The 144,179-nt window shown below is 42.5% G+C and overlaps 3 protein-coding genes across 8 annotated transcripts; 1 reads left to right on the forward strand and 2 right to left on the reverse strand.

The window, feature by feature from the left end:
* Window positions 1-19,849: 19,849 nt before the first annotated feature.
* On the reverse strand, window positions 19,850-48,468 carry C14H8orf89 (chromosome 14 C8orf89 homolog). Of its 3 annotated transcripts, none has more exons than XM_055546266.1 (7): window positions 48,226-48,468; window positions 36,063-36,229; window positions 33,440-33,530; window positions 31,168-31,263; window positions 28,842-28,897; window positions 22,151-22,189; window positions 19,850-20,148 (listed from the first exon to the last, which is right to left on the reverse strand). In XM_055546266.1, the coding sequence occupies exons 2-7, from the start codon at window positions 36,187-36,189 to the stop codon at window positions 20,000-20,002; spliced, it is 558 nt and encodes a 185-aa protein (XP_055402241.1). In that variant the 5' UTR covers window positions 36,190-36,229; window positions 48,226-48,468; the 3' UTR covers window positions 19,850-19,999. The 3 variants fall into 3 exon arrangements, with proteins under 3 accessions (XP_055402241.1, XP_055402240.1, XP_055402242.1); XM_055546265.1 differs by having other exon boundaries at window positions 33,440-33,593; window positions 48,226-48,464; XM_055546267.1 differs by lacking the exon at window positions 31,168-31,263 and having other exon boundaries at window positions 33,440-33,593; window positions 48,226-48,466.
* A 4,995-nt stretch (window positions 48,469-53,463) lies between these two features.
* RPL7 (ribosomal protein L7) lies at window positions 53,464-118,567 on the reverse strand. 4 transcript variants are annotated; one of them, XM_055546270.1, is made up of 8 exons: window positions 118,563-118,567; window positions 56,681-56,713; window positions 55,903-56,011; window positions 55,467-55,633; window positions 54,859-54,996; window positions 54,649-54,758; window positions 54,108-54,317; window positions 53,464-53,524 (listed from the first exon to the last, which is right to left on the reverse strand). In XM_055546270.1, the coding sequence occupies exons 2-7, from the start codon at window positions 56,692-56,694 to the stop codon at window positions 54,109-54,111; spliced, it is 747 nt and encodes a 248-aa protein (XP_055402245.1). In that variant the 5' UTR covers window positions 56,695-56,713; window positions 118,563-118,567; the 3' UTR covers window positions 53,464-53,524; window position 54,108. The 4 variants fall into 4 exon arrangements, with proteins under 4 accessions (XP_055402245.1, XP_055402244.1, XP_055402248.1 ...); XM_055546269.1 differs by lacking the exon at window positions 118,563-118,567 and adding an exon at window positions 103,835-103,840; XM_055546273.1 differs by lacking the exons at window positions 56,681-56,713; window positions 118,563-118,567 and adding an exon at window positions 56,480-56,617.
* RDH10 (retinol dehydrogenase 10) lies at window positions 58,257-87,142 on the forward strand. The gene is made up of 6 exons (XM_055546268.1): window positions 58,257-58,665; window positions 60,295-60,530; window positions 82,241-82,339; window positions 83,527-83,672; window positions 85,514-85,645; window positions 85,753-87,142. The coding sequence occupies exons 1-6, from the start codon at window positions 58,377-58,379 to the stop codon at window positions 85,874-85,876; spliced, it is 1,026 nt and encodes a 341-aa protein (XP_055402243.1). The 5' UTR covers window positions 58,257-58,376; the 3' UTR covers window positions 85,877-87,142.
* Window positions 118,568-144,179: the final 25,612 nt, after the last annotated feature.

Here is a 144,179-nt window from a genome sequence, read left to right on the forward strand (position 1 = left end):
GTTGGAGACAACACTGTTGGTGAGAATGTAAATTGGCGTAGCCATGGTGGAGAACAGTGTGGAGGTGCCTCAAAAAACTAAAAATAGAGTTGCCATACAATCCAGCTATCCCACTTCTGGGCGTATATGTATCTAGACAAAACTAATTCAAAAAGATACATGCACTTCAATGTTCAGAGCAGCATTATTCACGACAGATAATGGAAGTAACCTAAATGCCCATTGACAGATGAATGGATAAAGAGGATGTGGTGTATATGTATATATAAATCAGTTCACTTCAGTTCAGTTCAGTTGCTCAGTCATGTCTGACTCTTTGCGACCCTATGGACTGTAGCACACTAGGCCTCCCTGTCCATCGCCAACTCCCAGAGTTTACTCAAACTCATGTCCACTGAGTTGGTGATGCCATCCAACCATCTCATCCTCTGCCATCCCCTTTTCCCCCAGCCTTCAATCTTTCCCAGCATCAGTCTTTCCCAATGAGTCAGTTCTTCGCATCAGGTGGCCAAAGTATTGGAGTTTCAGCTTCAACATCAGTCCTTCCAATGAATCTTCAGGACTGATTTCCTTTAGGATGGACTGGTTGGATCTCCTTGCTGTTCAAGGGACTCTCAAAAGTCTTCTCCAACACCACAGTTCAAAAGCATCAATTCTTCGGCACTCAGCTTTCTTTATGGTCCAGCTCTCACATCCATACGTGACTACTGGAAAAACCGTAGCTTTAACAGATGGACCTTTGTTGGCAAAGTAATGTCTCTGCTTTGTAATATGCTGTCTAGGTTGGTCATAACTTTTCTTCTGAGGAGTAAGTGTCGTTTAATTTCACAGCTGCAGTCACCATCTGCAGTGATTTTGGAACCCAAAAAAATAGTCAGCCACTGTTTCCACTGTTTCCCCATTTATTTGCCATGAAGTGATGGGACTGGATGCCATGATCTTCGTTTTCTGAATGTTGAGCTTTAAGCCAACTTTTTCACTCTCCTCTTTCACTTTCATCAAGAGATTCTTTAGTTCTTCACTTTCTGCCATAAGGGTGGTGTCAGCTGCATATCTGAGGTTATTGATATTTCTCCCGGCAATCTTGATTCCAGCTGTGCTTCTTCCAGCCCAGCATTTCTCATAATGTACTCTACATATAAGTTAAATAAGCAGGGTGACAATATACAGCCTTGACGTACTCCTTTTCCTATTTGGAACCAGTCTGTTGTTCCATGTCCAGTTCTAACTGTTGCTTCCTGACCTGCATACAGATTTCTCAGGAGTCAGGTCAGGTGGTCTGGTATTCCCATCTCTTTCAGAATTTTCCAGAGTTTGTTGTGGTCCACACAATCAAAGGCTTTGGCATATAAAGCAGAAATAAATGTTTTTCTGGAACTCTCTTGCTTTTTCAATGATCCAGCAAATGTTGGCAATTTGATCTCTGGTTCCTCTGCCTTTTCTAAAACCAGCTTGAACATCTGGAATTTCACGGTTCACGTACTATTGAAACCTGGCTTGGAATTTTAAGCATTAATTTACTAGCGTGTGAGATGAGTGCAATTGTGCAGTAGTTTGAGCATTCTTTGGCATTGCCTTTCTTTATATATGCACACACACGTACATATATGCAATGGAATACCGGTCATACAAAAAAAGGAAATAATGTCATTTACAGCAACATGGATGGACCTAGAGATTGTCTTACTAACTGAAGTGAGTCAGATAAAGACAAATATTACATATCACTTATATGTAGAATCTAAAACCTGACACAAATGAACTTATGTATGAAAGAGAAACAGATTCACAGGCATAGAGAACAGACCTGTGGTTGTCAAAGGGAAGGGAAGTATTGGGAGATTGGGATTAGTAGATGCAAACCATTATATACAGAATGGATTAAAAAAAAGGTTTACTGTTTAGCACAGGGAACTATATTCAATATCCTATAAGAAACCATGATAGAAAATAATATGAAAAAGAATCTATATATGTATATATGCATGGGGCTTCCCTGGTGGCTTAGCTGGTAAAGTATCTACCTGCAGAACAGGAGACCCAGGTTCAATCCCTGGGTCGGGAAGATCCCATGGAAAAGGGAATGACTACCCACTTCAGTATTCTTGCCTGGAGAATCCCATGGACAGAGGAGCCTGGCAGGCTACAGTCCATGTGGTCACATAGAGTTCGACATGACTGAGCAACTAACATATATATGTATAACTGAGTCACTTTGCTGAAAAATAGAAATTAGCACAACACTGTAAGTCAACCATACTTTAATAAAATGTATTTTTTTGAAAAGAGTGACTTGTAAATATCGAGTGAGATAAAGCATATACTGTACTTAATGCAGGGCCCTGGCCCAGAGCAGGTGCTCAAAAGTGTTGGCTGTTATCATATTTATATATATATATATATATATATATATATATACACACACACATATACATATATATGTGAGTAATAATGAAAAACGCAAAATCATAGGAAAAAAAATCTTTGCCTCTAAGTAGTTAACATCCCCAGCCATTCTAGGGTTGGCCAGGAGTGAGGTATTTTTAGCTGTAGCATGAGGCAGAGCTGACCCAGTGCAGAAGCAAAGCACACGAGGGAACTTGAGCTTTCAGGCTGCACACCTTGAACTCTTGCTTGATAAAAGGCAAACTTTAGTTGTCAGTGTTTTTAAATTATCAGTGTGTTCTGAGAGATTGCAGGGGAACCAAACTGTATACACTATTATGTTTTAAATGCACAAGGGAATTCTCCTTTTAATAGACTCCTTACAAATTATTGCAGTTTTATTAAATGCAAATGACTGTTCAGTTTCTTTAAAAGAGGACATCCTGAAAGGTTTTTAAATGGCCATTACATGGACTGCAATTTTATACATGTAACTGAGTGGGGAAAATGGTCATCTTGCCATCTGACCCCAGTAAGCTAAGGGAGGAAACAATTTTTGTTCAAGGAAATACATGGATAAGCCTTTTGGGCATGGAAGATGAGACCCTGAAGATTCAAGTAAGCAAGAGAGGTGGCCAGACTTCAGAGGGTTAAAAAGCAGGCATTTGGGGTGGGAGATGAGCAAAGACTGGGATATTAACCAACTCAGTGCAGTAGGAAAAGACTTGAAAACTGGGGTGGCTGTTAATTTTATGTCAATTTGTCTGGGCCATGAGGTTCCCAGATATGTGGTTAAACATTGTTCTGTGATGTTCCTGTGATGGTGTTTTGGATAGACTAACATTTAAATTGGTGGACTTTAAGGAAAGCAGATTGCCCACCATAGTGTGGGTGGGCCTCATTCAATCAGTTGAAGATCTGACTAGAAGAAAAAACTGACATACACACACCTTCACACACACCCCAACAAGAGGAAATTCTGCCAGTGGGTGGCCTTTGCAGTTGAACTGCCACACGAGATCTTTCTTCCATTTCATTCTGTTGGCCTTCAGACTTAAATTGCAGACTTAGGACTTGTCAACCTGCAGCCAACCTGGTCAACATGAGCCAATTCCTTAAAATCAATCTCTAGATAGGTAGATTAAGATATAGATGTAGATTATAGATATAGATCAATCTCTCTCTTCCTCTATCTACACATACACACACACACACACACACACACACACACATCCTATTGGTTCTGTTTCTTAGGAGAATCCTGACTAATACAACCAGGATGTTTAATATTAAATGTGAAGTTGTACTGCCTTGAAGTCTATCTCCACTCCAATCAAACATGTTCAGTCTGCAACTCACCCACCTGTCTTGTTCAAGAGGTTGTGTGTGTGTGTGTGTACGTGCTCATATGTGTGAACACAAGAAAGGGGCAAAGTTCCAAGTCTGTACTGTCACAACACAAAACAAAAATAACACCCGCAGATGGCAAGAAGACCTTCAACTTGAACCGGTTCGGAAGCAAGAATGGGGAGCCAGAAGACCCCCTTTCTTCTGTCTCCCTGGGAATTTGCACACTGTTGGAGAGAGCAACAGAGTTCCATAACATTCAAGCCAAACTCAAGGAGCTTTTAAGAGATGGGACAGGAAATTGCTCTTCCCACCTTTCCCCACCCCCACCAAGCTGGACATCTGAGTTCCATAAAATCTGAAATGCTTTTTCTTTCAAATTCCAACTTCAGCCAAGAAGTTGAAAAAGAACTTTTCTTGGCTCCTAGAAAAAGAGCCAAGTGATAAAACTTTTGCTAGTGATTACAGTTTGCTTTTAATTATTCATATTTTTCTCAGAGATTAAGAAAAAAGCCAAATAAACCAAAACAAAACACCAAGAGAGGCAATACACAAAACAATGAGTGAAGCATCTTGATTCTGTAGAAGAGAAAAATGCCCCTCATTGTGGTCCTACTGTCTATGTTACAGTCCCACCGGGCACATCACTGGCTCACTCTCCTGGGCAGAAATGGAGAGACAGAGTGGGTGAAGAAGAGTATCTTGGGAAATTAATTGCTGGATGCCACCTGTAACCAGCCTGGTATGGTGGTCCATTCACTGGAGTTAGCAGAGAGAACCAAGCTCCTTATGATGGCACAAGATGACAGAGATACTCAAACTAACCAAAAATAATGTCTGAAAATAAATGACTTTCTAGGTGCCGAGGGACGGGATGAAGATCAAATTGAGTTTCAAATGCCTATCTTCAGGGAGGAGAAACTGATAACTCAATTTGGACTGTAGAGCAGTCCCTGGTAGTCCAAACAGAATTAATTTCTAATGTGTTTATTGACAGGTGCTTGGAGTAGACTGTTGTATACTAGGTGTGTGTTGAAACGGTGGCCTTTTATAGTCGTTGGGAAACAGAAGCAGAATCATGGTGTTTAGTGCTCGCCTACCAATGCAGGAGACACAGAAGACATGGGTTTGATCCCTGGGTTGGGAAGATCACCTGAAGAAAGAAATGGCAACCCACTCCAGTATTCTCGCCCAGAGAATCCCATGGACAGAGGAGCCTGGAGGGCTACAGTCCATAGGGTTGCAAAAGAGCTGGACACGACTGAGCGCACCTGGATCCTACTAGTGTTCTCAGACAAAAACCCCACCCTGCTCCGTCCAGTCTGTCTCATTGTCTCAATCAGAAAGTTTGAGAGAGGCATAATATTGTTCTCAACTGCCTGGAAAAAAATAATCCAGATTCATACCAGTCATTTTTTTCTCTCTAACCTGTGTTACATAGTGCAAGTCTGCATGTGATTCAGAGGTCAAAGGAAAGAAATGTGAGAGTTATGATTTATTTTTAAAACTCAAAACAACACATTCTCAGGGTTAAGTAGAAAGGTCACCATCAACAAAAACATCTAACCAGCCTCATTATTATGTTCCTTTAGCCACATTTCTCTTACTTAATAGAGCATGTCTCCTCTGAAGAAGCATTAGATTTCACAATAACACATGCAAAGACCAAGGAAGGAATCTGTGATGCAGCCAGGGAGCATCTGCCTCAGAGGGAGAGACTAAAGTTTAAAGAGGAGGATCAAGCCTCTGACATGTGCAGCTTACCTGCAAAGTTTAATAGAGTTTCGGTCAGATACCCCAGCATGCAGCTGTGTGCTCAGTAGCTCAGTCGTGTCCAACTCTCTGCAACCCGCCATGGACTATAGCCCACCAGGCTCCTCTGTCTGTAGCATTCTCCAGGCAAGAATACTGGAGTGGGTTGCCATTTCCTTCTCCAGGGGATCTTCCCAACCCAGGGATCAAACTCGCATCTCCTGTGTCTCCTGCTTTGGCAGGCGGGTTTTTAACCACTGGACCACCTGGGACACATGGAACTATAAGAAACCCTATTATTGAGCACCCCCTGTGCCTCCTAGCTGTGGCAGACTCCTGCCTGGGATCACTGGAAGAGCCTGGGCCCAAGATTCCGAAAACAATCGGCAGTCTTATTTACCTAACAAGCAAATGAATGAATGACTTCAGTGTCTCAAGTCTCTCTTGAATGAAAAAATGTTTTTGTGACTTATGGATTCCTACCAAGTCTAGATTAAAATCTTCCTTCCAGGGGTTGTATTAAAATTTTCCCTCTGTGCCCTTGGCCACTGTTTCTCTGTCTCCTTTATGCTCCCTCCTCCATCCTATGCCAAATGGGCTACATCTTCTGTCATCTCTTTTCCCTGAGCAACCTCAGCCAGTCGTCAGGACTTTATAAATATCATTTCTACACTGTTAACTCTTACAGGAACATGGTCAACCTAGAACTCTCCTCTGAACTCTGAACTTGAGTATCCAGCTTCTGACTTGACCCCTCTCCTTAACTGAGGGCTTCACATCTCCAACATAGAATTTGACTTGCCACCCCAAGATCTGTTTTCCTATTAATAAATGGCCCCAACATTTACTCCTTTGGTCAAACAAAGCCTAGGAGCCATCCTTGAGTTTTGCCCTTCACCCATCATCAAATCCTCTCAGCTTACTTCTAAACTATGTTTCAAATCCCTCTTTCTCCTCTGGCACCACCCTTGTGCAGGCCACCACTCTCATGACTAAACAGCTTTGCTTGCTTCCTCAATGGTTTCCCCACTTCCACTCATACCTGCCCTCAGTGGGTTCTGCACAAAGCAGCCAGAGAGAGCTTTTTAAAATGTAAATCAGATAGCAGCACTTTGCTGCTTAAAACTCTCCAGGAAGATTCGGCTTGCACTTAGGATGCAAGAGAACATAGCTTCCCCAACAATGAGAAAATGGCAGATAATCTATACAATCGTAACTTTTCTTGAACACATCAAGGAAGTGAGGTCACGAGGCACAGTAGAGACACAAATATTGTTCCAAGTAAGGAAGGAAGAGGCGGCTGCCATTCAAGTGGGTAGAAAGACTTTATTTAACAGTTTGACATATTCTTAAAAGCCAGTGTGGGCTAGCTGATCAGTTTGGAGTAGGTAGGACCACAAGACACAGGAGAATTCTGCACTTGCAAGCTCTTTACCACTGACCTGTAGCTGGTGCTGGTGAGAAAGATTGAGGAAAAAGCAAGAGACCAGAGAGAGGCCCTCTTAGTGATACAGGTGTAGCACTAAAGCCAAAGTAAAAGGCTACGATTGTCAGATTGGATAAAAAGCAAGACCCAACTATATATTAATACTTTCCATCAGAACTCATTTTTTGGTATTTTTTTAGAGCTTTCTTTTTTAATGTGGGCCATTTTTTTAAGTCTTTATTGAATTTGTTACAGTATTGCTCCTGTTTTGTGTGTGTGTGTGTGTGTGTGTGTGTGTGTGTGTGTTTGGCCAAAAGGCATGTGGGATTTCAGCTTCCCCAACCAGGGATCAAACCTGCACCCCTACATTGGAAGGCAAAGTCTTAACCAATGGACCACCAGGCAAGTCCCAGAAACCCACTTGAAAAATAGGAAAACACAAACTAGTTCAAAGTGAAAGAGTGGAAAAAAAGATATGCCATGAAATTGCTACTCAAAATGAAGCAGAAGTGGGTGCATTAATATCAGATGATGTGGATTTCAGACAAAAAAAAAAAGGAATATTGCCAACGTTAAAGGGAGACCTTGTGTCATGACAACATGGTCAATTCATCAAAAAGACATTATGATCCCCCATGTGCAAGCACCTAACAGAGCTTCAAAATACCTGAAGCATAAACTGCACAAAAAAGAAAAAAATATATATATATATACACACAATTATAATTGAAAAATTTGAAACTCCTCTCTAAATAATTGATAGACAATAGACAGGAAATCAATAAGACTGTATTAGCCAACACTATTAAGCAAGTTGATCTAACTGACATTTAGAGAACATGCTAAACAACAGCATCTGAGTGAATACATGGTCACCTGTCATGCTTATGAAACATATGCCAAGATAGACCATATTCTGAGTCATAGAAAAGTCTCCATGATTTTCATTTTATTATTGGAGTATAATTCCTTTACAGTGCTGTGTTAGGTTCTGCTGTACAGCAACATGAATCAGTTATATGTACACATGTATCCCCTCCCTCTTGAGCCTTCCTCCCACTCCCTCATTCCACTCCTCTAGGTCATCACAGAGCACTGAGTTGAGCATCCTGTGCTGTCCGACAGCTTCCTGCTAGCTATCTACTTCACACACGACAGTGTATGCATGTCAGTCCTACTCTCTCAATTCGTCCTAACTTCCTCGTCCCCCCCATGTCTACACGTCTGTCTCTATGGCTGCTTCTCCATTCCTGCCCTGCAAATAGGTTCATCTGTACCATTTTTCTAGATTCTGTATATATGTATTCATGTACGATATTTGTTTTTCCCTTTCTGACTTACTTCTCTCTATAGGACAGAATCTAGGTCCATCCACCTCACTACAGATGACCCAACTTCGCTCCTTTTTATGGCTGAGTAATATTCCATTGTATATATTACCATATCTTCTTTATCCATTCATCTGTTGATAGACATGTAGGTTGCTTCCATAACCTGAAAAGAGCTCCCATGATTTTTTAAAAATTAAAATTATTCAAAAATTCTGTTCTCTGACCACAATAGTTTAAAACTAGAAATCAACAGAATCACATCCAGAAACATCAATAAATACTTCTTAAACAACCTCTCTGTAAATAATCCTTGGTTAAAAAAGGAATTAGTAAGACATATCAGAAAATATTTTTATTAAGATGAAAAAGAAACTGTAACATCCCCAAACTAGAGGGACATAGTTAAAGCGGTTGTTAGAGGGAAACTGATAGCACAAAATGCTTATATGAGAAAATTAAAAATGGGAAAAAAACCATGATTTCAAATCAATAAGGTAACTTTCAACTACATAACAAACTAAAGAAAGAAGAATAAATCAAACTCAAGCAAGCAGAAGGAAGGAAAGTATTTCATGTTTTTATTATTATTCTCTCATTGTTGGTGCCAAATATTGGCATGATGGTGCTCAAGTCAACATTTTTATATGACTCATAATGTTCATAACCATCCTTTAAAAAATTCCATTCCAGACTCATTGCATATACCTGATTTGCTACCTATGATTCCCTAAAGAAAGACATCTCCAGCATCCATCTCACGAAATGGTATGGGTAGACTATCAAGAAATATGTGAAGAATTGAATTTCCCACATCTTCATATATGAAATGTATCTAAACAGCCCACCAGGCTCCCCTGTCCATGGAGATTCTCCTGGAAAAAATACTGGAGTGGGTTGCCATGCCCTCCTTCAGGGGATCTTCCCAACACAGGGTTCCCGCATTGTAGGTGTATTCCTTACCATCTGAGCCACCAGGGAAGTCCAAAGAACAGATTCAGATCAATTAAAATGAATTTATTAGGATCTATAATTTGAACCTTTTAAGGAAAGGTTTAGGTTCTTTCACTTTGACTAAAGTGTGAACTAAAGTGTGCATTCAAAAAAATGAATAAGGGATTTGCCTGGCCATCTAGTGGTTGGGACTCTGAGCTTCCACTGCAGAGGGTGTGGGTTCCAACCCTGGTCAGGGAATGAAGATCCAACATGTCCTGAGCCATGGCCAAAATAAAAAAAAAAATGTAATGGAAAAATGAACAAATAAGATCTTTGCACATTCACCATAATTATCACTTTAATGAAAGTCTTCTGCCTTCTACAAAAGTATGAACAACAACTGCTAATGAGAGTGAAAGAGGAGAGTGAAAAAGTTGGCTTAAAGCTCAACATTCAGAAAACGAAGATCATGGCATCCGGTCCCATCACTTCGTGGGAAATGGGGAAACAGAGGAAACAGTGGCAGACTTTATTTTTTGGGGCTCCAAAATCACTGCAGACGGTGATTGCAGCCATGAAATTAAAAGACGCTTACTCCTTGGAAGAAAAGTTATGACCAACCTAGACAGCATATTAAAAAGCAGAGACATTACTTTGCCAACAAAGATGCGTCTAGTCAAGGCTATGGTTTTTCCTGTGGTCATGTATGGATGTGAGAGTTGGACTGTGAAGAAAGCTGAGCACCGAAGAATTGATGTTTTTGAACTGTGGTGTTGGAGAAGACTCTTGAGAGTCCCTTGGACTGCAAGGAGATCCAACCAGTCCATCCTAAAGGAGCTAGATCCTGGGTGTTCATTGGAAGGACTGATGCTAAAGCTGAAACTCCAATACTTTAGCCACCTCATGTGAAGAGTTGACTCATTGGAAAAGACCCTGATTCTGGGAAGGATTGGGGGCAGGAGGAGAAGGGGACGATACAGGATGAGATGGCTGGATGGCATCACTGACTCGAAGGACATGAGTTTGGGTAAACTCTGGGAGTTGGTGATGGACAGGGAGGCCTGGCGTGCTGCGATTCATGGGGTCACAAAGAGTTGGACATGACTGAGCGACTGAACTGAACTGAAGTCTTTTAGTCAGTACTTTCACATTCCAACAAAAGCAAGCAGGATCTGGGGGTTTGTTGTATACTTGACTATCAAAATCTGATTCATAAACTTGCTAGCAAGTCTTTCCTAAGGTTCAGTTCAGTTCAGTCGCTCCGTCGTGTCCGACTCTTTGCGACCCCAGGAACCGCAGCACGCCAGGCCTCCCTGTCCATCATCAACTCCCGGAGTTTACCAAACCCATGTCCATTGAGTCAGTGATGCCATCCAACCATCTCATCCTCTGTCAAGTATGGATTTTCATCTTCAACATCAGTCCTTCCAATGAACACCCAGGACTGAGCTCCTTTAGGATGGACTGGTTGTTGGCAAAGTAATGTCTCTGCTTTTGAATATGCTATCTAGGTTGGTCATAACTTTCCTTCCAAGGAGTAAGCGTCTTTTAATTTCATGGCTGCAGTCACGATCTGCAGTGATTTTCGAGCCCAAAAAAATAAAGTCTGCCACTGTTTCCTCTGTTTCCCCATCTATTTCCCATGAAGTGATGGGACTGGATGCCATGATCTTCGTTTTCTGAATGTTGAGCTTTAAGCCAACTTTTTCACTTTTCTCTTTCACTTTCATCAAGAGATTCTTTAGTTCTTCGCTTTCTGCCATAAGGGTGGTGTCATCTGTGTATCTGAGGTTATTGATATTTCTCTCTGCAATCTTGATTCCAGCTTGTGTTTCTTCCAGCCCAGCGTTTCTCATGATGTACTCCGCATAGAAGTTAAATAAGCAGGGTGACAATATACAGCCTTGATGTACTCCTTTTCCTATTGGGAACCAGTCTGTTGTTCCATGTCCAGTTCTAATTGTTGCTTCCTGACCTGCATACAGATTTCTCAAGAGGCAGGTCAGGTGGTCTGGTATTCCCATGTCCTTCAGAATTTTCCACAGTTTATTGTGGTACACACAGTCAAAGACTTTGGCATAGTCAATAAAGCAGAAGTAGATGTTTTTTCTGGAACTCTCTTGCTTTTTCCATGATCCAGCGGATGTTGGCAATTTGATCTCTGGTTCCTCTGCCTTTTCTAAAACAGCTTGAACATCAGGAAGTTCACGGTTCACATATTGCTGAAGCCTGGCTTGGAGAATTTTGACATTATTTTACTAGCGTGTGAGATGAGTGCAATTGTGTGGTAGTTTGAGCATTCTTTGGCATTGCTTTTCTTTGGGATTGGAATGAAAACTGACCTTTTCCAGTCCTGTGGCCACTGCTGAGTTTTCCCAATTTGCTGGCATATTGAGTGCAGGACTTTCACAGCATCATCTTTCAGGATTTGAAATAGCTCAACTGGAATTCCATCACCTCCACTAGCTTTGTTCATAATGATGCTTCCTAAGGCCCACTTGGCTTCACATTCCAGGATGTCTGGCTCTAGGTCAGTGATCACACCATCGTGATTTTCTGAGTCGTGAAGCTCTTTTTTGTACAGTTCTTCTGTGTATTCTTGCCACGTCTTCTTAATATCTTCTGCTTCTGTTAGGTCCATACCATTTCTGTCCTTTATTGAGCCCATCTTTGCATGAAATGTTCCCTTGGTATCTCTAATTTTCTTGAAGAGATCTCTAGTCTTCCATTCTACTCTTTTCCTCTGTTTCTTTGCATTGATCGTTGAGGAAGGCTGTCTTATCTCTTCTTGCTATTGTTTGGAACTCTGCATTCAAATGGGTATATCTTTCCTTTTCTCCTTTGCTTTTCGCTTCCTTTCTTTTCACAGCTATATTACCTTTTGTTTTGACTTTAACCTTGGTTCTCCTTTCATTGTAACATGTCCATGGGGGCAGGGTTAGTATTTGCTGAAGGACTGAATGGAGACCAGACCTTGGAGGGCATAGATATGGTCAGTAAAAATTCTACCCATTCAGACACGAGTTTAACCATGTCATGAATGTGGTACATCACAGTGGTTAAAAGTCCTGGCTTTGGGATCAGGAGGACTTGTGTTTGAATCTCACCTCTGCCACTTACTTGCTGAGTGAGCTGAGGCAAGTTACTTAACTTCTCTGAATCCCTTCTGCAATATCATATTTATACTGACATCACAGGGCTGGTGAAAAAATTTTTTAAATGATGGATATAAAGCATTTAGCATCCTAATAAAATATGGGCTTAATAAATGGTAGCAATTATTAAATACTTAATGAAGGGGAAAGTTTGAATTATGGAATTTTTATTATAGAATTATTACTCTAATATACAGGTAATAACTAAACTACACATGTTGACTATCATAATGTTTGACAAAATTATCAACAGACATTTCTGAAAAACTATTTAATTTCGGGCAATCAACGCCATAGGCTAAAAAGAAAAGAAGGTGTGAATAACTATTTAGTTGAAGAAAGAGAACTTAGTACAACCTAGTAAATGTCTTGAAAGGTTCTCCGTAAATGACTATGTAAAAATCACTTGAATTAGCATTTCAGTTGTTTGTCTGCTAGAGCTCATAAGTATTTGGAAAAAAATTTCCTGAGTATTTTACTTATAATCTGTGATATACTACTAAAGGCCTATGAAAACTCATTTTTGAAATTTATTTTAAAAAACTTTTATCGGAGTATAATTGCTTTACACTTTCTGCTGTACAACAAAGTTAATCAGCTGTATGTATACATATGTCCCCTTCTTCTTGAACCTCCCTCCCATTTCCCCCGCCCCTCCCAAAAAAACTCATTTTTTTGCTTCCCTGGTGGTTCAGATGGTAAAGAATCTGTCTGCAATGCAGGAGACCTGGGTTCAATCCCTGGGTTGGGAAGATCCCCTGAAGAAGGAAATGGCAACCCTGTCCAGTACTCTTGCATCGAGAAATCCCATGGACAGAGGAGCCTGGCAGGCTACAGTCCATGGGGTCACAAAGAGTTGGACACGACTAAAGTGACTTAGCACGCATGCAGGCGCTGAGTTTGTCAATTCCCTGGCATTATTTTATCCCTTCCTTCAGATGGAGCCAGTAATTAGAAATCTAAGTCAGTTCTGAATTAGGTATTCATGATAACTGAAGAAGGCAGCAGCTCAGAGAACATTCCAACAGAGCCCCATGACTTAGACACTGGGAGCGAGCCTGGTTGACTCACAGAGAACAGCCTTGACCTTTCAACCTTGCAAATTCAAATGCAGTTTGTCATCCAATGTCAAATGAATTTGGCCGTGTGTAGGGCTGCAGGATGGAGAGATGTTGGCCTGGAAAAACTCGAGAGAACGTGAAAGAGGGGCATTGAAAACCAAAATCCACAAAATGGTTGAGAACGCACATCATTATGTGCTTAACAAATTCCTTTTTCAAGATAATGGCCAGCCCTGTGATTCCTCAGGCAGTTCAGACTTGTAAACAGAAGGAGTCTAAGTGGGAAATCAATGCTAATTTTTTTCTCTCCTTGGCATTGGAATTATGGTTTTGTATTTCTGCTTCATCATCTCCTCTTGTCCCTTAAATGAAATCGTTCTGTTAGGAGTATTGTGGACTGAATTTCCTAGGTGGCGCTGGTGGTGGTAAAGAACGCACTGCCAATGCAGGAGATGGACGGGGCACAGGTTCGATCCCTGGTCTGGAAGATCCCCTGAAGAAGGGCATGGCAACCCACTCCAGTATTCTTGCCTGGAGAATCCCACGGACAGAGGAGCCTGGTGGGCTACGGTCCATGGGGTCGCAAAGAGCTGGACACGACTGAAGCAACTTAGCACACATGCATTGTGGTCTACCTCTCATGCTGATCACCAAAGAAGAAAGGTTGAATTGCAACTGTCTTTCATTCCAAAAAATTATTCTTTCTCTGAGAACCTTTCTGAGTGGGTCAGGAGCCAAGACTGGACAGAACTCATCCTTTGGGAGAGGCTCAGAGAACCAAACATAAAATTAAAGCACCAAATTGCTCAAATTTTGTGAGGAGATGTCCTGGGGGTTTCAGAACCTCCACTATTTTTTCCATCCAGGGAATTTTCAGCAGACCTAGCATTATCCCAAAGAGCATCCTCAAAGTAAGTTTCTTTTTTTTTTTTTTTTTTGGCTGTAGTTTCTAACTTGCTTAATGGCATCATTAATTGAGTAGTGGATGTAAAGACTGGAATGCACTGGAAGCCCTATGAGTTATGACATGCAGTAAGTTTTTTATTTGGCATCTGGAGTACATTATTAACATCCATTTGAAAGCTTACAATTATGAAATAGAATGACCTTGTAAATAGCCACAAATAGTTTTCCAGTGAATTCTTTGCATGGCACACACTAACTCATGGAAGTTATTTGAATGATAAAAAGTAAAGAAAAAAAAAACCTCGATGAATTTACTCTTTCTCTTATCTATTTTATCTTGAAGTGTTTTTAAAATTTCTTTCCTCCCAAGATAAAGGAAATATTCATAAGTCCCACCTCCACTTGCCAGAGACACTTCTTATAAGGGTTGCCTCTATAATTACAAAGAGGATTCCTCTCCTTCATTAGTGGGGAACTCAATGGCCAGAAATTCGCCATGACTCAGAGTAATTATGCTCTTGAATATTTGGAGAGATAAACTTTTTTCTAAAAAGAGTGATCATGAAAATCATACTTCTTGCTTTCTTCCCCACTTTTATTGATATGAAGCTGGGTTTAAACCATAACAGGAAAAGAGACTTCTCTGGTGGTCCAGTGGTTAAGACTCTGCGCTGCGAATGCAGGGGGCAGAAGTTCAATCCCTGGTTGGAGAAGTAAGATCCCACATATCGAGTTGTTGTTGTTTAGTCACTAAATTGTGTCTGACACTTTGTGACCCCATGAACTGCAGCATGCCAGGCTTCCCTGTCCTTCGCTATTTCCCTAAAATGTATCTTTTAGGATTTTAAATAGCTCAGCTGGAATTCCATCACCTCCATTAACTTTGTTTGCAATAATGCTTCCTAAGGCAACTTGACTTCACACTCTAGGATGTCTGATTTAGATGTCGTGGTTAACCAGCTCATTAAATGAGAATAATAATGATAACAATCATACCTGGCTCACTAGGCTGCTATGAGGAATAAATGAAACAATGTTGGTTAAATGTTTAGTATCTGACATCAAAAGGGCAGACAACAATGGTAATTACTAATCTGTGCATCCTGTAAATGTCACCTGCTTTGTATCCATCCTCAGTTCACAGGTCTCCATGGAGATGTCATACTCCCTCTTAGCAGGTAACAACTTTTACAGTTTACTGTTCTCAGACTTCTAGTAATATTAATACTTCCTTGGCAACTAAGGGAGTGGGGGTGGGGAGCAGAGACAACTGTTTTAAAGACAGAAACAGAATACTATAGTTAAGTCACTCATGACAGACAATTTCAAGTGCATTGTTCATATGTGTCTTTCTTGCATTCATGTTAAACACTGGGCAACAGAGCTGTGAATAAAGAAAAAAGAAAAACACTGAAAGGAAGAGACAGCCTGGCAGGAGTGTGTGTAAAGGAATCAGATTCTCTGCTGTTTTCTTTCTTTTTTTTCTTTTTTTGATGTGGACCGTATTTATAGTCTTTATTGAATTTGTTTACAATATTGCCTCTGTTTTGTATTTTGGTTTTTTTTGGCCTCAATGCACGTGGGATCTTAGATCTCCAATCAGGAATAGAACCCGAACCCCCAGCATTGGAAGGTGAGGTCTTAACCACTAGGACCATCAGGGAAGTCCCTCTGCTGTTTTCTTGAACCAAAATAACATGAGTTGGATATTGCTGTTCTTTACCTGGAAAGTGAAGGGGAAAGAAAACGTCCAATGTAAAAGTTCACTGAAGAGAATATGTATCAACATTTGAACTCTGATATGAGTATTTACTTATCTTTCCAAAACGGAGTAGGGACATACTCACTTTTCCCTAAGTTCACTATTGTGAACAGGTCATACTCTTGCCTGGAAAATCCCATGGATGGAGGAGCCTGGTGGGCTGCAGTCCATGGGGTCTCTAAGAGTCGGACACGACTAAAAGACTTCACTTTCACTTTCATTTAAGACATCAGAGCCTCCAGCCTGGCAGGAGAGCTCAGGAATGCTGGAAAAAGTCTTAACGCACTTGCACCACCATCCCCATCTTAACCTCAGCAGTTATTAAAAGAGGACTCCAGTTGGGTTCCTCTCTGCTCCCTGTACCCCAGAGGGCAAACCGTGTCTCAGTGGGGAGCACCGGGGTCTCCCTTCACTCCAGATTCCTTAATCGGGTTCCTCAAGACTATTTGGAGAAGGGGGGGGAGCCTGCAAGCCCCCTTTCATCTTATTAAAATTATACCCTTTCTGCCAAGATTGAAAAGAAAATCAGGAATTTGTAACTGTATCTCACTCAACCCCTTCCAAATTGGGGAGAGTGTTTGATCAGCCCTTCTCGGCTTACAGAACTATTCTGTAGGGCGTCTGTTTCCCACACCTGCCCTCCCCACACGCCAAGATGGGAACCATCCCCAAGGATTAAAATAACGATTAAACTCCAAGTGGCAGACATGGGGTTCAGAGCTTTATACACATTATTTCCTTAACATTCCCAACACCCCCTGAGAAGGAGGTGTTAGTATTATTCTGTGTGTGTGTGTGTGTGTTTTAACATCTCAATTTTCCAGATGACACTTGGGGAAGCAAAAAAACCTGACCACAGTTAAACAGCTACCAAGTTTCAGGGTGGAGATTTGACCCCAGGCAGCCTCATATCAGGGCTTCCGGGAGATGTGAATTCAGTTCCTGGGTCAGGAGTATCCCTTGGAGGAGGGCATGCAACCCACTCCAGTATTCGCTTGGAGAATCCCACAGATAGAGGAGCCTGGCAGGCTACAGTCAATAGGGTTGCAAAGAGTCAGACACAACTTAAGCAACTTGGTACGCATGCAGCCTGACATCAGACCCCAAGTGTTAGCCTGTATTCTAACCTGACTCTCAGAACTCCATCTGGCTGGGCAAAGACACTCGCTATGTGACTGGAAGATCTAAGCTCCAGGATATACTCCACAACCCCAACTACTCTGATAGCAACACACATGACAGCCAGCAACCAACTGGCCATGTGGGGCCTCAGTCTGGCCCCCAAGGCCACCTCCCTGACCCTGGGCTGGATCTCAGGAGGGATAGTCCAAACAGGATTGGTAGTTGGGGGGTGGATAGTTATCTGAAATTGTTTCAAGTTTATGTGCCAAATCTTCTAAAATGTAAATCAATTTTTGAATGCACTTAATCTTCTAAAATACATTTGTATTAAATTACATTGACTTGTCATGGGTCAGAATGCCCTTTCTTTTCATCCATCTTTTTATTGTTGCCAAAACAATGCTCTATAAGCATAGACTTCAAGTCTGTCACAGCCTCCAGAGTTATCAACTTTAGGATGAGCTCCTTGATGGCATTGTTTCACCAGGTCATTTTTGGGAGATAGGTTTTTGGTCTCTCTTCATGTGCATGTTATGTTGGATTATTCTTTTTTGTGGAGTTGTAGAAAAATTACAGGCTGATATCTCTTTAGTATGAGATTAACAAATGACCCAAGAAAAACACTCCATGCATCAAAAGCATTCTTCCCCTCATCTGTCCATTTTATATAGGTGTCCACTTATATTCCGAGGAAAGTAAGTTGTGTCCGTAAATGTGAACTCACACATTTCCAGTGTTTAGCTCAACAGTTTGGTGGAATCATCAGGTTCTGGTGGCAATTTCTATACTTCTTTAAACACAGGCATCAATCAGGATACAGACCATAAGCATTCTGAAAAAGCCGTACATTAAGAGGTAAAAACTGCTTGAGGAATCATAAATATTTATTCTAAAGCAGACCTTAGTTCAGTTAGGGCTATTTGCTGACAGTGGTCATCTATTCAACACCCCAAACCTATCCCAATAGGAGCTAGTTCATAATTCCAATGGGCAGTCCATGCTTATTTTCAAAGGAGAAAAATCTGGATAGAAAAAACAAATACATGTTAAGCACTTGGAATTATATGACTGATTATGTGGGTCTACAATGGACCTAAAGGAGCTTTATAAAGTATTCCTGATGACCAGGTGTTGTGGAGCTGCTTGTCAGCAGCCATGTGGCACGATGGGAACCCCCTACTATCATCATCAATGAAACTGTCCATACATAACAGCCCCATGTAACCTCATCTTTCAAGGTGCTAATGAGATCATGTGACTGTAAGTGCTTTGTAAACCACAAATTACTACAAAGATGCCAGAGATTATTTAAATTTTAAACTATACCTTAGGGTTTATAATATTTCTCCTGATTTCCTGAGGTGGGAAAGTTAAACTATCTCTCCCCTGATGCTTCACATCCTAAATGGAGTGAAGAAGGAGGAATTAGGGACAGTTGACTTTGTTCACACAGCTCTCATCAAGTGCCCAACACAAATGGCCCATCAGTTAAATGCTGTTGATGGCTGAGTCTGAGTAGGGCAGGTATAGACCTGCCCATGAGCATTTTTTGAGCTGGAAGGACATTCAAGATGACATTTTCAAAGAAGCTGTACTGTGATGGAGAAAGCAGGGACATGGGAATCAGGAAAGCGCAGGTTCAAATACTGGCTGTGGAACCTCAGAGCTCTGGGAACTTGGGTAAGTTATTAAATCACAATTTCTCTGTCTGTGAAAGGGAAAATAATACCCTCATCTTGCCGGACACAGTGGAGAATTCTTGACCTGAAAGAAACGCTAAAATCATCAATGGCCAGCACAGCTGGGTGAGAAAAAAAGTCCCACAGATTAATCGGAAAATAAAGAGAAAAATATTGACAAATCTTAAGTTTCTAGTACTCCAGATATTTAAAACAGATAAAGATGATCTCAAGCATATTTGGTGTTCCTGAAGTAGAGAATTCAAAAATATGGGACAGAAAGAGTGAATACTCAAAGATGCAATGAAATAAAAAATTTCCAGGGGACTGAACCAGCACCCCTGCATTGAAAAGTCAAGTCTTAACCACTGGACTGCCAGGCAAGTCCTTCCTCAGGCTATCTTGAGGAAGGTTTTCTCCTCTCGACCTAGACCTTCCTCCTCCCCACAGAGGTACAGCGGGTCTCTCTTCCATCCCCTTTCCCTTCAGGGATGCCTTGTGTATGCAGGAGAGATGCCTTGTTCTGCCTGGCAGTAAAGGCCTGACTGAGCAGGTGAGCCTGAGGTTGTCACACATTAGCACATGCAAATGATGTGCTCAATTCTCATGTTCAGTGTTAGGAAATCCACTGCCGCCATATATCTCAGGCAGCATTTCCTTTCCAAGTTTTATCAGCAAACAAAGCGAATATTCTCATTTTCATCTGCTTGAATACTTATCTCAAAACTGCTTCCAAACTCAAGCAGGGACAAGTTGAGGCTCTCATTGGGTGCTTTCTAACCCCCAAAACAAAGACTCACTCTTGAATCTGTTGCAGCTTCTAGCAAAGCTCATCATACAGACAGACACTCAAAAAGCATTTATCAAATAGAATCCAAAGGTGTAACTGATGTGCATAAAATTAACAGACTAAAATTTTTCTTATGCTTATGTGTATCAACTATAAAAATAATTATCTTAGTGCCTCTGTGAGACTAACAAAATACAATATTTTTCGTATACAACAGAAAACATTTATTTCCTATTTACATTTCCATTTTTATGTAAATCATTGCACATCATATCACATATCAAAAAAGAAAAGAAAGGAAAAATATAAACTTTAAAAGTCAGTGAAGAAAGCATCACAGTGTATGATAATCAGCAGTCTCGAAGCTCTCGTTTCTTGCTCTTTTTAGATTTTTTGCTTGTTTCTTGACGAATGGTGTCATACTCCAAAATGGCCATGTTGGAAAGTCTCTGTAAGTACTGAGATGGTGCTCCAGCGAGAGGATCGCTGAAGCCAGAACCTGTAAACAAACAACAAACAAAAAACACTTATTACAATTGAATTAAGCACACATGAACGATACTCTCTTTAGGGTACAAATGAAATATCTTTTCCTCAAATGACCATTAAACACCGCTAGGCTGCCGTCTATGGGGTTGCACAGAGTCGGACACAACTGAAGCGACTTAGCAGCAGCAACAGCAGTTCTTCATATAACACATTCTTTGAAGTAGATATGAAAGCCACTTAAGTTTCTAAGTGAGTGGAATGGCAAAGTGAAAGCATTCAGTCGTTCAGTCCTGTCCAGCTCTTTGTGACCCCATGGACTGTAGCCCGCCAGGATCTTCTGTCCATGAGGATTCTCCAGGCAAGAACACTGGAGTGGGTTGCCATTCCCTTCTCCACAGGATCTTCCTGACCCAGGAATCGAACCTGGGTCTCCTGCATTGCAGGCTGATTCTTCACCGTCTGAGCCACAGGGATGACAAGTCATCCAAAAAATATTGAACTCAAAAATGCTCAATGCCGGTATTTAATGATATAAAACTAAATCAGAGTTTGTTATCGTCTCCAAATAAAACCATTTCTCATAAATGTTAAGTGAAGTAAAACAGTAAAGTTATAAAATAAGTCACTCACTAACTGAAACAGCAATAATGAAGTTTCTATTATAGAAGGAGAATAATAACAATAATAATAGATAACATTAATTGAATGATCTCTTGTATGTCAAGTATTTTTTATCTATATCATCTACACATCAATACTATGAAGTCAGTAACTAGTACTATCTTGGATTACAGATTTAAAAAAGAGTTTAGAAATTGTTAGAGGCAGGATTTAAATCAAGATCCATCAATTCAAAGTTCCTATGTAATATGTATAAATTCTTCTATTTAGAAACATACAAGGCTTTAATAGTAATAGACTGATCCATATTTCTTTAAAATACTATTATTTAACTGCAGTTTCAAGTGCCAAAAATAAAAACTGTCTTCAGTTCTCCAATGTAGTTGGTATTTTTGTTTGTTTTATTTCAGTGTGTAATTAGAGTGGGAATTTCAGAGAAAGAGTAGAGGGGAAGAGCTGAGCAGGATTCCAGTTCTTAGCAGTACAATGAACTGGACACTTAAGAGTCTCTGGCTGCAAAAAGTAGATTCTAAGAATTATTGGAGAAGGAAATGACAATCCACTGCAGTATTCTTTCCTGGAAAATCCCATGGACAGAGGAGAAAACAGGGCTACAGTCCATGGGGTCAAAAACAGCCGGACACAACTGAGAGACTGAGCACTGAGCAAGCATTAAGCAAACCTCAAAACAATTCAAAGAACTGGTATCATATAGACCAATGCAATTAAATTGGAAACTAACAATAAATTCTAAGATTCTCAAATATTTAGAAACATATACACATTCTAAATTATTCATTCATCAAAAATAAACTGTAATAAACATTAAAAATACTTATAACTGATAAAGAAAAATTACAAAACTCGTATGATGTAGCAAAAGTTGTACATAGAAAGGTTTATACCTTAAGATTCCTGTTTTAGAAAAGAAGATTGAAAATTAATAAGCTCAATATAAGACATACATTAGGAAAAGAACAACCCAAAGAATACGGATGTGCTTAGTCGCTCGGTTGCAGGTGACTCTTTTCGAGCCTATGGATTGTAGCCCACCAGGCTCTTCTGGCCATGAAGTTTTCCAGGCAAGAATACTGGAGTGGGTTGCCATTTCCTTCTCCAAAAGAATATGGAAGAAGGATGTAATACAGGAAAGAAAATTCAATGAAGTAGAAAACAAACTTACAAAAAGAAAAATTTTTTTAAAGATAAAAATTCTTCCTTGAAAAAACTAATAAAAAAGGGAAATTCTCTGATTCAATTAATTAAGAAAAAAAACAGAAGACCTAAATAACTAATATTAGGAGAAGTACAGATGGAACAAAAACTAAACTTCATGCCAATAAATTTGAAAATGTAGACAAAAATGCAAAATTCTAGAAAATATAACTTACCAAAATTGATGGAAGGAGAATTACAATGCCTTAAGAGTCCTAAAATTAAAATGATTGAATTAATATTAAAAAATTCCTCCAAAGAAAACAAGTGATCCAAATAATTTTACAAATGAACTCTATCAGACTTTCAAGGTAGAAATCATTCCAGTTTTAGGTCATATCCTTCAGAGAAAAGAAAAAGCAGAATACTCCCCAGTTTATTTCATGAAGGCATTATAATCTTGATACTGAATTCAGGCAAAGAGAAAATTAGCAGTAGTCTCACTCATTAAGATACATTTTAGAAACCTAGCAAAATATTAAATACGGTAGTACACAAAATGATAATGAATTATGCCTTAAATGTGGGTATCCCAGGGATGTAAAACTGGCTGAACATTAAAAAAAAAAATCTACAAACGTCATTTTTCACATTAGAAAATTAAACAGAAAATCACAAGATCATTTCAATCAATTCAGAAGAAAATGTTTGATAAAATTAAACTTTCATTTGTTTTTAAAATAAAAAACTCTGAGCAAATTAAAGAGAATTTCTTTATCTTGATAAAGGATATCTACACCAAACATACACTACACATCATTCTTTATGAGAAAACATTAAGGGAGTTTCCTTTAAAATCAGAAACAAGTCAAAGATGCCTATTTTTCATTTCTATCCACCACTGTATTGGTGGTTCTAGTCAGCTTAGTAAAATTAGAGAAATGAAAGCTTGGGTGGGGGGTAGGAAAAACCTTTGGAAAGAAAGAATAAAACTGACATCATTCACATATGGCAATCTACATAAAAAACTAAAAAAATTATATATATTTCATATAATATATTAATATATATACACAATATACAACATAAATCAAGAAATAACAAGAGACTTTATCAAGGTGGATGACTGGAAGATTAAATTGTAAAAATTAACTACATTTCCAAATATCTGCAAGAGAAAGCTATAAATTTTAATCGTAAAAGAATTATGGCAGACTACTAATGATCTTTTCAAAACTTCTTACTCTTTCCAAAACAGAATTTTAGCTGAGGACAAGGTCAGCTAAAAGGGAGAGATTACCTTTCTCAGCTTGCTTTAGAGCTAAGTATAGCTTTGTTAGTGCGTGTGAACCAATAAGATATGAGCAAATGTGCAAATTTTAAAATTATAGTCCTCTTATCCTAGACTTCTGGACTTAATGTTTTTGTGGGATGTATTTGATAACTGCTTCAATCTCCTCAATAATTCTACTCTAGCTCTGCACAGCTTGTCTCTTGTTCATGATTCAGTCTTGGTAGGTTGTATGTTTCTATGAACTTAGCCATTTTTTTCTAGGTTCCCCAATTTGTTGACATAATTGTTCATAGTAGCTTCTTATAATCCTTTTTATTTCTGTAATCAGTTATGATGTCTCCTCTTTCATTACTAATTTTAACTATTTGTGTCTTCTCTGTTTTTTTCTAGTGTAACCAAGGATTTGTCAACTTTATCTTTTCTAAAAATTTAGTCTTGGTCCTGTTGATTTGTTTTCTGTTCTGTTTCATTTTGTTGTTGTTGCTGTTTAGTCACTAAGTCATGTCCCACTCTGTTGCAACCCCATGGACTGTAGCCCACCAGGCTCCTCTGTTCATGGGATTTCCCAGGCAAGAATACCGGAATAAGTTGCCACTTCTTCTCCAGGGGATCTTCCCAACCCAGGGATCGATCCTGCATCTCCTGCAATGCAGGCAGATTCTTGTCACTGAGTCACCAAGGAAGCTCATTTGTCTTTTCTCTAATGTTTATTATTTCTTCCTTCTGCTAAGTTTGGGCTTAGTTTATTCTTCTTTTTCTAATTCCTTGAGGTGTAAGTTTATGTGGTTCACTCAAGATCCTTTTCTTTTTTTTTTAATGTGTTTGCCACTATAAATTTCACTCAGCACATTGCTTTTGCTGCAATCTATAGGTATGTTGCATTTTTAAATTTTTATTTGTTCCCAGATATTTCAAAATTCCCTTGTGATTTCTTCTTTGACCCATTAGTTGTTTGAGTGTTTTTACTGTAGGTTTTTTAAAGACCATCTTTATCAAATTAAGAAAGTTCTCTTCTACTCATAGTTTGCTAAAAATATTTTTAATCATGAATATTGAATCCTATTAAAATATCTTTTACAATTATTAAAGAGAACATATGTAGTTTCTCCTTTATTCTATTAACAAGATGATAGACATCAATTGCTTTTCTAATGTTAAATCAATCTCACATTTCTTAGATAAATCTGACATGGTATGTTGCATTATCCTTCTTATAATCACTGAATTTGAATTGATAAGTCTTGTTTAGAATTTTTATTTCTATTTTCTTAAGAAAAATTGGTCTATAATTTTAAGTTTCTTATAAGGTCAAAGCTAGGTTTTAGAATCAAGGTTAGTGACCTGATAAAATGGGTCTTCAAGTGTTCCTTCTTTTCCTATTTTCTGGAATTATTTATATCACACAGCTTTTTAAAATTGAATGTTGGATAAAGAAGTTGTGGTACATATATACAATGGAATATTTCTCAGCCATAAGAAGGAATGAATGTGAGTCAGCTGAACTGAGGTGGATGAACCTAGAGCCTGTTAATACAGAGTGAAGTAAGTCAGAAAGAGAAAAATGAATATCGGATATTAACACATAATATATGTGGAATCTAGAAGAATGGTACTGATGAACCTATTTGCAGGCAGGAATAGAGATGCAGGTGCAGGGGAAGGACTAGAGGACACAGGGGGGAAAGGAGAGGGTGGGATAGACAGAAAGCAGCATCAACATACATGCATTACCTTGTGTAAAGCGGGTGACTAGTGGGAAGCTGCGATATAGCACAGGGAGCTCAACCCAGAAGGGTGGGATGAGGGGTGGGTGGGAGAGAGGCTCCAGAGGGAGGGGATATGCGCAGACTTATGACTGATTCGTGTTGCTGTATGGCAGAAATCAACACAACAGTTGTAAAGCAATTATCCTCCAATTAAAAATAAATATATAAATGCTGGAAGAATTTACCAGTGCCAATTCTGCTAGGTTGTGGTTTCTTTTTTTTTAATATGATACTGATAATCTCTCTCTCTCCTGTCAGTCTTGCTAGACATTTATCAATTTTATTCACGTTTTTAAAAAACTAACGTTTGGCTCTTGTTGATTTTTCCTGATTGAATATTTGTTTTCTACTTTGTTGATTTTTGCTCTTGATTACTTTTTCATTTTCATAGCATTTAATATGCTGTTCTTTTGTTAAATTCTTGAGATTAATGTTAAAATCATTGCTTATTAAGCCTTTCATCTTTTCTAATACAGGTACTTCATGCTTTAAGTTTCCCTAAAAGCTATGTTTTTACTATACCCAAGGAGTTTTGACGTATCATATTTTCATCATCCTTCAGTTCAAACTAATATGTAAATTCCACTGTATTTCTCCTTTGACTCACAAGTTACTTAAAAGTACATTTCTTAATACCCGAACCTCTGTGGGATTTTATAATTATTTTTAATTACTGATTTCTAGTTTAATTCCACTGCAGTCTTATTTGATATTTGTTTAAAAATCTCCTATAATGTCTACTTTCCTTTTCATTATATTCCTTTGATCTTTGTGTATTTTATGTTAATAGAGCATACAAATTTAGGATGGTTAAATCTTTCTGTTGTATTAATCCTTCTGTTACTATGAAATATCACTCTATTGTGCATAATACTTCCTGCTTTGAAGTTTGTTTGATGTTAGTGTAGCTATAACAAGCTTTCTTTTAATTACCATTTACATGGTTTATATTTTTCTATCCTTTTATTTTCGATCTTTCCTGCCCTTATTTTTAAGGTGTGCTTCTTATAACCTGGGTTGAGAAAATCCCCTGGAGAAAAAGGAAAGGCTACCCACTCCAGTATTCTGGCCTGGAGAATTCTATGGACTCTATACTCCATGGGATCACAAAGAGTCAGACATGACTGAGCGACTTTCACTTCACTTCTTATAACCAGCATATAATTATTTTTATTAGTCTGATGGGTTTTGTTTTTAGCTGAAATATTTAGTCCACTTATATCCAATGTATTTATTGTATGTTTAATTTTAATATTACTAATTAATATTGTTTTCTATTTGTCCTATTTCATATTTCTTTTTTTCCTCTTTTCTTGATTTGAGATGATTATTTTTTACTTTTCTATTTCCCTATAATCTTGTTACTTGTATACTTTTCTTTTAGTGGTTATCATACAGATTTTATCATACCTCTTTGATATATTACAATTGACTTTTTAAAAGAAATTTTATTTTTTGGCTGTGCTATGTGGTGTGTGGGATCTTAACTCCCCCCAATCAGGAAGCATAGAGTCTTAACCACTGGACCACCAAGGGGAAGTCCCTACAATCTACTTTAACTTAATTACTATATTTCAAATAATGCAAGGATCTTACATTTTAACTCCATGTATGCCCCATCCCACTTCTGTGGTATTATTGTATTTCATTTCTACATATATTTTAAACTTCATAAGATAATACTACTGCTACTGCTTCTCTTTCCTTTACAAGTTGTCATGCTTTCATCTTTTATCATTATTTCTTTAATATTTCTTTTAGTGTAGCTCTGCTGACAATTAAATCTTTCAACTTCCATTTGAATAATAATGTATTTTGTTTTTACTTTTAAGGATATTCATTGTGTATTCAAATCGAGTTTGGCAGTTACTGTCATTCAGCACTTGAAAATACCACTGCTTTGTCTTCTTGCTTCTGTTGTCTCCATTGGAAAGTCAGTTGTATGTCTTATCATTGCTCTCCAGAACAGAACTTATCTTTTTTCTTTTTTCTTTTTTTTAATATTTAGCCTTTTTACTATGATGTGACTAACTATGATTTTCTTTGTTGCTATTCTGCTGGAGGTTCATAGAATTTTTGTATCCATTGTTTGGTATTTTTCAGTCAATTTGGGAAATTCTCAGCCAGTAAGTAAATACTGCTTGTCTCACTTTCTCTTGCTCCTTTTAATCTGGAATTAGAATTATACATGTGTAAAGTAGTTTTATCTTATCACATATTGTCTTTGCATATTCTGTTCTATATTATCTTTCTCTCTTCACTTTAACTGGGTACTTTCATAATGCTCTCCATCTTTCATTTTAATAATCCTATAATATATTGTTTTCCATCTTTTACCAATTTTATTGAGGCATATATGATACAAATTGTGTATGTTTAAAATATACCACTGATGACTTGCTTCCCTGGTAAGACAGTAAAGAAACTGCCTACAATGCAGGAGACCTGGGTTCGATCCCTGGGTTAGGAAGATCCCCTGAAGAAGGAAATGGCAACCCACTCTAGCATTCTTGCCTGGAGAATTCCAGGAACAGAGGAGCCTGGCAGACTATGGTCCATAGGGTTGCAATGAGTCAAACATTGAGCAACTCTCACTCACTCACTCACTCACTGATGACTTGATATACATATACATTGTAAAATAATTATCATAATTAAGTTAATTAACATATCAATCATCTTACTTATTTACCTTTTTGAGGGGCAGAGGAGATGAGAACACTTAAAATTCTACTTGCTCAGCAAACTTCAATACACCATATAGTATTACTAACTTCAGTCACCATGCTGTACATTATATCTCCAAAACAGCTCCCCATTTTCTCCAGTCCCCACTCACTGATAACCACTATTCTACCCTGTCTCTGTTTGACATTTTAAAAAATTCTACATATAAGTGATACCATGCAGTATTTGTCTTTCTCTATCTGACTTATTTCACTTGTATAAAGTGTTCTGGGTTCATCCACATTGTTACAAAGGTAGGATTTCCTTATTTTTTATGTCAAAGTAATATTCCATTGGGTATATATATACACACTGCATCTTCTTTATCCATTTATCTGTCAATGGACACCTAGGTTGTTTCCATATCCTGGCTGTTGTGAATAATGCTGCAGTGAATATGTGAGTTCAGATCTCTTTGAGATATGGATTTCATTTCTTTTGGAAATATATCCAGTACTGAGATTGATGGATTACATGGTAGCTTTATTTTTAATTTTTTTGAGGAACCTCCATACTGTTTTCCATACTGCCTGGCGGGGTACAGTCCATGGGGCTGCAAGAATCAGACACAACTTAGTGACTAAATAACAACAAATCATAAGGACCAGGTGGTCTCCAAACAATGATGAAGACCTTCCCTGACATATTCCTGACACCCATGAGAATAGTTACCCATTCATAAATCTTGACTTAGGAATGTTCTTCCTGTTTCTAAGCATATACCCCCATACGCTAGGTTAACTATAAATTTGTCCAACGGCCACTCGGTAATGCAGAGTGCAGCTACAGATGTTTCCAAGTCGTCGTTCGCCCTGGAACTCCCATCCTGTGAATAAGTCACCATATAATAAGCTGATCCATTGATTCAATGGCACTATCTGCCTTGGTTTTCGGTCTCAAGGTGCTTTCTCATTTTGAGAGGTACTGTTTATTCGCTCCATCTTCCAACATGACACGATAAAGGCATGTATATATTGAACACAACATGCACTTAAGTTTATAAAATAAGCACAGCTTAAAAGAAAAATTAACAAAACAAAGACAATTAAGTCAGTGGAAAGAAAGGAAGTTTTAAAAAAGATAAGTATTTTCACACCCTTCATAAGACAAGTCGTAGGAGAAAAAGATGATCCAGCTTACCTTTTGATTTCTCCTGAAGTGGTGTCACAGTACATGTGGGCTTAGTCTTCTTTAATCTAAAATTATATATTATCATAAATTCACTTTATATAAATCCAGGGTACATTAATTTTTTTAAATACATTGAGACAAGAAGCTTGCTTTCAGTGAAATTCACTTGTTGAAGGACATCATATAAAAATTAAACAAACATTAAAGGAAGGAAACTAAAAAATAAATAAATAAATAAAGGAAGGAAACTCCTCCCATCACAAATAACTGCATCAGAAGCAGATATGAACCAACTCAGTATCTCGGTTTTTGCTAATAAATTTTACCAATGGGTGAGTGCTATGTCATCCTTTTCCCACCTTTGTCTGAACTTATCACCAATCATGATTCAGGGAATGCTAGAGGAAGGGACTTAAGATTAATTAGCATAATATTTAGATATGCCAGATACCAGTTCAGTTCAGTTCAGTCGCTCAGTCAACTTTTTGCGACCCCATGGACTGCAGCATGTCAGGCTTCCCTGTCCATCACCAACTCCTGGAGCTTGCTCAAACTCATGTCCATCGAGTGGTGACGCCATCCAACCATCTCATCCTCTGTCATTCCCTCCTCCTCCTGCCTTCAATCTTTCCCAGCATCAGGGTCTTTTCCCATGAGTCAGTTGGTCAAAGGATTGGAGCTTCAGCTTCAGCATCAGTTTTTCCAGTGAATATTCAGGACTGATTTCCTTTAGGATGGACTGGTTGGATCTCCTTGCAGTCCAAGGGACTCTCAAGAGTCTTCTCCATCACCACAGTTCAAAAGCATCAATCCTTCAGCACTCAGCTTATTTCATGGTCCAACTCTCACATCCATACATGACTACTGGAAAAACCATAGCTTTGACTAGACAGAACTTGGTCAGCAAAGTAATGTCTCTGCTTTTTAATATGCTGTCTAGGTTGGTCATAGCTTTTCTTCCAAGGAACAAGCATCTTTTAATTACATGGCTGCAGTCACCACCTGCAGTGATTTTGGAGCCCAAGAAAATAAAGTCTCTCACTGTTTCCACTGTTTCCCCATCTATTTGCCATGAAGTGATGGTACTGGATGCCATGTTTTTTGAATGTTGAGTTTTAAGCCAGCCTTTTCATTCTTTTTAGGCCAGATACCAAATATCAGTTATTTGTGCTCTTTTTACCTATTAATTACCACAATCGGAATTTTGTCACAATCAACTTTTATTCCTATGAATAAACCTAGATAATGAGTAAGTTATTAGAGGAAATACATCATGATCAAATTGGCTGTAGGTAAGATAACCCATAAGCATTCCAAATTTCTTGTAAGTACACTAACAAATCAGCTATAACTTTTTTCCCCTCTATCCAATCAAAACATATATTCATTCTCAATCCATGTAATACACTAAACAAAGTCAGCTTACATGGCTGCTTGGAGGTATCGTAGCAACTTATTATCATGGCAACATCACCCCTCCTAGACATCAAATATGGGTACAGTTGAGATAAGTATACCTAGTATTTACACTGAGGTTGGAACTCAAGACCAGCCTTACTGATTGCTATGTAATAGCTTTTAGTGGTCCCTAAGGATACTCCTCAGATCCTCTTGCACCTTCTGAGAGATAAATGAAATTCTCTGATTAATCTTCTTAGTGTGAAGGGCTTTGTGCATGCCTGTGCTAAGTCGCTTCAGTTGTGTCTGACTCTTTGTGACCCTATGGACTATAGCCCACCAGGCTTCTCTATCCATGGGGATTCTCCAGGCAAGAACACCGGAGTGGGTTGCCATGCCCTTCTCCAGGGGATCTTCCTGACCTAGGGATCGAACCTGCTCTCCTACATCTCCTGCCTTGGCAGATGGGTTCTCTACCACTAGCGTCATGTCCTCAAAAAACACAGAACATCCATTTTTAAAAAAACAGTATCCAATATCAGAACAAATATCTTGTGCTTGGCTGCATGGAACTTTTAAAGATAACACTGGTGAGTTGAAAGGTCATATTGTGTCAGTTTCATAATATTAATTTAATAGAATTAAACTCACAAATCATTGCTTCAGGTCTGCTAGTATGACAGCTGGTGGCAGTTTATCATATCATATGCAGAATAGTCAACTGTAACTTTTAAATGCACTTCACCTCTAGGACTATTTTCAATTACATTACCAAAATACATCATCTTGCAGTTCACTGAAAAATTTTATCATTAAAGAAACTTAAAAACACATTAAACTTTTATCAGAGTATAAAATCAAATATCCATATATACAGAGATTTTTTTTTTTAAAGGGTAAGGGATTGTATACAAGACAGACAAAAATGAGTACTTTCCTGCTTTGCCAAGACTGTCCTTTCACAGGGCGTTGTGCAATATGTAGAGGAGAATAAAATACTTGTAGGCAACTTGATATGTTCTCAGTAGAATGGCTGAGACACAGGAAAAAGAAATAATATTTACATCCACCAAGCACTTCGTAAACAGCATGGTTCTTAGCCACCACTCTTCCGTTCTGTGTCTGAAGAACACTTGTCATAACATGAATATAATATATTCAAATTATTCTTCATTAAAGTAAATTTACACTCAAGTTAATTTAAAATATTAAGAAATCATTTCACATACAGCCAAATTGTAAATGAAAAAAATAATGAACTGAAATCCAATGAAAAAGGTAGGAAGCCAAATGAAGACTTAAAATCTAAAGATCAAATGGGTTAATTCAGGGGATGCTTTCTGGGTTTGCAGTTTCTTTAAGATGGTCATGTGACTGAAAGAAGACTGGTCTATACTGAGACAAGGCCAAGGCCATAGGCAGCCCTACACACTTTTACTCAAAGGGTGAGCTGAGTGTCAGGGATACAGGTTTCTTGATAATAAAAGAAATTCACTGTCCTTAAGTAGCTTTCACATGCATGTTTTCAATGGTCTCTCTTCTTTCTACATCCCCGCCATCCATCCTCTTTAACTGCTATCATCTGCTCCACTAGCAACTCACTGTCTCTCTTCTACCCTCTCTGATTCTGCATTCGTTCCGTTGCTAAGTTGCATTCAACTCTTGGTGACCGCATGGACTACAGCATGCCAGGCTTCCCTGTCCTTCACTATCTGCCTTATTTCATTATAATCTCACTTCAGAAAGAATGATTTTGGTTTTTATATTTTATATCTTGACAGTCTGTCCTCGGATATTAAAAACAATGGCAAAAGCTTTATGTGTGTTATTATTCATTTATGATGTCATTTACAAAGTGAAAAAAGTCAAAGCAATGACAGGAAAATTAAATAAAATTAAATAAACTATGAATCTAACAAAGAAATATTTTATAATGTGGCCAGTAAGGATTGTTTGAAGATTATGTAGTAATATGGAAGAACTGTACACATGTAATATTAAGTAAAAAGGGCCAGAATAAAAAATTGGAATTATACTAAAATCACAACTCAAATAAAAATCCATGAAAATAGAGGATGATAGAAGAGAAGCTCTAAGAATAAAAATGGGTATGTTAAAATGGGTAAGCTATCAAATAATTGTTTTTATTTTTTTCTCCAGATTTTCTACAAAATTCAAATTATTTATTTTCATAATTCAGATATAATCTATAACTTTTCATTTTTAATATATTCTAGTTCTTTATATTACAAAAATTTACTTCAAGAGTAATTAACAAGACCAATAACACTAGTTGAAAACTCATATATATTCTAGATATATATATTCTAAAATTCCAATTATGTGCGTGCCATGTATAACTAGATGTCTTTAAAGCTCACTACAGCAGGAGAAAATATAAAAATCTGCATTTTCCACTAAAGAGAGTAACTGGCAAGAAAGAATTATATTAATTAGGCAGAAAAACCTCTACATTCAGCAGTGTTACTACAAATAAATATCCAACAAAAGAAAATGCTTCATCTTTTTTAGGCTGGCAAAGTGAATGAGTACTACACATTCAACACATACATGAAAAAATAAATAAAAGCAGGAACCAAATGGGGTATGAGACTACCTTACTAATTTTTAGGTCCCTTTGGAGAAAGAAGTTTTCTTTTAATACTATCTGATTTGTAGAAGGAAAGGTATTCATAATAATGTTTTTAAATGCCAGAATTCAAAGTCAGTGGGACTTTTCTGGTTGACAAACTCATTTCATCTGATAGCAATACAAGGTCTTCATTAGGCTGAATTCTCTTTCAGAATTTCCCCTCACACCACTTCAATCAAACTAGAAATGAAACAAGGTTCTCTATTCAGGGTACAGAAGCCGGTTCCTATTGTAGAGACCTTGTTTATTTATATTGCTAAAACTTTCAACATTCTCATGAGCAATCTATGCTAGAGCAATAAAGGTTTGTTGTTTTTTTTTTTAAGTTAGTTCTTAAATTCTTTCTGGCAATGTTACTTGAAAACAGAAAAAAGTAACTACTGGTCAAACTGAATAAAATTGCTAATTGAGATTTTTAAAAATTAAATCCCTTATTAAAAAAAAAGTTGTCAAGAAAAAGAAAGAGTTAGATTCACTAGCCAGAAAAATCTCTGTATTCAGTAGTGTTACTTCAAATAAATATTCAACAAAAGAAAATCAAGTAGAAATAACCTACCTGACAGGAGGCATCTCAGTATCAGCATGCAGGAGTCTTCTACGAAACTCTAGTGGAGTGGAACTTACACTCTTTTGGCAATTTTGCAATCCTGGTAAATATGGCATTTTGACACATTCTTTGAATTCTTCTAGACCAAATGCTGTGGTGTATTCTAATTTAAAATAGTATTATAATCATCTGTATTATTTCTTGATTAAATGTATATAACTTCTTTTACACTAAATCAGTCATTAAGAAAATAAAATTAAGCTACTGTAATTGAGCTAACACCTTTCCCAAGAGAATATCTTTCAATTCCTAGAATAGGGACAGTAGAGAAGAGCTCATTATGGGGCTAAATACTAGAAGAAGGAAGGAGAGCTTCACAGATCTCCCAGAGTCATCACTGTCCTCTGCCTTCATTATTTTGGTCAACCAGAATTCCCAGAACATTAGATCCCTTCACATGGAAAAATAGCTTATTCTCCAAAGAAGACCTACAGATGGCCAACAAACACATGAGTAGATGCTCAACACCATTAATTATTAGAGAAATGCAAATCAAAACTACAATGAGGAATCACCTCACAGTGGTCAGAAGGCCATCAAAAAATCTACAAACAAAAAATGCTGGAGAAGTCTTACACTGTTGGTGAGAGTATAAACTGATACAGCCTCTATGGAAAACAGTATGGAGCTTCCTTAAAAAACTTAAAAAAAGAACCAGCAATCGCCCTACTGGGCACATAACCAGAGAAAACAATAATTCAAAAAGATACAATGAACCCCAATACTCATAGCAGTATATAGTCAGGACATTAAAGCAACCTAAATGTCCATCAGCCATAAAAGGAATCAGCTATACATTCCTTTATATGGCATAAAAAGGAACTCAGCCATAAAAAGGAACAAAACAGTCATTTGTAGAGATGTGGATGGACCTAGAGACTCTATACAGAGTGAAGTCAGAAAAAGAAAAATATCATATATTAACATATATATGTGGAATCTAGAAAAGTGGTATAGATGATGTGCAAAACAGAGACACAGACACAGAGAACAAATATATGGATACCAAGGGGGAACATGCAGGTGGGAGCAGTTGGGAGATTGGGATTGACACATATACACTAGGGGGAGCCTGGTGGGCTGCCGTCTATGGGGTCGCACAGAGTCGGACACGACTGAAGTGACTTAGCATAGCATAGAATAAACAACTAATGAAAACATAGTATATAGCACAGGGAACTCTACTTAGTGTACTGCGGCAACTGGAATGGGAAGGATGTCCAAAAGGGAGGAGATGTATGGATATGTATAGCTGATTCATTCTGCTGTACAGTAGAAAATAACACAAAATTATAAAGCAAATTAATTTATTTAGATTTATGGAATTATTAAATTTATTTAATAAAAATTAGTTTTTAAAGAAAAGAGTTCCCTTTCACGAGTCTTATAGTATCTGGTACTTTAAATCTTTCCTTCTTCCTACTTTTGTGTGATAATCAAGAGGCACAAATATAGGATTATCTGAGCTAGCAATGAGAGAGAAAAGAATTCCATTTCAGGCACTGATTTCAATTTTCTGTCTGCAAAATTTCACACCAAACCTATAAAGAGCAACATCTGAAGTATCAAGATGGCTTCTTCGACTGACCTCGCACATCACTGGTAAAACAGGTTGTCAAAATGTTAACAACAACAACAAAGTTCAAAATGATGACAGTGAGTGGAAAAAACAGATTAAGAGATTAAAGGTTTGGATGATTTTTAAACATAGAGAATTATTTTTTAAGCTTTCTCTACTACGTAAATCTAGCACAGAAATAGAAATAGTATTTAATGGGACTGGAGTTATATGCTCAAAATGCTATTTGCAATTTTTGATTTTTTTCTTTTGGAAAAAAATTAGTTTCTCTTCATCAAAAATCATAGAGTCTTTTTTCAGCAATTAGATGTGGAGGTAGGAGAACGGACAAACTGGTGTCTTCTGAGCACCTTTCTTGGGACACTAGAGGCAATGTGGACAAACATAGCAAGACACAAAAAAATGTCTGACTTTTGCTGTTTTCAAGAATTATATCTCCATCAATAAAGGGGAAGGCAGAATTCAGGGTAAATAGGAAATACAATTATGTTTGAAATTAAGGGGGAAGCTTTACATTCGTATACAGCTGGACAGTTCTCAGTTTAGTCTTTAGTGAACAACTATAAGCTATAAGATACTTTCCACATAACTCACTCAAAAAGTAAAATTTTGGTTAGAATTATTAATACAAAAAGGTGTTGCTAAAATTTTGGGTTTCTTAAAATATAAAAAACAACATGAGGCATTTAAAAATAAACACTACGTATAAGTATGATCCAACAGAGATAGTGCTACACTGATAACCAAGCTTAGGTCTTCAGAATTTGTTTCTATCGTGATTTACAGAAATACCTTCAGTAAGTTATTTCTAATCTGCTTCCATTTCTCTTTTCCATAAGCCTAAGGTATTATCCTTCTTACATAAATGTTACAGAAATAATTTAACATCTCTTGACTGCTTAAAAAGGTATATGTAAAAAGGTATATGTAAGTATGTAAATGAGGCACAACTTCTATATTTTATTAAGTAAAGTAAGTAAATATGGAAGTTACCTTTCCTCATCTTTTGTGTTTCTAACACTGCTTTCCTCCAACTACTCTCAAAAAGAAAACAACCACCAAGGGTATTTCTGGTGACATTAGAAGGCTCAAATTTGACTTCAGGAGACAGCACTGGCATTTTTTCTTCTTCTTTCAACAGTGCTGATGAAAGTGAGATACTGCATCAGATTCACAACACAAAATACAAAAGGAAAAAAAAAGGTATTTCAGAAATTACATTTTTATAATTTGTTTTCCATCATATAAAGTAAATATTAATAAAGATTTAAATGAAAAGTTTACTTATAACATGTAAATACAGACCCTTGGGAATTTAAAGCAAGAGGCCTTCAAGAATATAGCTAAAATAAGTTGTAAGACTTTTTTCTTCTAAATATTTTAATGAATTCTTTCAAATTCAAGGTTACAGGTATTTGGCAACATAAAAAGTTTAAAATCCAACAGCAAGTGTGTGTTGTCACTCAGTCACGTCCAACTCTTTGCGACCCCATGGACTGTAGGCCACCAGGCTCCTTTGTCCATAGAAATCTCCCGGCAAGAATACTGAAGTGGGTTGCCACTTCCTTCTCCATCAACAGCAAGTAATAGTCTACAAGACAATGTAATGCTTAGGATTCTCTCCAAAATATTACCATTATGCACCATGACCAAATGCAGTTTGTCTCTGAGATGCAAGGATGGTTTGATATATCAAAATTGACTAATGATATATCACATTACAAAATGAGAGATTTTTTAAAGATTACACGATCATCTCAATAGATGCATGAAACTTTTGATAAAATTCAACATCTTTTCATGATAAAAACTTTGAACAAACAAGAAACTGAGAGAAATTATCTCAACATTAAAAAAGGCTATACATGAAAAGCCCACAGTTAACATCATAATCAAAAGTAAAAATTGAATGCTTTCCTCTAAGATCAGAACAAGGTCGTGATGCCCAGTCTCATAACTCCCATTCAACGTGGCACTGGCAGTCCTAGCCTTAGCAATTAGAAAGAAAAGGCATCCAGATTTGAAAGAAAAAAGTAAAACTGTCCCTGTTTTCAGATGGCATGATCATATACAACTCTGAAGACTCTACCAGAAAAAAAAAACTTAGAACTAACAAAGGAATTCAGGAACGTTGCAGGATACAAAATCAAGAAACAAAAATCATTTGCATTTCTATACACTAAAACAAACTATCTGCAGATTCAATGCAATCCTTATCAAAGTTCCAATGTAAAGCAATTCAAAATTGTAGTAAAAACAATTCAAAAATTCATATGGATTTTAAATCAATGAGGTCTGAACACTCACATCATTCACAAAAATAAACCAAATATGGCTTAAAGACTTAAATATAAGACATGACACTGTAAAACTCCGAAAAGAGAATGTAGACAAATCATTCTCTGACATAACTTGTAGCAATGTTTAAGTCGGTCTCCCACGGCAATAGAAAAAAAAGCAAAAGTAAACAAATGGGACCTAATCAAACTTATAAGCTTTTACACAGAGAGGAAACCATAAACAAAATGAAAAGGTAATCCATGGACTGGGAGAAAATATTTGCAAATGATGCAACTGACAAGGCTTAATTTCCAAAATATACAAACAGCTCAGACAAGTCAATAATCAACAAGACAAACAATCCAATTATAAAATGGGAAGAAGACCTAAGTATGTGTTTTTCCAAAGATGACGCACAAGTGGCCAAAATGCATATGAAAAGATGCTCAGTATCTCTAATTACTAGGGAAATGCAAATAAAAACCACAATGAGGTATCACCTCACACCGGTCAGAGTGGCCATCATCAAAAAGTCTACAAATAATAAATGTTGGAGAGGGTGTGGAGATAAGGGTACCCTCCTATACTGTTAGTGGGAATGTAAATTGGTACAGCCACTATGGAAGACAGTTATGCAGGCTCCTTAAAAAACTAAAAACAGAATTACCGTGTGATCTAGCAATCTCACTCCCGGGCATATATCTGGAGAAAACTCTAAATCGAAAAGAAAAGAAAAAAAAAAAAAGAAAAGCAAACTCTAATTCGAAAAGAAAAGATCTCAGTGTCCACAGCAGCACCATTTATAACAGCAAAGACACAGAAGCAAACTAAATGTCCATTAACAAGAGGAATGGATAAAGAAGTTGTGGAACATACATACAGTGGAATACTATTTAGTCATAAAAAGAATGAAAGAATGCCATTTGCAGCAACATGGATAGACCTAGAGATTATCACACTAAGTGTTAAAGTAAGTCAAAGACAAATATTATGCAATATCACTATATGTGGAATCTAAAAGAAAAGTACAGATGAACTTAGTTACAAAAAAGAAACAGACTCACAGACATAGAAGAAAAAAAAAAAATCATGGTTACCAAAGGGGAAAAGAGGGAGGGAAAAATTAGGAATATGGGATTAACACATGCACACTACCATATATATACAATAAGGATTTACTGTATAGTGCAGGGAACTATATTCAATATCTTATAATAAATTAAAATGGAAAAGAACTGAAAAAAGATACATATATATGTATAACTTTGCTGAACACTTGAAACTAATATTATAAATCAACTATAGTTCAATTTAAATAAATAAAAATTAATATGGAACCACAAAGGACCCCAGATAACCAAAATAATCCAGAAAAAGAAGATGAAAGTTGAAGACATCAAACTTCCTGATTTCAAAAGATGTCACAAAGCTGAAGTGAGTAAAACAATATAACATCAGCATACAGACAGACATGTAGGGTAATGGAACAGAAGAGACTTCAGAAATAAACCCGTACATATCTAGCAAACTGATTTTTGACAAGAGTGCCAAGAATACACAACAGGGGAAGGATAGTCTCTTTAACAAATGGCATTGGGAAAACTGGATATCCAAGTGCAAAAGAATGAAGTTGAACCCTTATCTTATACCATACAGAAAAATCAACCCATCAGTACACAACATTCTTTTGAGTATGCTTCTGTTAAAGACACCTCGTTTAATATATATATTGTTGATGCATCAACACTGAAATCACAACCAATAGCACCATAACTGAGGCCTGAAGGAAGATTATCTAACACACACATATTTTCTCTGTAAGATGCAGCATGGTCTTCCTGCACTTAGGAACAATATACAGCACTTGAGTACGACACATATAGTGAAATCAACAAAAAGCACAACAGTGTGAAAAATATGACCCTGAATAGACAGTGAAAAGGACACTTGTTTGTAGTGTGAGGTGAAACAAGAAGACAGAGCATTGCCTTGTTTGACCTCCACTAGGAATTACATGTCAGCCAACCCCGATTTTTGCCACTCTGCACATTTGCAAATGAGCAGGAATGCACAAATATCCATTTTGGAATTACAAATTAAGCTTTAATGTGTGGGAGAACTAGCCAACGATGGGATCCATGAATAATGAGGATTGACTGGAATTCATCGCGGTAGTATGCCAAGGGGCAGGAATATTTCAAATGGGGTGGTAGAGGCGGCTTCCTAGATGAGGTGATCTCGAGCTGAGATCTGAACAAGCAGGAAGTAGCCAGAGATATGTGAAGATGATGAGCGAGGGAGAGCGCTCGTCACGGAAAGTGAGTGCAAAGGGTCCACAGACCAGAATGAGGTTGGCACGTTCAAAGGCAGAAAAAGATGTGTGTTCAGCACCTGTGCTGTCTAACAGACATCACCCACATGTGGCTACTGAGCACTTGAAATGTGGCCAGTCGGAACTGAGATGTGCTGTGAGAGATACACACCCGATTTCAAAGACTACATGAATGCAAAAATATCTCATTAAGAATTTTCTTGTTGATTTTATGTTAAAATGACAATTGTGGATATGTTGAATGAAATACAATAGCCTGCTACGTGTTTTAGTATATGCATTGGAACAAAGAAACAAGTGTCCATTCATTTACCTATTTTCTACAGCTTCCTTTGGCCTACAATAAGCCCAGCTGAGTAGCTGCAACAGTGGCCCATAAAGTCTAAAATATATACTATACATATTTTACTAGAGTTGGTCAGCCCCTCCTCTAATTCATTCAATAAGCCTTTACTGAGTACTTCCTAGGTGAAATTTCTGAAACGTAAATTATATATGCAACAGGAATTCTATTCTCTTTTCAAATGGATTATATCTTGGGGTTCATGCACCTATTTTGGAGGCCATAGCTATAAACAGTGCGAGCTGTTGAAGGATTAGGCCTAAAGATTTTAAAATGTTGCTTTAACTTGAGCAATATTAGAAGGCAGATGGGAATGAGGTCAATGAGGAAATTACTGCAATTGTTCAGGTGAACGGTAGTGAGCGTTCAAAACAAAGAAAAAGCAGATGGAGACTTGACTATCCGACTTCTTCTACCTTTGGATATGATAAGCATTCTCCATAACTGAAAAAATACCAAACTGAGCTCCAGCTTACAGAGAGAAGGAAGGGAAAAGGGAGAGGAAATGGCTACCCACTCAAGTATTCTTCCCTGGAGAATCCCATGGACAGAGGAACCTCGTGGGTTATAGTCCACAGGGTTGCAAAGAGCTGGACACGATGGGAGAACGAACATACACACAAGTCTGATGATGTAACACAGGAACTATTCGGCAATGGTCCAGCAGAATATGAGCAGTACACTGCTTTAATTCTCAAACAAGAATCTCAGTACAGACGACAGGAAGGTATTTTTACATATAGAAACAAATGATAGCTGCTATTATCATAATCATCATGATTATTATTATAGGTCAAGAACCAATTAATACCTGGAGTCCAGGAGACACTGCTTGACTCAGTGACTGTTCCTCTTTACCCTTCTGGCTAAGTGTGCAGCCTTAGACCTCTCCTGTTCTTATTCACACTGTCCCATTCTTGCCTTATGGTTTTCATCCCTTCATCTCCTTATATACTATAACATTTTTTTCCAAGACGTGTATTATTTTCAGTTTTTCAGCACAGATCTCCCATTTGCTGCATCCACTAGGTCTTGTGGATTCCTTGTATGATTTATAACCTTTGACTGCAAGCTCATTTTTATTTTTTAAAAGTTTTGGGCTCTGCTGGGCCTCCAATGTGGTGTGTAGGCTTCTCTAGTTGTGGCTTGCAGGCTTAGCTGCATGTGGGATCCTTGTTCCCCTACCAGGGATTGAACCCAAGTTCCCTGCATTGGAAGGTGGGATTCTGGTTTGTTTGTTTTGGCTGTGCTGGGTCTTTGTTGCTGCGTGGGTTTTTCTCTAGTTGCAGCGAGCAGCGGTTCCTCTCTAGTTGTGGTGCATGGGCTTTTCATTGCAGTGGCTTCTCTTATTGTGCAGCATGGGCTTCAGAGCTGCCAGGCTTCAGTAATTGTGGCCCCTGGGCTTGAGAACACAGGTTCAATGTGGCACACCAGCTTAGTTGCTCCAGGGCATGTGGGATCTTCCTGGACCAAGGACTGAATACAAGTCTTCTGCATTGGCAGGGGACTCTACCACTGGGTCACCAGGGAAGCCCCTACAAGCTCATCTTTAGAGAGATTGCTATCTCCAGGACACCAGTGCTCCCTGAGCTGTGGAAACTGCTATACATCTCTCTGTATGCTCTCAAATGGTCTCTGCCTGGCCCTGGGTTTCAGAGGTATCAGGTCAGTCAATACACCAATTTCTTCTACTGTGGTCCCTGAACCACGTGATAATGTGACTTCACAACAAAAACCATTTTGTGAGGAAGCTAAGTGACAGGGAGAGGCCACCATAGAAAGGTTCCATCTGATATCCACAGCTAAGGTCTCGGTCCACAGCCAGGATCAGCCACCAGATGGAGGAGTGAGCCTGCCTGCAGGTGTTCCCAGACCTAAGCCTTCAAATCTTCCATGTGAGGCCCCAGACATGGCGAAGCAGAGGCAAGCTGTTGCCGCCATATCCAAATTCCGGCACGGTCCCACAGCATCTGTGAGCACAATAAAGGGCTGTTTTGTACCACTACGTTTTGGAGAAGTTTGTGATGCAGTCATGGTAACTGGAACAGGACTCCTTTGTGACTCTCAGCTCCCAGCAGATGCTCAGCACTGCCTTCCTGTGTGAGCTTTCCTTCATTTCTGCCACCTGGGGATTTCCTCCTTTTGGTTCCTAGCTCAGCCACATGCCCATAAATGATCTTAATACACTTTACGCCTCATTTGAAATACAGGGAAGCCAAGTGGAGTCTCTTCCATGTCAGCTTCCTCTGCCACATTGGCCAGAAGTTCCCAGAAAAATGTTTCAAACAATTACATGAAGAACTGAAGAATTTAATTTCTTTTGTATGTAAAGATACTTAAAAGTCAATAAGCAAGTGAAGCCCAAGACAGTGTGTTTATTAAAAAAACAGATAACTCGTTATAGGAAAAAAAAAAGAAAAACCCACACATGGCCAATAAAGGTTTTGCCTCACTAATATTCAAATAAAAGCAAAATAACATAATGAGCTATGACTTCTGTCCTGAAAATAGTACAGACTTTTTTCTCTACTACTAGACAGTGTAAGATGGGGTTCAAGGAAACAGGTGCTCTCAGAAGATTTCCCTGTAAGTGTTAGTGTGGTATTTCCAGAGAGCAACCTAGCCATACTTGTGTCTTTAAAATTTTATATATTTTGGGCTTCCCAAGAGCCTCAAATGGTAAAGAATCTGCCTGCAATGCAGGAGACCAGGTTTGATCCCTGGGTTGGAAGATTCCCCTGGAGTAGGAAATGCAACCCACTCCAGTATTCTTGCCTGGAGAATCCCATGGACAGAGGAGCCTGGCGGACTACAGTCCATGGGGTCGATTTTTTTTTTTTTTAATATACGTTGGACCCAGAAATCCCACTTCCAGTTTATCCTAAAGGAATGATCAATGATACATGCAAATATTTACCTTCAAGGACGTCAAATCCGACAATTTTTTATAACAGAAAAGCAAAAAGACTGAAAACAGCCCAACATCAAAGAGTAGATGGTAATATTACCTTTATTTTTAGCTTTGATTAAACCAAAATAATCAAATGAACATAAAAAAAGGCAAGCTGTGGATTTATTGAGAAAGCTAGTTGCTTATGTATCCACAATGCCAGTCACTGTGTTAGGAGTTGAAATACAAAAATGAATATGATGCAAAAGTGTACACTCTACTCGGGAACAGTAAATGAACGATTACAGTTCATTATGATACACACTGATGATAAATCTATGCTTAGATTTTGTGGGACAACAGAGCTTTTGCTGACCTAACCAAATTAGGGCAGTAGGAGAGTTTTGCTTTGGTTTTTTTTTAATCATTTATTGATTGTTGGCTGTGCTGGGTCTTCCTTGTTGTGCGGGCTTTCTCTAGTTGTGGGGAGCGGGGGCTACTCTCTAGTTACAGTTCACAGGCTTCTCTGTAGTGGCTTCTCGTTGCAGAGCATGGGCTCTCCGGCGCATGGGCTTCCGTAGTTGTGGCACGTGGGCTCAGCAGTTTCAGCGCAGGGGTTAAGTGTTCCGCTGCATGTGGGATCTTCTCAGAGCAGGGATTGAACCCGTGTCTCCTAATCTGGCAAGCAGATTCTTTACCACTGAACCACCAGGGTAGCCCAAGTTTTGTTCTGTTTTTGAGCAAGGTATCTGCAAGCAAAGCCCCACAGATTTTGATAAATAGAAATGAACTGTGGCAGAGAAGGCTGGATGCCCCAAGTTCTTTTTTCCTCTGGAGAATAGAGTTGTTCCTAGAAAGTGGCCACCTACTCTTGATTAGAATGCAGGTGAATGCAATGTGTAACACTTTCTGAAAGAAGCTTACAGGAAGCAGGCCTGCTTTTTTTTTTTTTTTTGAAGCCATTTAGTTTGTGGGATTTTAGTTCCCTGACCAGAGACTGAATCCGAGCCCTCTGTAGTAAGAGTGCAGTGCCCTAACCACTAGATCACCAGGGAATTCCCCTGGGTCTGCTTCCTCCATACTTCCTCCTTTCCCTCCCACAGGCTGCACTTAAACCCAGTGAAGCTAATGAATGGAAAAGCCTTGATCCTAGTATCAATGGGAAAAAAGCTGCCTGCTGATCTGGAACATCTGCCTTGGAAGTGTCCTGTAAGAAATGAATTTCTACATTATATCAAAAATGTTTGGGACTATCTGTCATTATAGCTAGCAATACCCCAATACATAGGGCTTCTCTGGTGGCTCAGATGGTAAAGTATCTGCCTGCTATACAGGAGACATAAGAGACTTGGGTTAGATCCCTAGGTTGTGAAGATCCCCTGGAGGAAGGCATGGCAACCCAATCCAGTATTCTTGCCTGGAGAATCTCACAGACAGAGGAACCTAGCGGGCTATATAGTCCACGTGGTCGAAAAGAGTCAGACATGACTGAAGTGTCTTAGCACTCACACAAATACATGCAATCTTTTATTCCCAAGGGTGAATATATTAGCTCTCTTAAACATGTTCATTAAGCAAATACTATCTACAAGTCTATGCATGATAAAAGTGCTACGTGCACGACAAATACAAAGGTGAACTAGAGATTCTGCCTTCACAGAATTTCCAGCCCAGAAGGAAAGACAGTAGCCACTCACACAGCTATAAGGCAAAGTGCCACATTAAGGTCTTAGGAGAGCTAGACAGATAGATATATACATTATCTCACATTAGAAGAGTTCAAAGCAGGGAGATATAATTTTCATGAGGGGGCTCACAAAATACTTGAAAGAAACTGGAAAATGACATTTAGATAGAATTTAGATCAGCTGAAATGCAGGTAGAGGCCCTGCTGGGGAAGATGTGAAAGGAGGGGGACTTCTTGGCAGTTTGGTAGTTAAGACTTCACTTTCTAATGCAAGGGGTGAGGGTTTAATTGGGAGTTAAGATCTGATATGCCTCATGGACATAAACATCAAAACATTAAAAAAAAAGAAGTAATACTGTAACAAATTCAATATACACTTTAAAAATGGTCCACATTAAAAAAAAAAAGAACAAGATGTGAATAAAGCCCTGGAGAGTTGAAGACGCCAAGCAGCTCCATTTTAGACAAAATGAGTATAGGACATGGGGGTGGAGATATATAACGTGGATCTAAGCTACAGAAAATTGAGGGCTATAGGTTTGGTTCGGAAATGAAGTTCTGCTTTGTTTTTTAATATTTACTTGTCTGGTCGCACTGGGTCTTGGTTGCAGCACGTGGGGTCTTTGATCTTGGTTGCAGCATGAGGGAATCTCCCATTGTCATCTCACTATTTGAGATCTTTTACTTGCAGCATGAGGGATTTAGTTCCCTGACCAGGGAACAAACCCAAGCCCTCTGCATTGAGAGGGCGGACTGTAGCCACTGGACTACCAGGGAAGTCCTAGAGATAAAGTTTTTAAGAGTTATCTATTTACTGGTGAGAATTGAGAACAAGATTGGACTAGATTTGCAATGGAGATTTTCGAGGGAGAAGAAAGCCAGACTCCCTTAAAATATATGATGGGTAGGAAGATAAAGAGGATGCAGAAAAGTGACTAGAGAGGGAAATAATTCAGGGGAAACCAGAATCATGAAAAAAACTGAATCATGTCCAATCCTACAGGAATTAGTAGAGCAAGAACTACATATTAATAATACTGTAACACCAAACACATAATCTCACTGAATCCTCAAACCACCCAATGAAACAGTTCCCTGTCAACTACTGACCAGGCATTCAGACCCAACAAAGAACACAAGCTTTGCAGTTAAATGAACCTGGATTCTAATCTTGGCTCTGCTCTTCAAAAGCTGCATAATCATAGGGTCATGGAAAAATTAATAGTGCCTCTGACTCTCACAGAGTTAGTGAGGATTAAATTTTTAAATGCATGCCAAGTGCTCAGCACCGTGCTGGACATGTAATAAACACTCAATAAGTGGGAGCTATTGTTTTTAAATACTAATAAACACAGGTTTGTTTTTTTTTTCACCACAGCCTGTTTATGGAAATGTAAATCAGTAAAGACATTTTGGAAAGCAAGATTCCACCAACGTCTTTTTAATTACATTTGACCCAGCAATTCTGCTTCAAGGAATTCACTTTATAAAACTGTTCCCATGTGTAAGAGTGTTCACTATTGCATTGTTTGTGATAAAGAAAAACTGGAACCAAACTTAAGGATGTTTACATAAATTATGATATATCTATACCATATGATTATACATCTATATGACACATCTATGAAATATTCAATGAAGCTCTAAGTAAACTGATATGAGGGGCTTCCCAGGTGGTGCCAGTGGTAAAGAATTCACCTGCCAATACAGAAGATGTAAGAGACGTAATGTGGGTTTGATGCCTGGGTAAGGAAGATCCCCTGGAGGAGGGCATGGCAACCCACTCCAGTATTCTTGCCTGGAGAATCCCCATGGATAGAGGAGACTGGTGGACTACAGTCCATGGGGTTACAAAGAGTTGGACATGACGCAAGCAACTTAGAATGCACGCAAACTGATATGAAAGGTATTCTCCATATCTTCTTAAAAAGGTAATTTCTCAAAAGAATCCATATGATTTCATTAATGGTCAAAAACATAAGTGTAAAAAGAATGAAAGAATAAATACTAAATTAACTCTATGAAGTGTTGGAAAGTAAAGGAGTAGAAACTAAGAGGTTTCATCTTTAAGTCTGTATACTTCAGTGCTGTTTGAATGAGAAATACAACTGTATTATAATGCAATTTCAAAAATATAAGAATTTGAAAAAAAATGTCAGAAGTGTTTTAGAAGAAATGCCATGTAATGTAAGATTTAAACTCACCATTAAAAATGTAGATGGGGTGAATTGTGGGGTTAGGATTGACATACATACACTATTAATACTGTATATGGAATAGATAACTAATAAGAACCTACAGAAAACTCTACTCAGTGCTCTGTAGCGACCTAAATGGGAAGGAAATCCAAAAAAAAGAGGGAATATATGTATACTTATTGTTTTTATATTCCCTCTTTTTATATGTATACTTATAGCTGATTCACTTTGCTGTTCAGCTGAAACTAACTCAACAAACATTGTAAAGCAACTATAGGCTCCTCTGTCCATGTGATTTGCCAGGCAAGAATACTGGAGTGGGTAGCCATTCCCCTTTCCAGGGTATCTTCCTGACCCAGGGATCAAACCTGGGTCTCCTGCATTGCAGGCAGATGCATTACTGTCTGATCCACCACGAAGCCCAAATGATCCAACAAAAATTAATTTAAAAAACAATGTAGATAAAAAGTCAATAAAGATAACAAACAGGGATTCTTGCACTTCAGAAAGTATAATACCCTGAGTGAGTGAGTGAAAGTTGCTCAGTCGTGTCCAGCTCTTTGCAACCCCATGAACTATACAGTCCATGGAATTCTCTAGGCCAGAACACTGGAGTGGGTAGCCTCTCCCTCATCCAGAGGATGTTCCCAACCCAGGGATTGAACCCAGGTCTCCCACACTACAGGCGGATTCTTTACCAGCTGAACCACAAGGGAAGTCCTGAAAATGGTTGTAAATTTTCATTTATCTATGGAAAAGCTCAAGTTTTCATGTCTATGACCCTAGGAAGGCTGTAGAATGAGATGACCAGTACGACAGAACAGACTACCTGCATCGCACAAATCTTTTCTAGCATTTTTAATCGATTCCTCGAGGGAAAAAAGTAATAAATACACAAATTATATAGGTAAATCATAAGTGGGACAAGGAAAAATGGCAATGAAAAGCGGGCCAGAGCTATGTGACTAACACGGTCGGCATCCAAAGTGCTGCTGGGGAAGGAAGGGAGATGCCGAGGTAGTCGAAGAAAATAGAAACACATTCAATCCCCTCTTCAGTTTAAGCCCTAGGAGGGTCGGAGGGCGAAGCCGTAAGGGTGTGTCCACTCGAGGGCCTACTGAGTGTGCTGGGAGTGCGGGAAGGCCTCGATGCTGCAGGCAGGTCTCTTCGCCCGATCTTACTCGCACGTCTCTGCACCGGCCCCGCCCGCAGCCTCCGTCAGGTCCTCAACCCCGGTCCCCCGCCAGACCCTCGCCAAAAGAATCAGGAGATCCACGTGCGTCAGGAGGCTGGTTCCCCTGGATGGGAGGGGGCCGGACCAGCTGACCTCAGCGATCCACCTCCCTTGCAGGCCTAACTCTAGGCCACCCCTACCCCCGGGACGTCCCTGGAGGGGCCCCGCGGCACCGGAACCGGTGGCACTCACTGTCCCCGCAGCTCGGCCGTGGACGAGAGAGGCTTCTTCGCCGGCCCGGCCCGCGGCGGCGGCGGCGCCCAGGTCTGCGGTTCCCGCAGCGGCTTCAGCGGGGGCAGCGAACCGCGCTGGAGCCAGCGGCGGCCCGGCGCCGAGCCGAACCCCCGGCCGGGACGGGCCGAGCTGCGGCAGCAGGGCGGGGCGGGCGGCCGCGCGCTCGCTCGGGCGCCGCTCTTGGGGCGAACATGCTCGGCGGCCGGCAGCCCGGCGACGCTCTGGAGGGCGGCGCGCCCGCCGCTCAGCCCCGCCCTGCTGGGCCTGGATGCGGGTGATACGGCTGCCGCCCCGCCCGCCCGCCCGCTACACGCGCCCGTTGCTAGGCGCCGGGAGCTTCCCGGCGGGCGGTCACCTGAGGGCGTGCCGCGGGGGTCAGGGTGCCGCGCCAGGATGGTGCTTGGGCGGCGGGAGGCAGCCAGGACTTACTGGACAACTACTCTAAAGGGTGCCGCAGCCTGCGAGATCACGGCTGCAGGGGATGGGGTGGGAGGAGTCTGCGGAAACGAGGCTGTCCCGACAGCAGGTCAGTGCGGCATGAAAAGTGGTGCCACGTACTATAGATGGAGTGGGTAGTGGGCACTTGGACAAGGTTGGTGAGGTGAGGCTCTCTGGGTTGCATTTTAAGATTCAAACTAACCAGGCTCTCCAGAGTACTGATGAGTCTAGACCAGCAGTACCTGACTAGCCAATCGCTGTGACTCAGTCGTCCCGAGTTCCCGTTTCCCTCACCGTGCCCTCAAGAATTCTGCGTTCTACGCCTCCTTTGTCGAGGTTCTTCGGTAGAAGGTTCGGCGGGGAAGCCTAGCAGCCTGACTTAGCCTGTATATGCTCTTACCAAGTTGTTGTAAATCCTATTTCTTGACCTCTCCACTGGGGTTGCAAGTTTAGCCCTTCAGATTCCACAAAATCCGAAATGCTGAAACTGCTCTCAGCATACCACTTTTCCGTTTTCATTAAGCTCGATACTAATCTTTCCTAGCTCCTCTGATTAAGAAAACCAACTCACATTACACCTGGAACCTAAACCCTTCGTTGTGTGATCCCAGGGGTCAGGAAGGTTATTAGTCCATTGAGTAAAATATGAGGTAATGACAAACCTAGACAGCATACTAAAAAGCAGAGACGTTACTTGGCCTACAAAGGTCTGTAGAAGGCAAAGCTATGGTTTTCCCAGTAGTCATGTACCGAAGGGAGAGCTGGACAATAAAAAAAGGCTGGGCGCTGAAAAATTGATGCCTTCTAACTAGTGCTGGAGAAGACTCTTCAGAGTCCCTTGGACAGCAAGATCAAACCAGGCAATCCTAAAGGAAATCAACCCTGAATATTCATTGGAAAAACTGATGCTGAAGCTGAAGTTCCAATACTTTGGCCACATGATGCTGGGAAAGAACGAAGGCAGAAGGGGACGATAGAGGATGAGATGGTTGGAAGGCATCATTGACTCAATGTGAGTTTGAGCAAACTCTGGGAGATGGTGAAGGACAGGGAAGCCTGGCATGCTGCAATCCACAGAGTTGCAGAGTTGGACACAACTGAGCTACTGAACAAAAGTGGTATACTTAGTAGGCTGCACATTAAAAATCATTTGGCGACTTTGAAGGGAAAAACCCTAGGCCTACCTCTGAATCAATTAAGAATTCAGTTCTGGGGTTGCACTCAGACAGTGGAGAACCACCCACTCAGATGGTTAATATCAATATCAGTGTATTAAATATACACGAATACTTAATGTGTCAAATGCTTACTATTAAAAGGTATGTTTTGAGTCTACTATTGCCCCCCCTCCCCCTTGGCTATCATCAAATGGCTACTTAAAAAGCTTGAGTCAATCTAAAAAACCAAAGCACTTGCAAGGCACCAGGCACTGTTCTAACTGCTAGAACAGAGAAGGTTAAGACTCAAACCTGATTATACTCAAACATGGAAGTGGCTGGGTTAAGCAACAGGTTAACAAATGGAAAATTTTATTTCTGATAGTAACAGATGCTATGAAATACAAAAAAGTTTATATATGAAGAGATGTGTCTGATATTTTTCCAAAATGAAAAAAGTATACAGATCTCGTGGCTGAATGTTCCAGACATAAGATTCCAAGTGCCAAGACTCTACATTAGAAGCTTATCATTTGAGGAACAAAAGAAAATATAGCTGTCATAAATTGAGGATCAAGAAGTATGTAAGTCACTCAGTCTGTGACTCTTTGCGATTCCACCAGGCTCCTGTCCATGGGATTCTCCAGGCAAGAGTACTGGAGTGGATTGCCATTCCCTTCTCTAGAAGATCTCCCCAACCCTGGAATTGAAGCTGGGTCTCCTACATTGCAGGCAGATTGAGCTATCACAGAAGCCTAAGGATCAAGGAGAAGCCCTCTCAAACATCTCCCTGCCCTAATTTCTAGAACTTTTGAGTAAGCTGCTTTATGTAGACTTTATAGATGTTACCTTTTATTAAGGGATTTGAGCTTCGGAATTATCCTGGATATCCAGGTGGCCCAGCATTCATCACAAGAGTCCACAGAAGAGGGAGGCAGGAGGTTAAGGGCCAGAAATGACGGAAGCAGAGACTATACTTTGAAGATGGAGGAAGAGGAAATTGGAACAGATTCTCCCCTAGAGCTTTAAGGTGGTAGGAAGGGGTGTTGACTTGATTTAGCCCAGTGAAACTGATTTTGAACTTCTGACAATTTGTGCTTTAAGTCACTTAAGTTTGTGGTAATTTTTTATAGTAATAGAAAACAAGTACTTAGTGTAAACTATGTCAGGCACTGTGTAGGATTGGAAAAAAAAAAAAAACTGCCCACCTTAAAAAGTTGACTGACTTAAAAGAGAGTAAGATTTTGGCTGGCTGGCAACAAATCTGTCAAGGAAAACAGCAGGGGCAGAAAGTTGTCAATCTTCCCCAGGAGGTGGTTTCCAAGGACACAATAATCTGTCACATCTTGGGACATCCTTGTGTAGCACTTATCTCACCATCTTTAAGTCTATTTTGCCCATTAGACTAACACATGAAAGCAGAGCTATTTTCCTTTGTACATCCCTCTCAATGCTGAAGTTACACAGCAAATAGCATTTACTTAGCACTTTGAACCAGGCACTAATGACCTGACATACTTTAATCTTCACCAAAATTCTATATTAGTTATCACTATCTCCCTTATTTTGCTAAGGAACGAGAGATGAAGTAATTTAACGACTCAAATTATTAAGTGGAAAAGTGAAAGTCACTCAGTGGTGTCTGACTCTTTGTGACACTATGGACTTTCCAGTCCATGGAATTCTCCAGGCCACAATACTGGAGTAGGTAGTCTTTCTCTTCTCCAGGAATCTTCCCAACCCAGGGATTGAACCCAGGTCTCCCGCATTGCTAGCAGATTCTTTACCAGCTGAGCCACAAGGGAAGCCCAATTAAGTGGAAGCTGGATATGAATTCAAGCAGTTTGGCTCCAGAGCCAGCACTCTTAATCATTTACCACAAAGAAACCCTCAAAGATAAGCCAAAACCAGGGTAACACTGCTAAAAGCCAGTGAGTGCAACAGACAGTTAAACTTTATGGCTAGGATAGCCAGGAGATGACCTAATAATAATAAAGCTGGAGCTTTGAAGGCTACAACTGGAATGTCCTTACATGAGATCAATCTTTGCATAAGTGGAACCTGGGTGCCCAGAGTTTCTTCAACGAGGCTGGTTAGCTTTCTGGTGATTTCTTATAGTAAGTGAAAGATTTTGGGTGAGTTTAAGTAAAATAAGGCATTAAGCTGCATTTCAGCAGGTTCTAACAGTTCACAAAATATTCTCATGTGTTTTTAGTCCTTACACTCCTGTAAACGCAGATGGTATCCTCACTTACAAACTCTCATACATTTCCCTATCCTCTGAACCCATTTGGAAACTATGTGGAGAGTGGAATTTCTAGGATTGTCTGCAGAAGACTTGTACAGCCCAAACACTGTTTCTTTCCTCTCCATATATCTAGGATCTTCCTATCCTCACCAGCTTCAAAAACTTGGCTACTTTGGGAGATGTGTCAACATCCAAGGACTTTTAACACGTGCCCCTCAGTGTTGATAGTGGGGGAGACTGGGTATTGGGCACAGGAAGATACATGGGAAATTTGCTGTGAACCCCAAACTGCTTTTTTTTTTTTATAAGAGGCATTGTTAAAATACCATCCCACATAGAATACCATCCCTATTACTATTGCAAATCCTACACTCTTTCCCTCCACCCTCCCATGCCTAAGGTAGCCAAACGCCACTTGAACCACTGGCACCGTAACCAGACGTTTTCTTCTGAGCCACTTCAACCTTTCAGGAGACTGGGATGTGCCAAGACTGGGGACTACCAGGTATATTTACTTATCAAAGCAGTAAAATGAAATAGGTAATTTCAGAGCTTAAGACTTTTATGCTCCACCAAGAAATTAATGATTTTTAAACAGATCCAACTGTTTACCAAAACATTAAATTTCTTGCAAAATACCTGATACTCATTATGTAACATTGGTTATAAACAACCTTCTTAATTTCCTTCAAGGATTCATCGACCCTAAACTCACAGATAAACAGCTTTCAAGACCCAAGACTGTATTTAAATATACTTAACTTTCACATACTAAAAAGTAATGATTCTGGTACAATATTATAAAAATTCATACTGCATCATACCCTTGGCGCAATCAGTGAGGACAGTAAAACTTTTTACTTATATGTATTCCATGTTATGCAGGGAGTGTTATTTATAAATTACAGTCACAGGCACAAATTTCCTTTCTTCTTGTTACACACAATACATAGTAGAAATATTAAAAACTCACTGAAGTATGGGTAGAAGATGCAAAGCAAAAATAAGAGTGAAATGTAAAAAGAAAATTGACATTAAGATTACCATTTTATAAGCAAGTCAAAACCTGAGAAAATGGAATTTCTGCAACATTTTTAATCTGTAAACTGAACTTTTTATCATGCACAAAGGCCTGTGAAATAGGCTTTCTTAGATTAGACCCAGTTTGGCCAACTGAAAATGGAAAATCAGGATTGTTTTTTGTACAGGAAAATTTTCAATAAGCCCAAGGAATGTTTTTCACAAGACACAGGCTGGACCCTAAGTTTTGCATCCAAGAGGCTAGGCTGTTGATTTTACTTAATCTTGTCGCACCAAGATTTGCAAAGGAAAGATAAAAGTCAACCAAGACAGTACATTTCAATTTGTTTCAATTGTTTATTAACCAGATTACAATAATAATCCTGGTAGATACCTGAAAGGAAGGAAAAAAACCCCATTAAACATAATAATTAAAAATTAACACATACCAGGAGTTATCAATACCAATTGTTTCCTACTTAAAAGTGGAAACAGAAAAAAAGAAAAAAGAAACAGGCCTTTTCTTCTCTCCATAATGTCCTCAAAAGGGAAAACCAAATCAACTGTGATCATATTACATGGCTGATTTTCCCCCACTAAATGCCAACTCAATGAAATCCTTATCAGCATTTAGATCAATTTACTCTGCTGCTGCTGCTAAGTGGCTTCAGTTGTGTCCCCATAGACGACTCTGTGCGACCCCATAGACGGCAGCCCATGAGGCACCCCCGTCCCTGAGATTCTCCAAGCAAGAATACTGGAGTGGGTTGCCATTTCCTTCTCCAATGCATGAAAGTGAAAAGTGAAAGCGAAGTTGCTCAGTCGTGTCCGACTCTTAGCGACCCCATGGACTGCAGCCCACCAGGCTCCTCTGTCCATGGAATTTTCCAGGCAAGAGTACTTGAGTGGGGTGCCATTGCCTTCTCCTCAATTTACTCTAGCATTAAGTAAACTTCTTTCTGGATGTAGTTGCTCACCTTAGTTCATCCTTCTAATAAGCCTGTTGATCTGGTCTTCCCTGTTGCCAGCATCTCCACCTTCTACAAAATGGGTGGTCTTTTTCTTCATTCCACCTCGTGGAGAAGACAATTTAAAGGGCCACAGGAAGTTGTTTGCTTCTTTGAAACGTTTTCCAACGGTATAGATCTCATGAATCAGATCCTCCATGCAGATGATTCCATATTTCCCTGAATGTGTTTAAAATTATTTAAGATTATTAAAATTGTTTACTTTGAGATTATTACATTTTAAGACATTAAAGAGTATATATAGGCTGTAACAGAGTTAAAGGTAAATCAAGAGTGAAATTAACAAAGAAGGAAATATGAGGCTTTACGTACAAACATACAGCTCAAGCCAGTAAAATCACACCTTCCTTTTTCCATAAATAGTATAGGGAATAAGGGAAGGTTCTTAAACAGTAAGAATAGCCAGGCTATTCTCAAGACACCAAAAAACAGCTTGTCTGATACAATAAATTTTATAATAGTTACCTTTCCCCAAAAAGGCAGAACCTACCAAGAGATCGAGCAATCAATGCGTTGTCTGTCAGGGCAATTCGCTTTTTGTTGATTTTGCCATAACCACGCTTGTAAATCAATTCATTTACAGACTTCAGATTTGGGTACCTAAATACAAAAAGAAAAATAGGCATAAGTGACTAAATAAGACTATCACTGTCAAAACCTCTATAATTCGTTTACCAAAAAAGAAGTCAAGGACACCTACCCCCATGCAATGTATGGCTCCACAATTCTCAGCATGTTAATTGATGCCTTGTTGAGCTTCACAAAAGTGCCGTTGAATATCTGCCGGAGGCGAAGGAGCTGCAGCACCTTTCGAACCTTTGGGCTCACACCGTTGATACTGCAAGGAAAAAACACAGAAAATTCCTTTAGCTTTTATCAAAACTTTTACAATAAAAAGACAGGGAACTAACATTTTGGGGCAACACGTCACACCCAAATAGGAATAATCTCCTGTTACAAGACCACTCTTTCCTTTAGTTATAGCTGTATTCTATCACCTGTCAACTTGCCTCCCCTGCAAAGAAACAGTCTTTTGATATGTATTTTTCATATTCAAAAGTTCTTATTACTTTCTTTTGTATAGATCTCTTTTAAGTCATTCTCCAGGACACTGAAATCAAATGCTCAGAATGGACAGATGCTTTGGGCACAGGGCTTATCATCACTAAAATACTCCCCTACCCCATTCCACTTACCATTCAAGTTTCTTTTCCAGTGTTATGAGAACCAAGGTCCCCACAAATGTGAAATTTTGCTGAGTGGACAGCTTTCCCTTTAAGAATAGACTGCAATAAAAACTGAACTTACCCTCTGATCCTGATGACAAATGCCAATTTGGGTTCCGCGGGTACATAGAAGTTACCGGCTTTTCGTGCCATCCTAGCCATTCGAATTTCAGTTCTGTACATCTGCCTGTATTCCTTGTGGTAATGCTTAGCTTTTTCATAGATAAGCTTCCTCCTTGCCTTTCGAAGCTGAAAAACCAACATTATTCTTATTCATTTGCTTTTTGGCTCCCAAACACAATTAGCAATACCAGTTAAGAGAATACTCTTCTCTTTAAACTTTCTCACCACCATATATATTAACATTCCAAGAGAAAGACACCAACTTCATTAGAAAAGATCATTCTAAAAGTTAACCACACTGACTGCTACAGTAGCTGAAATAAGCCTTGTTAAAAATATCCAACTGATTTTCAATCACAGGACCTCTTTACTGGTGCGTCAAAAAGTTTACTTACCATCTTTTGGGCAAACTTCTTTCTCAGTCGCTTGATCTTAAGCTCTGCGAAATTCTTCCGCTTTTTCTTAAGGGTTTCTGGCACAGCAGGAACCTTCTTTTTCTTCTCTCTGACAACAGCAGACAGAAAAAGAGTTAAAAGGCCCACAGCACTACATCACTCCCCATTCAGTACTGAGCACGCTTTCAACGTACCTTCAACTGTTCTAGTATGCTATGCCTGTAATCTTTATGTCTAACAAGGGCCACTGTCTTTAAAACGAGTCATAAGACAATAAATTCCCATTTAACCAACAATCAGTGCCGGGGTCCCAAGACAACAAAAATAGCGACAGCGAAACACAGAGTAAAAGACTGCTCCAAGACACTGATCCCTAGACTATTAGTGCGACTCGTAAACCGCCAACCACCACCCCGATTCAAACCTCAAGTTCCACATGTTTAAGCAAAGGCCTGATACTAGGGACGCTTAGGGCAAAAGCCAGCTAAGGAAGAACCCAATTCAGAGGTTCTGACCCTTCCTCCTAGGACGATGAACTGGATAATCCGCCAAACCCACATATATTCAGCTCTCACACCTTGTTCCCGGTACCTCCAAGACCCCAAGGCCTCCTGAATCCCATTTTAGCCTGAGACCACCAGTAGTGTCACAGCGCGTCACAAACACACAGATATGTTGTCAAAGATACAGGCTACAGACGGATCGAGGGAGACAGAGACTGGAGGGCTCTGGTTTCGGGGATGGAAGAGGATACTCGAGACGACGAGGAGAAACTTACTCTGCACCCTCCATGGTTCCAGCCGGGAAAGAGGAAGTAGGCGCATGCGCGCTGTCCACTTAAAGACGGCGAGCGTGAAGCCCCACGACTCATAGGTGTCTCGAGATAAGCCAGAAAAGAACTCGGAACTAAGAGCTCGACTCGCAGACGCAGAACCAAGAACTGCCTGACTCAGCCTCTTTACGATCAAGTTTCGGGTAAAATGTGTATGGGAAAAATGAATGCATTGGCTAGACTAATCGATACGATGAGAGCAAAGAGTGCCGATTCCTTGACTATTCGGGGTCCTAATCTTTAGGCTGCGTCGACAGGCTATGGCTCGACTTCTACCCAGTAATATATGCGAACGACACGCCGGCGGGGCGCGAACTACAAATCCCGGCATGCATCACGTTCAAGGCCCGCCCGCCGAAAGGGCAACGCCGGTCAGCGTCTGAAGGGAAGCGCGGCGGTGGTGGTCCCAGCCGGGTAAATGGGGAGCCTCTAGGCCTTCGATCCAAACAGCCAGCTACGATTCTAGGCTGCTCCCGGCTTTTGGCCGCCTTCCCGGCCCTTCGCTAACACCAGCAGCCGACCGGCACGCCAGTTGCCGCGCTGCCGAGGTCCTTGTCTTCGTTCCTCCAGACTGCAGGGCTGTCTTCCGCAGCGCCTGATCGCCGGCGGAGCCGTCCAGAACCCCTGGGTTAACGAAAGTGACTTAGACGGGGGAAAAGCGAGGACCGGACGGCCGGAGGAGGACAGCCCGGGCACTGCCGACTGTCCGGCCTGGCGGGCGAAGGTCGGGACAACCCACGGCGAGGTGGGGGTGGGGGTGGGGGCGTGAACCGCGATGGGAGGTGCAAGGAGGGCTGGAGGCTGCGGCCACGGCCGTGTGAGAGGGGCTGCCCCGCCGCAGCTCGGCGGACGGCGGGCGGGCGGACGGGCGGGGGGCTGGGTCGGGGGCGGGGTGCGCCCGGGGGGCGGGGAGGGCCGAGCTGGGGGAGGGCCGATGCCGCCGCCGGCTCTTCCCGGTCGCGGGTTATATATCGCGGAGCGTGGAGCCCGCTCAGCGGCGGCTGGCGGCTCGCGGCTCAGCGACTCGCCAGCGGCGCTGCGCTGCGGAACCCGGTGCCCGAGTGACAGCCGCGGGGGGGCGCAGGGCCAGGGTCCACGAGACCGCGAAGGCAGCCGCAAGCCGGGGGGAGCGCTCGCCGGCGCCGATCGAGTCCCCTCTTCCCGGCGCTCCCGCTGCCCCGCACCCCACTCTCCCATCCTCTCGCAACTTGGGTCAAGTTGACAACTCCCGCGGCGGCCGGCCGACCCGTGCCGTCTTCGCCGCGCGCCCCTCGCCCGGAGTGAGAGGGACCCGCGGCGGCGCCTTGGCCATGAGAGCCGCGCGCGCCGCCTAACTCGCGGCTGTCACCGCCGCTGCAGCGGGACCGGCCGGCGGGGCGGACGCTCCGGGACCGGCGGGCGGCAGCCGGCAGGAGGCGCCGAGCCGGGCACAGCCTGGGGCCACCGCGCCGAGCCCGGGCGGGAGTGGCCCCGCGCGAGCGGGGAGCGGCGCCGCGCACTCCAGCCCGGCGGGCACCTCGAGGGCGGGCGCGGGGCGCAGCCTTCGGGTCCCAGCAGCTCTGACCAGCGCCCCCGGGGCAGCTCGGGGAGGGGGGCGGACGCAGGCGCTGGGCTCGTACTGGGGCTCCCCCGGGACGTCGCGATGAACATCGTGGTGGAGTTCTTCGTGGTCACTTTCAAAGTGCTTTGGGCGTTCGTGCTGGCCGCGGCGCGCTGGTTGGTGCGGCCCAAGGAGAAGAGCGTGGCCGGCCAGGTGTGCCTCATTACGGGCGCCGGCAGCGGCCTGGGCCGCCTCTTCGCGCTCGAGTTCGCCCGGCGCCGGGCGCTGCTGGTGCTCTGGGACATCAACACCCAGAGCAACGAGGAGACGGCGGGCATGGTGCGCCACATCTACCGCGACCTGGAGGCGGCCGACGCCGCGGCGCTGCAAGGTAACTCGGACCGGCGCCCGCGGCATTGTTGGGTCAAGCCTCTTCCCACCCCCGCGCCGTCCCCCCGAGGGCGCCGGAACCCCACTGTCACAGCCGGTCCTGCTCTCGAGGAAGAGCACCCTACCCCCTGCAGCCCAGTTTTCCGCGAGTGGAATTTGCCCCCTGATCCGGGGCATGAGCCCTTCTGTATCAGAAGGGAGAAAGTGTGCCAAAGCCCGGTGTTAACGGAGGTCCAGTCCTTTGGGGAAGACTGTGGGCTTTCCTAAGCCCTCAGAGTCTAAGCAGGGCGAGGGAACTTGGGACCCCCGGTTTGAATCCTAAAGAGATGTCTCAGTCTCGTTTGGAAAGGAGAAACTAGTGTCTTTGGGAAGTTGTTCTCAGACTCGCTCATTGATACATACGCTTAAGTTACTGCTGTCTGAAGGGCTGAGACGAGGGCAGCATTGATGATTTCACTATAGGTTTAGCCACGGGAAAATAATTAACATTGTTGCACCGGAGATGTTAAGTCAGTGCTTGAGTTACATACTCAGCCGGATTGAAAGACACCCGGCCTCTTAAGGGAAAACGCTTGAAGGATTTAAGCCTTATTGTAAAATTAATTCCATGTTTTTGATAACCTTAGGAAATCTGCATTTCTGGGTATTTATTAACTAACCTGAGTCTGAGACTTTAAAAAAAAAAAAAAAGCCAAAGTGGAAAACATAACCGACCGTAAGTATCGGTCTGGATTTGATAATGGCTCTTGCTTTTTGACAATTTTTTCATTTCCAGAGAAAACACCGAATTATATTGGGAGGATTAACTTGAACATCACCCCTCCCCGATACCGATCATTTGTCACCAAAATTTTTGGCACCTGTCTTTTATGTCAGAAAATCAAAGGTTAAAACTGGTACATCTCCATTGGAATGAGGGTAGCAAACAGATTTCTGTGCTCCCTGCCCAAACCTAAAAGAGAAAGGTGGTTGTTTTCCAGAGAAGAGATCAGGTTTTTAGATTAAGTTCTTACACAGGAAAATCACACATTTACCTGTCAACTCAGTTTATGTAAGGCTGCTGCTTGGGGGTTTTAGCTACTCCAGATAGGACCAACCAGTGTGATCCTCACTTTGTTGTAACAAATTCGGTTCATTTCTGGACTTTGGCTGAGTTCAGATTATTAATTACAGTTTTGATTTGTGAGCCTGGGGGCTCGCAGACAGACTAAATAGAGTAAGAGCTGCTTCTGACCACTGTTCCCCCCAAAGAGGAGTCTGTGTGTGTGTGTTTGGGAGGAGGAGGTGTTACTCTCTGGGCTGAGATCCGTTCATTCCAGGTGTCTTTAGCTCCAGAAAGCCAATCCCATGAGGTCTGACTTGTATTGGGCTGGTCACAATTACATGATTTTCCCCTAAGCAAAGTTATCCAGTAAATTGCTGTAATTCCCAAAGACTAGAGGGAGGAAGGCAGCTGTAAGTGCGGTCATTGGCAGGCCTTATGGTGTTAGAAACTTGAAGCTCACTGTAGTATTTTTGTTTTGTGTGATCTTTGTCCTACTGATGGCCACGTGACTCATGTTTTGCACCCCCCCCTCCCGTCCCTTCTCTGTTCCATTTTTTTTCCCTTCATCTGGACTTCTGAGGACAGCTGGGAATGGTGAGGAAGAAATTCTGCCCCACTGTAACTTGCAGGTTTTTACCTACACCTGTGATGTGGGAAAGAGGGAGAACGTCTACCTGACAGCGGAAAGGGTCCGGAAGGAAGTCGGCGAGGTCTCTGTCCTGGTCAATAATGCCGGCGTGGTGTCTGGGCATCACCTCCTGGAATGTCCCGATGAGCTCATTGAGAGAACCATGATGGTCAATTGCCACGCACACTTCTGGGTAAATATAAACATCCTTGTTTTTATTATTGGGCCATACTCAGCAAGAAGGTTGGGAAAGAGCGAGATTTCAGTACCAGCCTGAAAGCCACCTGCACTCTTTCACCCACAAAGCTTCCTTCCAACTCTCTCTTCACCCCCTGGTGAATTACAGCGTATGCCGGTTACTAGTAAATGGTTGTTTTCCTCCCCCCGCCCCCCACTCCCAATTCAGAACTTCTGGAGAGGGTAGAGGACTGAACATTTTGAACTAGTTTGAAAGATTGCCATAAAAATAACAAGAGGGAGTATAAAACCCTGAGTTTGTTTATTTTACTTTCTGTTGAGTTTGTAAAACATCAGTTGTTCTTATGAATTCCTAAAGTCAGAGTTTAGGCTTCCAAATTACTGCTGAGCCACATTTCAGAAAGCGCCAAAGATTCTGAGATCAGCATCTGTGGTCCGGTGGGAGTGGTCAGGCCACCCTGGCAGCCACTTACCATCCACTGACTATCCCCAGGGTCTGTGGCATATTGGGGCATATCTCAGAACTTTCTCAGCTTAGAAGATATATCTCTAAGAAGTCACTCTGAAAGGACCACAGAGTCCCTCTGTAGGGGGCAGAGGGGTTGAGACCTGGCAAAACAGGGACTTGAACCATTTCAGCCTCCAGTCGTCATAGAACTATTACCTCATCTAAATAGATGAGAGAGAGGGCCTTCTGCTCTGGGGGCAAAACTTATCCCGGTTTGCCAGCTAACCTTTTCTAACAGTAGGCGTGACGCTCTCCCCTTTAACTGTACTCTCTTGACCCACTTTATGCTATTCTAACCCCCCTTTACTTTTGTAGGCAGGTGGGATCCAATAAAGAACGGATAAGGAAATAGGATTTTTGTTTATTTGTTGTCTCATAGGCGGATTAGTCTTCTAACAGAACACAACAAAGAACTGTTTCTCCTAAATAGGTCACGTTAAACCTCATTAATTTTTTAGCAACTGCTTAAAAACTTAATCTGGCTTTAGAAGTACTCGTTGAAACATTGCTCCTTGAACAGTAAGCCATTTTTCTGACCCCCGCAGAAGCTCATTTCAATGTTGTATATTCAAGCGTGAGCTTTAAATCATTTCCAAAGCTCTAAAAATGAATATATAAATGACAGACTCTAACTCATACCTATGTTTTAAGCGCGTAAGGTTACCAAATACAGTTTGGAGGGCTTCAAGTGTGTTTTGTGTGTGCGCGTGCGCACACGTAGATGGGTATGTGTGGTGCGCAGTGGGAGTGGGACACTGAATAAAAATCCTGTTCCTGTGGGGGCCGCAGAAATGGGGCAGCTGATCAGGTGGGTAAAAGCCAGCGCAAGAGAATAAACTTGGCAACACAGTTCATCAGGAATCTTGTGTGTTATAATTTGGAGTAAATCAAATAGCCACCACTTGAAATAAAAGATGTACATAAATTGCGGGTAGACTGTAGTTTTCATATTTAAAACCTGGTGAGGATGAGGCTGCCTTAGCAACTGCATCTGATTTCAGTCCATTTGTCATTCTTAAACAGAGCTCTAGCCATCAGTTGACTAGTTATGAACTATGGGCACCAGGATTGTTCTTTTTTTCCCAGTCACTTCTGACTGAGATGATGCATTTCCAAACTGTGTACCTTTACCTCCACAAAGTACTCTGAAGTTTAACCACCATGCCCAATTGCCCTGCTTGATTATTTTGCTGACTTGTACAATGTCACACATAAACAGATTTTTAGAAAAACCCTGTACAATCTGAAGTTAGGTACTAGTAAGAGGAAAGCTTCTTTTTGTCGGACATCCTATAAAAAGAGAGCCAAGTCAAGTATCTTAGGCATAAAAAATCCATAGCCTCAGCTTTAAAAATGTACATCAGTTGATAGACTTTCTAACCTAAGGAGGAAATTAAATTTTGAACAGAAAAATTTTTGTGGCACCAGATCTCTCTCTCTACCAATGAGGAACGTGCCACCTTCCCAGAGTCCTTCCTTTGCTTGGAAATGTTGTTTAACTGCACAATTTAGGGAGTTCTTGGACGCTTTGACAGGAATGACGTCACTTCATATTAAACTATGGGAGGCTCCTGAATTCTCCAGCTGTTTTTCCCTTAAGCATCTAAACCTCAGAATTTATTTTCAAAATTGAGTCAGAAAATTCATTTTAAGAGTTGGAGTTTCTGACTTCTTGCCAAAACTCACAAACCATTTAGGAAGAAATCTAGCAAGCCAACATTTAGAAGACAACTTACTATAATTTTATAGTGATTTCTTTGGGGGAGGGCATCGAGTAGTCTAAGAACCACCTGAATTCAGCTTCCCTTCCAGTAGTCCCCTTAGGTGAAAATGTTCGTGGTAACTGTTCTAAGACGTACTGTCGTGTACTGCTTTCCTTCCAGAAAAAGGTAACTAGCACAGCGTCTTTTTACTGCATCGGGGTGGGGAAAAGTAGTTGCCCCATACATTTTAAAGAGTGGATCATCTGAGCCAAGACTCGTTCAGTGATTGGAACAGGTCACCTTGAGCCAGACTTTTTAAGTAGCAGTTGATGTCTGTGTTCATAACATAATCAGCAGTGTGTTGATCCTGACCCAGCTCTACAGTCATAGGCAGTGAACTGGAAACCACGTGGATGTTCACTGTGGGTGCTCCGATTTCAAACCACCCCTTATACCACTCCTCCGGCCTGGAAGGCCCTCTGCTCCGCTCCAGACATCTTTTCAGAGCTAGCTCAGGTTCTTCCTATGACCTGCATCCTCACTCTGGCCCTTTTCTCATGTTTTGATGTGTTGGAGCCACAAGGATCCTTAGAGACCATCTTGTCCAACCCTTTGTTTTCTGATGAAGCTGCAGTTGAATAACTGACCTCTTCTTTCTGTTGATCTCTCGCGGTGTTTGTTGTCGTCCTCGTCCTTTGTCCCTGCTGTGTGCTCTTTGGGGTACCTCCTGATCCATTGTTCCCCCGGAGCCCCAGGTAGATGGCAAGCTGTCTGAAGGCAACTTGTTACGGACCTCTGTTTGTTTTCCTCTGCCAGGAACAGAACTCTACTCCTAGTCACTTAGTAAATGTTTGATAGTAGAGGCTAGGCTTCTGCTTAAATATTTAGAAGATCACCTACTCAGAGAATGCTCCCATGAGTCTGGCTTCTGAAGCTTCAAAAGGTAAGCATTATGTTGGACTAATTCAAGCTGCGGAAGATTGACAGGATCTCAAAGTGAGGGATCTTAAGTTTGTTACCACATGTCTCTCCTTTTGTTTCCATCCACAACTTTTCCAGTCTCCGTGCCCACCTGTAAGCTTGCTTTTTCCTATAGTATATTGACTCTGCTCGTTGGTGCAAGGCTGGTGGTTGATAGATAAGTTTAAATCAGCTCAGTTCAAATATATGGCAGTCATTCCTGTTTCTAGCTGAGCCTCAAGGAGAAGATTCTGGCCATGGTTCATTTCTTTTTTGATTTTTTTTTTTAACTTTTATATTGGAGTGTAGCCACTTAACAAGGTTGTGATAGTTTCACATGGACTGCAAAGAGACTCAGCCATACATGTACATGTATCCATTCTCCCCCAAACTCCCCTCCCATCCAGGCTGCCACATTACATTGAGCAGAGTTCTGTGTGCTATACAGTAGGTCCTTGTTGGTTTTGCATTTTAAATACAGCAGTGTGTACGTGTCCATCCCATACTCCTTAACAATCCTTTCCCCCCATCCTTCCCCCCTTCCCTGGAAACCATAAGTTCATTCTCTAAGTCTGTGATGCAATTCCTTTCTTGCTTCTCAGCCTCAGACCTATTTCCATACCCATTAGAAGTGTTTGCAGTACTTAGCATTATTTTGCACAGCCCTCCGGTCTGCTCTGGGCTTACTTGGTGGCTTAGACAGTGAAAGATCTGCCCTCAATGCAGGAGACCCAGATTTGATCTCTGGGTCAGGAAGATCCCCTGGAGAAGGGAACGGCAATCCACTCTACTATTCTTGCCTGAAGAATCCCATGGACAGAGGAGCCTGGCAGGCTACAGTCCATGGGCTCACAAAGCTATGATACTCAGGGTTCTTCTAGCCCAGCAGCTCTCCTCGGAACCTTGTCTTGGTTACCAGTCAAGAAGTAATAGATTTAGTGGGTAGGTTTTAATCAGCATCATCTGTTGTGCAACATTCAGTTAGGACAAGAACGTGGGAATGTGTGCAATACAATGCTCTTGACTTTTGGCATAAATCAGAGAAACCATATCTATTCAGACTCACTCTGTATCTGGGTAAGAGGCAAAAACTTGAAAATACTTCTCTAGTATCCTTTGAAATACGGAGAACTGGCCTCCACATAGGAGCTACAAACCCATGTTTCTCCAAAAAATATTAATATTTTGCTTCACTTGTTATTTTTAAAGGGAATCTTTAAAAGGAAAAAAAAATCGTAACTGGTCATTTCTAAAAGACAGAATTTATCTGTAGGTCCTTTTTGACCAAAGAGCTGCATTTGGCGTTTATACATGAGCAGCAAATTGATCCCCGATTAACCAAAAGGGGGAAGCAAAAGCATTTAACTCCAGGCCTTTTTATGTTCTAAAGAAATTTTGCATGGTAAAGGACTAAATCTGTCAAATTGCTAGTCGGTAATTTACTTCTATTGATATGATAGTCAGACAAGGTAATTGGTAGTTAATTAATAGACCACTTAACTTAAAAGGTTTCACAGTTTTAAAATACTAATTACTGTATTGGGCATTTATCTATATCCAAGTGTCTAAAGTCTATTTAGTTAAAATCCATCCAGGAAAAGTAAAAGCCTACCAGTTAGATCTGAGTAATGTAGCACTTAAAGACATTAGTGCTGTGGTTGTACCTAATATCTCATGAATGGTCCCTAATCATTAATGTTTAAGTTCTTACGTGATTTATTGGTTTTTAATCTCAAATACTATATTCCTCTGTCCTCTGGTTAGAGAAATCTAGTTTTGTTCGTGGCTTCTTGGATTTGGAATTTTTTTAAAAAATCACTTCTAAAGTATTCTTATAAAACTATGTAGCTGATACTTCCTCCTCCAAAATGTAATATTAAGAATTCCTAGGGTAAATATTTTATAGAGTATTGTTTTCCTGTCTTAGGACAGCGACTAAAAATGTAAAAGTCGTAATGTATTTTCAAGTTTGTACTAAAGCTGGCTTTTGTTATTAAATAAATTCATATGCATAAACATCAAATGTTTTGAGCTTCTGCAATAAACTTTTTGTGTCTTGGACCGAATTGTAAACTTACATAGGGTCAGCATACTTCATGTTATTAATTCTCATGGTCACAGTTAAAAACCGAGTAAAATGTCTCTTTAGATAGCAACTGCTTGGGTACCTGGAACTCTGTACATTCCTATCAGGGTCATTTCATAGCCTTCTTTCCTAACATAAAATAAGATCACGTGCTCATTGAGCTTTAAGTGTCTATATTTGATACATTACATGCTGGACCCAAATCTAGTGCTACTAGAAATAAACATCTATGACATGATAAATAACCGGTGTGAGCAGGGAACCATCCTACAAAAATCTTCCCAGCACCTTTGATATATGTTGTAATCTGGCTATCTCAGTTGTTTGGAAAATATTGCCAAGTAACCAATGTCATATGAGAAAATGGCAGGGGCTTATTTAATGGCCATATCCAGTGTGTGGCATGAGCTTTCTACCGAAAGTGAGCCTGTCAAGCATCTCTTTGAGATGCTGGAGCTCTAGCTGGCATGATAAGCCCACTTTCTCCTGCTTCTCCTCTCGTCTTCCCAGTTCTCTCTTCTCCTTGCCTCCAAGATCTGAGGGCTGTCTAGTATGGCATGCTCAGACCGCTTCTCACTGTGCTCCTCAAGCTGGGTAGTCTCTTTATTTCAGTAGCTTTGACTGTGATTTCTGCGAGTTCCCAAGTTCATACAACTGTCTTGCCTCTTCCACGCATTCCCTAAAACCAGCAAATCTCAAAACGGAAAGCAATTCCTCTTTGCCCCGTCTTGAATCCCCTGGTGTGTGACAGATGCCAGGCCTGGAAACATCAGCAATGTCTTTAATCCTCCATCCTGCACATACTCGTGGGTCACCAAACTGTACTTTGATCCCCTCCTTTCCATTTCCATATCCTCCTCTGTGCTTCCGTCACCTCTTGCCTGGTCTTGGCAAAGAATCTGTGAACTTCTCTCCCTGTTTCCAGCCTTTGTTCGCCAACCTCAGGGTACCTAAGCAGACTTGAATTGGTTGTATGCCTACTTAAAGATTATGCTGACTAGAACCTTACCCCAAGCCCTTGCGTGACCATATTGTTCACAGCGTGAAGTCCAGGTTCGTTAGCATGGCAGCTCCAGCCTTCCAAAGCCGATTTCCACCTGCCTGCCAAGCCCATCGCCTCACTGGGCCTGAAGGGGCCGGCACACTCACCTCTCCTACCATTTGGGTCCCATCTTCCTCGGGGACAAAAGTTGAATAGTTCAGACAAAATGTATCACTACTCCTGAGAAAGAAAAACGAACACATTTGAAATCTTTTCACATTGACTTCATAGTGTCTTGATATACCAAAGGGGGCAGTCCTTGTGAAATAGAATAGTTGCATGTTCCTTGTTCAGGGAATGGCACTCTCTTGTTTGATTATGTGCTGTTTAATCTTGATTTTTGGAAGCAAAATTGATGTTCTTTTCTCCTTCATTATTTCTACATCCAGGGCTTTATCCAGTATCTGCCCAAGTAGACATTAACCTACAGGGCACGTCAGAGTGGCAGCATTCGTTAACCTGCGCTAATGCTGACACTGCCGGACTAGCTTTTTCAGAAAGACTGAGTGGGGAGCACCTGGCAGAGTCCTCAGCCATTCGATTGGCTGCAGGATCAGGTCACCGTGGCCCAGAGCATGGCTGCAGACCCTGTGCTTAAATGCTTAACTGCTCACATTCTCAGTGTATTCTCTTCTACATTTGTCTTTTGTTGTTGTTCAGTCACTGAGTTATCTTCGACTCTTTGGGACCCCATGGACTGCAGCACCCCAGGCTTCCCTGTCCTTCACTATTTCCTGGAGCTTGCTCAGACTCATGTCCATTGAGCCGGTGATGCCATCCAACCATCTCATCCTCTATCACCCCGTTCTCCTCCTGCCTTCAGTCTTTCCCAGCATCAAGGTCTTTTCCAATGAGTCAGCTCTTCATATCAGGTGGCCACAGTATTGGAGCTTCAGCATCAGTCCTTCCAGTGAATATTCAGGGTTAATTTCCTTTAGGATTGACTGCTTTGATCTCCTTGCAGTCCGAGGAACTTTCAAGAGTCCTCTCCAGCACCACAGTTTGAAAGCAACATTTATCTTTACCTTAACCATTTTTCAGATTTTCAGGATCTTTGGCAAATTCTAGTGAATTGACTTGAGTAATTTGAACATACATAAGATGTGACAATCAGAAAACTCCTTCCAAGCAGTTTAATACCCTCAATAGGGAGGGGGAATAATTTTTTTTAAGTAGGAAACCCTTTTTTAATGTTTTTTTTTCCCCTTGAGTTAAGGAATATTAATAGCAGATTCATCTAAAATTCTTGTTCTAGTTCTTTCAGAAACTGAAATGATGATAAGTAGGCAACTTGTCTCTGCCTAATCCGGCAATCTGCCTATGTGACTGGATGGAGAGATGATGTGTGTGGTTCGTGCGCTTGTGTGGGAGTGCTCAGTGAGGAAGAAGGCTCCTGACCGTGGATGGTGCAGCTACAGCCTCTGGACTTGGAAAAGTGCTCCAGAGGCTGTGTTAAGTCCAAAACACCGGGGATGGTTTTGGACCCCCAAATTGTACTATGCTGAAATTCCACTAGGGGGTGTCCTGGCAGGGTGAATTTATGTCTTCCTTCCCCACACAGAGCCACTAGTTGTTCCAAGATAAAGGGCCTTTTGTTGTTCATCTCTGGAGTGTGACAAACTCTTGAGAGTCCTTAAGAAATAGGGACCTGTTCCCTGCCTCAACTGCAGGGGTTAAATCCAGTGTTTTGAGCCTGTAACTCCAGGGATCGGATTAAAATGTGTTAATCTCCCTTGGTTTAATTAGTGATTTCTTATCTCAGAAGTTACTGGTGTAGTTGGCTATTCAAAGAACTAACCCCTTCTTAAAGTTCTATCAAATGACTTAGGCAGAGACCCCTTGTAAGCATAACCAGAAAGTTACTCAGAGGATGGAATCTTTTAATTCTTTCTTTGAAAATATACAGTAGACAGATAAAGCATACAGCTGGGCCCCATGATAGGGCTGTCTCAGAGAACCTCCCAGATTGTGGTCTAACCCTGATCAGACACCACTGTTTAGAGTAATTGTTGTCAGAGCATGGCCTTAGGACCTAATCTCGTTCACCCTGCCACACCTGGCCAGCCAGTTCCCATCACCTGGACCTCTGGGTTTACACAGGCTTACGCCATCACAGCACCGGCGGGCATGCCTTCCGACATGCCTTCTGACAAAAGGATGCCAATGTCTTTTACTTGCTCTTATCCAGCATGGCCTGCTCCTGAGGTGTTTCTTTTTCTTTTTCACTTTATTTGTCAAGTCCCTCAAAACTCAAGTTCACACCTGTCAGGGACCATTTTCCTAAACGCTCTGAAGCTAAAATTAAGTGAACCACAGGGAGAAAAAAAAAAAAAAAATGAATATCCTCTCATAATGATGATAAGACTTCCAACACGGCAGCAAATGCTGCTAGAATATTGAACAAGGAAGGGCAATTACCGCCGCAAACTTGAGTGCTGTCAAATGAGCCCAACTGACAAGCCACTTACAGTGAATTCACATTTGGAAACACAACATGACTTGGTGGGTGAAACTTCCAAAGATCCCACAAAGATGTGTGAAAGGTGGCAGCGGTGTTAAAATTGGAAGCACTGGCATTGTGGGGGGCTTGTGGAAACCAAAGTGTTTCTCATTTGCCACTTGCATAAAAATGTGAATTTCTTGCCTTGCCTTCAAATGGCTTAGTACTGGAATTGCTGAATATTAACACGGTTCAGCTTCTCAGTGTTACTCTAAACAATGAGGCTCAAAATAACACTTCCCAAATCAGTGTAACTGGGAAAATATTTGTGGGTAACTTATGTAAGCACATGGGTAGCTTGAGGACAAGTGAAAACTTCAAATTCAAAGCCTGAATTTTTTCCCACCTGCAAATTGTAATTAACATACTGCCCCCTACTGATTTCTCAAGGTTCTCTTTAATGAGGATAGTTCTGTAATCTCTCTGGAAAGAGAAACTTCAGGTCTGATAAATGATTGTTAAATAGTTCAGACTGACTTTTAGTATTTTTATATTTGCTGGACTCTCCTTCATCAAGCAGTGTCATTTGTATTTTGAAATGGTGGTTCTCTGACCCTTAGAACAGAACTGAAGGATTAGAGAAGAGGTGTTACTGGAAAGTGTCTGTTGTTTCTGAGCATCTCCCAGGATTCTGGAGGAAGAGAAGAGGTATTACTGGAAAGTGTGTGTGGTTCCCGAGCATCTCCCAGGATTCTGGAGGAAGAGAAGTGTTACTGGAAAGTGTCTATTGTTTCTGAGCATCTCCCAGGATTCTGGAGGAAGAGGGCGGGCAGCTTTCAGCCCCGGGTGTGTGAGACCGCTTCTGGTGGTCCAGTGCGGGGTTTTTGCCGGAAGTGTGGTCTGACACTGCCCGGAGGGCAGGGGGCCTGGGAACCATACATGGTAAGAACCTGGAACTGGCAGGAACTTGAAGAAACAGCATAACCAAAAATAGATAGCACTTCTAACCCAAGTAGCCTATAAATATATGCTTGATTAGCCTTGGGTGCATTTACTGTACTTTTATATAGCGCTTAAATTTTACAAAGCCCTTTCATGAATGCTCTTCTCTCATTTGCTCCTCACAGCAACTCTCAATTAAGTAGAGCCATTATCCCCATTTTTATGGATGAGGAGACAAACCGAGAGAGGCTATGGGACTTGCCTAATGGCTCCACTGGGGAAGGAAGAATCTAGGACCTAGACCCTCAGCCTAGGACCTTAGTTTGTGTGTGAGCACTCAGTCATGTCAGGCTCTTTGTGACCCCAGACTGTAGCTCATCAGACTTCTCTGTCCATGGAATTCTCCAGGCAAGAATACTGGAGTATAGCCATTCCCTTCTCCAGGGGATCCTTCCTGACCCAGGGATCGAACCAAGGTCTTCCCACATTGCAAGCAGATTCTTTACCATCTAAGCCACTAGGGAAGCCCAGGACCTCAGTGTAGTAGCTCTGCAGATACTTCTCCAGGCCACATGTTCTAAGGTAAATTCTCCTGTGAGTCACTTAGGCTTGTGCCCTGTGGTATGATGTATGAATACACCTTCAAATGTTCTTTTTTTTTTTTAATTAGTATGGTTAGTTTAGCAATGACTAATTAACCCTAATATCCCCAAAAGTCTGCTCCATAAATTAGATAAGCATGTAAAATTATAAAGAACCAGTACCACACTACAATTTTATTACCAAAGCCCAGTTCATGTGTTTTTCCATAATTTTTTGTGGTCTGTAGCTGAGGTGGTTACTTCATTAAGGAGAGCGTGGTATATCCTTAGCCACCCAGCTTCCTTCTCTTCCTAATTTGCAGGTCAGCACTGACAGACACAGAAAGTAATGAATAAAAAGGGCTCTTCTAGATGGACCGGCTGAACAAAGTTCTGTAAATACTTGGTACTGAAATGTCAATAACAGTGTGATTTGAGTTTTGGTTTTTGTTGGTTTGTTCTAGGCTTATCTCCTGGAAAATGTAAAACCTTTATTCTGTTATATAATAATCTTATGAGATCAGAATTCCAGATAACTCCACGAGCTTTGCTTAGAAAATGTAATCATGGATTCTCAAAATTGTGCAGCTTTGGCCAGCTGATAGTGTCCCAACTTGTGGACTAAGCATCTGATTTTTAAAGGAATAGTTCTTTTCCTATTAGGGTTTTCTCGTAGGCTAATCAAAGCATGAAAACCTCAAAAGATAAATGTGGAAAATTTTTAAAGGTGAATACTGAGGCTAAAAAGGTCTAAATTCCTTGCCTTGAAAACTAAGCCATCAAAGCTCTGTAGGTAAGGGGAAAGGATTTTGAAATCTTCTGGATCTCTTTTTGAGAGCTTGTTCTAATGCGGATGGGGGTGTCTTAGTCCATTTGGACAGCTTGAGCAGAGTACCATGGACTAAGGGGCATATAAAGAACAGGAATTTTTTGCTTACAGTTCTGGAGGCTGGACGAGGTCAAAGTCAAGGCTCTGGGAGATGGGTTGTCTGGTGAGGACCCATTCCCTGGTTTCTAGACAGCTGTCTTTGCTGTATCTTCACATGGTGGAAGGGGCAAGGGTCTCTTTTACAAGGGCACATATCCCATTCATGAGGGCTCTACCCTCATGACCCAGCAACATCACATTGGGCATTAGGTTTCAGCATGAATTTTGGAGGGACACACACATTCAAACCACAGCAGAGGGGCTTGCTGGTGCTAAAAATGGAACCAAGGCAAATATATAAACAGTCAACCTATAAACTCCCATCGTTGTCCATACAAATCTCCCAGGGCTCTTGACATCAATTTGAACTGGTGTTTGTCTGACAAAACATTATTGGGGAAAGGATGCATGGAGTGAAGAACAGGACCTCTCAACCCCAGATACCCTGGTTCAGAGAACACAGATAGGAGAGAGGGCAGAGAAATTAGTCTGCCTTTTTTGTTGAATTTCTAGGAGAAATCTATTTGAAGCCACTTGACATTTGGAGTAGACATTAGCTGGCTCACACTGCAACCTTCTGCTCAGCCTGTGGTCCAGAGCAGTAGTGTTACCTGCCAGGCTGCACATTAGGAGACTTAGGCCTCTCCCAGACCTCCTGGGTCAGGGTCTGCACTTGATTTAGATGCCAAGTGGTTCTTGTGCACATCACAGTTAGTGGAGGAACTGCTCTTGAGCATGTATTTCCATTCCCACTTTCTCAGTAGTCTCTGCATGTTTTTTCCCCAGAGCTAGTTAGTCCTTTAGGAATTTTGTAGACTAGAAAAATGCCAGACCATGGATGCTGGGGTCCATCCTTGTCTAGGATTTTGTTTGTTTTGTTTTTGTGGTTCCAGGCCATTGTTAAAAGATGCTCTCTTGCCCACTCCTCCCCTTGGTTGCTGTGCCCAGGGTGGAGTTTCACAGTGTGCTGAAGAGCTATGTTCTTCCTGCCTAGGACCAAAACAACTGAAAACAAGTTGCAGGAGGGCAGAGGCCTTGCCTCTTGTGCATCCCCCTCCTCCACTCCTGGTCCCTGCAAATTGTCAGCATTATTTACCTTCAACACTATTTCTGAAGTGAGTGCTAGAGTGGTGAAGGTTTTGACATGTAAACTAAAAAGAATGGGCTTTTGAGCCTAACCCAATCAACAAGTGATGGAATATAAGTTGTGAATTTAAGTTGTGATTTTTTTTTTTAAAGTCTAGAATGTCTTCCAAAGCTAGAAAATGTGATGACAATATGAGAATTAGAGCTCAGAAAAAATCATCACTGGACCACATGGAACCTAATTTACTAATGTGCGAATTCCTTCTAAAGAGTGGTTCTCATGGGGACTCTTCCTCCCCAGGGGCATTTGGCCACATCTAAAGACATTTTCCTGGGTCAGAACTGGTGGGGTTATTTCTGGCATCTAGTGGGTAGAGGCCGGAGATACTGCTTAACATCCTACAATGCACAAGACAGCCCTCCCACAGCATAACATCATCCAGCACAAAATGTCAGTGGTGCTGAGGGCAAGATGACTCTCTTCTTAGGCTCTCAAATGCAGCTGCACAACAGAGTCACCTGGGGAACGCTGGCTCCGGTGCTGGACTCCCTCCGGGATATAACTGGTTCAGAGTGTGCCCCAGCATCAGAAGGAACTTCCCCAGATGATTCCAATGTATAGCATAGTTTGAGAACCGATTTCTAGAAAACATGGCTTTTACAATCCTTAAGTTTCTTTCAGAAGGGCTTCCCAGGTGGCTCAGTGGTAAAGAATCTGCCTTCCAGTGCAGAAGATGTATGGGTTTGATCCCTGGGTTAGCAAGATCCCCTGGAGGAGGAGATGGCAACCCACTCCAGGATTCTTGCCTAGTAAATCCCATCGGCAGAGGAGTCTGGCAGGCTACAGTCCATGCGATTGCAAAGATGTTTTTAAACAATACCTAGCACAATACAGGTGCCTCATAGACCCTCATACACAGTGAGTGAGTTCTGAATTGTTACAGTGCATGCCTAAGAATAAAGAAAGTTTTTAGGAGTAAGCTCTTGATGAGATGCACCTTGAGTTTAGGTAAAGATTTGATTTTCTATAAAGACTCCTACAGTAAGCATCCTAGAAGGTAGAGAAGAATTTGAACTCTTTGCACATATGAAGTACAAGAGATGACAGAAAGTGATCATGGGGCCCTTGGTGGGCTGTGGTTTGGTGGCGGGGGTGGGGGTGGGGGGCGGCATCCTGCCACCTAGGCAATGGCTGAGCCCTTGTGCCTGTGGATGAGCCTCCTGGAAGTGGTTACCAGTCTCTGGAGCAGAACTGAAGCCCCTGCCCTTGGGAAGATCTGTCTTTATTATACTTTCGGTGATGTGAAAGCAAAGCAAAGGGATTAATGACAACCTGTTGTTAGCAGACTATTTGCAATTTTTCGGGTGATTTTCACTGTTCTATAAAGAGTTACTAAATCGGGGAAGGGGCCCGAGCTGGAGCTCATGGCATACTCCTTTGATCATCTAGGACTCAGCCTGGGGAGGGCCAGGGAATGTAGCATTTCGGAACCAGTGGGCAGCATTCATTGTCTCGCTCTTTTTTTTTTTTTTTTCATCGTTTCTTTTAACACACTGGGCATCTGTGGACTCAAGTAAAAGACAGAAAAATGATTGTAATTTTTTTTACTAGATAAGAGGCATGGATTCAAATTATCTTACTATAAAAGGCACAGTCATGACAACATATAAATGTTTAATGAACAGATATTTTTGCTGCTCACCAGATGCTGGCAACTGCGCTAATGGAGTTGATACCTTACTGAGTCATTTATGAGAGTCTTAGGCAAGTAATACCTCAGTGTTAAGACTTGTGTAGTGAACACGTGGTGGAAATCGAAGGATGAATGATTGGATATAAGCCATCATCACACTTTTGAGCTAAGAAATCTTGGCTATCTCCTTTTTATCTCCCAAATGAGTTAAGCCAAGAGAGGTCAATTAACAAGGAAGGTTAAGTAATTGACAGTCAGAACTATGTGGTCTCTGGGCAGTAAAGGCCAGTGTACTTTCCAGACACATTGAGTTTTTAAGTCCTTTCCTTTCTGGCATTTCTGCACAGTGAACTCTGAAGTGTCAGGGAATGTTGATATCTGAATCCCTGCCTCAAGCTAGATCCATCCTATGTTTTAACAGTGGGAAGGCAACTTAATGAAGCATTTATTTTTGCTGAATAACTAATGGTGTCATCATCTAGGTGTTCCTTTGAAAAGCCCAGCTCTTTTATTAGCTTCTCGGTTGCAGGGCAACTGCAGGAGTAGACTCGTGCATGTGTGTTAGGTATTAACTGCTGATGCCTCTAAATGTTAAACCAATCCCTGTGGGCTCAGAATAATCAGAAAAAGGACAGTAGATGTAACATTGATAGGAATTTGATGATTATGACATATTCTCTACAGCTAAAGAGAGAATATTTTATATCAAGCACATAGAGACTTTGATGAACATCTTGTTAAGTCTGAGACTCATTCCAGCCTTCAGTATCTTTGAGACTCTATTGCACAATTTGTCAGAAGATCTTTCTTGTCTCTACAAACATACCCAAACAGGAAAGGGAAAAAAGGGCTGTCATCGCATTACATGAATTTCTGAATTTGTGTTGGATTCCTAGATGGCGCAGTGGTATAGAACCCACCTGCCAGTGCAGGAGACACTAGAGACACAGGTTTGATCCCTGGATCAGAAAGACTCCCTGGAGAAGGAAATGGCAACGCACTCCAGTATTCTTGCCTGGAAAATTTCAAGGACAGAGGAGCCTGATGGGCTGCAGTCCATGGGGTCGCAGAGATTCAGATACAACTGAACATGAGCACGCATGCTGTCAACTGCAAATGAAGTATTGAAAGCCAGTGTATTGCTAGCAAATACAGATTTGAGTTTGACTTCCTAATTGAAGATAATTTTGTAATGAAAATTCTCAAGTTACAGTTTCTGTGGCCAAAATGAAGTTTACAACATTGGTGGTCAGTACATGGATTAAACAGATATCTCTAAATCGATAGGATTGAGGCTATTTAGGCATGTGTTCCTTTCCCAAATTAGCTTGGGAGGACATCACCCTTTTTTAATCTTTGAACACACTAATGATTTATCCTATATTTTTAAACCCAGTTCCCTACATTTTCAGCACCCTCAATAGTTTGTAGTGTCGAGTCATAGTTTTCCAGGAGCAGTGACTGAGTTTCCAGAGGAATGTGCCACCAGATGTCATTTTAGCCTTGTAAATAAACAGTACGTCCCTTTGTGATTCTGATAAAGACAAGTAACTCTCATAGCGACACAGGCAGAAATAGCAAAACACCAAGGAGGGTCGTTGAGCCGTTTTGGAGGGATACCGCAAGCCTGTCAGTTAAATGTTCTTTGTTTAATAGAATCTCGATTGCGTTTTTTCCAAATCATATTATTGCTCTTATTTGGAAATTCTGAAAACCCTTAAACATACATCAGAAAACTGTCCAATACATGTGCTGATGGCATTAAGCCTTTTCCCATCATAATATGATTTTTGGTCCCCTTTAGGAAAGAAGGGGACCTGAACTTCCCTGGTAGTTCAGACAGTAAAGCGTCTGCCTATAATGCAGGAGACCTGGGTTCAATCCCTGGGTCGGGAAAATCATCTGGAGAAGGAAATGGCAACCCACTCCAGTACTCTTGCCTGGAAAATCCCATGGACGGAGGAGCCTGGAGAGTCCATAAAGTCCATAAAGTCTAAAAGAGTCGGACACGACTGAGCGACTTCACTTAGAAATGAAAGTTTTCTGTGTTATTTTTGGACATTCAGGTGAGAGAGAAATACTTCAAAATGATTTTTTTTTTTTTTAAGATGCCTTTTCTTGAATTAACTGCAGGACAGTCAGGTAACTGCACAAAAATAGAGGATGCAGCCTTTTCCTACTGTGAGAAATGAGCTTTGCTCCTCTCTCAGTGTCCATTAACCTCGAAAAACTCGAAAATATGGAAAATGTATTCTGAGTGTTTTACCTATACCTTTAAAATGTCATCAATCTCGAAATTTCTCGAGTCAGACTTTGCCGGATACCGCATTTCTTCACATTCTCTTTTGTTTAACTTTAGGTTAATTTGTCCTGACAGTGCAGCTGCAGGCTCTGCATTGCAGTCTGTCATTAAGAGCACCAAGAATGGTCTGGAGGGTTGGAACTGTTGGGAGTTAATTTGGCGTAAACCTAACACTCAAAGATTTCTCAAGATATGACATGTCATGTCTATGTCCAGTCACACTTCTGTTTAAGAAGTTCTTGTTTATATTATAAATATGACCTTTACAGTTATCTTTCAAAGGTCCCAATGCTTTGAAGAGGAACCCTGAGGAGCTATGGAGATATTAAACTCGCGAAGCATGTTTTCATAGCAATGTCAGTGTCCATTTGAATATCCTTCTTCTTTCTTTTCTTTTCTTTTTAGTCACATAGCAACCCTGTCAGCCAGTTGCAGGTTATGATATTGGAGTCTTGTGATAAAATTCAACACAGGTAATCAAAAGTCTCTTATCACACTTTTTAGCCAGAGTCCATTACTAAAAGTTTTCTCTTTTGCAGATAAACTAATCCCACTGGGTCCCTTCCAACTCTAAATTGTCTCACTGAACATACAAATTGGTATATACTGGTTGCTGACTCTGAGCCCCCCACCCCTGCCCTGCTCGAGAGTCAACCACGTTTTCCTGATGACAAACTAGATGCCCTCCCCTGTGTCTCAGACATTTGAATAAGAGGACAGATCTTGGAGTGCAGGCTTCCCTGGTGGCTCAGTCAGTAAAGAATCTGTCTACAGTGCAGGAGACCCAGGTTCAATCCCTGGATGGGGAAGAGAAACGGCAACCCACTCCAGTATTCTTGCCTGGGAAATCCCTTGGACAGAAGAGCCTGGCCGGCTACAGTCCATAGGATCACAAAGAGACTCAGCGATTATACCATCACCACCAAATAGGACCTGAAGTCCCCATCAGCACAGTCAGGGTTAGGCTAAGCATCAGGCTAACCTTGCCAGCTACCGTTGGGACCTGCTAACTCTGGTGACTGATGAAATGTACTTCCTTTAGAGATCCCTTGACTAGCTGGTAACTCCTGATAATTCGTCCTTCAGCGGTGTTCAGCAGGCTCTCTGAGTTGCCCCTCTCAGATTCACTGTGAGCAGCCTGTGCGTGAATTTACACTCAAACCTTTTGGGTGTGAGCCGCAGATTTGCTCTTTATGTTCTTCTAATGAGTCTGAGACAAAGTTGAAGATCACGAACCTGAGCTTGAACTGACTGGTGTCATGGCAACTAGCACTTCACCTCTTGCTGGTCCCCCTCTCACTCGTGCTACGATATTTGTGCGCATTAGTAATTCATTACAAAGTGCCAGGTTTCTTTGTGCTGTCAAACCGTGTCAAGGACGGAATATGATGTGCTATCTCAGATGTCACCCACCAGACTGTCGAGGGCAAGAGTAATTAGAAAGGAAAACTTGTCGGGTTACTCTGGAAAGTTCCTGAGAACACGATGCTTTCTTGCCACCCATTTACAGCCTTTTTTTTTTTTTTATTCCTAACATAAGGACCAGGCTTCGTGTTGATCAAAGCATATGTGGTAATGCGCCCCAGACACAAGGCAGGGGTTTGGTTGTGGAAAGAACGCCTGGGCAGTAATTGCTCGCCTCCATTCAGGCAGCAAAGGAAATGATTAACAGCCTCAGTGCTCAGTCACGTGGATCAGGCTCCAGCCTGAGCCGTGCAAACTTGGGTTTAAAAAGAAACCTGAGCGGCCCTGGTATGAAAGCTTTTCCCCCAGGCCTGCCTCCGCCCGGCACCCAGGAGGAGCTGAGTGGTGGCCGCCAGCTTTGGAAGGCAATCAGTAGGGATCCCAAGGCCACCCAGCCCTTGGATGGCTCACTTCCCCTCCCAGTTTCCTCAGCGCCTGGTGTGTTGTCCCTGGGCTGCTAGGAGTTGTCGTAACTATAGTGTTAGACCTGTAAGTAGTGAGCCTTTCTAGATGAACATAGGCCTTTGCCTTGGAAGGTAAAAAGCATAATGACACACTGGGTTTTGTTTCTACAGAAGGCCAAATTTGTCCCTGGATGGAGAAAAGAAGTCACATATTTTACAAGAATCTTTGACTTGCCACACCCCTTTAAAAAAAAAAAATCAACCCCTCCCTCTAAAGAAAACTTCATACTAAAACAAACAAACCTGTGTCACACTTTACTAGCTACTTAAAATGAAGTCTGTTTCCCTAAAAAATATGTTTACAACACACAGTTGGAAAAGACTTTAGTCACATAGATATATTTGGATCCTTTTGTTTCTCTTGTTCTTTTTTCTTATTTCCTTTAAGCACAAACCCAGCAGCTTAAATGTCCCTCCAAACTACTTTGTGGGGTGGGAGGGGAAGCAGGTTCATATCAGACTTTTTAGCATACACAGCTGCAGCACGCTACTTTTGTGAAGGATGAACCAGAACTGTTTTCTATTTGTTGTACTGACGTAACACAGTTTGGTGCTGATGAGTATGCCAAGTTGCTTCAGTCATGTCCAACTATTTGCAACCCCATGGACTGAAACCCGTCAGGCTCCTCTGTCCACGGGATTCTCCAGGCAAGAATAGTGGAGTGAGTTGCCATGCCCTTCTCCAGGAGATCTTTCCAACCCAAGGATTGAACCCACATCTCCTCTGTCTCCTGCATTGGCAGGCAGGTTCTTTACCACTGGTGCCATCTGAGTATAAAAGTCTGCTTAGAGACAGGAATGAGACCTGCTCACGTGTTCCCCATCATTGCTTGGCCAGATCGTAATCAGGTCCTGCATGTAATAGGTGTTCAAGAAATACCGGTTGAAGGAATAAGTTAATTCCAGCAGGGCTAGAGGGGACATGAATCCGTTTTAGAACCTTGCAAGAAGTTAAAAAAAACAGTGAGGAACTTAAAACAGTTACCTGCCTTCATATGTGCTGGGATATGGATTAGTCCTTTAACACCTGCAGGCACCAACATGGAGCACAAACATGGAGAAGTCATTAGAGCCAGCCCACTGGGCATCTGGGTTTCTGGGGAGGGCTGGCCACCTGGTAGAGTTAGCATGGACATAGGCTGGGGATGACCACGGTCAGCGACTCAGAATTGTCATAACCACGTAGCAGATTCCTGCTAGTATTCTGTACTGTATGTAATTGCTTAGAATTTACTCTCAAGTCCTTCTAATTTCTTAACTTAAAAATAGAACCTTCATGCTAAATCTATCCTTCTCTTCCAAGACGAGGGAAACTGTTAATACTTAGAAGTGATCTCTGGATAATGTCAAGACTAAATTTTATACTTTTGAGCTAATCTAGAAACAATTGATTATAATCAGATATTTAAGAGAAGACTCATAGGCATGAGTACTGAAGGATGTGTTTTTAGTTTAGATTGACGTAGATAACTTTCCCTGTGATGTTACTTTATTGTAATTCTGTGATATGGTGCTCGTATACAAGTTATAAAGCCTAGAGTTTGCAGGTGCTGTAAACTGAAAACAATAAAAAAAAAAACACAAATTACCACAGAACATATAATTATTTGTCACAGTGAATGATACTGGTTATATGGACAAAGTCAAGGTGAGTGGAATAACATTGAAGACTTAACACTCTTAACTACCTGTGTTAGAGAATTTTTAAGGGGCTCCGATGACATAATTAACATAAAGGACTTTGAAAAGCATGAGAGGCTATGTAAATATGTGATTGATATTACAGTTTGAGTTTTATAAGAAGACTTTGGGGGCAGATTGTCAGAAAAGAGTTGAGTTCACGGGTAAAACTGTACAGATGAGAATAAGCATGACCCAGGCTTTCTAGTAGCTCAGTTGATAAAGAATCTGCCTGCAATGCAGGAGACACCTCTTCAATTCCTGGGCTGGGAAGATCCGCTGGAGAAGGAATAGGCTACCCACTCCAGTATTCTTGGTCTTCCCTTGTGGCTCAGCTGGTAAAGAATCCGCCTGCAATGAGGGAGACCTGGGTTCGATCCCTGGGTTGGGAAGATCCCCTGGAGAAGGAAAGGGCTACCCACTCCAGTATTGTGGCCTGGAGAATTCCATGGGGTTGCAAAGAGTCGGACATGACTGAGCGACTTTCAGGGAACAACGGTGCAGAGCCCACGATGGATGTAAGTGGGGACCGAGGGCTTATATGATGATCAGGAGTCAGACTGGGGAAGACCTTGGGCTGCTTCACAAAATTTCATCTGACAATGCATCACGGATTGGAACGTGGGAAAAACTTCAAAATTAATGGAATGACTGTTTGATCTTGTCCACACAAAAGTTATCAGAGCAAATCATATACGTGTGCAAAAATTCAGTGATGTCTTAACCGGAAAATCCTCTGAGGAGGGAATGCAACTCTTCTTTAAGTCCACTGGGTAGTGTTTGGGCTTTTTTTTTAACTTCATAAATCATGGGAAGCTGTGTTGGCAGTGGGATATAACTCAGCAGTAGATGGATTGCTCTTTGCTGCTTTCTTTTAGGAAGCAGGTTATAAAACTGTTGGGAGCCTAGTGGAGTAGTTAATAGATTATCTTAAGCAATTTGAAGTAATTTAAAAAAAGAAAAATTACAGCTTTGTGTTTTGAAGGCATGAAAGCTAGAGGGAAAAGAGAAGTTTAGTGAAATGAGAAATGGATGCTACCTCTGGGTCCACTGCCCTGGAGCTTCTGCCACATGCTCTGTCCCCCTAGGGCTGGTCACCTGCCTCCACGGGAAAGACACTCCCCAGGAAACCCCACAGCAGAGCTGGGTCAGTCAGCTGCCATGAGCTGTTGTCATGTAAAGTTAGGGTTAGGACACAGTTTTCATTAAAACTATTCTGTACTTTTACCCTCTTTCTTTACACCTAAAATACTTTACCTCCTGTGAGTAGACTCTGATAATACAGCTTGGATGTTTGAAGATGCTGCTGGAATATCTCAGCCTTCGTGGGTCTGTTGCTGAGTAGACGTAGTCATGAGGCAAACATTACAGGAGCCTCCTATTTGTGGGCAGTGGGAGGTCCCTCCCAGACCATGAGATGCTGCACTCAACTGTCACAAGCATGAAAAGATCTCTGACCCAGGAGTAGTTTAGATTAGCAGATAACTCACTTGAAAGGTGATAAAGAGCCTTCTCCTAATGGCTTTCTTTTCATCTCTGGACATGGTCCCCGAAAGCGCTTGTGTTACAGTCTTGTGGGTCACGGCTTGTGATAGGCTTGCCATGCCGATGACACGGTGCTAAGTGAACCAGGACGCTTGAGGGATCTTCTGGTTTTGATAAATGGGAAATATTTTAAAACAAATTGGGGAATGTAGCATTATATGGATAAAACTTTGTTTCATGATCTTGAGTTGGTGGGGTTCGGTTTGGTTTTGTTGTTTTTTTGTTTTTTAGGTGAAATCCATAGGTCATTTCTGAAGCTTACATCTTCCTTTTCTTGCAGACCACTAAGGCTTTTCTTCCTACCATGCTGGAGATTAATCATGGTCATATTGTGACAGTTGCGAGTTCCTTGGGATTGTTCAGCACTGCTGGAGTTGAGGTTTGTCATCATAAAGCATCTCCTTTCAATCAGTTCATCTCGTCACAAATACACTACAGTCCTAGAAGCATGCCTGCTGCCCTCATAGTCCTACGAGCCCCTGGAAGCTACCTGTGTGCTGTTTGTGGAGTGCACCCCAGCACCCACCAACTCTACATATTCTGCCGTAAACTTACACTAGTTTGACAAACCAACGGCAGCAGCAGAAGTAGGTGGGCCGGTCCCCAGTATGGCCCCATTCTCATTAGCAGTTTTACTTGACGACAGTGGGAAGACACAGGGTCAAGCTGAAACTGGAGGGCACTGGCAGTGCCCCAGAGAACAGATAAATGAGGCTAAAGGTTGACACTCTGTTTTGGTCAGCTTGTCAAAAGTGAGCTATCTTGTGTTATCTCATCAGATGAGATGGTTAGGGTGGGTATGAGGTGTCCGCATGTTAAGTCTGTGGAACTGGGCTTAATCAGACCCTGTTCTTCACCAACTTCAAGTTACAAAGCATGCATGTGTTTGTTGTTCCGTGTTTGTCCCACGGGTGCCTGTAGCAGAAAATAGGAAACATTAGCCCATGCAAATATGCAAAAGGATGCGCAAGAGACGGCTTCTGTATTGTACATTTCCATTCCTAAATTTAAAGTTGGATAATGGAGAACTTCTTTTCTATACCGTGAGTCCTTAGGTTGAGTTCTAGTTGAAGTTTACAAGGTGGAGTTATCATTTCCATTTTCACTTGGCCCTTAAGAAGAAAATTGGATCATAACAGCTCATAACTCCAGCTCTAGTCTCCTTTGTTCTCCTAGCATTAATTTAAACAAACTGGTTTTTCAGTCTCCTTTACTGAACAAGAGGCCATTTGTAAATTTTCCAGACACTTCAAAGTGAGTCTCTCTCCATTTTTAGCCCCAGCTTGTTAGCTTTCATAGACTCCTTTGTGGTAACTTCCCCCAAAGTAATCTGATACTTCGTTGATGTGGCAAAAAGTGTTCATCTGTTTCTGCTGTTGCTTTGAAAATATTATTTCTGCACCAAACCACATCAGATACCCGTCTTTTAGAATGCTCTCCTTTTTTTTGCTTAGTCACCTGTAACCTTTTGTATCAGACATGTAACCTGAGTAACGGGGCAACCTGGGGCTTGGTCCGGAATGTGCACTATGCTGAGTGCCTCTGCCCTCTGTGCTTTGCCCCCAGGACTACTGCGCCAGTAAATTTGGAGTCGTGGGTTTTCATGAATCCCTGAGCCACGAGTTAAAGGCCGCAGAGAAGGATGGAATTAAAACAACGCTGGTCTGCCCTTACCTGGTGGACACTGGCATGTTCAGGGGCTGCCGAATCAGGTCAGTGAGGGACCCGCCTCCACGCTGATGATTAGCAGCTCTAACAAACCATCTTTTCATCTTGGGAGACTATGTGAAATCAGTCAGATCTCCAACCGTAAGCAGCCTGGCACTTCCACAGCTGACATTTTAGCTCACATGTAGTTTTCATTGGTCAAGGTTTGTCAAGTTGATGCATGTGTGATTGACAAGCAAGAGCTGGTATTAATTTGCAGAAGGCAAGGAGCATCAGTAGGAAACGACCTCTCTGTCCTTCAGGGAGCAAATACCTAGGATTTTACTTAGAAGCTACTACTTTGGAAGTGATTTTCTTTCTTTAACATCAGTGTAGTTAGTGCACAACCCCTCAGTCACGTCCGACTCTTTGCAACCCTATGGACTGTAGCCCGCCAGGCTTCTCTGTCCGTGGGATCCTCCAGGTAAGAATCCTGGAGCAGGTTACTATACCCTCCACGGGATCTTCCCAACCCAGGGATCGAACCCACGTCGCTTGCATCTTCTGCATTGGCAGGAGGGTTCTTTACCACTGCACCACCTGGGAAGCCCCTTAACATCCGTATTTGCACATAAATGTGACTTTGGTTTGGATACAGAACAGTGTCACTGCCACTGAGGAGGGTGGCCTTTCTTCCAAAAAGACCCTTCCCACATTTGGGAGCTTCCTTTTTGCAGAGAGTGTCTGTAGCTAGAGTCACTCTGACAGAATGAGAAGAAACATTGAGATTTTCTACAAATGAAATAAAACACCCCCACACTTTGAAAGGAGGCCCGTGGGAATAGCCATGTCAAGTCACATCTGACTCGAGCTACACAGAATAAACAAAGCCGTGACTCACGAAGAGGACACTTGTGGAGACATGCTCACTGCGAGATCTTTGCGTAGATGAATTTGAAAGAAAAAGCGAGATAAGTGAGCCAGTTCCCCGTGGGTCAGGGCCAATCTTGACACATCCTGAACCTGGCCCGGCTGTGAAGTAAGTGGAGGTGGCTTGAGTCATTTCAATCTCAGGCTGAGTCCAGGTCCAGACTGGGAGTGGACTGGACCCCACCTCTTTTTCTGTGTGTGTGTGTGTGTTGGTTTGGCTTTTGCCTCTTACAAACTTAAGAACCAGTTGCAGAGGGTCTGAGGAGCTCTGTCTCCTATTTAGCATCACAGCGGGTGTCCAAAGCTCTGGGGGCTGGACAATGAAAAGTGAGGGGGGTAAATTCTGTTAAGTTACTTCTACGGGAAACTGGATGAATTCAGCTGAAGGTAGGCTGTCTCCCGTGCACTTCATTTCAGAGACCCCACCCCCCTCACTCCTCCCCCCACCCCCCAAAAAAGCCCCGGGCTTTTCCTCTCCAGGCATCCAGGGAGGCACACAGCTGAATTTTCTTTCACTCAGGAAGGTTTATGTCGGTGTTTACACACCATCATTTGAACTACACTTAATGCTAATTTGGCATCCTGTTTGGGTTTACTGTTTGTTATGTCAGACACCCTCTCTTTTTTCAATTGAAAGAAAAAAATAATAATAATTTGAAATACCTTCCAAGGCATTTTGAAAACACAACTTTCTCACTTTACAGAAAAGCAGACCAATTCTGCTTTTCTTTTATTAAAAAAAAAAACAAAAACAAACAAACAAACAAAAAAAACAAACTTGTTTTCCAGACAATGCAAATAAAATATGTTCACAGTAGGAAAATTTGGAAAATTCAGTGAAAGCACAACGAAGTGAACAAAACAGATTGCAAATCCTATTGCTCCAATAGCATCACCCGTGGTGTTTTGATATGTATTTCCAGCCCTCCGTATTTCATGTGAATTCTTAATTTAATCTTGAATGTGTAACTCCCAGGAAAGAAATCGAGCCTTTCCTGCCCCCTCTGAAGCCCGATTACTGCGTGAAGCAGGCCATGAAGGCCATCCTCACCGACCAGCCCATGATCTGCACGCCCCGCCTCATGTACATCGTGACCTTCATGAAGAGGTGAGTGTGAGGGGCCTCCCCGCTCGGCGGGCTTTCCCACACCCACCCTGTAATTTAACAAGCACACCACATCTCACGTTTGCTAACTGTGACTCTTCCTTTTCCAGCATCCTCCCTTTTGAAGCAGTTGTGTGCATGTATCGGTTCCTAGGAGCAGACAAGTGTATGTACCCCTTTATTGCTCAAAGGAAACAAGCTACAAACAACAACGAAGCGAAAAACGGAATCTGAGGGTCTTTTTTGTATGGAATATCATTTCTACCAGAAGACCATCAGGATATCTTAGTCCGACCCACATCAGCTTGACTGATACTCTCTGGATTCTACATCCATGGTTTTTTTTTTTTTTCAAATCAGCTTTTTACAAAAATAAATGAAGTGTAAATTAACTGACTAGAGTACTTGGAAAACGTGATCAGCAGAAGTGAGCTTAAGTCGTTGCCAACGGGGTCCTTTGCAGGCAGAACCCTAAGACCAGTCCAGTCTTTTAGATAACAGCTGTGTGACGTCGCCAGGCCACCATTATTATTATTATTTTTGGAATGAACAGGAAGTCTCAAGATGATAATGACTGTGTGTTTCATGTGTTTGTTTTCCTTCATTCCCATAGAGTTTATTAATTCTTGTAATTAATCTCTAGCAAGTTGACACCCTTGCAACTTCAAGGACTGACAGTGCTGTATTTTCTCATGTTTTCTAAGTTTCAGCTTTGCAAAGCCTGTGTGGCTCTTTCATGGTGTGTGTATATATACAGCCCTTTTAAAAAGGCATTTTGAAATCTCCATCAATTGGAAGTAGAGGATGTCTGATTGTTACAGTAAAGTCATGTGATCAGGTCTCTTTGTTAAAGTAACAACGACCAAATTGTTGGTCGAATTTTAAAATGTATATCTGAGGTCTTTCCTTATGGAGACCTATTTATCCAAAAAAAAAAAAAATCATAGATTTTTCTACCTGTGAATTTTGCTGCATACAGAAAGTGCCCTTTCCTAAGAAAGTTGCTGTGTTTCATTTCTTTGGTTGGACTTTGATCTAGAATACATAGCAGCTCTGCAAAGAAACAGTTTCTAAAAGTGAGAACTTGTGCACTTAAAAACGTCCCTGTTTTTGTGCCAACTATGATTAGCAAGGGGGAAAAAATCTTACACTATGGAATACATACGGAAAGGTGTAAAGATTCTTTTGAAAGTTTTATTCACATTGTAGAACAACAAATGACATTTTTACAGTATTTTTTTGTAAAGCAAACTATTTTGTGCCTTGAATTTGGTAAATGTGTTAGTGAAACATTGTAAAAGTGAACTTCTACCTCTGTATCTAAATGTATACCATCCACTTGTAAATTACTATAAACTATTATGTGATTGCTCTCTTTTTTAGAATGTCTTGTTTAAATAGCGGCCAATGTTTTAGGCTATTCAAATAAGCCATCTTTTACTAATTAATTGGGAGATTTTATAAAGGAGTGATTAAATTTAAAGACAACTTACATACAAATGACTGTGTGATCATTAGTTATCAGCAGTGTTATTGGGACAGACACTGTGTCCTTATTTTCTTTGCCATATCACTCAGTAATGAAAAATGTTTGAACAGGCTTGTGTTCAGGGACACTGGTAGGTTAGGGAGCCCTACACTCACATTTCCCATGTTACCATCTTCCCAGATTAGATACTTTATCACGGGCTTGTTGATACTAAAGGTGGGGAAATAGAACCCCATTACCTGTGTGTTGTCCGGCTGCACCACAGATGAGTTCTGCCATGTATCCACACGTAGGAAAGTACTGCCTCACCGCTAGTGTCCCCAACACTCGTCTTAAAAAATAGCTTTATTCAGTGTTTAAATTTCTTTGTATAAATGATAACTAAACTTGAAGCCACTGAGGCACTGACTATCTCTTATTTTCCAGTTTGGATTTTAAGTACAGTTGACCCTCAAACATCATGGGGGTTAGAGGATCAACCCTCCATGTAGTCAAAAATCCATGTATAATTGATAATCAGCCCCCTGTATCCATGGTTCCTCTGTTCCCCCAACCCCCATCTACCGATTCCACCAACCACGGATTGTGTAGTACTATAGAGTTTACTACTGAAAAAAAAAATGTGTGTGTAAGTAGATTGGCACAGTTCAAACACGTTATTCAAGAGTCAACTGTGCTTTGAAGTAAACCTCATATAACAACATGAGGTGGAGACATATTTTTAGGGGTTCTCCAGGTGTTCTCTGTCAGTTAACCCCTGGTACCCTCCAACCATCCTACAAGATATCTGTTCCAGTAAAGCAAGTCTGCCCTCCATTTAATTTCATTCTCATATGTTGTCATTTAAACCTTTTTCTATTCTTGTTTGTTGTTGCCCTGACAAGGTTGTCCATCTCTAAATTCAATAAACAAAATTTAGTTAACTTTTTGGTATAAGTCTTCAATTCCCATGTCCCAGCCTTAGTTCAGTTACCTCTGTGACTCTTCCTTGAATGTCATCCAAATTCTCTTTACCATCTTTAGCTGTGAAGTTGGGAAGGGGACTGAGTCAGAGCAAACTCAGGGCTGCAGGATTCCTACCTGTTGCACTGCTTGACTCCAGTCTCCTGTTCTTAAGCTATAGGTGCATTAATGATGCTCTTCTCCCCAAAAGTGAACTCTCTTCTAGTTAACCCTGCCCACTTCTGTTGATCATTTAAGTAACTGCCAAGGCTGCTTTTCTGGCTGCTGATTATTCATTGACACCCCCAATTCCACTTTGAGGTTAATGCTGACTTAGAATATGTTACCTTTTTCCGTTGTCTGGCCCTTTCAGGCACTGTTTAGGGCAACTGGGCTCAAGGCTGACCCCCTAGGAAGACCACTTCTGTCCCCTAGCTAGAACTGGTTCTCTCTAACCTCTCAAGCAGTTTAATGATAATCATATTGAGTGGAACCCAGGAATCAAAAGTTTCGAAGGCAGCAAACATAAATTCCAACTGTTGTTTCCCCCCTTGATCTACCAGGTCTGTTGTTCTGTTACAAAAGATTAGATGAGCTTGACAGGATTGAATTACATAAAGCCAGGCTGGTGGGTGCGTTTTTGTTGTTGTTGCTGTTGTTGTTGTTTTTAAGTATCCTGTTTCCTTGAAAGGCTAACAGCTTTCAAATTTTTCCCCAAGTTGAAGGAAAAAAGAAAGTCAAATGTCTTTTTCAAAGTTTTCTTTTCCAACTGGCAGAAAGAATTTGAAATTGGTGTTGACCTGAATCTTGGAAATTTGCTTTTGCCTCCAACAAAATATAAAATCAGTGGGGGCTGGTTGGGGTGTGTGTTGGGGGGGGTGGGGGTAGTTCTTTCCATACCAAATTTATTGCCTGTGTCTGATTAAAAAGAGTAAAGAAAGCAAGGCTGTAATGGGCCAGAAGTGGCTGGGACGGGGCGGGGAGCATAAAGCCAGCATTTGTCCACACTCAGTTAACAGATAAACCAGGCATCTACTAGGCCCAGGGACTCAAGTAGCATACAATTTGCACGCAAGTTCAAATACATGTACCTTTCTGGGCATATACCACAGATTAACCTCAGGTGTGATAAGGTCTTAGTGAGGTGGGGAGGCACCTGAGATAAGCCCTGCAGGTTGGTGATGCAACAGATGGAGATGAGGGTGAGAGCGTGGATGCTGCAAGGGATAAATTAAATGATCAGGAAAGGCCCAGAGGTTGAAAAACAAATATAATTCTCATCATGCCTGAAACAGAACATATGAAGGGAGTGCCATGCAACCCCATGACAAAGGCCCATTTTGAAAAGAAGCCTTCATTCTGGGAGGAGGAAGGGGTGCTTCATTTGATGGAGAGAAGAGGGAAGCCCAGGGAGGTTTTTTTTGCAGGGAAGTGACAGGAGCAGAGTTGGGGAGTTAAGAGCATCAATCAAGTTGTTGTAAGCTTGAATTTTCAGCTGCTGGGAGCCAGGAGAGCAGTCAAGAGGGAAGCTGTGACGGGCCTGCGAGCCAGCCTGGCAGTGAGACTGGAAAATAACACAGTGAGAGTTTAGGAGGTAGGAGAACTCTGTAAGACCGAACAGCTGATTGCCCACAAGATCTGGCTTAGGCTCCAGTGACTAGAGCCTCTCGAGTCAAAAGCCAGGTTGTTTTTACTTTTTAATTTACTTTTATTTTTTTTTATCTTTGGGCCATACTGTGTGCCATGTGGGATCTATTAATAATTCCTTGACCAGAGATCAAATTCGTGCCCTGTGCATTGGGAGTATGGAGTCTTAACCACTGGATCTCCAGGGAAGTCCCTGTTTTTATTTTTAACTTACAAGATTTTTTAAATTGAAGTCTAGTTGATTTACAGTGTTGCATAAGTTGCAGGTGTACAGCAGTGATTCAGTTATACACACCTATATATCTTCTTTTTCATATGCTTTTCCTTAACTGGCTGTGTGGCACGATGGACAGCACATTGGACTTCTAGCTGGCCTAGATGTAGTTATTCATATGATTTTCCATTATACACTGCTGTGCTCAGTCATGTCCGACTCCTTGAGACACATGGACTGTAGTCCACAGGCTCCTCTGTTTATGGGATTTTCCAGACAAGAATACTGGAGTGGGTCACCATTTCCTACTCCAGGAGATCTCCCCAACCCAGGGACCAAACCCGCATCTTTAGCATCTCTGCATTGGCAGGTGGATTCTTTGCCACTGTACCACCTGGGAAGCTCAGAAGACATTAAATATCAGACCTAGAGATTATCATACTAAGTGAAGTAAGTCAGACAGAGCCAGGTCATTTCTAAGTGGGAACAGCAGAACCAGCAGGGAATCGAAGAAAAACTGCATTCGAGCTGACACTCCATCCCCAACAGAAAGTGGGACATTAGCCCTGGCCCCCAGGAGAGAAGTGGGTGCTGGGACTCTGGACAGAAACTGGGAGTGGGGAAGCACAGAATGAGAAGGTCCAGGGCTCAAAACCCGGGGAACGTGAGAGAGCAACTGAGGGGAGAGTCGTAAAGGGTGACGTCTGAGCAAAGTTCCGACGGGAACTTCCTCCTCCCAAGGAGAAACCAGACTAGAAACAATTATCTCCTCTGCCTGGACCTAATCTCCAGTCTGAGTCACACTTAAGAAACCTCCGTCTGGCCCAAGAAAAAGAGTCTGTGTGGCCAGCCCTGGGGCAGAGGCCCAGAAGGTGAAGGGCAGTGTTAACAGATAGCACATGGCGGCTATCTACCAGAGTATTTAGGCTCCTAGTAACTGAGTCATTGTTGAAATGACCAGAGGAGAATTTCTTTCTATGTGAAGGCTGGAGACTGTGGTCTGACCATTTTGTTGGCTTGGCCTCAGAAGCATGACTTGCTTAAATGCGTGAGGCCATGTTTCATGAGAACCCAGGGGAAAACCAAAGTGCTTTCCAAGTATCATCAAATGGATACTTGTTAGTTCAAGTGAACTCCTTGTGACTTGCCAAAAAAGATGGGACAGAACCAACTTCTATCAGTCTGCTCAACAAGACAGTCTCCTCTCTGGTTCCCTCAAGTACTGAACTCTTACACAAGATCTACTCCAGGCAGGTCCCCAAGGTCAAGATGAACATCCGGGGACTCCCTAGTTCTCCCAGGATTCAAGGCCAGAGCTGTCTGTGACCACAGTCCTAGGTACTCTCTCGTGACTCTTCCTGGGCCTTGCAGTTTCTATCATACAACAGTGCTTGACACATTTCCCTGTCTCTTTGGACAAGTATTGAGGATATGTAGTCATGAATTCTACTCACTGGGTCTCTAGTTCTCATTTAACTTGCTGCATTTCTGTAGAGCATTCCCAAGATGTCTTCCAAGAGCTTCCAACAAACTTTTCAGCTGTCAAATGTTGAAATCTTTCTAACCACTCACCGAAAGCAAGAGAACTGATTAGCAAGAAAAACAAAGCATCTTCAGCTCAGATTCTACGTTTGAGGTTTTCCTGTCAAGGTGATTTAAACCATACTGCAGGGAGAGATGTGTGTTCACAACAGCCATGAAAAATGCCCCCTTGCCTTGCCCACACGTCCTGGGTGGTCCACCTGGATTCCTCTGCAGCCTCCCCTCCCCCACAGAGAAGGAGCCTGGCTCCTCCTTTCCAGCCCTCTGCCTGTACCCACGCTGTCACCCCAGCTAGCCTGGTTCTGTAAAGGGCGTGCGTCATCCAGGAGGCCGATGGGCAGGTTGGAATCCTGGCAGCAACACAGGCATACAGCATCGTGAAGCCATAGATTCCCCATGGAAGCTCAATGTTGTGTGGATCAAAATGTGTCCCCCAGGCCCCCCCCACCCAAAATAACGTGCTGAACTCCTAACCCCCTGCTGCTGCTGCTAAGTCGCTTCAGTCATCTCCAACTCTGTGCAATCCCATAGACAGCAGCCCACCAGGCTCCCCTGTCCCTGGGATTCTCCAGGCAAGAATACTGGAGTGGGTTGCCATTTCCTTCTTCAATGCATGCACACATGCTAAGTCGCTTCAGTCGTGTCTGACTCTGTGCAACCCCATGGACAGCAGCCCACCAGGCTCCTCTGTCCACGGGACTCTCTAGGCAAGAATACGGGAGTGGGTTGTCATTTCCTTCTCCCCTAACCCCCTGGTTCCTGTAAATGTGACCATATTTGGAAATAGGGGCTTTGCAAATGTAATCATGATGAGTTCGTATTACAAGAAGGGACACCCTCAGTCCAATCACTTGGAGCTCTTCTGAGAAAGATGGAAATCTACGGGGAGAAGATTGTGTGATGACAAAGGCGAAAATGGGAGGGACACGGCTACAAGCCAGGGAATGCCAAGGATTGCCAGCAAGGACAGTGAGAAAGAAAGGAGGAGCAGATTTCCCCCCAGAGCCTAACAAAAAGGAATCAAGCCTGTCAACACCCTGATTTCAGATTTCTAGCCTCTGAAACTGTGAGAGAATACATTTAACAAAAACCATCTATAACTTATTTTATCTTATGATTTATTATAGAATATAAACCTCTTGGTCAGAAATGCATAAAAGGGGGACTTCCCTGGTGGCTAAGACTCCACACTCCCGATGCAAGGGGTCTGAGGGCGATTCCTGGTCAGGGAACTTGATCCCACATGCCAAAACTAAGAGTTCACATGCCACAGCTAAGACCTGGAGCAGCCAAATAAATAAATATATTTTTTAAAGAGGCATAAAAAGAATTTCCCTGATGGTGCAATGGTTAAGATTCCGTGCTTCCCCTCCAGAGGGCATGAGTTCGATCCCTGGTTGGGGAACTGAGATCCCACATGCTGTACATTTATTTATAAATGATGTGTTTTATTTAGCGCACAAAAAATCGCCTTGTATATGTATTTAAATTTCACTTCATTGTATATTTTTTCTTTTTTCTAATATTTATTTGTATTTATTTATTTGGCTGTGTCAGATCTTAGTTGCAGCATGCAGGATCTTTGTTACATCGTGTGGGATCTTTCCTGGATGCTCCCAGGCTTAACTGCCCTGTGGCAAGTGGGATCTTAGTTCCCAGACCAGGGATCAAACATTTGATCCCCTGCATTTCAGATCGGATTCTTAACCACTGGACTACCAGGGAAGTCCCTGTGTGTTTTTTCATTAGGTACACAAGGAAATGTACTCATCGTAGATTTACTCTTTTTAACGTGTGAACTATTATTAAAGTTTACTCTCATTCCTAATATTAAAAAAAAAAAAGCATCCAGTCTGTGACTCTCTGCTAAGGCAGCCCAAGGAAAGGAGCATATCAGAGTCTGCTGACCTACAGCCTGTGCTCAAAACCAGGTCTGCCTCTCACTGGCCATTTCTCCTCGGCCTTTTCCTTAACTTCTAGAAGTCTTAGTCTCCTCAAGTATAAACTGGGAATAACAGTAGTACCGATCTCAAGAATATTGTGAGGAATATTCAAGGGGACTCACGTAAAGCACTCAGTATTGTGCCTGCTACCAATTATAAATGCTGAAGAAAAGGCATTAGGTTGAATTATATCAAAATGATGTGACAATTATTTTTGACTTACAAAAAAGGCAATTTCATAGGGTTCAGCCTAGCAGTAATGATAGTCATGGTGGTAAGAACAGAGGCCTTGTTTGTAATGCCGTTTGGTTTTTCCAAAGCAATTCTCAGCTCTCTGACCCCAACTGGGGGTCCTACAGTTCAGTTTCAATTCTGACACCTCTCAAGGTGACCACAGACCCACAGGTTAAAGGCTAAGTCCCACGAGACTGCCCCCACTTCAGATGCCAGCTGCAAATAGGAGCCCTGGGTTACCCACACATCTGTCCAGCTGACTCCACAGTCAGGGGTTCCTGCAACACCCCCTTGGGGTTGCTACTTCGCTGGAACTCATAACTCAGGTAAACACTGTACTTAAGATAACAGTTTATTATAAAGGATACAAATCAACAGCCAGATGAAAAGGTTGCACAGATCAAGGATGCAGAGGGGAAAGGTGGTACCCTCTCCAGACACACCGCCCTTCCAGCATTCAAGGTGTACGCTCACCTGAAGGCTCTCCAAATCTCATAGTTCCAGAATTTTCACCCTTGGCTATTCTCCTGAAACTACCACAACATTGTTAATCAGCTAACCTGCTCAGACGCTCAGTCCTGTCCAGCTCTTTGCGACCCCATGGATTGTAGCCCACCAGGCTCTCTGTCCATGGGATTTCCCAGGCAAGAACACCGGAGTGGGTTGCCATTTCCTTCTCCAGAGGATCTTCCCAATCCAGGGATTGAACCCATGTCTTCTGCATTGGCAGTCAGGTTTTTCACCACTAATGCCACCTGGGAAGTCATACAAAATAAAAAGTTAAAAAAAAAAAAAAAAAAAGGAATTTTTATTCCTTGGCAGTCCAGTGGTTAGGACTCGGTATTTCTACTACAGAGGGGTTCGATCCCTGGTCAGGGAACTAAGATTCCCCCAAGCCACATGGTATGGCCAAAAAGAAAAAGAACTTTTATGGTGGTTTTATTATGTAGGCAAGATTGACTAAATCATTGGCCACTGATGAATTCAATTTCTATCACCTCTTCCTACCCAAGAGGTTGCTGGTGGGAGGGGATGAATGGCAGTTGAAACTTCCAACCCTCTAGGCAAGGCCAACCCCCTCCTTGAAACCATCTAACTGCAAACTTCGAGTCAACTCATTAGCATAAACCCTGGCTTAGTTGAAAGGGGCTTGTTATGAATAACAAAAGACACTTCACTCCTGAAATTCCAAAGGTTTTAAGAGTTCTATGCCAGGAACTGGGGGCAAAGAACAAATATATATATGTCTTTTTATTATAACACAAAAATCTGTTGTTGTTTTGTTTGTTTTAGTCACTAAAGTCCTGTCTGACTCTTTGTAGCCCCATGGAATCTGCTATGTTGCAATTATTTGTACATCTGAGGTCAACCGTCCTGTTTATTCATCTCAACCGTCCTAGTCCTAGCAGATCAAATAGAGTGAAGCACACAGTTAGACACTCAGTTAATGTTGACTGAATGACCTTTGTGTTTTTCACATCTTACCTGGTGGCCATCTCATCCATGCAATAAAAAGGAACTTTCCCAAATCTTGTGCGCATTAAAGGAGTTGTTTTCTTGCTCTATTGCTTCTAAAGGAATTATGAGGACAAAGGAAATTTGTATTCACGTGCCCTTGGTAGACTTTACTCCAATCAACCTCACCAGTACATAAGGTTCTAAAGACCAGAAAAGTTTGTGAGGCACCTATAGATGCTGTTCCACCGATGCTGGCCCTCCCAACCCCTCTGAGTATCTCACCAGGCTTGGAAAGTCAAGAAAGAAAAACAAAAGTTAGCCACATTTTGTAAAAGATGAGCATTGAGGCAGACACAGAGAAGTTGAATCGGACCCCTAACACATCATTTTCTTCTGTCTCGAAGTGACAATGGAAAGCTTATCTTTTTCAGGAGAAGAAGAAAAAGAGAAAGAAGAAATAGATGCTTCTATTGTCCAGAATCTGACTTTTCATTTTCTATGGCTTTGCTCTGACTTTGGCAACAGCATTGTCAGACTTTTCTGGGCGCTACAGCAAGATGGATGCTAGAGGATCTTTGCCACATTCCCAGGAGGGGACCGAAGATGCTTTTCTCATGACAGCCTTTGGAGTCCAACTTGCTGCCCTCAGCATTCCTGAAGCAGCGGAGGGAGATTCCCCCCACCCCTGCCCTGCCCCCTCAAGCCATCTCCCCACCCCCCCTACCCCCGCCCACCCTGGACTGTGAGCCGGGGAAACAGAGAACCTGGCCAGGGAGTGAAGAAATGAATCCGGCTGTCACGGAAGGAACTAGATGGAGCAAAAGCTGTGGCCCCGGGGGAGATTCCCTAACCAGAATTCCTCCAGCTGCTCTGACTTCCTGCTCCACCACCGCCTGGAGTCTGTCCCCGAGGACCTTCCCGAGGCCAGCTGAAAGCCAGAAACCATCCTTTCTTACCTGCTCCAGATGCAAAGCAGCGCATTCTGGAGAGAAGGGACAGCAGGATCCCCTCTCTGGGATGGAGGTTTCAGGAACAAGTTTCATTCGCAATTCTAGGTTTTAGCTCCAAGAGCCACAGGATAAAAAGGGTGCACAATCGGGGTTCTCAATGAAGAACTGTCCATTTGAAATTACTTCTCTTAGAAGGGAAGAAGTAGTGCTTTACGGATGGGAGAAAAAAACTTCACGGATCAGTTCATTGTCAGCTTAAGAGGAAGGGAGGAGGAGATGGTGGACTACAGAAACATACACACAGTTGTAGGATTCCCCAGGCCAGTCTACTTGGCCCTCCCAGGCAGTGGAGTGTTGTAGCCTGAAGCAGATTCCTTAATCAGCCTTGGGATTTCTAGTATTTTCTCATTGTATAAGATCTCCAAAAACCTGATTCATTTGCAACCACACCAGCTACAATCTGGGAGGTGGGAAGATGAAAAAGGAAAAGAAAGAAAATGTTTCTGTATTTCTAAGTTCAAATAAGTTATTTAAAGAGCACACCTTAGTCTTAGAAGAACAGGTATTTCAAAGACTGGAACACCTGCGTGTTGTTGTAAACAGCTGCATCCTGGAATATAAAATGCTGCAGCCACTAGGGAAAAAGTATGGTAGTCCCTCAAATAATTAAAAATAGAATTTTCATATGATCCAGCAATTCTACTTCTCCATATATATCCAAAAGAATTAAAAGCAGGTCTCAAGGACTTCTCTGGTGGTCCAGTGGTAAAGAATCCGCCTGCCAATGCAGGGGACACAGGTTCAATCCTTGGTCTGGGAAGATCCCATATGCCTTGGGACAACAAAGCCCCTGTGCCACAATTACTGAACCCATGCTTTAAAGCCCACCAGCAGCAAGAGAAGTCACCACAATGAGAAGTTCGAGCACCGCAATGAAGACCCAACACAGCCAAATACAAAAAAATAAATAAAAATTTAAAAATAAAGCAGCGCCTCAAAGAGGTATTTGTAACCTATGTTCATAGCACTATGCACAAGAAAAGTTACAACCAACCTAGACAACATATTGAAAAGCAGAGACATTACTTTGCCAACTAAGGTCCGTCTAGTCAAAACTATGGTTTTCCCAGTAGTCATGTATGGATGTGAGAGTTGGACTATAAAGAAAGCTGACCGCTGAAGAATTAATGCTTTTGAACTATGGTGTTGGAGAAGACTCTTGAGCGTCCCTTTGAAAGCAAGGAGATCCAACCAGTACATCCTAAAGGAAATCAGTCCGAATATTCATTGGAAGGACTGATGCTAAAGCTGAAACTCCAATACTTTGGCCACCTAATGTGAAGAACTGACTCATTGGAAAAGACCCTGATGCTGGGAAAGATTGAAAGCAGGAGGAGAAGGGGATGACAGAAGATGAGATAGTTGGATGGCATCACCAACTCAGTGGACATGAGTTTGAGTAAACACCGGGAGCTGGTGATGGACAGGGAGGCCTGGCATGCTGCAGTCCATGGGGTGGCAAAGAGACTGAGCGACTGAACTGACTGACTGATTGACTGACTGATAAAGTGAAAGAAACTCACAGTCCATTGACAGATGAGTGGATAAACAAAATTTGGTATAGACATACAATGGAATATTATTCCACCCTACAAAGACAAGAAATTCTGAGACATACTACGACAGGGATGAACCTTGAGAACATGATGCTCGGTGAAATAGACAAGTCACAAAAGGACAAATACTGTATGAGTCCACTCATACGAGGTACCTAGAGTAATCAAATTCACGGTGACAGAAAGTAGAATGTTGGTTGTTAGAGAATGGTTAGGAGGCCAGGATGGGGGGAAAGGAAATGGGAATTTATTTAATGGGTACAAAGTTTCAGTTCTGCAAGACAAAAAAGTCTAGAGACTGATTGCACAATGATGTGAATATCTGTAATGCTATTAAACTGTAAACTTGGGAATTCCCTGGTGGTCCCGTGGTTAGGACTCCATGCTCCCATTGCCAGGGCCCAGTTTCAGTCCGAGATGGAAGTAAGGAAACTAAAATCCCACAAATCCATGTAGGGTGGTCAGAAAAAAATTTTTTTGAACTGGAAACTTAAAAATGGTCAAGATGGTAAATTGTACCATACTCGTGTATCCTAAAAGTGCTGCACTCAATATGCCAGCAAATTTTGAAAACTCAGCAGTGGCCACAGGACTGGAAAAGGTCAGTTTTCATTCCAATCCCAAAGAAAGGCAATGCCAAAGAATCCTCAAACTACCGCACAATTGCACTCATCTCACACGCTAGTAAAGTAATGCTCAAAATTCTCCAAGCCAGGCTTCAAGAGAACATGAACTGCAAACTTCCAGATGTTCAAGCAGGTTTTAGAAAAGGCAGAGGAACCAGAGATCAAATTACCAACATCCGCTGGATCATCAAAAAACCAAGAGAGTTCCAGAAAAACATCTACTTCTGCTTTATTGACTATGCTAAAGCCTTTAACTGTGTAGATCACAACAAACTGTGGAAAATTCTGAAAGAGATGGGAATACCAGACCACCTGACATGCCTCCTGGGAGATCTGTATGCAAGTCAGGAAGTAACAGTTAGAACCAGACATGGAAAAACAGACTGGTTCCAAATTGGGAAAGAGTATGTCAAGGCTGTATATTGTCACCCTGCTTATTTAACTTATATGCAGAGTACATCATGAGAAATGCAGGGCTGGGTGAAGCAAAAGCTGGAATCAAGATTGCCAGGAGAAATATCAATAACCTCAGATATGCAGATGTCACCACTCTTATGGCAGAAAGTGAAGAGGAACGAAAGAATCTCTTGATGAAAGTGAAAGAGGACAGTGAAAAAGTTGGCTTAGAACTCAACATTCAAAAAACTAAGATCATGGCATCCAGTTCCATCACTTCATGGCAAATAGATGGGGAAACAGTGACAGACTTTATTTTTGGGGGCTCCAAAATCACTGCAGATGGTGAGTGCAGCCAGGAAATTAAAAGAGACTTGCTCTTTGGAAGAAAAGCTATGACCAACCTAGACAGCATATTAAAAAGCAGAGACATTACTTGGCCAACAAAGGTCCATCTAGTCAAAGCTATGGTTTTTGCCAGTGGTCCTGTATGGATGCGAGAGTTGGACTGTGAAGAAAACTGAGTGCTGAAGAATAGATGCTTTTGAACTGTGGTGTTGGAGAAGACTCTTGGGAATCCCTTGGACTGTAAGGAGATCCAACCAGTCCATTTTAAAAGAAATCTGTCCTGAATATTCATTGGAAGGACTGATACTAAAGCTGAGACTCGAATTCTTTGGCTACCGGATTTGAAGAGCTGACTCATTGGAAAGGACCCTGATGCTGAGAAAGATTGAAGGCGGGAGGAGAAGGGGACGACAGAGGATGAGATGGTTGGATGGCGTCACCAACTCAATGGACATGAGTTTGTGTGGCTCCAGCAGTTAGTGTGCTGCAGTCCATGGGGTCACAAAGAGTCAGACACAACTGAGCGAGTGACTTAACTGATCTGAACCATGCATCTGTGTGTGTGTGTGCTCAGTCACCTCAGTCATGTCTGAGTTTTTGTGATCCTGAGGACTGTATCCCTCCAGGCTCCCCTGTCCATGGGCAGTCTCCAGACAAGACTACTGGAGTGGGCTGCCATGCTTTCCTCCAGGGGATCTTCCCGAACCAGGGATTGAACCCAAGTCTCCTGCATTGCAGGCAGATTCTTTACCACTGAACCACTGGGGAATCCCACTTGTGTATCTTACTACAATTTAAACAAAAAACACTTGGATGGCCCGGCCTTTGGGGCCACTATGAAGAAGGTGACATTTCACCCGTAAGTGACCATAGCGGATTTTCTCCTTACGGGATGCTATCTTTGCCTGTGACAAGAGAGGAAGAAATCACAGGGCAAGCACTACAAGCTGATGCCCCATGCTGAGCAGTGAGAATGCAAAGGTGACCAGGACACACATCCTTAGGGGACGGAAGGCCGGACACTCAGAGGAAGTGACTGCTGTATGAACACTGCGAAGGCTGTTGCCAGGTGTACTTTCTAAGCCTCTAACACTGCCGGCTGCAGTTTCCAGTGACTTCTCCAGCTCCCAGACTGCACCCCACTCACAACATCAAGCATGCTCACATGAAATACAGCACCTTTTCCCCACGAGTCTCCAGAGATGCTCCTAGGAAAGTGCTCACGGCCAGAGACTGTTCCCAGGTCATCAGGAACACCCCTCAGTCCTGAGGGATAGCCAGTTCTGAGCAACCTTGGGAATTCAGCTGCTGTTTAAACCTCTGTGTGGTTGATCCCGGCTTGACCAGGGCTCTCTGCAAATCAGGGTTGAGTCTTGGTTTCCTCCCAAGGCTTGGCACCGAGAAGGCCTTCAGGGCACATGAGCTATTGCTTTGCACCACTATTTTCCTTCCCAAACTGAGGACAGAGTTTTCCAAGTTGGGAGCCAGCTCTCTCACTGGTCTAGGGTGGAAGGTAATGAGGCCACTGTGGTTTTTCTCAGGAGTCCTGGCCCTTCATCTGGGTTGGAAATGACCTGAGGCATGACCAGAAACCACTAAGCTGAGGCCCGGCCGAGACCGACAGCTCACAGAGTGGGCTCAGACAAACAGAGAGGGGACCCAGAGGCAGGGGCAGACCACCAGTCAGCCTGGCTCTGCAGAGCGGTCCAGGTGCTAACACAGAAGTCCCCTAGTAGGAAACAGGACTTCTCTGGGCTCCAAGGTCTTCAGGCAGCCTTTTCTCAGCCACGCTCACACACCTGAGTCATAGCAGCCCCACCACAAACTGGTACAACCGCTCTGTTGCCGCATCCGGGGGACAGTTCCTGATAGGTTGGTACTCAGTTTCCGAGCACTTAAAATCCTCAGACGAAACTTCCATTCATGTTGTTGTTGTTATTCTGTGTTCTGTAGCTTCATCTTATCCATTTTTTTCTTGTTTTAGTTCTACCTGTTTATTGCTACCAATCCATCTCCCTCCACTCCCCCTTATGCATGGATGCTCAGTCATGTGACCCCATGGACTGGCCTGCCAGGCTCCTCTGTCCATGGAATTTTCCAGGAAAGAATACTGGAGTGAGTTGTCATTTCCTTCTCCTCATCTTGTCAATTTTTAATAGTGTATCATCTCATTCATGTATCCCTCCTCCCCTACATGCTTCCCCCCACCTCTGTCCCAACATTCTTCTGGATTTACTATCTCCCTGGGGGTCTTTGGGCTTCCCAGGTGGCTCAGTGGTAAAGAATCCACCTTTCAGTGCAGGAGATGCAGGTTCAATCCCTGGGCCTGGAAGATCCCCTGGAGGAGGAAATGGCAACTTGCTTCAGTATTCTTGCCTGGAGAATCCCAAGGACAGAGGAGCACGGCGGGCTACAGTCCATAGCGTGGCAGAGTCGGGACATGACTGAGCATGCGGGCCACTTGGGGATCTTTGAGCTTCGGCCAGGTCATTTCTACTGTTTTCCCACTTTCAATGTGGGGCCCCAGGCTCACACCCTCCATGGGGCCCCCAAATTGCTCCACCAGAAGTGCAGTCTCCTTTTCTCCACTGAACTCTCCGAGTGCCAGGTCTGTGCTGGGGGTACTCACTGTTCACATCTCTGCTGCAAGCAATTAGAAGGTAGGGATCTTACTTTATCCATCTTTGTATTTCTCCTCCCATGTAACTCCCCCATGCCTCACACAAAATTTATGCTCAGAAAATGTTTACAGAAAGAACACATGCAACTCAACTGTATAAAACCAAACAGCCCAATTAAAACACGAGCAAAGAACTTGAATAGACATTTATCCATAGATCTGCAAACAGCCAACAAGCACATGAGATGTTCAATGTCATGAGTCATTAGAGAAACACCAATCAAGATCATAATACGATACCACTTCACATCCACTAGAGTGGCTATCATAATAAAAATAACAATAAAAACAGAAAACAACTTTTGGCAAGGACATGGGAGAACTGGTACACTTGCACATTGCTGGTGGGGATGTAAAATGGTTCAGCTGCCGTGGAAAACAATTTGGTAGTTCCTAAAAAATTTAAACCAAGAATTACCGTGTGTGTGTGTGCTAAGTCACTTCAGTCATATCCGACTCTTTGTGACCCTATGTACTGTAGCTTGCCAGGCTTCTCTGTCCATTGGATTCTCCAGGCAAGAGTACTGGAGTGGATTGCCATTCCCTCCTCCAGGGATCTTCCCAACCCAGAGATCGAACTCAAGTCTCCTATGTCTTCTGCATTGGCAGGTGGGTTCTTTGCCACTAGTGCCACCTGGGAAGCCCAAGAACTGCCACATGACCTAGCAATTCCACATCTAGGCATGTACCCCAAAGACTTAGAAATAGGTATTTAAATGAAAACTTGTACATGAACGTTCATTGTAGCACTATTCACAATAGTCAAAGGGCGGAAACAATATGCGTTTCCATCAACAGATGAATGTGCTCTACAGGCTGCAACTTGAATGAGCCTTGAAAACATTACTCTAAGGAGCCAGGTGCAATAGATGACACATTGCCATGTCATTCCTTTGTATGAAATGTCCAGAACAGGCAAAGCTGTAGGTACAGAAATTAGATCAATAGTTGCTTACAACTAGGAATAGAGATGGAGGCTGGGGTGTGATGGCCAAAGTGCATGAAGTTTTTCTTTGAGGTGATAAAAATGCTCTAAAATGGACTTTGATGTTGGTTGCACAACTCTGTGTATAGACTAAAAATCACTGAATTGTACACTTTATTTATTTATTAATTTTGGCCACACTGTGCAGCTTGTGGGATCTTAGGTCCCCAAACCAGGGATTGAACACAGCCCTTGGCAGTGAAAGCGCCGAGTTCTAACCACTAGACTACCAGGGAATTTCCTGAATTACATACTTTAAATGAGTGATTTGTATGGTACATAAATTTTATTTCAGTGAAGTTCTTTTAAAAAAAAAAGAATAAATGAACGTGCTTAATAAACTTTTACCATTCAAGTTTTCACATTCGTGTTTTTGAATATTCATGCAGTGTACTGAAGAAGACATACCATTATTTAAAATTTGCTGGGGCCCAATTTGAATTCCACAAGTCAAGAAACTGGCATACTTAAGGGCGTTCTTGGACCAAATGAGAAGACCAGATGCCAGCTAGATTCCTTTATACTAACAAGGCATTAATGGCTTTTATACATTAAGATAGAGAAGAAGTGATAGAAATTTTAATACCATTTTGTTTCTCTGTGAAAAAGAAATGGCCCCAGTCAGTGGGGAAGGGAGTCATATAATCAATAGGTATAGCCCACGTGCAGGGCAGCAAAGGAGACACAGATATAAAGAACTGACTTTTGGACAGAGTGGGAGAAGGAGAGAGTGAGATGATTTGAGAGCACAGCATTGAAACATATACATTACCATACGTAAAATAGCCAGTGAGAGTTCGATGTATGAAGCAGGGAGCCCAAAGCCAGCACTCTGTGACAACCTAGAGGGATGGGGTGAGGAGGGAGGTGGAGGGGTGGTTCAGGAGGGAGGGGACACATATGTATGCCTATAGCCGATTCATGTTGATGTATGGCAAAAATGATCACAATATTGTCAAGCAATTATCCTCCAGTTAAATAAATAACAATTTAAAAAAATCTATAGGTATAAAAAAGTGACACTGTCCAAGAGTTAGAATTCCATGAAAGTCTTCACATCTTCCCAGGAAATATTGAGTATCTGTTGTTGTTGTTTACACTCAGTCGTGTCCGCCTCTTTGTGACCCCATGTACTACAGCATGCCAGGCTTCTCTATCCTTCACCGTCTCCCAGAGTTTACTCAGACTCATGTCCATTGAGTCAGTGATGCCATCCAACCATCTCATCCTCTGTCATCCCCTTTTCCTTCTGCCTTCTATCTTTCTAAGCATCAGGGTCTTTTCCAATGAGTCTAGTGTATTTAGAATCCTAGCTTTTAGACTCTTTTGGTTATCCAGTGGTTAAGACTCTGTGCTTCAAATGCAGAGGATGCAGATTCAATCCTTGTTCAGGGAAACTGAGATCCTACATGCCGTTTAAAAAATCTAGAGGCGGAATGTCAAGATTTGCAGGGTTTATCCCACAAAACTGGCTCCAACCTGGAACTGATACCCAAACAAAGCTCACTGACTGGAGATAAAGATCTTTCTATGCAGGTACCATACCTTTGGAGCCGAGGATATCCCAGCCCTTGGCAAGTGAGCCTCATCTAATACTCCGGGTTAGTTATAGACGACTAGGAAAGTGAAGCTTTGCTGGAGAGGGAAGTGCAGGGGTGATAAGGAAAAGATAGACAAGCAACAGAGTGGCAGTGGATCCTCCTGCTGCCAAGGCAGCCACTGTATACTTACAGGATAACAAAACAAAATTCATCCTTTGTATGGTTGTTGAAGCTATCAGTTCCTTCCAACTCTTGTGTCTGCCCCCCACCTTCAAACAGCTGGGCTGTGCCCTGCTCTTGGCCACAGGAGAAGAAAACCTCACAGCAAAGGAGCTGTAAGCAGATCTCACTGATAATCAGGGAAATGGGATTTTAAACCACAAGGAGGGACTTCCTTGGTGGTCCAGTGGCTGAGACTCTGAGTTCCCAGTGCAGGCAGCCTGGATTCAATCGTTGGTCGGGAAACTAGATCCCACATGCCGCAACCAAGAGTTCACATGTGAAAGTGAAAGTTAGTCGCTCAGTCATGTCCAACTCTTTGCGAACCCATGGACTGTAGCCCACCAGGCTCCTCTGTCCATGGGATTCTCCATACTGGAGTGGGTAGTCATTCCCTTCTCCAGGGGATCTTCCTGATATGGGTCTCCTGCATTGCAGGCAGATTCTTTACCATCTGGGCCACCAGGGAAGTCCAAGAGTTCACATGCTGCAACTAAAAAAAAAAAATTGTTTTTATTAAAAACCAAAATAAAACCTCAAAGAGATACCATTTCATGCCTATCACTACTGGCAAAAGTGAAACAACTCTAACAATACCTTGTCCAGAGTGTGAAGCAACAGGAACTCTCATAATTGCTGGAGAGAGTGTACCACCTTTGACATCTCCAGAAAAATTCAAGCAGCACACACAGCATTACCCTACAACCCCACCCTAGATAAAAAGCCTGGAGAAATCCTCATATACGTGCACAAGAGGATGTGAACAAGAACAGCCAATGTAATATACTTGTATAAACAGACTGGAAATGATCAAAAGGTCCATCAAGAGGAGAACAAACACACTGCGATATGCTCGTTCAATGGATTATTATAAAGCAGTGAAAAAAGGAATGAACTATGGCTATATGCGTCAACCTGTGTACGTCTCAAAATGTATTATTAAAAACAATAAGGACATTGTAGAGAGATGCAGTATGTCATTTATTTACAGTTCAAAAATATGCAAAATTATTTTATGCTTATTCTTGGATGCATATATTAAATATAAGAATCACTATGAAAGCATCCACAAAATGCTAAGCACCAAAACGAGATAGTACTAGCCCCAGGAGAGAGAAAGTAATAGGATCAGATGAGGTTGAGTGTGCAGGGGTTTCAACTGTATAATGTTTTTGGTCTTTTTCTAAGTATATATATGTATATGTGCGTTCGTGCTAAGTCACTTCAGTAGTTTTCCTATTCTTTGCAACCCCATGAACTGTAGTCCACCAGGATCCTCTGTCTGTGGGCTTCTCCAGGCAAGAATACTGGAGTGGGTTGCCATTTCCTCCTCCAGGGGGTCTTCTCAACCCAGGGATCAAACCCAGGTCTCCCGCATTGCAGGCAGATTCTTTACTGTCTGAGCCACCAGGGAAATCCTATTTACACATACACCTGAAGGAAATAATGGAAAATCATTAAACTCTAATATACTGGGTGGTAGAATAACGAAGTATGCTGACATTTTTATATTGACTTTTATTCTTGTTTTGCATGTTTGAGTACTTCCTAGTTTTCTAAAAGGCAGAAGATATAAAAGCAAAGAAATCCGTGAATCCCTTCCTGCATTTGCCTTCTAAAAATGTATGAATTTGAAACATTCCTTAGAGGAAAGAAGAACGTACACAAAGCATTTGGGATCAGAGGGTTTAAGAAGAGTAAAGTGATCCCACTCACCCTTATTCCACAGAAATACTCCCAGGGCTGGGGATCTCATAGGGGGAAGATGGAGAAGAAGTCGAGAAAGAACATTGATTCTGGGGTCTGAGGGTAAAGAGCCTCCTGCTCCTACCCATGCAGAACAATGGGGAGGTGGCAACAGCCAAGATAGTCTGGGAGGATCTGAGTTGGAAGAGACCCGTGCCCTGCCCCAGAGACTTTGCTGGGCAAGCTGCTGCCTTAGCATGGGAGAGAGGCAGTAAGTGGGTTCAGAGCCCTAGCGTGACTTTTATGATCTCAAGTCTGGAGTTAGACAAAACCACGTGGCAAACAATCCAAATGTGTGTCATTAAGTAGCTGTGAGAGTTGTGGTCCTCCTAGACAAGAAGAATATATGGGAGTGGGGGGATTCTGAACAGAGTGTATGTGTGTACTAAGTTACACAGTCTTGTCTGACTCTTGGCAACCCTATGGCCCTATGCACCATAGCCCACCAGACTCATCTGTCCATGGGATTCTCTAGGCAAGAATACTCTAGTGGATTGCCATGCCCTTCTCCAGGGGATCTTCCCAACCCAGGGATCAAACCCGAGTCTCTTACGTCTCCTGCATTGGGAGATGGGGTCTTTACCACTCATGCCACCCGGGAAGCCCCTCTAAACAGAATCAAGCAACAAATAAAAAAGATGAAGCAACCCTGGTGCAGGAAGTTACAGACTCAGACCACACAGAGACCTGGGTGACATATACCTTGAAACCTGGAGATTCCAACCCCCTCTACAAAGCAAGAATTCTAGTCAACGCATCTGTGAGTCACAAGGAAAACTGGACCCTAAGTCCACAGTAAAATCACCTCAGTCCACTGAGATGGGTACTACAACTTGCTAGTTTCAGTTTTGCTGTTTCCTCCATGTGTAAGTGTCTTTGTCCTTGGAAGGGATTCAACAAGTATTAATACTCCTCTATTAGGATTTGCAATGATTTGTGTATATTGGGCATTTTGAGTGTTAGTAATGTTTAAGAGGCGTTGGCATTAAAGAATCTAATATATTAGCCTCATGATTCCAATTTAAAATGTGTAATTGAGTAATTGTTTAGATTTGTGATTTTACTAGGTTTGTAAACAATATTGGAATGTTTATGAGAACTTGAGATGCATTGGATTTTTAAGTTTAATTTATTATACTTATTAGGGTTGTTTTAGTCTTGGGGAATGTTCTGATTGTTAGCTATTTGAAGTGTTTATAAATAAAGCCAAATATGTTACATTTATAAATCCAATGTAAAATATATAAGGGGATTTGATTAATACAATGTAAAAAGCCCCTTTAAGAGTGATTGTTAAAATTTACTAGATTTATAAATAAAATAATGAGTTTTCAGTTGGACTTAAAAGCTTAAGGAAAATTAGGGGGTTTTCCTCAAAGTATTATTTAAATTGAGTAGAATTTTTTAAAAAGTAACCACAAGTATTGTTGGGCTTCCCTGGTGGCTCAGATGGTAAAGAATTGGCCTACAATGCAGGAGACCCGGGTTTGATCCCTGGGTCAGGAAGATCCTCTGAAGAAGGGAATGGCAACCCACTCCAATATTCCTGCCTGGAGAATTCTGTAGACAGAGAAGCCTGGTGGGCTCTAGTCCATGGGGTCACAAAGAGTTGGACACGACTGAGTGACTGATATACACACAAGTAGTGTCTCTTTCATACATCGATCTCCCCTCTAGGACATCACACAAGTCACTAATCATTGCACTTTATAGAAATGGCAGAGGGGCTGCCCAGGGCTTTGCAGGTGGCAAGGGAGGACAAGCCGGGCACCACTACGGGCTGCCGTCTGGGGCCAAGTGTTCCTCTCCCTGATTGCTGCTGCTGTGTAAACACAGAGGCTCCACGGAATCTTTTTCCAGTGTTCAATTTTGAAAATTTTCAAACATACAAAAAATCAAAAAACATACAGTACAATAAACACCCATACACCTATCCCTAGATTCAAAAGTTGCAAACTTCATGCCATACTGATTTTATTTACATCTATTTATCTGTGATTCCCTGGTGGCTAGACAGGAAAGAATCTGCCTGCAAGGCAGGAGACTTGGGTTCGATCCCTGGGTTGAGAAGATCCCCTGCAGAAGAAAATGGCAACCCACTCCAGTATTCTTGTCAGGGAAATCCCATGGACAGAGGAACCAGGCGGGCGACAGTCGATGGGGTCACAGTCAGACATGGCTAAGCAACTAACACTTCCCGTCTGTCATCTATCTATCATCTGTTTATCTATCATCTAACAGAAACACCATAAAGCAATTTGCTGATATCACGACACTTCATCTCAAAATGCTTCACTAGAAATCTCCTAAAAGTAAGGTTTTTCTCTAATAGAACCATACCACCATGTTGCACCTGACAATGTGAACAAGGATTTCCTGGAACTCCCTGATGGCCCAGTGGTTAGGACTCTGTGCTTTCACAGCTGAGAGGCGGGTTCAATACCTGGAAGGGGATCAAGCTGTGAGGCAGAGCCAAATCAAAAGCAAACAAACAAAAAACCTAAGGATTTCCTAAAATCATTTAAATTCTTAGTCCATATTCAAATGTTCTCAAATGTATGTCCCACTGATTTTTTTTTTCATTTGGGTCTGATTTATTTAATTCACATGCTTTTGAGATACATATATGTAGTGTGATGCATCAGTACATTGTTTAATATATACCTAAATAGAAAATTGTGAGTTTCCCAGGTGGCTCAGTGTGTAAAGAATCTGCCTGTGATGCAGGAGACTCAGGGGATACGAGTTTGATCTCTGGGTCAGGAAGATCCCCTGGAGGAAGGCATGGCAACCCACTTCAACATTCTTGCCTGGAGAATCTCATGGACAGAGGAGCCTGGTGGGCTACAGTCCATAGGGTCGCAAAGAGTCAGACACGAATGAAGCAACTGAGGCTGCACACCAGAATATCGTGCTGTATAATGTATTGTACTGCTACATCATATTCTATTATAAAATACATATGTTTATATATCCATTCAACCAGTTGTAAGTATTATTTTTCTAGTTTTTGCCTAAGTAAATGGTGTTTTCTTTTTTAAAATTAATTAATTAATTTTTTAGTATTTTTGGCTGCGCTGGGTCTTCGTGGCTGCACTCAGGCTCTCTTTAATAGCGATGAGTGGGAGCTACTCTTCGTTGAGGTGCACTGCTTCTCATTGCAGTGGCTTGCCTTGTTGCAGACCATAGCCTCTAGGCCCATAGGCTTCAGTAGTTACAGCATGCAGGCTCGGTAGTTGTGGTGCATGGGCTTATTGCTCAGCAGCACGTGGAATTCTCCTGGACCGGTGATTGAACCCCTGTTCCCTGCATTGGCAGGCAGACTCTTATCCACTGTACCATCAGAGAAGTCCAGTGCTTTCTTAAACTACTTTTCAAGCAAGAGTCATGCATGGCATGTCTCTTTATATTATTTAATCTGGAACAACTCTTCATCTTTTTCATTAATTTCATGTAGCTGATGTTCTTCCAGGTTCAGTTGTCTTGAAGAATGTCCTGAATTATGAATTTGTCTTTTTTCCCTGACACTATTTTAATGTCCCCCATCTCTGTTTTTCCTGTAAACTAGAAGTTAGGCCAAAAGGGTCGTTTAGGTTCAGGTTAAATATTTTTGGCAAGAATGCATCATAGGTGATAATGTACTAAATATTGTATCATATCAGGAGATTCGTAATATGGGATCATCCCGGTAGAACTTGTTTAAGATGGCAATGTGCAGGACTTCGCTGGTGGTCCAGTGGTTAAGAATTGACTTCCAATGCAGGGGACTGGGTTTGATCCCTGGTTGGGTAACTGAGATCCCACAGGCTGTGGGGCAAGTAAGCCCGTGGGCCACAAGAGAGGCCCGTGTTCACCAAAACTAGACAAGCCCGGATGCCACAACTAAGAGCCAGCGTGGTTGAAAAAATCATAGTAAAATAAATAAATATTTTTTTAAAAGAATGGCAATATGTTTTTTAAGTGTTGGAACACAGCAAACACAAAATAAACATTGTCTATTATCGACTCCATTTTACAGATGAGGAAACTGAGACTCCTACATTTTCAGCTAATTTTCTTCAGATAACTTACCTTGTGAGTGGCAAAGCTGGGACTCAATCCTAGGCCCTCTGGTTCCAAATACAGACTTCTTTCCCTTCACTAGCCAAATTCCCATCTTCACAGAACTAAAAGTGAAAATTGCTCAATTGTGTCCAACTGTGAGTGGGTAGCCTTTCCCTTCTCTAGGGGATCTTCCCAATCCAGGAATCAAATCCAGGTCTCCTACATTGTAGGCGGATTTTTTACCAGCTGAGCCACCAGGGAAGCCCAAGAACACTGGAGTAGATAGCCTATCCCTTCTCCAGCGTATCTTCCCGAGCCAGGAATCAAACCAGGGTCTCCTGCATAGTAGGCGGATTCTTTACCAACTGAGCTATCAGGGAAGCCCACAGAACTAAAAGGTACCTTACAAATTATCCAGTAATTTACTAGTTCATTTCACAAATAATTAATGCAAGCTTACTGTGAGCTGTTTGGGCCTGATTTCAGGTCCATAGGATGCTTCAGTGATAAAACAAGTCCACAGGAAACTTACTTTGTCATGGTGTGAGATGGACAGTAAACACAAACATAAAGTAAAATTATAGAATATGTTGGCTTCCCTGGTGGCTCAGACAGTTAAGAATCTGCCTGCAATACAGGAGACCCGGGTTCAATCCTTGGGTTGGGAAGATCCCCTAGAGAAGAAAATGGCTACCCCTTCAGTATTCTTGTCTGGAAAATTCCATGAACAGAGGCACAGTCCAGGGGGTCACAAAGAGTCAGACACCACTGACTGACTAACACTTTCACAGAAGATGTTACATGATCTGGAGGAAAATAAAGGGGAATTGGGTGGGTCTCACTGAGAAGGTGATTTTTGAGCAAAGACGTATAAGAGGGGAGAGGATGAGCCATGTAGAAATTTGTGGGGAGAGTGTTCTAAGCAAAGGAAACAGCCAGGGGACCTTCCTGGTGGTCCAGTGACTAAGAATTTGTGCTCTCAATGTAGGGGGTCGGAGTTTGATCCCTGGTCAGGGAGCTAGATTCCACATGTCACAACTAAGAGTTTGCACATCCATGTCCCATACCTAAGACCTGATGCAGCCAAATAAATAAATAAAATATTTTCAAAATAAATAAATCTATACATAGTTCAAGGTGAGGTCTAGTAGAGGAACTTGAATTGGAAGCTGTGGGAAACTGAGGTTTCCAGTCTTTGCAACCCACATCCCTGATTTACCAACGTGGAGATGGGTGGACACAGCTGAGCATCTGGGAAGTTCTGGAAGCCCAGAGAGTAGAGTAAGGAACCATGTATGAGTCTCAGGCCTGCCCTGGGAAGGCCATGGATCTTCCTGCCTGCATTGGGCTGGGGTTCTCCAGGCTGGATCTCCACGGGTATCCACTGAATTAAGAGCCTGGGCTGCACTCTTGTGGGTAGGTCATTGGAAAAGTCTGAGCTTGAAGAGCTCATGAAGCTAATCAGAGCCAGCGGGACACTGTGCTGATCACAGAATGCTTTCATTCACCTGCTCCTCAGATGAGGACGTGGCTACAAGTGTGCAAGCATTTGGACCAGAGCCTTAGAGCTCCTGCTGCTGGATGAAAGGATTATCCAGAAGCGGTTGACCTGTCCCGCCCGGAGCATGGATGGCTCTAGCCAAGTGCCCCAGATGTGCCCTTGAGACCAGAACTGGTGATGCTGCTGTGGGTTGCATCCCTACCCTCATCTTCACTCTCCATCCATTGCCCAGCTTCCTCTCCTGGCTAGAATGTTCTCTGGCAGCTAAAACAATTTTTTGCTCATTGGGGCTGCAAAGCAGGCTGTGAGACAGATGATAAACACAGACGTTCAAAGGGACTTTCTTCTCTTCCCCAAAGAAAGAGATTTCCTGCCTAGGATTTCTAAGGCTTGAGGGGAGGGTGTGAGAGAATCAGGGGAGCTGAAGGAAGTGCAGGTGTGGCACAGGGAGCCATTGTTAGGACAGGTTCCAGGTGGAATCCCAGAAGCATTTCTGGAGGGTAGAGGTGAGGTTGGCCAACCCTCATGCCAAGGGGACTGAGGTCCAGTGAGAGGCGGGGCAGGATTCTGAGATGGTGTGGCGGGTGCTGAGATAGAGGGGGGGAAGTGGATTTTCCTTTCTGCCTATCGTGCCCAGGCAGCTGTGGTCCAGGGGACTACACTGGCCTTTCACATTCTACCTCTCCCATTCCATGTTCCTGGCCCCATGTCTGATGATCAGAGCCGCACATTGTTCAAAGAGTTTCATCAAAGTTTTGCTTTGACACAATAGGAGCTATTAACTGAGACCACACTCTTTTTTTTTTTTGCTTTGAAGACAGCCAAACAACAGATAAGAGAGTCCCTATGTAGTTCAATGGAAGATGGTCCTTAAAGAACTTGAAGGAGGCTGGGGAGCTGAGCAGGACAAACCTGAGCTAGATGGGCCGTGGCTAGCTGAAGCTGACGTTCAGAATGCTGGGGACAATAATTGCACACCCTGACCGAGTGCTGGCCTTCATATAGTAACTCATCTAATCTTCACAACAACCCTGTGAGGCAGTTACTATTATTAAGCCCAGTTACAAGCAAACACAAAGTCACAGAGACAGGCAGTGACTCATTCAGCCCAAAGTCATAGAGGTGATGTAGAGCCAGGCTTAGAACACCCATAATCTGTTTTCGGAGTCTGCACCCAGTTACTCCTCCTTCTCACTTGCCCACACTTTGAGTCAGGGGCTGATGGCCCAGTTTAACAGAGGAGGTTGGGCTCCAATTCCTCTGCCACACATGAAAGTGAAACAGGACCCAGAAAGCCAGTCTCACGTCTGATGATGAAGGGGAACCCAAGGGGAAGAATCAGTCTCTGGTGCATTTTCCAATGAAGCACAACCTCAGACCAGACAATTGAGTCAAGTCCTGCCTCTGGTTCAACAACACATAGTGAAGGAAAAGATGCTCAGTGTCATTCATCAACAGGAAGATGCAAATCAAAGCCACAGTGAGATACAACTCCATACCCCCTAGGATGGCTATCATCAATAAGTCAGAAGGGGCGTGTTGGTGAGATGTGTGTTGGTAGAGAAATTGGAGCCCTCATCCATTGATGGTGGGAATGTGAAATGGTGCAGCTGCACTGGAAAATGGTCTGACAGTCTCTCAAAAAGTTAAATACAGAGTTACTATATGATCCAGCAATTCCACTCCTAGATACAGTCCCCCAAAGAACTGAAAACAGGGATTCAAACAGATTATTGTACACACATGTCCATAGATAGCCAAAAAGCAGAAACAACCCAAATGTCCATCAATGGAAGAATGGCAAAAACAAAATGTTGTATATCCTTTCAATGGAATATTATTCAGCCATCAAAAGGAACAAAGTATCAGTACCTGCTACAATGTGGATGAGCCTTGGAAACATTATGCTAAGTGAAAGAAGCCAGATACAAAATGTCATCTAGTCTATGATTCCATTTATATGATATCTTACGCGGAAGAGGTAAGCACATAGAAACAGAGAATAGATCCGTGGTCGCCAGGATCTGGAGGGAGAGAGGCCTGGGGAGTGCTTTCTTAATAGATGTACGGTTTCCTTTTAGAATGACTCAAATCTTTTGAAACTCTGTAGAGTTGATGGTTGCACAATGTTATGAATGTCCAAATGCCACTGAAGTATTCACGTCCGAATGTTATTTGAATATACCTCCATTAAAAAAAAAAAAAGTAAAACCAAAATATACAGTGTAGAAAAGAGGAGAAATGTAGTTTGGCATCTGTTTTTCTGAAAACCTGAGTGTTCGGGTGAGTGTGAACCGTGGACACCATGATAACAATGACTAACATGCCTCCTCTGCCCACAAGCTGCCCTAGGGCCTCACACCATTGACCTATCTGCTCCTCACAACACCATGAAGGTGACGGCCAGGGAACATACAGTCATCTGTACGGGTAGAAAAAGGCAGAGCTGGGATCTGAAACCATGCACTATACTCTAGAGTTCTTGCCCTAACCCAAATAACTCTGCTTTTCTGTAGGAGTAGCGACAACGTTGAGAGGCACAATAGCCAACATTTAATCGGTTATGCTCTTAGCGGGTGCTAAGAAATTTGTTTTTTCACAGGTCCATTCCACAAGCATTTATTAAGCACCTATTCTGTGCCGATTGCTTTTCTAGGAGACAGACCAGGTCCCTATGCTCGTGAAGCTTACATTCCAGGAGAGAGAGCGACAACACAATAATAAATGTGAATACTGCATGAAGTAAGGGCTAGTCAAGAAAGAAAAATAGTTAAGGAGAGGGAGTGACGGGGTAGGCTGGAGAGAAACAAGTGTGGTGGGGAGATCCGGGGAAACTGCTCCTAGAAGGGGATGACACTGAGCAGACTTGATGAAGTGAGGGAGAAAGATTGGCAAACACTGGGACTTCCCTGGTGGTCCAGTGGCTAAGACTCCTAGCTCCCAAATGCAAGGGGCCTGGGTTCGATCCCTGGTTTGGAAACTAGATCCCACATGCCACAACTAAGAGTGTGAGCCACAACTAAGACCCAGTACAGTTAAATAGATAATTTTTTTAAAAAATTGGCAAAGACCTCAGGGGAGAAAAACTCAGGCAAGGGACCAGTAAATGCACAGGCCCCAAGATGAAAGTCAACTTGAGGAGCAGGGGGGAGATCTGTGTGCAAGGGATGAGGGGTGGGCAGCGGGGAGGGGAGCAGTCATCACTTTCCTGCACAGAAGTCTGAGCACAAGGGGACTCACAGAGAAATGTGCAAGTTTAATGAGAAGTCACATACTATTAATATCTCCATGAACTCTCACAGGCAACACTATGTGAACCTCAAAGTCACTCAGTCGTGTCCAACTCTTTGTGATCCCATGGACTGTAGCTCACCAGGCTCCTCTGTCCATGGGATTCTCCAGGCAAGAATACTGGAGTGGGTAGCTATGCCCTCCTCCAGTGGATCTTCCCAACCCAGGGATCGAACCTGAATCTCCCGCATTGCAGGCAGATTCTTTACCATCTGAGTCACCAGGGATAGGCGGCTTTATGAGGCACATACTATTGTTATTATCATCCCTGTTTTATATGGAAAAAAAATTCTGAAGCTCAGAGTGGTTAGTTAACAAATTCAAGATTCCACAGGAGTAAGTTTGGAGCAGAGATTTGACCCAGGACTTGTGATTCCAGAGCCCCAAACCTTAAACAAACAAACACCTCAGCTACAGGCCTTTTAGCAACACAAGCTCAGCCTCAGGCTGAGCTGGTTCAAGCCCCCAGTAGAAGTGCGCACTCTGCTTACATTCTGCACCTGAGGCAGAACTTGAGATGCTGGGAGACGTCCTGAGAGAAAGGAGGACGATGGTGTGAGCCCTGGTCCCACACGGTCTCTGCTCCATCCTCCGCAAGCATCAGAGTAGGATTAAAGCCTTGTTTAGAAATGAGGAAAACTGAGACACAGACAGGTCTCCACATTGCCAGGGGTACAAAGAGGGTCAGGTGGTGGAACTGGAACTCGGACCCAGACAGTTTCAGACCAGAGGCAAGGAGTTCACCCACAGACCCACATTACTTTTATCTTGGGTTCCTGATGGGATTAGACTCATGAACTTCAGATGGCCTCACCTTGGAATTCCCTGGCAGTCTGGTGGTTAGGACTCTGCACTTCCACTGCATGGGACACAGGTTCAGTTCCTGGTGGGGAAACTAAGATCCCACAAGCCTCGAGGCACTGCCAAAAGATTTTTTTTAATTTAAAAAATAATTATAAAACCAAAACAGGATCTTCCCTGGTGGTTCAGTGATAAAGAATCCACCTGCCAAATGCAGTTCGATTTCTGGTCTGGGAAGATCCCACATGCCTTGGAGCAACTAAGCTGGTGCGCCACAACTACTGAGCCCACACTCTAGAGCCCAGGAGCTGCAACTACTGAAGCCCGTGCACTCTAGAGCCCGAGCTCCACAATAAGAGAAGCCACGGCAACTAGAGAGTAGCCCACGCGCGCTGCAACTAGAGAAAAGCCCAAGCAGCAACACACACACAAATAAAACCAATGGCTTCACCTCCCTGATCCTGGACTCCTTACCCCTGTGGGAGGGGTGGGGACCATCCAGTCATCCTGCTCCTCCTTCCACATCCCTCTTCCCCATTACCCTGCAATTCAGAGATTTCTTCCATCCCTGTGTGCACACATGTCTGCATGCATGCATGCTAAGTCGCTTCAGTCATGTCTGACTCTTTGCAGCACTATGGACTGTAGCCCACCAGGCTCCCCTGTCCATGGGGTTCTCCAGGCAAGAATACTGGAGTGGAATGCCATGCTCTCCTCCAAGGGATCTTCCCAACCCAGGCATTGAACCCGCATTTCCTGTGGCTCCTATATTGCAGGCAGATTCTTTACCTCTGAGCCACCAGGGAAGCTCTCATCTACCACCCATGACCTGTTGCCAAATCCTGCCAAGACACCGCAAGCCTACTCATTCCCTCTTCTCCACACACAGTGCCCCTGTGACTCTGTCATTCTCTTACAAACTGGGAATGCGAAGACAACCAGATGCAGCCCCACCCTCAAGGAGCTTACCATCCAATGGGCAGAAACCAATGAGTAGGCAATTCATATTTGGTGAGTAAATCCATGAGAAAAGAAGACACATGGTCACACCTACAAATGTGTGTGTTGAAGGGAGGCATATGGGTGACATCTAGGTAACTTGAGGAAGTCAAGGAAGGCTTCCTGGAGGAGGTGATATCTGAATTGAGCCTTGATGGCAGTAGGGACAAGAGACAAGGCCCAGCTCAAGATCCCCCAAGAATCCTGTGCTCTACATAGTCTCGATCCTACAACTTTTGCTCAAAGAGTAACTGGAAGAGGACAAAACAATGTTGACAGACCTGGGTTCAAATCCCCACTCTAACACAACCCAGAAGCCTTGGGCGGGTTGTTAAATTTCACTGAGCCCTTCTTTCCTCAGCTGTAAAATAGAATAATGCCTACTGTGTGTAGCTGTTAAAAGAATTAATGATAACATATGTCCCAACCTGACACATGGCAGTTATTTAGTAAGCGGTTGCTCTTGTTATTAGACTGTACTGCTAAAATACCTTTACCCTCAAACCTCAATTTCTTTAAGAAATCATCTGAGATCCGAGAGTGGAAATTAGAATCTCCTCTTTCAGATCTGTTCCATTGCTATCAGTGGACCTCTCAGGGTCTGCCTTGCATTAGTGATGTATGGTTTGTCTGACTCTCCTAATAGATGCTCAGCTCCTGAGAATAACATTGTATTTCATTCATTTTTTTGTAAAGTCTTTATCGAATTTGTTACAATATTGTTTCTGTTTTTATATTTTGGTTTCTTGGCCTGGAGGCATGTGGGATCTTAGCTTTCTGACCAGGGATCGAATCCACAGCTCTAGAATTGGAAGTACAGAGTCTTAACCACTGCACTGCCAGAGAAGTCCCTGTTTCATTCATTTTTAGCCCCTTCATGCTCAGCTCAGTCCAGGCTTATCAGCATTAATCAGATTGAAATATGGACCAAATCTTGTCCTGGGGGATGCCTGAAGCAATCTGGGGATGGAGATGGGGGTGGTGTGTCATTCTGGCCATGGGCCACAGCAGGTGTAGGTCAGGGCATGGGAACCCAACGTTGAATGTGCAGTGATGGGGGATGGGGATGGGACCAGCATGGATCAGGAGAAGAGGTGGAAAACACAGGAAAGAAAAGGTGGACATTAGTAAAACAACATACTTCAAATTGTCTGACCATATAAATTGGAGTCACTTTGCTTCTCATTTAAAAATCTTTCACAGGGACTTCCCTGGTGGTCCAGTGGTTAAGAATCCACCTTGCCAATGCGGGGGACATGGGTTAGATCCCTATTCCTGGAAAATTCCACATATCATGAGGCAACTAAGCCCCTGCACCACAGCTACTGAGCTCACATGCCGTTGAACCCGTGCTCCACGACAATAGAAGCCGTCACAATGAGAAACCCCTGCACTGCAACTGGAGAGTAGCCCCCACTCACCGCAACTAGAGAAAGCTGGTGCACAGCAATAAAGACCTAAATATATAAATAAATCAAATTAATTTAAAAATTCTCCCACAAATAGGCAATCCCCAAAAGAAGAGTTAAAGAAACATTCATCATATGAAAAAGTGGCCAAACTCATGAGAAGTAAAAAGTGAAAACTGATACAAGACAGAAGAGCTGCGCTTCCCTGATGGCCCAGTGGTAAAGAATCCATCTGCCGGTGCAGGAAACACGGGGCCGATCCCTGATACGGGAAGATCCCAGATGCCACGGAGCAGCAAAGCCCATGTACCACGACTACTGAGCCCGTGCTTGAGAGCCTGTGAGCGGCAACTACTGAGCCCACACGCCCTGGAACCTGCGCTCCACACAAGAGAAGCCACCACGGTGAGAAGCCCACGCACAAGTAGAGATCATCCCCTGCTTGCAGCAACTAGAGAAAGCCCTTGGCAGCAACTAAGACCTAGCACAGTCAAAAATATATATAATCATATATATAATATATATTTTATACCATATAATATATACATACAATATATGTATTAATAATACATATAATAATATATACTATATATTATATACATATATATTTTTTATATACACATATATAAAGGACAAAAGAGCTCAGAACAGTAAAGATAGAAACAATGTATGTGCCTCACTGGTGGCCCTTAATCTATCCCAGCAAGATATAAGTTGATCCAACATTAAAATGTGCCTACCCTTCATTTCTACAATCTTATTTCTAGGAACTTCTTTTAAGGAAATAATCAAATAAGAATGTCATAGCATGGACAAAATGATTTATTACAGCACTGCCTATTAATAATAGCCCCCAAATGCCAAACAGTGAAATACCCAATGATAGGAGGCTATTAAATGATGGCACAATATTATGTAACTGTTAAAAATAACATGGCAAATCTGTATTTCTCAACATCGAAAGATTCTGTGATATGGTAAAAGTAAAAACAGAGCAGGTTACAAAATGACAATATCTTATTTTTTGTATTTGTATATTTATATACACAGAGAGTAAGAGAATTCAAAAATTCACCTGTGTACAGTGGTTATATACGCATACTTTCTAATTTTTCTGCAATAAATAAAATAAATTTTGTGTTCCACATGGGCTGTAAGTGACCTGGCCCTCGGGTAAAGCAAGTAACTCCTTCTAGACGGTCAACACCTGGCCACCCTTGTACTCACCCAGGATCCCAGGTACTTGGTCCCCATCAGGACATGAGTCCAAAGCCACCAGCACAGAAACTCTACCCAGACCAGAGTGGGTCACGCAGTCTTGCCTCTGAAAGCAGAAGAGGATCTGTGAGCAGATGGGCAGGTTTGTGAGGACAGAGGTGGGGCTGTCCCCAGAAGCTCTCCTCCGGAATTAGGGATTGTAAACTCACACGGGCAGTCGGACAGCCCAGGGTTTTTCCTCACAAAGTAGGGATGTGCAATGGTTGGGGAAGAAGGTAAGACCCGCTTACCCCAGGAGGTCACCAAGTTAAGACCTCATTATCACAACTAGTCCTTGCAATGACAGGTTTTGTCAAGCTCAGATAAGAGAAATCTGATATTTGATATTAACTGATCACCAGCCAGTGTGAGAACTCCTCCCTGCCTGAGCAGGCTCCAAGCACCAGCATATGTTTGAAGAAAATCCTTGGGCTTGAACTTGCTCCAGGATGCAAAGCTGACACCTCTCTGGATGAATGGAGAAGCAAACAGGATGGAGTTGAGTAGAAAAGCAGGAAGACGGTCCTTAGAGATAGGTCCTACTTCCTCTAAGAGTCCACCAGAACTTTTCCTTCTATTATTCATTGACAGTGAACACTTCCTGCTCGGTACTATTGTCTTTTTATGTCTTTTCAGGCACTTCGTAGTTCAGATGAACTTTATTAGATTGACCATGCCCCCAAGGGAAAGGCCAGTTTCACTGGTCTTTTTATCCCTCCACCCACTCCACACCCACCCCTTCAGTACCAAGCAAGGTGTCTGGAGCAATAAGATCACTCCTTCAACATGTACTTACTGAAGTCTTACTAAATGATGCTAGGAGAGTCTATAGTGAACAGGGCAGATGCACTTTCAAACTCATTAAATACCCATTCTAGTAGACGGGCACCAGACAGTATATGAACAAGCAAACAAACTTAGTAGACTTACATAATTTTAACTACGTATGTTCAGCAACTCTCAGTAACACTGAGAATAATAAAAATAACAGTGACATCAGGCAAGCAATTCCATCTGCCATTGCATTCCGTGAGCACATCTAAGGGCTTCCCTGGTGGCTTAGTGGTAAAGAATCTGCCTGCCTATGCAAGAGACACAGGTTGGATCCCTCACCCAGGAAGATCCCACATGCTGCAGGGCAACCAAGCCCATGCACCACAACTACTGAGCTTGTGCTCTAGAGCCTGGGAGCCACAGCTACTGAGCTCACATGCCACAACTTCTAAAACCATTGCCCTAGAGCCTGTGCTCTGCAACAACAGTGAGCACACCCAGAGAAAGCATGAGATGGACAAAGGGCATCTGCTCTCCTGTCCTGGGCATCTCACCTTGCTGAGTGGGACTCATGTTTTTTCAGAAAGCATCACTCTTAAATAAAAGCTATCTGGTGCTCAATCAAAGGAAACAGTGATCTGTTCCAACTTGGAACAGATCTGAACTGTCTGACAGTTCTGTCAAACTTACTGAGAGATGGTCAGTGGTATTTCAATATGGTGTCTCCCTGGGTTGGGGGGAGGGAGGAGGGTTTTAAGGATTATTTCGATTACATGTCATTTCCATAGTGCATGTGAACTTGAGGTTTAATCCCTGATGAAGTTTGACTCCCCTGTGTGTATGCCGTCTGACAATTTTCCTAACTCCATCTATGGTATCTGATAACTCCATACCATTTTTTTTATGAGGGCTCCATGGTGGCTCAGATGGCAATGAACCTGCTTGCCAATGCAAGCGAGTTCCAGAAAAACATCTACTTCTGCTTTATTGACTATGCCAAAGCCTTTGACTGTGTAGATCACAACAAACGATGGAAAATTCTTCAAGAGATGGGAATAACCAGACCACCTGACCTGCCTCCTGAGAAATCTGTATGCAGATCAAGAAGCAACAGTTAGAACCGTACATGGAACAGACTGGTTTCAAATTGGGAAAGGAGTATGTCAAGGCTGTATATTGTCACCCTGCTTATTTAACTTATATGCAGAATACATCATACGAAATGCCAGACTAACTGAAGCACAAGCTGGACTCAAGATTGCCGGGAGAAATATCAATAACCTCAGATATGCAGATGATACTACCCTTATGGGAGAAAGTGAAGAGGAACTAAAAAACCTCTTGATGAAAGTGAAAGAGGAGAGTGAAAAAGTTGACTTAAAACTTAACATTCAAAAAACTAAGATCATGGCATCCAGTCTCATCACTTCATGGCAAAAAGATGGGGAAACAATGGAAATAGTGACAGACTTTATTTTCTTGGGCTCCAAAATTACTGCATGTGGTGACTGCAGCCAGAAAATTAAGAGGCTTGCTCCTTGGAAGAAAAGCTATGACCCACCTAGACAGCATATTAAAAAGCAGAGACATTACTTTGCTGACAAAGGTCTGTCTAGTCAAAGCTATGGTTTTCCCAGTAATCATGTATGGATGTGAGAGTTGGACTCTAAAGAAAGCTGAGCGCCGAAGAATTGATGCTTTTGAACTGTGGTGTTGGAGAAGACTCTTGCGAGTTCCTTGGACTGCAAGGAGATCCAGCCAGTCCATCCTAAAGGAAATCAGTCCTGAATATTCATTGGAAAGACCGATGCTGAAGCTGAAACTCCAATATTTTGGCCACCTGATGAGAAGAACTGACTCATTGGAAAAGACCCTGATACTGGGAAAGATGGAAGGTGGGAGGAGAAGGGGATGACAGAGGATGAGATGGTCGGATGGCATCACCAATTTGATGGACATGAGTTTGAGCAAGCTCTTGGAATTGGTGATGGCCAGGGAAGCCTGGCATGCTGCAGTCTATGGGGTCGCAAAGAGTCCGACACGACTGAGCAACTAAACTGAACCAAACTGCCAATGTAGGAGACACAGGTTTGATCCCTGGATCGGGAAGATCCCTTGGAGAAGGAAATGGCAACCCACTCCAGTATTCTTCTTGGAGAATTCCTTGGACAGAGGAGCCTGGCGGGCTACAATCCATGGAGTCACAAGAGAAGGACACGACTCAGAGACTGAACAACAACAAATTTTTTATGAAGTCCCTATTATAATCAGTATTATAATGTGTCAGTATCTACTCTACACACTGCAACTAGAAATGAGTCCAAAGAAGTCCCACTCTCAAAGAGTGAATGAAGTCTTCTATTTGCAGGGTGCTTTGTATCTATAAAGTATTTTTATAAAGTTGACCTAATGGTTATCTGCCCAGCATCTCTATTCTTTTTCTGGGAATTGCACTCCATTGCACCCATACTTTTAGAAAATGCTCCTTTTCAAGAAACAACTCTGAGTTTGGAATGGAAGCTATCACTGTTTTCCAGTATCTCGTCCCTTGCTCCTCAGTGGATTTAAAGTGGAACTAAACGCAGAGTTGCAGGCACTTCTGGTGGGGAAGCACTGAGATCTGGTGTGGTCATGGCAGGGGCCATGCTTGCACGCCATGCAGAGTAAGGGAACATGCAGGAAAGCACTAATGTTCAGCTGGGAGCAGAAATGAGTGAGATACGGAGGAGCCTCCCTGCAGCAAGCATTCCCACTGCCCAGAGGATTCCCTGAAACATGTGATTTCCCATCAATTCTTTTGCCTGAGCCAGTTCAAGATTGCAACCAAAGCATCTGAGATGTGCCTCTACTTATCATGTGTTCCTCACCTTGAAGAAGGCACTCAAAGAGGTTAAGCAAGCTCAGAAAGACCAGGAAGAATTGCAACACTGCTTCAGAACCTGTTTCACATCCTTGACCCTTGTAAGGGGTTTCCCTGGTTTTAGTCTCACCTCCACTCAAGTACGATCTGCACACTCTGGTCCGTGTCTTTTTCACAATGCAAAGCTGAGTGCATGGCATGTCCGGGTCCAGTCCTCTGGTGACAGTCCCACCTGAGACTCCTCCGGCCCATCTTTCCAGGTTGCACTCCCTCCCTCGGCTCATGTGTGCCCCCTGTGGCTCCTCATCCCTAGAGTCGAGCGCTCAGGCTCTATGGGTGCACTGCTGCCCCTGCCAGGAGCTCTCTCTTGCCTCCACCTCGTTCCTCCAGTCCCCACACAACCAGGTAGCCTCACTGCCATCCACCACCCCAGGCAGGACCACCCCTCCTCCTTCCTTTGCACCTCTCTTGGATCTGCACCTAACAAGGCACCAATCTCTTTGTTTCTTAGTCTCATCCTCTGCCTTCTAGAATCAAGGTTCAGGGGGCCAGAGATAGTGACATCATCTACCTCTATGCCCTGGCCCAACGTGTGGCACACAGTAGGCATTCACTCCATGTTTGCAGAAGGGGCGAACAAGAGGATAAGGAATATGGAGTTGATGCAAATATTAATCTCCAAGCATTTATACTTCATTAATAATCAGCATCAGTTTGGGGTCGAGCAATGTGCTGCTCTGAAGCCAGTTAGAGCTGAACAGGCAAATCTGAAATACCTTTTCAGAGATTCATCTTCACTCTGTGTACCCAATTAACGTGGGACCATTAGTCCCTTCTCAAGCTGCCAGGATCTATTAAGCCATTTAACTTATCCTCAGGCACTTCAGGATCAGTCCCAAGGGCATTTTTTTCAGGCATGGGCAGCCAAAGCCTAAGTGGTGAGCTTTCTATCACTCCCACTGGGAAGCCATCCACCGAAGCGAAACTTTAATGGCTCTAAAGGGCCGTGAAGCAGGAAACCTACAGCTCCTACAGCCTCAACCCTTAAAGAAATGCTGGTCTGGTACCCTTCCTAAGGGCTGGCCTTCTGAGTAACTGGAACAGGAAACCACCCTCTGTAGAGTGATAGGAATGGTCCTAGGAAAGTCCCCAGGCCTAAAGGATGTCCCTCAGCCATGCACTCCACTGCCTGAAATTCCCCCCATTAATCACTTTGCAAATATTTATTGAGCACCTACTAGGTGCCAGGCACTCGGGGATTCTGACACAAATCATTACACATTTATTATTTTGAACTAAGTTAGAGCTTTATGCTGAACTCAAAAGCAATTGTTCCTTTGAGCGTGATCCACTAAGTGTTATCAGTCAATAAACACCATCTTGCCAAAGAGACTACTGGGGCAGGAGACAGCTGTATGGTGGGGTTTTAGGATACACAGGGGTGCAAGTTGCTGGGGAACAAGAAGAGGTGTGGTCTTAGTACTAACTCCAAGTGTGGTGATTGGACACTGTGGTTGAGGTGAACCATTTCCATTTCTTTCTCATACCCCTTCCTACCCGCTGCAGCCACCTGGAGTTGCTAGATTAGAGAAACAAGCAGAGTTGACCTGGCAAATATACCTTGTTTATAGGATTAGCCTGTATTCCACAGCTTGGTCACACTTTTAATTCCATCGGGAAATGCCCCAGATTTGCATTTGGAGAGTGTGTGCAAGCAGATCCAGGATTCCTAGTTTGGGCATTTAGTTTAGCCTCTGTGAACAAAACTAAGGCCAGGGTCAACGCTTTATGCGGTGGCAGTTATAACACAACAACTATCGCTGTTGTTGACAGCTGCCATTGCAGGAAAGCTCTCGTTTATTAAGAACCTACAAGGCGGCAGGCATTTTAGCAGATGCTCTATTTAATCCATTTTTCAGAATAATGTCAAGGTATGCATTTTGAAGAAACCACATATTTTTGTTTTGTTTCTGACGGCATGGCTTGTGGGATATTAGTTCCCTGATCAGGGATGGAACCTGTGCCCCCTGGAGTGGAAGTGCAGAGTTTCAACCATTTCACCATCAGGGAAGTTCCAAGAAACCAAGTCTCAGAAGGGCTAGTTGCTTAAGGTCACACCTCAACTGCTGAGGCAGGGTTGCAACACAGTCCCTATGTGGCTCCAGAGCCCATTTTCTTTAATGTTAGGCTACATAAATCATGGGTACAGTTAATGTTTAGTACCATCCTTGTCTAGACCCAGAAAGGCAACATGAATGATCTGATCAGAGCCTGGAGAGGGGAAAGGGTTTGCCCCCTGAGACCTGTAAAGTTACAAGGGACTTCCCTGGTGGTCCAGTGGTTAAGAATCCTCCTTGCAATGCTGGGGATGTGGAAAGCTTAATCCCTCGTGGGGGAACTAAGATCCCACATGCCTCAGAGCAACTAAGCCCGTGCGCTTTGACTACTGAGCCAGGTGCTCTGGAGCCCTTGAGCCACAACTAGAGAGTCTATGTGCTGCAACAAAAGATCCCATGTGCTGCAATTAAGACCTGAAGCAGCCAGATAAATAAATAAAATAACAAGGGAAAGTTCCTCTAAGCAGAGGGGTTGGCTCAACCACGACCTCATTAAAGATATGGAAAAAGGAAGAGGGTTAGGTGGCCAGGAGAGGACTCCTACAACAGATGAAATCAGGAGTGCACATGTCTATATTTTTGGCCCTGTTGTCTTAAGGAAGTGATGTGCCACTGATGAGCAGTATCCGCTCTGGTGGAGACAGATGTATCAGGAAGTGTCCCAGCCTGATGAAACCAGTCACCACCACCTTCTCCCACTGGGTATTGGTTCCCCGTAACATGCAATTCAGTGGACAGAATTATCTGATTCTTAATGATTCAGCTCCTTTAAATGACCAAACTGAAATTGTAATTATTCATCTTCTTTCATCATCTTATGGGCTTCCCTGGTGGCTCAGACGATAAAGAATCTGCCTGCAGTGCAGGACACTGGGTTTGATCCCTGGGTTGGGAAGATCCCCTGGAGGAGGAAATGGCAACCCGTTCCAATATTATTGCCTGGGAAATCCCATGGACAGAGAATCCTGGCGGGCTACAGTCCATGGGGACGAAAAGAGTCGAACATGACCGAGTGACTAACACTTCATCATCTTAGGGCCTTAGTTCAGCTCAGTCACTCAGTCATGTCCAACTCTTTGAGACCCCATGGACAGCAGCACGCCAGGCTTCCCTGGCCATCACAACTCCCAGAGCTTGTTCAAACTCATGTCCATCAAGTCAGTGATGCCATTCAACCATCTCATCCTGTGTTGTCCCCTTTTCCTCCTGCCTTCAATTTTTCCCATCATCAGGGTCTTTTCTAAGGAGTCAGTTCTTCATATCAGGTGGCCAAAGTATTGGAACTTCAGCTTCAGCATCAGTCCTTCCAATAAATATTCAGGATTGATTTCCTTTAGGATTGACTAGGAGTAACACCACAGTTCAAAAGCATCAATTCTTTGATGCTCAGCTTTCTTCTTAGGGCCTAGTACATCCAGATATACCAATAATAGCCCTGAGACCCACCACTGAGGTCTGTCTGGATGCTAAACTGGCAGGCCCCAGGAGACCCTCTAGCCAGTCTCAGGCTTTCTTTAGGTGGTACGGCCCTGCCAACTCTCCCTCCCTCCTTAGGAATTTAGTGCCTTTGAACTGGCCTTGATCCAGCCGCACTCCTCACCGGAGACCCAGGGACAACCTGGTACCCACAGGGGTGGGTGTGCATCTTGCTAGCTTCTTTCCCATTTTCTTTGTATTCTGCCTTCTATGATTTCATGCACCTTCACCTGATAAACCAATTCGCATGTTACCTTTCCCAGGCATTAAAAATAAAAACAGCTTCTGAAGTGTTAAAAATCATTGTAATTTTTATTATAGAAAATATGTATTTCAACTGTATAATTAAGTATCAGTTCAGTTGCTCAGTCGTGTCCGACTCTTTGCGACCCCATGAATTGCAGCACGCCAGGTCTCCCTGTCCCTCACAAACTCCCGGAATTCACTCAGACTCAAGTCCATCGAGTCAGTGATGCCATCCAGCCATCTCATCCTCTGGCGTCCCCTTCTCCTCCTGCCCCCAATCCCTCCCAGCATCAGAGTCTTTTCCAATGAGTCAACTCTTCGCATGAGGTGGCCAAAGTACTGGAGTTTCAGCTTTAGCATCATTCCTTCCAAAGAAATACCAGGGCTGATCTCCTTCAGAATGGACTGGTTGGATCTCCTTGCACTCCAAGGGACTCTCAAGAGTCTTCTCCAACACCACAGTTCAAAAGCATCAATTCTTCGGCTCTCAGCCTTCTTCACAGTCCAACTCTCACATCCATACATGACCACAGGAAAAACCATAGCCTTGGCTAGATGGACCTTTGTTGGCAAAGTAATGTCTCTGCTTTTGAATATGCTATCTAGGTTGGTCATAACTTTCCTTCCAAGGAGTAAGCGTCTTTTAATTTCATGGCTGCAGTCACCATCTGCAGTGATTTTGGAGCCCAGAAAAATAAAGTCTGACACTGTTTCCACTGTTTCCCCATCTATTTCCCATGAAGTGATGGGACCGGATGCCATGATCTTCATTTTCTGAATGTTGAGCTTTAAGCCAACTTTTTCACTCTCCACTTTCACCTTCATCAAGAGGCTTTTTCGCTCCTCTTCACTTTCTGCCATAAGGGTGGTGTCATCTGCATATCTGAGGTTATTGATGTTTCTCCCGGCAATCTTGATTCCAGCTTGTGTTTCTTCCAGTCCAGCGTTTCTCATGATGTACTCTGCATGGAATTAAATAAGCAGGGTGACAATATACAGCCTCGACGAACTCCTTTTCCTATTTGGAACCAGTCTGTTGTTCCATGTCCAGTTCTAACTGTTGCTTCCTGACCTGCATACAGATTTCTCAAGAGGCAGATCAGGTGGTCTGGTATTCCCATCTCTTTCAGAATTTTCCACAGTTTATTGTGATCCACACAGTCAAAGGCTTTGGCATAGTCAATAAAGCCAAAATAGATGTTTTTCTGGAACTCTTTTGCTTTTTCCATGATCCAGCGGATATTGGCAATTTGATCTCTGGTTCCTCTGCCTTTTCTAAAACCAGCTTGAACATCAGGAAGTTCACGGTTCACATATTGCTGAAGCCTGGCTTGGAGAATTTTGAGCATTACTTTACTAGCGTGTGAAATGAGTGCAATTGTGCGGTAGTTTGAGCATTCTTTGGCATTGCCTTTCTTTGGGATTGGAATGAAAACTGACCTTTCCCAGTCCTGTGGCCACTGCTGAGTTTTCTAAATTTGCTGGCATATTGAGTGCAGCACTTTCACAGCATCATCTTTCAGGATTTGAAATAGCAATTGTATATTATTTATAAATATAGAAAAAGGTCATTTAGTTAAAATTAAATTCTAGAACTTTTCAACTTATAAGAAGCAGAGAGAAGAATATAATGAACTCCTACATCCTCACCATCTAATTTCAATAATAATCAACATTTTAATCAATCTGGTTTCATCCATCCCCTACACTTTTTTGCTCTGAGCACTTTTAAAATAACCAGAAGACATATGACTTTACCCACAAAAACTTACATATGTGCCCTTAACAGATAAACACGTTTTAAAAGATATAACCTGAACTTCCCTGGTGGTCCGGTGGTTAATAAGACTCTGTGCTTCCAATGCAGTGGGCATGGGTTCAGTCTCTAGTTGGAATATAAGAGCCCACATGCAGTACAGTGTGGCCAAAAGATATAAAATAAAATAAAAATAAAGGACATAACCATAATGCCACTATCACCTTTAACAAAATAAACAAGAAACCCTTAATATACTCTAATACTCAGTTCCAAAGTTCAAATTTCCCAGATCATTTCCAAAATGTCTTATTGTAACTATCTATTCCTACTACTCTGAAGACAAATACAAGAGTTCATACAGATTATGAACCATGTTGTTTTAGCTTTCCTATTTTAAAATTCCCTATTAGCCTTTCACTAGATAGTTTTAGCATCCATTGATGATCATTTCTAAATCCATTATCTTATCAGGGGTTGCAAAAGTCATGATTTTCTAGTTCTGTTATTCCTTGTTATTAGGGAGAATCTTGATGTAAGGATGAACTTTATCTTACCAGATCTTTGGCTATTATGACATACTGTTCATGAAGGAAAGGTGGGATATTCTCATTTTTATCAATTTTCATCGGTACCCAAACAACCTCTAATAGTGACCAATAAGGAGCTTGTTTTTTAAATCATTATAAATTTTGAGTTTTCTATTTTTGCCACCTTTCAATACATTGCAGTCATTATTCTTTTTGATGCTAAAAGTTTCCCATCTTTGGCCAGTAGAACTCTCCAGTTGGCTCCTGGGCCGGGTTTTGTTTTTTTTTTTTTTTATTGCATTTAATTTATTTGGCTGTGCCAAGTCTTAGTTGTGCTACAGTGGGGTCTTCAGTTGTAGCATGTGGGATCTAGTTCCCTGACCAGGGATCGAACCCAGGTCCCCTGCATTAGTAGCATGGAATCTTAGCCACTGGACCACCAGGGAAGTCCCCGGGCCAGCTGTTGATAGCTTCCCTGCTTTCTGACACAATCATGTAGACTCATCTTGGACATTTCTTCCTCCAATCAGAAAGCAACTCTTTTTCCAAGGAGCTCTGGTTCCTTTCAGTGTTCCAGGCATCTTTAAAGGACTCCCATTGGGATGATAACATACCTACCCTAGCAGAATCGAATAAAACTGGGAATTAGAAGCTGAGTAAATAAGACAAAGGTTTTCTTCTTTGGGGATGGAGAAGGGTGGGATGAGGGGAGAAAGGAAGATTCCAGAGACCCTCACACAATTCTCCCTGCCCTGCTCATCCCTGTCTCTAAATCTCCACTCCCCGTACACTCTAGTCTTAGGACTAGAACTTTCCATCGCAGGAAATACAGGTGAAAGTTGGGTCAACTCGGAACCCTGGGGCCCCACCTGACCTGCCTCCGCAAAGAGCCCGTAGCCTTTGTGCAGCGTTACGTCACTTCCCACCCAGCCCTTCCTGAGCCAGCTCCCTGATGTCTTCCAATAACACAACCGGCCTCATCCCAGTGACATCAGGGAAACTCCCATTTCCAACAGTTTCTCCTTCAGCTGCAAAAATGTGCAGCGGTAGACGGGGTGTGGGCTTCTGAAGTCTCTGCAGGAAGCAGAGTTGTTTTCTCAGCACCCCCTCTGAGCGCATCTTCCGTGAGGGCTGTGGTTGCTCAGCTGGTGTGGAACCTTCGCATCCCCTCACCCGGTCCCACCCCACCCACAGGGGTCAGGGAGGGCAGACCCCACACCAAGTGGAGGCTGTTGAGGACGACAGAGGACCAGCGCAGACCAGCAAAATCTAACGGAGGCTGACAAGGCGGGTGCCTGAGACCCGCCCCCCGCCCCCCACCCCCCGAATTTCTCCACCCCTTGCTCAAAAAGACAATAGATATCACTGCACTTAAACTGACACGGGGTGAAGAGAGTCTGAAATTCTGCCACACTCCATCAGTGTGTTCATGAATCTACAATCACATTTCATGTGGTTATCACAGTCTGCTGGTGCTGCCAGCTGGAATGTTGATCATGACAACTTCCTGAAACCAAGGAAAGAAGTCCCCATTTAATAACACTCAGAAACCAGCTAGTCCTGGCAAAGAGCTCCAAGGACCTACTGTGTGCCCAGCGTGCTTTCCCATGGGTTCTGTTTTTTCCTCCCAATATCCCATGGTGGACTCAGGTCAGGTCTCAATGTTCTGAGGCCATCTGCTCCCCTCTGTTTCTACTTTCCAGACTCTGCAGTGAACCTTCTTGATTGGGACCAGAAAATCCATGATATTTTTCCTTTTAGGAACAAAAAGTTGCATAATTATTGCTATTGTAGTATTAGAACCACCATGCCTTGGCTTCTGTTTTAGACCTAGAGAAATAGACCCTGGCTCTGTGATATTGTTGTTGTTGCTGCTGTTCAGTCGCTAAGTCCTGTCTGACTCTTTGCAACCCCATGGACTGTAGCATGAAGAATTCCCCATCCTTCACTACCTCCCAGAGTTCACTCAAACTCATGTTCATTGAGTTGGTGATGCCATCCAACCATCTCATCCTCTGTCACCCTAGTCTCCTGCCCACAATCTTTCCCAGCATCTGGATCTTTTCCAATGAATTGGCTCTTCCCATCAGGTGGCCAAAGTATTGGAGCTTCAGCATCAGTCCTTCCAATGAAGATTTAGGGTTGATTTCCTTTAGGATTGACAGGTTTGATCTCCTTGCTGTCCAAGGGACTCTCAGGAGTCTTCTCCAGCACCACAGTTCGAAAGCATTAATTCTTCAGCACTCAGCCTTCTTTATGGTCTAACTCTAACATCCTGACCTGACTACTGGAAAAATCATAGCTTTGACTATACAGAACTTTGTCAGCAAAGTGATGTCTTTGCTTTTTAATACGCTGTCTAGGTTTGCTATGGCTTTTCTTCCAAGGAACAAGCATCTTTTAATTTCATGGCTGTGGTCACCATCCACAGTGACTTTGGAGCCCAAGAAAATAAAATCTGTCACTGCTTCAACTTTTTCCCCATCTATTTGCCATGAACAGGTGGGACCAGCTCTGTGATATGGCTAATATAAACTCGGCAGAATAGAGTAAGTCAGATCACACCTTCCTCTGCTCATAGATCTTCAATATCTTCTCATCTCAGGCTACTAGTCAAGGCCCTTATAATGGATTTCAAGGTCCAACCTACCTCATGTATGTCACCCAGCTCCAGCCACAGGTGGGGGACACAATTCCCATCGTGGTCTCTGTAAGTGCCTCTTCTTGGGGATGAGTAGGGCTCAAGATCCTGCAACTCTCCTGCTCGGTCCACTCCACTCCAGCCATGTCAGCCTCTTTGTCAGCCAAGATTCAAATCCAGGCATCAGGTCTAGAGCCCACACTCTTTACTGTGAAGCTCTACTGCTTTTTCCCATTTAAATATTTTCACACTAGACTCTGTCTTTCCCTTTTGCAGGAGAAATGCCCAGTAATATCAAATGATAGCACCCCACTTTCTAGTTCATCTGTGGGTTCTTACATGAGCTCAGAACCCTGGGCATTAGCGAGAACGACTCCTGCTGCTTTCCAGTAATCCAAAGGAAGCTTTGGAAGGCAGGATGCCTCCCAAGCACCTCCTGATGGGTTTATGATTGTGTCCCATTTTCTTATCTTAAGCCTTGGGAGCAGGACTCCTCCCATGACTTCAAATCTCTTTCAGAGGCTGCTGGTTTTAAATTTAATCTTGAGAAGGCCCTGCTGGGACAGGTATGTCCACCTTGCCATCGGCTGGATGTGTCTGTACTTGGGTGATTACCACATCTGCACTTGCCTGGCAGGTCATGCTGCCCACCAGTGGGTATGGCCACCTTCCCTGCAGTGGACATCTATGTTTATTATCTCATTTCAACTTTACCCCACTTTGTAAAGTGGTTCTTAATATGCCAACTTTACAAATGAAGAACCTTGTCTAATGCCACCAAGATTTATAAGTAGGCATGACTCCAAAGCTCATGCCTTTTCCAATTAGCTACCCTGCCTTTCAAAAGTAGGTTGTCTCTCTGTCTTTCCCAGCCTTCAATGTCTAGATCCATGGTACACAAAATACATAAAAATGCAAATAGACACTGCAATGCTTTGAGGTCTAAACAGTATTCAGCCTTACTTCACTTAACCTTATTTTAACCTTGTTAAAATTTACTTGGGCTTCCCAGCTGGCTCAGTGGATGGAGAGTCTGCCTGCAGTGAAGGAGACTTGGGTTCGATCCCTGGGTCAGGAAAATCCCCTGGAGGAGGGCATGGCAACCCACTTCAGTATACTTGCCTGGAGAATCCCATGGACTGAGGAGCCTGTTGAGCTACAGTCCATAGGATCATAAAGACTTGGACACGACTAAAGCAACTTAGCATCCACAAACCTTATTTAAAACCTTATTTTTATGTATGTATGTATGTATGTATTTCGGCCATGCCACAAGGCTTGTGGAATCTTAGTTCACCAACCAGGGATCAAACCCAGAGCCCAGCAAAGAATGCACCGAGTCCTAATCACTGGACCGCCAAAGAGTTCCCAAGCCTTTGTTAACCTTCGAAGACACTGGCAGACTTCCCTGGTAGTCCAGTGGTTAGGAGTCCACCTGACAATGCAGAGGATGAAGGTTCAATCCTTGGTCTGGGAAAAGCCCACTGTGCCATGGAGCAACCAAGCCCGTGGACCACAACTACTGAGCCCGCGTGCTGCAACTATTGAAGCCTGAGACAGAGCCTGTGCTCCACAACAAGAGGAGCCACTTCACTGAGAAGCCCACACATTGCAAGGAAGAGTAGCCCCTCCTCACAGCAACCAGAGAAAACCTGAGCACAGCAATGAAGACCCAACGCAGTCAAAAAAAAGAAAAGAAGATGCTGACATCTGGAATCCACTCCAGTCTGGTGTTGATCGAAGTATGCCGCTTGATAACATTTTAGTTGATATTTAATATTTTTAATTTTAATATTCTTTAGGAAAAATACAACCAGCATGCCAAACCTATTATTTAAGATACTAATTAGGATGAAACTATGTTTTAAATAGTTATTAAAAATAGTAGGAAACTAATGGGTCTTGCCTGGAGAATCCCAGGGATGGGGAGCCTGGTGGGCTGCCGTCTACCGGGTCGCACAGAGTCGGATACGACTGAAGCGACTTAGCAGCAGCAATGGTACCACAGATTCACAGAAGTGGCAAAAATGAAGACTGCAAATGACAACTATGAGAAATGTGTACACTCCAATGTATAATGAGCAAATGGCTCTCCTCCTCTCTGTCTATCCAGCCGCTATCCTGACTTTTTAGCAAATTAATGCCAATGATTGTAAAGCAGCATGGGGTTCTCTAGAATTGTGTATCACTGGCTTTTATCACTATCTAAAAATGGAACTACGGTTTCCTAGTCTCTGGCACCTTAAAAACAAAATAGAGAACATAAAATGAAGAACATCTTTTCCCCATCATGTATGAGTCCCATGAGATTTACTGAAAAACTACCTTTATCACTACACCAGTTTTTGGGAACTAATAATCCACCCCAAGAATAAACAGTAAATGGGATGACGATTTTCTAGGAAGCACAGAATCTGGCTGCAGTAGCAGCAGCAATGAGCCCAGAGAGATTTTTTGGCAGCGCTCGAGGGCCGTGGAAAACCGTGAATTCTGATTAAGAAAGCACTCATCTGTTTATCTCCGTGGGAGTCGGGGAGCGCCTTCTGTGAGGCATGAGGGTGTCGGTCTTATCTGGGGATTTCCTTTGGCATTACAGAAAATGATTCAGGGGTGCCTCCATTCCCCAGAAGGACCGGCAAGAGGCCAGCCAGGCGGCCTACTCTGTGGGGTCCGGATTTTCACTGACGTTGGCTCAGGAACCCTTCAAAATGATTCATCTGTTGCCTGGCATGGCTTGGAGGACAGCTCCAAGCCGGGCTTCCAAGAGTAAGTAAAAGCCATGGTAAGAACAAGCACAGTGGTTCGTGGAATTTCTTTTACAAACAAGGCTGCTCCATGTGCAGAAATGTTCATCGTAACACTGCTGGCAACAGCACAAAAGCTGGAGGCCGCTGTGTCTATGAGTGGGAGACTGATTTAGGGTACTGTGGTATGTCTGGTATGGCGTGTGATGAAATACAGTGAAACTATTTTTGAAAGATGACAGTAAATCTATGTGAATTGACACTGAAAGACGTCCAGTATGTTTCAACAGAAAGAATAAGCCTCACAACCATGAGTAGAGGTGTGTGGGAGAGAAAATTTGCCTGCAGATGATGTGGGCAGAGCTGCTTCATGAGCTTGAGGAGGGGGTAAGCAATGGATTGTGTGATGTTGCCCCTCTTTTCATGATCAGCCATTCTATGAACGCAAAAGAGATTCTGACTGAATAGTGGGCTTGTAACTGAACTTGTTCCTATGACCCTCTTGGGGAAACCTGAACCTTTTTGCTTTTTCTGGAACTGGGAAGAACTGCCAGTGAGCCTCACCCCTTATCTAAAGAGGTGATCAGACTCTCTGTCCTGAGGACCAGCCAGAATGACATTGCCCAGGGGATACTGAAGGGTTTAGTTGTCTGACTCTTTGTGACCCCATGGACTGCAGCATGCCAGGCTTCCCTGTCCTTCACTACCTCCTGGAGTTTCCTCAAACTCATGTCCATTGAGTTAGTGATTCCATCCAACATCTCATTCTCTGTTGCCCTCTTCTCCTTTTGCCTTCAATCTCTCCCAGCATCAGAGTCTTTTCCAATAAGTCAGCTCTTGGCATCAGGTGGCTAAAGTACTGGAGCTTCAGCTTCAGCATCAGTTCTTCAATGAATATTCAGGGTTGATCTCCATTAGGATTGACAGGTTTGATCTCCTTGCTGTCCAAGCGACTCTCAAGAGTCTTCCCCAGCACCACCGTTTGAAAGTATCAGTTCTTTGGTGCTTCGCTTTTTTTATGGGACAACTGTTAACATCCATACGTGACTAGTGGAAAAACCATAGCTTTGACTATACGGACCTTTGTCAGCAAAGTGACATCTTTGTTTTTAATATGCTGTCTAGGTTTGACATTGAAGAGGGTGGAGCCTATTCCACCCCTGGGACTGGACTACTTCCTCTTCCTTCTTTCACAATGTCCGTGACTCCCAGCCTGCACCTGAATTCCCCAGGGCGCATCTCTCTTCCCCGGGCATTTCCCTAAACTTGAGGGCTTCCCTTACCTCTATACTTCAGTCCTATCAAGTCATCCTTCAAATCCTTGTTCTCTGGGAGGAAGCCATTAAATTTCAGGTGTCTCTGCCAGGCCACACATTTGCATGTTAACTGGGATTTTTCTGGGAAAAAACTCCTTACCCAAAACAAACCCACACATTCTTTCAGTCAGATGCTGGGAATAAAAAACAAGCCTTGTCTGGTGGAAGACCTCCTGCAGGGTTGGAGTATGGTGCAGGTTGGGATTTCAGACAAGAGGGCAGCAAAAGATGTTCTGGGAGAAGTGAGTTTCATCCACATGACCAAAGCAGACCAAGTAGGCTCTGCCCCAGCATTTGTGGGAAAGTGTGCTCCTGTTGTTTAGTCGCTCAGATCAGATCAGATCAGATCAGTCACTCAGTCATGTCCGACTCTTTGCGACCCCATGAATCGCAGCACGCCAGGCCTCCCTGTCCATCACCAACTCCTGGAGTTCACTCAGACTCACGTCCATCGAGTCAGTGATGCCATCCAGCCATCTCATCCTCTGGCGTCCCCTTCTCCTCTTGCCCCTAATCTCTCCCAGCATCAGAGTCTTTTCCAATGAGTCAACTCTTCACATGAGGTGGCCAAAATACTGGAGTTTCAGCTTTAGCATCATTCCTTCCAAAGAAATCCCAGGGCTGATCTCCTTCAGAATGGACTGGTTGGATCTCCTTGCAGTCCAAGGGACTCTCAAGAGTCTTCTCCAACACCACAGTTCAAAAGCATCAATTCTTCGGCGCTCAGCCTTCTTCACAGTCCAACTCTCACATCCATACATGACCACAGGAAAAACCATAGCCTTGACTAGACAGACCTTTGTCGGCAAAGTAATGTCTCTGCTTTTGAATATGCTATCTAGGTTGGTCATAACTTTCCTTCCAAGGAGTAAGCGTCTTTTAATTTCATGGCTGCAGGCACCATCTGCAGTGATTTTGGAGCCCAGAAAAATAAAGTCTGACACTGTTTCCACTGTTTCCCCATCTATTTCCCATGAAGTGATGGGACTGGATGCCATGATCTTCGTTTTCTGAATGTTGAGCTTTAAGCCAACTTTTTCACTCTCCACTTTCACCTTCATCAAGAGGCTTTTTTGCTCCTCTTCACTTTCTGCCATAAGGGTGGGGTCATCTGCATATCTGAGGTTATTGATATTTCTCCCGGCAATCTTGATTCCAGCTTGTGCTTCTTCCAGTCCAGCATTTCTCATGATGTACTCTGCATAGAAGTTAAATAAACAGGGTGACAATATATAGCCTCGACGTACTCCTTTTCCTATTTGGAACCAGTCTGTTGTTCCATGTCCAGTTCTAACTGTTGCTTCCTGACCTGCATACAGATTTCTCAAGAGGCAGATCAGGTGGTCTGGTATTCCCATCTCTTTCAGAATTTTCCACAGTTTATTGTGATCCACACAGTCAAAGGCTTTGGCATAGTCAATAAAGCCAAAATAGATGTTTTTCTGGAACTCTTGCTTTTTCCATGATCCAGCGGAGGTTGGCAAATTTGATCTCTGGTTCCTCTGCCTTTTCTAAAACCAGCTTGCTCAGTCGTGTCCAACTCTCTGTGACCCCATGGACTGTATGTAGCCCGCCAGGCTCGTCTGTCCATGGAATTTCCCAGGCAAGAATACTGGAGCTGGGTGCCATTTCCTTCTCCAGGGGATCTTCCCAAACCAGGGATCAAACCTGCGTCTCTTGCATTGGCAGGCAGATTCTTCACTGCTGAGCCATCAAGGAAGCCCACTAGGGATAGGAGCATGCGTGTGTGGTAAATCACTTCAGTGGTGCTTGACTCTTTGTGACTGTATGGGCTATAGCCCACCAGGCTCACCTGTCCATGGGATTCTCCAGGCAAGAATACTGGAGTGGGTTGCCATGCCCTCTTCCAGGGGACCTTCCTGACCCAGGGATTGAACCCATGTCTCCTACAACTCCTTCATTGCAGGCACATTCTTTACCGCTGAGCCACCAGGGAAGCCCACCAGGGTTAGAAGAACTAGGTTCAAATCTTGTGTCTACCACCTATTCCCTGGCTGACCTTAGACAAATCAAGTCACTCAAATCTACAATTTCCTCATGAGTGAAGTAAGGATAAAAACAGTGCCTGCATCCTAACCCATGGGATTCTAGTTGTGCTAACTGAGATGTCTTGTATTTTACATTCCACATCACAACACCCCAGTTGAATGTTGCTGAGGTGTCTGCTAGCTCTTCTGGAGGCAAAATGTGACCTTATAGCTGGTGCTCCCTTGCCTTGATGGGTTGGGTTCATGACACAGCAGATTGACACTGTAGTCTGGGCCAACCAAGAGTGCCAAATGTGGCCAGATGCTCAGACTCCTAGGCCAGGTGTCTGGGTCCAACTCTGTGACCTTGGGCAGGAGATTAAACCTTGCAGGACTCCAGTGTTCTCATTTTTAAATGGAGTCAATAATGAAACTCACCACCTTGCTGTGTTGAGAGAATTAAATTCATGCAAAAGCAACATACATGATAAGCTTCTTGACATCAATCTTGGAGATGATTTTTTGACACCAAAAGCAAAGGCAAATATAAACAATTGGGACTATATCAAACTGAAAAGCTTCTGCACAGCAAAGGAAACCATCAACAAAAGGAAAAGGCAGCCTATTGATGGGAGAAACTATTTACAAATCGTATCTGAGAAGTGGTTAATATCTAAAATATATGACAAACACATACCACTTAGTAGCAAAAAGAACAAACAATCCAGTTTTCAAAATGGGCAGAGGATCTGAATAGGTATTTTTCTAAAAAAGATATACAGATGACCAACAAGTGTATAAAAAGTTGTTTTATAGTCATCACTGGTCATCAGAGAAATGGAAATCAAAACAATGATGATATCACCTCATACCTGTTAGAACGGCCATTATAAAAACCATAAGAGAGAAATGCTGGTGAGAATGTGGAGAAAAGGGAACACTGAGCTCTGTTGGTGGAAATGTAAATTGTTGTTCCCACCATGAAAACAGTATGGAGTTTCTTCAAAAAATTAAAAATAGAGCCATTTAAAGAAATTAATAGATTAATTTTTTAAAATAGAATAGATTAAATTAATAAATCCATTTAAAAATAAAAATATTTTAAATTTAAAAATCCATATTTTATGGATCATAAAAATATGATCCAACAATTCTTCATTTTATATGATCCAATAAATTCCTGGGTATTTATCAAAAAAAAAAATCCCAAAACACTAACTCAAAAATATACCTGCATCACCATTTTATTGCAGCTTTGTTTTCAATAGCCAAGATGTTGAAACAACCTAAGTATCCATTGATAAATAATGGCAAAAAAATTATATATATATATATATGTATATATACACACACACACATACCGGAGATGGCAATGGCACCCCGCTCCAGTACTCTTGCCTGGAAAATCCCATGGGCAGAGGAGCCTGGTGGGCTGCAGTCCATGGTGTTGCTAGGAGTCGGACACGACTGAGCGACTTCACTTTCCCTTTTCACTTTCATGCATTGGAGAAGGAAATGGCAACCCACTCCAGTGTTCTTGCCTGGAGAATCCCAGGGATGGCGGAGCCTGGTGGGCTGCCGTCTCTAGGGTCGCACAGAGTCGGACACAACTGAAGTGACTTAGCATAGCATAGCATACACACACACACACACACACACACACAGGCTTACCAGGTGGGGCTGGTAGTAAAGACTTTACCTGTCAATGTAGGAGACAAGAGACTCGGGTTGAATCCCTGGGTCAGGAAGATCCCCTGGCGGAGGGCATGGCAATCTACTCCATATTCTTGCCTGGGAAATCCCATGGACAGAGAATCCTGGCAGGCTACAAGTGCATAAAGTCACACAGAGTTGGACACGCCTGAAGCAATAGCATGGATGCACACACGCACGTACGGGCTTCCCTGATGGCTCAGCCAGTAAGCAATCTGCCTACAATGCAGGAGACCTGGGTTTGATCCCTGGGTGGGGAAGATTCCCTGGAGAAATAAATAGAAACCCACTCCAGTATTCTTGCCTGGAAAATCCCATGGACAGAAGACCCTGGCAGTCCATAGTCCATGGGGTCCCAAAGAGTTGGACACAACTAAGTGACTAGCACTATATATACATACATACATGCATATATATATATATATATATATATAATTCAGCCACAAAAAGAAGAAAATCTTGCCATTTGTGACAAAATGAATAGATCTTGAGGGCATTACGCTAAGTGAAATAAGTCAGACAGAAAAAGACAAAATCCATATAGTCGCTTACATATTAAAGCTAAAACAATCCCCAAACCAAACACCAGAAAACTTCTTAGATGTAGAAATCATAGATATAGGAGCAGATCTGTGGTTGGCAGAGGCAGTGGGTAGGGGGCATGGGAGAAATGGATGAGGGTAGTCACAAAGTGCAAACTTCCAATTATAAGACAAGTAAGTCATGAGGCTATATATACAACATGATGACTATAGTTAACATTATTATATTTGCAAGTTACTAGGAGAACTGATGCTTTTGAACTGTGGTGTTGGAGAAGACTCTTGAGAGTCCCTTGGACTGCAAGGAGACTCAACCAGCCCATTCTGAAGGAGATCAGCCCTGGGATTTCTTTGGAAGGAATGATGCTAAAGCTGAAACTCCAGTACTTTGGCCACCTCATGCAAAGAGTTGACTCATTGGAAAAGACTCTGATGCTGGGAGGGATTGGGGGCAGGAGGAGAAGGGGACGACAGAGGATGAGATGGCTGGATGGCATCACTGACTCCATGGACGTGCGTCTGAGTGAACTCTGGGAGTTGGTGATGGACAGGGAGGCCTGGCGTGCTGCAATTCATGGGGTTGCAGAGTCGGACACGACTGAGAGACTGAACTGAACTGAACTGAACTGAGGAGAATAAATCTTAAAAGCTCTCATCATAAGGAGAAAAAATGTATAGTGATGGATGTTAACTAGACTTACGGTGGTTATCGTTTTCACAACACATACATATGTTGAATCATGTGGTACAATTGAAACCAGTGCAGTTATATGTCAGTTATACCTCAATTTCTTAAAATTCCATGTAAAAGCAGGTGAACAGTGCCTGACTCGGGTTGGTTCAGTGTGCGCTGTCGGTAGAGACCACTGAGGAAGGGTCGTACACTCAGTGATGACTAAGGCTGGGTGGTGGGTACACCAAGCACGTGGGACATTAGAGAATTCTATTTCATTTCCCAGCAGAAAGGAGCTGAGAAGAAGCAATGCATGACTAGTAGTCCCTATCACACTGATTCTCTGACTATAGCATCAGTCATAGATAAAGAGGTTTCAAATCCCAGAATGTGAAGCTTCACATTCTGAAACAACACAAATACAAATATAATAATAAAACACACAGTGGGGTATTTAGAAAGAGCAAAACTGAAACTCCCCTAGTGGTCCAGTGGCTAAGACTCCGAGCTCCCAACGCAAGGGGCCTGGGTTTGATCCCTTTTCAGGGAATTGAATCCCACATGCTGCCACTAAGAATTTTCAGTCTGTAACTAAAGATCCTGCATGCCACAGCTAAAACGGCAGCCAAATGAATAAATAAATATATATTTTTGAAAAAAAAATCAAATTATACACAACTATACTATATACTCGGAGAAGGCAATGGCACCCCACTCCAGTATATTTGCCTGGAAAATCCCATGGATGGAGGAGCCCGGTGGGCTGCAGTCCATGGGGTCGCTAGGAGTCAGACATGACTGAGCGACTTCACTTTCACTTTTCACTTTCAAGCATTGGAGAAGGAAATGGCAACCCACTCCAGTATTCTTGCCTGGAGAATCCCAGGGACCGGGGAGCCTGTTGGGCTGCCGTCTATGGGGTCGCACAGAGTCGGACACGACTAAAGCGACTTAGCAGCAGCAACAGCATACTATATACTATATATATGAAGAGATGGCAAGAATATACAGAAGAACTGTACAAAAACGAGCTTCATGACCCAGATAATCACGATGGTGTGATCACTGACCTAGAGCCAGACATCCTGGAATGTGAAGTCAAGTGGGCCTTAGAAAGCATCACTACGAACAAAGCTAGTGGAGGTGATAGAATTCCAGCTGAGCTATTCCAAATCCTGAAAGAGGATGCTGTGAAAGTGCTGCACTCAATATGCCAGCAAATTTGGAAAACTCAGCAGTGGCCACAGGACTGGGAAAGGTCAGTTTTCATTCCAATTCCAAAGAAAGGCAATGCCAAAGAATGCTCAAACTACTGCACAATTGCACTCATCTCACTCGCTAGTAAAGTAATGCTTAAAATCCTCCAAGCCAGGCTTCAGCAATATGTGAACCGTGAACTTCCTGATGTTCAAGCTGGTTTTAGAAAAGGCAGAGGAACCAGAGATCAAATTGCCAACATCTGCTGGATCATGGAAAAAGCAAGAGAGTTCCAGAAAAACATCTATTTTGGCTTTATTGACTATGCCAAAGCCTTTGACTGTGTGGATCACAATAAACTGTGGAAAATTCTGAAAGAGATGGAAATACCAGACCACCTGATCTGCCTCTTGAGAAATTTGTATGCAGGTCAGGAAGCAACAGTTAGAACTGGACATGGAACAACAGACTGGTTCCAAATAGGAAAAGGAGTACATCGAGGCTATATATTGTCACCCTGTTTATTTAACTTCTATGCAGAGTACATCATGAGAAATGCTGGACTGGAAGAAGCACAAGCTGGAATCAAGATTGCCGGGAGAAATATCAATAACCTCAGATATGCAGATGACACCACCCTTATGGCAGAAAGTGAAGAGGAGCGAAAAAGCCTCTTGATGAAGGTGAAAGTGGAGAGTGAAAAAGTTGGCTTAAAGCTCAACATTCAGAAAACGAAGATCATGGCATCCAGTCCCATCATTTCATGGGAAATAGATGGGGAAACAGTGGAAACAGTGTCAGACTTTATTTTTCTGGGCTCCAAAATCACTGCAGATGGTGCCTGCAGCCATGAAATTAAAAGACGCTTACTCCTTGGAAGGAAAGTTATGACCAACCTAGATAGCATATTCAAAAGCAGAGACATTACTTTGCCGACAAAGGTCTGTCTAGTCAAGGCTATGGTTTTTCCTGTGGTCATGTATGGATGTGAGAGTTGGACTGTGAAGAAGGCTGAGCGCCGAAGAATTGATGCTTTTGAACTGTGGTGTTGGAGAAGACTCTTGAGAGTCCCTTGGACTGCAAGGAGATCCAACCAGTCCATTCTGAAGGAGATCAGCCCTGGGATTTCTTTGGAAGGAATGATGCTAAAGCTGAAACTCCAGTCTTTGGCCACCTCATGCGAAGAGTTGACTCATTGGAAAAGACTCTGATGCTGGGAGGAATTGGGGGCAGGAGGAGAAGGGGATGACAGAGGATGAGATGGCTGGATGGCATCACTGACTTGATGGACGTGAGTCTGAGTGAACTCCGGGAGTTGGTGATGGACAGGGAGGCCTGGCGTGCTGCGATTCATGGGGTTGCAAAGAGTCAGACACGACTGAGCGACTGATCTGATCTGATACTATATATACTCGGCAAACTGTAGAGTGTTACACAAAGTTGGTTACCATAATCCTTAAAAAAAATAAAATAAAAAAAAGCAAAGTTAGGGACTTTGACAACCAGTTTTGAGGATAACTAAAAATCAGTCGGAAACAACTACTCTAAAATGAAATGTATGAAGCAGTTGAATTCTGAGTATTTTCCTGCTGATCTTGCCGAGGGGTGGGGGTGGGGTTCCAGGGATACCTAGGAACTTCAGGTGTCATTCAAACAGCACTCCTCACACCCAGTTGTGCTCACATCCAGATGGAAGACAGGGAGACAAGATGTTGCGCCATCCTTCTTTCAGCATCAGCGATGAGTTGTGTGCTAAGTGCTGGTGGGCAGTATAGCAGTAAAGTCTCTGGGATTTTGGAGGAAGGCTTGAGTTTTGAGGCCTGGGGTGAGTAGGCAAGGATTCAAGGAGGGGATGGTCTCTGAGTCAGACAAGATGAGGAAAAAGACTTTGTCCAAGAGAAACTCTTTGGTACCAAACAAGGATCCATTTTAAGCCTCTTTAAATTTGGTAGGAGATGGACTAGAAAGAAAAGAAGAGGAGAATTTTAGGGATTAGTATGGCAGAGGGTCAGTGGGCAAGGGTTTCTTGGACAAAGTAAAACCAGAATCTACCCACTGGCATCACGTTCCTGGAGACCTGGAGACC

The sequence above is a fragment of the Bubalus kerabau genome, chromosome 14 (genome assembly GCF_029407905.1).
Source record: "Bubalus kerabau isolate K-KA32 ecotype Philippines breed swamp buffalo chromosome 14, PCC_UOA_SB_1v2, whole genome shotgun sequence".
Classification (NCBI taxonomy): Eukaryota; Metazoa; Chordata; class Mammalia; order Artiodactyla; family Bovidae; genus Bubalus; species Bubalus kerabau.

Excerpts from the sequence above, each read along its gene's own strand:
- RDH10 (XM_055546268.1), top strand. The coding sequence starts at position 58,377 with ATGAACATCGTGGTGGAGTTCTTCGTGGTCACTTTCAAAGTGCTTTGG. Across the intron at positions 60,531-82,240 it reads ATTGCCACGCACACTTCTGG|ACCACTAAGGCTTTTCTTCC; the intron begins GTAAATATAAAC and ends CTTTTCTTGCAG. Across the intron at positions 82,340-83,526 it reads TCAGCACTGCTGGAGTTGAG|GACTACTGCGCCAGTAAATT; the intron begins GTTTGTCATCAT and ends CTTTGCCCCCAG.
- RPL7 (XM_055546270.1), bottom strand. Across the intron at positions 55,634-55,902 it reads AGAAGTTTGCCCAAAAGATG|CTTCGAAAGGCAAGGAGGAA; the intron begins GTAAGTAAACTT and ends TTGGTTTTTCAG. Across the intron at positions 54,759-54,858 it reads GAGCCATACATTGCATGGGG|GTACCCAAATCTGAAGTCTG; the intron begins GTAGGTGTCCTT and ends TTTTGTATTTAG.
- C14H8orf89 (XM_055546265.1), bottom strand. The coding sequence starts at position 36,189 with ATGCCAGTGCTGTCTCCTGAAGTCAAATTTGAGCCTTCTAATGTCACC. Across the intron at positions 28,898-31,167 it reads GGACAGTCTTGGCAAAGCAG|ATTAAAGAAGACTAAGCCCA; the intron begins GAAAGTACTCAT and ends ATATAATTTTAG. Across the intron at positions 22,190-28,841 it reads ACTTCAGGAGAAATCAAAAG|GACTCTTAAGGCATTGTAAT; the intron begins GTAAGCTGGATC and ends TTTTAATTTTAG.